At 50.1% G+C, this 138,474-nt stretch overlaps 8 protein-coding genes across 10 annotated transcripts in view; 6 read left to right on the top strand and 2 right to left on the bottom strand.

Moving 5' to 3' along the window:
- Positions 1–7,347: 7,347 nt before the first annotated feature.
- RORC (RAR related orphan receptor C) lies at positions 7,348–24,734 on the top strand. Its single transcript, XM_044449139.1, has 10 exons — positions 7,348–7,375; positions 16,287–16,372; positions 16,729–16,870; positions 17,162–17,683; positions 18,847–18,968; positions 20,183–20,315; positions 20,848–20,955; positions 22,260–22,370; positions 23,269–23,378; positions 23,966–24,734. The coding sequence occupies exons 1-10, from the start codon at positions 7,348–7,350 to the stop codon at positions 24,128–24,130; spliced, it is 1,527 nt and encodes a 508-aa protein (XP_044305074.1). The 3' UTR covers positions 24,131–24,734.
- Positions 24,735–42,773: 18,039 nt separating this feature from the next.
- LINGO4 (leucine rich repeat and Ig domain containing 4) lies at positions 42,774–44,564 on the top strand. The gene has a single exon (XM_044449073.1). It carries the CDS (start codon positions 42,774–42,776, stop codon positions 44,562–44,564), a length of 1,791 nt encoding a protein of 596 aa, XP_044305008.1.
- Positions 44,565–48,818: 4,254 nt separating this feature from the next.
- Positions 48,819–69,375, top strand: LOC123032894 (semaphorin-7A-like). Its single transcript, XM_044449072.1, has 14 exons — positions 48,819–48,903; positions 54,628–54,767; positions 55,327–55,389; positions 56,362–56,457; positions 58,142–58,250; positions 59,246–59,344; positions 60,316–60,455; positions 61,702–61,877; positions 62,361–62,469; positions 63,726–63,930; positions 64,658–64,773; positions 65,137–65,309; positions 66,437–66,492; positions 66,845–69,375. Exons 1-14 carry the CDS (start codon positions 48,819–48,821, stop codon positions 67,180–67,182), a joined length of 1,905 nt encoding a protein of 634 aa, XP_044305007.1. The 3' UTR covers positions 67,183–69,375.
- A 5,204-nt stretch (positions 69,376–74,579) lies between these two features.
- Positions 74,580–87,786, top strand: TDRKH (tudor and KH domain containing). 2 transcript variants are annotated; one of them, XM_044449263.1, is made up of 13 exons: positions 74,580–74,767; positions 75,379–75,485; positions 76,315–76,504; positions 76,634–76,773; positions 78,068–78,362; positions 78,974–79,137; positions 79,235–79,407; positions 80,369–80,433; positions 81,008–81,159; positions 81,575–81,709; positions 83,013–83,109; positions 85,216–85,305; positions 86,480–87,786. In XM_044449263.1, exons 1-12 carry the CDS (start codon positions 74,587–74,589, stop codon positions 85,281–85,283), a joined length of 1,767 nt encoding a protein of 588 aa, XP_044305198.1. In that variant the 5' UTR covers positions 74,580–74,586; the 3' UTR covers positions 85,284–85,305; positions 86,480–87,786. The 2 variants fall into 2 exon arrangements, with proteins under 2 accessions (XP_044305198.1, XP_044305197.1); XM_044449262.1 differs by lacking the exons at positions 85,216–85,305; positions 86,480–87,786 and having other exon boundaries at positions 83,013–83,335.
- A 742-nt stretch (positions 87,787–88,528) lies between these two features.
- OAZ3 (ornithine decarboxylase antizyme 3) lies at positions 88,529–95,576 on the bottom strand. The gene is made up of 5 exons (XM_044449070.1): positions 95,473–95,576; positions 92,746–92,824; positions 91,371–91,546; positions 89,531–89,616; positions 88,529–88,772 (listed from the first exon to the last, which is right to left on the bottom strand). The coding sequence occupies exons 1-5, from the start codon at positions 95,574–95,576 to the stop codon at positions 88,579–88,581; spliced, it is 639 nt and encodes a 212-aa protein (XP_044305005.1). The 3' UTR covers positions 88,529–88,578.
- A 44-nt stretch (positions 95,577–95,620) lies between these two features.
- MRPL9 (mitochondrial ribosomal protein L9) lies at positions 95,621–101,730 on the top strand. The gene is made up of 7 exons (XM_044449264.1): positions 95,621–95,732; positions 96,700–96,859; positions 97,586–97,710; positions 97,826–97,876; positions 99,095–99,196; positions 99,496–99,579; positions 101,250–101,730. The coding sequence occupies exons 1-7, from the start codon at positions 95,643–95,645 to the stop codon at positions 101,367–101,369; spliced, it is 732 nt and encodes a 243-aa protein (XP_044305199.1). The 5' UTR covers positions 95,621–95,642; the 3' UTR covers positions 101,370–101,730.
- Positions 101,731–105,317: 3,587 nt separating this feature from the next.
- RIIAD1 (regulatory subunit of type II PKA R-subunit domain containing 1) lies at positions 105,318–109,457 on the bottom strand. Its single transcript, XM_044449069.1, has 4 exons — positions 109,374–109,457; positions 108,281–108,357; positions 107,082–107,128; positions 105,318–105,410 (listed from the first exon to the last, which is right to left on the bottom strand). The coding sequence occupies exons 1-4, from the start codon at positions 109,455–109,457 to the stop codon at positions 105,337–105,339; spliced, it is 282 nt and encodes a 93-aa protein (XP_044305004.1). The 3' UTR covers positions 105,318–105,336.
- A 15,791-nt stretch (positions 109,458–125,248) lies between these two features.
- The window catches only part of CELF3 (CUGBP Elav-like family member 3), a 47,246-nt gene continuing 34,020 nt past the window's right edge, over positions 125,249–138,474 (top strand). For both annotated transcript variants that reach the window (XM_044449293.1, XM_044449292.1), the window contains exon 1: positions 125,249–125,393. In XM_044449293.1, coding sequence (XP_044305228.1) covers positions 125,249–125,393 — 145 coding nt within the window. The remainder of the gene's footprint in view (positions 125,394–138,474) is intronic.

Raw genomic sequence — 138,474 nt, 5'->3', positions numbered from 1 at the left:
GCAACTCAGAAAGAAAGAGAGGGAGAGATTTATATCTCAAAATAACAGCAAGAAGAAAGTCAATTTTATTAACTGATTAAAACCTCAATGCGTGTTGGAAAATCCCTGGAAGAAGAAATGTTTTAACCCAATCCTGAGAAGACGATGATACATGTTTTGATGCTTTTTTGGCCTACATATGCACGGGATTGGGACCTTAACCTCCTCTAATTAAATCTGCATGGCGCTTGCAGGTGAATAGAACAATTTATCCGTGCAAACTGCATTGCTTCCCCGTTTTGGAGGTAGCGTGCATTAGGTGGAGTCCTGCCCTTTGGATAAAGTTTGCTGCTATGCAAGCAAGAAGTGATGCTTCTGGTACGGGCTTGGAAGGGCCACCTTCCCTGCTGCGACCGGAGGAGAACGCCACTTCCAAGCTCAGCAAGTGCTGAGGCTTAGTAGAACCAGGCCTGACATGGCTTTTTACTTAACAACAAAAATCTGCCCAATTTTAAAGCAAATGGTTTTTAACTGATTCATCCAACTAGCTAAAACCCATAGCCCTAAAAGCCAAGTCCTTCTCGCAAGCAAGCATTCTAGATGGAGAGGTGGTTCACGTATATCAATTCAGGCATTTTTCCCCCACATCAACCTGTAGATTTTTTTTCATTTACATAGATATTTACATTATTTTAAATGTATTTTCACTAAGTTTGCATTTGACCCTAAAATATACATTTTCTGCATTCTGTAAAAAAGACATTGCGTGTTTCTTAGACTAATACATTCTATATTGTTAATATCTAATTGGAAGAATTCCTTGGAGCAGCTTACAGCCATTAAAAAAACCAAAATAACCAGCTAAACATTAAATATGAGTTCAACATAAAAAAATTACAGGAGTAAAGACTCAGAATGACAAAATTAAAAACACATTCCTTGCTAGAAGAGAGGGATCGCAACCTGGTGTCTAAGTATTTCTTTATGAATATTTCTTTAATTTGTATTACAGTTTATATACTGTACATTTATGTATACAGTCAATGCTGCTTAATATTAAAAGTCTTTAAGCTCTTCATATTAAAATTCATCCTTAACTACAAGATTAAAAAAAATCAGTTACTGTAATAGTCAAATGCATTTATGCTACTCTAATAAAAACAATGACAGCTATAATAACAGGAGGAAAGCATTTAACATACACGATTGAATACAATTCTAAGCTCCAAAAGGAGTACAAAATTATACAAATGGCCTGAAGCAGCGTATAATTGCTGATTAGAAATGGACAGTGAAGGTGTCGGTCAGCTCTTTCTGGGAAGGGGCATGCCAGAAACGGTGTTTCCATGGCAAAGGTTATTATTATTATTATTATTATTATTATTATTATTACTAGAACATTTCTATGCCGCCCCTTGCCGAAGCCTCGGGGCAGCTTACAAACACAATAAAATACAAAAATAACAATATAAAATTAAAATTAACAATATGAAATAAATAAAAATATAAGATATAAAAGAAGTCGCCCTGGCCAGATAAAAAGGTTCCCCCACCACCCTGCCGGTCACCCATCACACAGTGTAAGGGGTCCCCCCCACCCCCCAATAGGGGCCCTGATGGTGCTGTTAGGAATTGGGCAGCTACAGAGAGGCTGCAGACACCTTGGGCTGTGTGTGTTTTTTTTTAATTGCTGAGAACCCTATTGCAAAATTCTGAGAAGGGCCAAAACAGAAGGGGAGCTCTATTCTGATCCACACAGAAGCATGATTCAGCTGTGGTTTTGACACAACAAAACCCCCGAGCATCGCAAACCAGCACCTGAAGTTGACATGGCCGAAATATATTCACTCTAGCCCTCTCGGGCTACATGGCCAATATAAGCTTGCTCTAGCCCGCCACCTTTCTCCCTGCTGATTTGTTATGTGTGGGTTCTTTCTCCTTGGCATCCTCTGTCGTGCCTCCCAGCTTCCCCACACACAGACGGGCCCACTCGTTCCCGTTATTTATTTATCTGTGGAAGGCACCCAGGACCATCATGGGTCTGTAGATAAAATATTAATATTTATTTGAAGTTTCTTTATAATCCAAAAAACAGGCTCCTGGAGCTCCTTGCAATCAGTCCATCAAAAGGGAAGAAAATGTTGGACTTGCAATTTTAAAAAGAAACAGCACGCAAGGAAAAGAACATGGGGAGGGGAGAGGAAAAATAAAGAAGACTTTCAGCGGGACTGGTGGAAGGACCCTACTCCCCGTCTCTCTCTCATAATGGCCCTGAGTTAGGGAAAATGTGCATTTTAAAGCTTGTTTCACTTTCTGCCAGTTGGAACTTCAAAATGCTTCACTTTGATCAAATCATTATCTGCCTAAATTCTGGCCCCTTCAGTGCATGCAAGATCAGACTCTTCCACTGTAACCAGAGGAAAACGTGAATCTCAGCCTTCTGGGGCTTATAGAATCCTCATTTTGTCAGGATGAGCCTTGAGGGAAATACGTCTCCCTCCCTTCCATCAGCTTAAGTTGTATGTTAATACATTCCCAAACTAGTAAAATAAACATTTTCATCTATTTCAATGGCCCCTGTAAAAAAACAAACAAACCATTGCCGCAATTTGGTTCTGTATGCAACTTTCTCTCCAGGGTTTAGAAAAGCTTAGTTAAAGCAAAGCAAAAATTAAAATGAGTTACGGCAACCTTATCTTTCTGTTTGATGAAGTAGCCCTTGAAGATTTTCCCCATTCGTTTTTTTCTTTCTCTCTTTCTCAGCCCTGAGAAATATATGTCTTTCGCTGTGTTAGATTAAATCTCTCATCTGTTGTAATCTGCTGAGACATGATGGTAATCCCAAATCAGCAAAAGTCGTGGCATGTCTTGGTACGGTGGCTTTAAATTTATACCGATGGCTTGCGTTTTTTCTCTCCTTGTAGTGCGGATTGGATTCTCTGTTAAGGTTTCTCTGTTTATTGATTAATAATCAGCCGAATACCATTGCCCCGTATCTATAGAGAGATCTGAGAAACTCGTGCATTCTTTATTTCTAATTAGGCATCAAAATAAACTTGGCTTGCACACTGCTTAGTGGGCCTGATCCAGACATTTTCTCTGGGGCACTTCAGCTCCCTCTGAAATCCAGCTTTGCTTGCAACAATCCCCCTTCACTATTTTGCTCGCTATGTGGAGAAGCAACTGTCCAGTGCAGCTCAAGATGGGTGAAGAAGGAAGCCTGAGTAGACGGAATAATTTTTGCAGCCAATTTTTGCATGGCGCAGAAGCTGGAGGGAAAGAACCAGGCATGGTAGGAGGAGAATTTGCAATGCTGGTCTGTCTTCCCGTTCCGTGTAGCAACAAGTTCATAATGCAGGGCAAGGTGGGAGAGTTTCTTGACGAAAATTTGGGAATGCACATGTGTTTCTACTAGATTGTACCCTCCAGGCGATGAGCAAATGTATATTTCTGCCTTTTCACATCTTCTGAACCAAACGAAAGGACTATTAATAGCTCTGCGGAATCTGCTAGGAAGCGATTTGATGCATGTTTCGACAGAAAAACATTCTTACAGCTCGCTACGTAGGACTTTTTTCTGCCTAAACACGCACTGGATTACACCCTTTCTGTGTTTCCCCTCCGACGAGTGTTTGCAATCTTGTTCTGGAAATAGTAGGTGCAAACTTCATGGACAGTCGTGCTTTCATGGTCTCCGAGGATTAGCAATCTCTCTCTCTCTCTCTTTCCTTTTTTTTATTGCTGCCATTCTGTGCAGAGACCTTTTAAAGCAGTGTGTGTAATTTGGAACGGGTAATGAAAATTATGCCACTAATTAAAAAGGGTGAGTTGATCGCTACCAGGTGCGATGGGCAGGCACAGATTTCGGGTCTCTGCCGCTTCCGTCATTGCAGCACTGACCCAGCCGGTCCAGCCTGTGGCCCTTGGGGAACGTTTCCCAGGCCTGCGACAGGTCTCTGCAGCTCCTCTGCTCTTGAGAAGGAAGGAGGGGGCGCGCGGTGAGCGGGGTGACACGGTGAGGACTTTGCCGGAGTGGGTTGATGCGTTCCAGAAGGATGTGGCTGCATTAGCAGGCTGAGAGGCTGACGTAACCGGAGGAAGTTGCTGATTTTATTGTGTGTGTCTCTTTCACCTGCATACCTTCTTGCAGGCTTATTTCTGTGGCTTTTTTCACATGCAAACCTTATTCATTTCTGGCTGCTGTCATTTTTTCCCCTCGGTCGTTCAGCCAGTAATGCCCATTAAAACATCTTTTCTATGAGTGCGCACAATGGGGGGGGGGGGAGTGACCTGGCTTGCACACGCGGGCAACCCAGTGAACAGGATGTTGCCCTACCCAGAGCTTTTCCAAGGGTCATCTGCCAAATTAGGACATGTGTTGGTTTTGTGCTGAGTTGATCCCTTCTCCTCTGCCTGCTCCATTCCTGCATCTCCGGTACCTTTGAGGTGGTCCAGTCTCAGATACCTTCTCTTCCCCCGCCATAGCTTGGCAAAATCACCCATGAACAACCCATGGCGCTAGGTTCCTACATCACAGCAAACCAGGATTTCAGCAGACCAGTGTTCACAGCCCACAAACAGCCCGTGGATTCTCTTCCTGGTGGGTTCATGGTTAATAACCCTTAGTTTGCACCTATGACATTCCAAGACGCAATGACGCAAATGCTGAATTGTGGTTTCTTGTGAATCAGACAAGTTTTCGAGGCTGTTGCTAAGAGCATCGTTGTTAGGCATGAAAAATTAGGAGAAAGGAAGTGGAGAGGAAGTGGAGAAGCATCACGCACATCCAATATGGGATATCGCTATGGGAACCTCAGATAAATATGAGTTAATTCCAGGGACCGTTCACTACAGCAGGAACCAGTGATGAAATATTTCTTCCTTCTGCTGACTTGTACCTGTAGTGGGTGGAAGGCAGAACTTTGGTTTTGACTGAGCCGGGAAAAGAGAGAATCAAAATTGCTAATAAATCTGAGTTCGGCAGGTTTCATATTGGAATCTCACTTTCTGAAGTTCTTTTGTTGCTAAATAAAGCTCTCTTGGGCGCATTCTCGTTCACTCTCTCACTGCCTGTTGGTGCTAAACTAAAAATTCAACAAGATGCCAGTCATGTAATTAACCATTTGTATGGCTTGTTATTGTTACTCCTCGAGAGCATGTCCAGGGACAAGGTAGCTTACATAAGCGTTTAAACGATTACAAAATTGCATTTAAAAAGAAAAAAGAAATCCAAATAGAACAAACTTACCAAAACACAATAACAACCACCCAAAAAGCAGCAGCAGTTTAAAACCCAGCTGTAAAATGCATTTTGATATGTAAATTTGAAAGATCCATTTAAAAATTAACATCTGCTGCTCCATATATATACTGTGCCTTTGGAGAGTTACAGGTGCAAGTTGGAATTTTTCTTGTACTGGATGTTCTGCACTACACTTCCTATCATCCCCAGAAGATATCTGGAGGGTGCTAAATTGAAGGAAGCTATTCTAGATAACAGTGTGAGAACAGTTTAAAATTGAAATTCCAACAAACCCCCTTAGACAGCCAGCAGGCACAGTGGTGAGAGTACTTCCCTAAGACTTGGCAGAACAAGATTCTAGTCCCTGCTCAGGCTCTGAGGCTTGCTGGGAGATCCTCAGTCGCTGACTCCCTGCCTGGCCTACCTTGCAGGATTGTAGTGAGGAAAAAGTGGAAAGAGAAGGACTTATGTGTGTTGCCAGAAGATAAACAATCTATCCACACCCTCGAGTGACCGCCTAGCACAGCATCCCCAGGTACCACCCCACTGCTTTTCTTGACTGCCAGTAGCAGGTGTCCTCTGTTGTTTGTGTGTTGGTTTATTTACCAGAGTAATATTTGCGCATCGCTTCTCCGCTGGACAAATTCTAAAGCGGCTTGCCAAAACGATAGGAAGAATACAGCATGGTATCGCGGTTCAAGATAACTTTTGCCAGGGGTATTGCTAAACCCTGACCCAACTCCAGTTTCCAGCGGCAAGGATCTTGAGAAATCCACATGGGATGCAGATGAATTTGGATTTCTGCAGATTCTTGGGTGGGCTGTTTTTCCCCCGCAACCTTTCCCTGAGGACTCAACCAGGGCCTTTGTTCAGGAAAGACCAAAGGGAACAAATACATTTTCAGCAAAAGCCGAAAATCTTTCCTGTGCACCACCGACTCCAACTCCATTCGCTGCAGCACAGAGAGATCATAGCAAAGATCTGGGAGGCTGATGGCGCTGGTGGATCTTCTCCCGTCCACTTTCCCCCTAACCATTTCACTTGTTTTTAAGGCATCTATGACAGCGGACACACCCACATCCTCATGATTTTGGACTTTCTTTTGGTCCATCACAAACCCCAAGGCTCATGGGTGGCTGCGGGTGAGCCAGGATTCCAATCTGTTCAATAGCTTTAACCTTTCCACACTGCTCAAGCTGCATTATATTTTTGTAAGTCTGAGCTGCCTTCCCCAACCCCTAAAAAACCCGAACCCCCTCCCAGCCTCTTTAACACCCACTGTTTGGTAACTAACACAACCTCATTATTTTTGTTTTTGTTTGGTTTAGATTTTATCAAACAGTTCATGAGAACTAGAAGCTTAAAAATGAAAGCATAGATTCTTGGCTTTCTCCAGCATTTTCCAACTCAAACTTGCAACTCCCTCCTTCCCAGTGCAATTCTGGTTCCCCATGTTGACATTCTGACACTCCAGAATTCCCCCTTTCCTTTAGGAGAGGGGGAGCAGTTTATTCACTGGCTCCTGCTCCTTTCTCTTTAACAACTGTCCTCCCACGAGTGGATACTGGGGAGTCCGGACTTGAGGGTGGAGGCCAAGGCAATGCTCTGCGAAGCTTCCTAGCCAGTTTTCTTCCCATCAAGTTGCCACTCAAAAAACCCACTGCACAGCCCCCCTGCCCACCCCCCACCCCCTGGTGCACAATCTCCAAGCCATGGGAGCGCAAGAGGCTCAGCTCGCCTGCAAAGTGACAGCGGCGAAACCAAAGCCGCATCCACTCTGCAGGTGGATGGAAAGCCGTCTTCGCAGATCGCTATCTCAGCTGACTGTGATCGTAGCCTCGACATGAACACCCGGTAATTATCCCTTGGAGTGACAGAGGCACTTTGAGCGAGCTGTTTTTATTTTCCTTCCGAGACTTGGCCAGGGAAAATACAGGGAAGTGTGCGTGTCTGCCTGAAACTTGATCCCCAAGCAGCCGGATAAAGATCCACTTGGAAACATGGACCTTCCTTCGATCACCTGTAGACCATGCGGCTGCCCCATGGTGGAGCCAAGTCGGGGGGCTTCCTCCCTCGTTCTCCCATGGCAAGGTTTCCCACAGACCAATTCCGGGCTTCCCCCAACTATGTACTTTGCCCTCTTGGCTTTGGGATGTGCCCCATCCCGTTTTAAAGGGTTGAAAACGTCGAGGCCCCATCGGTGCGGGTGTTCAAAGACAGGCTGGACGTGCACATGGTGGGCATGTCATGAGCAGAGCCGTCTGGAGCCGGGGGTCAGACTAGATGGCCCGGGAGGCCCCTTCTGACTCGCTCTGTTTCTGTGTTTCTAAATGACTCTCCAGAAGCTTAGTTCCTGGTAGAGAGACTTTGATACAGAAATAGTTTTGCCTCTGCTCCATTCTGTTTTGGTTTCATGCACCCCTGGAATTCGCTTCCTGGCAGCACCTCTAAAATCGAGTTCTGTCCTCGGGCTGAGAGAAACTCAGCACCCCAGGCCAGCTATGCCTGAGCTTCATTTTATTTGCAAAGATTCTTCCTTCAGGAAACCGTTTCTCTGCCGCAGTGCCCGTCGCAAAATCCCTGCTCATTGCAAAGGATGTGGGGAGCTGTTTTTTTTCTGTACATGCTCTAAGTCTAATCATATGCAGGTCAAGCCACCTTGGGCCCGTGTGCCTGACACTCTCTGCTTGAGGGAATGGCATACAGAGAAGCGTTTCTGTCTGCTCTCTTTTTAATGCATCTGGTTTTCTAAATTTTAAAGTGGTTTTTTTAGCTGTTTAAATTGTTTTGCGTTTTGCATCTCCCCGTTTTCTGAGGTATTTTATTATTGGCATTGTGTGGTTGTAATTCTGTGAATTGTTGTGAGCTGCCCAGAGTGCATCAGCTGTTGAGTGGTCTAGAAAGGCAATTTAGCATCATGCAGACAGACACAGAACTCCAGGCTGGGGGACCGAATCCTGCCCTTTGGGATTCCCTAGAAAGCCAAACCCCCCATTCCCTGGCTCCACACTCTTTTCTCCAACCTCTAGATGTTTGCTATCTTTCTGGCTCTTGTGCAGGGCATTTTTCTCATCCTAGAAGGTTGAAACATCTCTGCCAAGGGCTGCTTACTGGCGGTATAAGCTTTAAAATAAACAACTTTTATATTTTCGAGGTTATTTTGGCCTCATCCCTTTCTCGTTTCATCCCACCCTGAGGATGCCTCTCGAAATTGAATCTGGCCCTGGCGCTGAAAGAGTTTCTGAAATCCTGAGTAAGGGATTTGTTTGGGGTCTCTGCATCGCACGGGGTACCCTAACATTTGTGGTTCAGGGCTCAAGCTTGGCACCAGCCCCTTCACACCCAGTGAAAAATCTTGGGAGAAACTCCTGATTCATGTGCAGGTTCACATGTGTTGCTCTGTCTGGGGATGCCTCTGACCTTCTCATCGAAACTGGTGCCCAGGTGAAACGGTATTCTCCCAAGATCGTTGCTTCTTTCTGAGCGTCATGCAGACACAGGTGTCTCTGTTTTTTAGTTTACGCATATCTCTAAAGCACCTCTTGCCCACACACACAGGCACCCTGTGCTCTTTTGTCAAGAGAGCTCCTGGCATAGCAAAACAAGAGCCTCTACCTTCCAGGTTAATGATCTGAAAGACATGGCACGAGAAGAAAACGGGAAGAGGAGGGCAGAGGAAAACCAGCCCAGCGCTCCCTTCTTCATTCCCCAGCATGTGTGGCATTTCTGATCTGCCGGCAAGACTAATTTTGAAGAAGGTTTTCTAAAAGAAAGGGAGGATGTGTGAAAATGGTGCCTTTTTGGTTGTTTATGCTCACCTGCAACCTCTCTCTGACCTTCCAACTGTTCCCCGCCAGCGTGTGATTCAGCATCCTGGCCTCACATCCCTCCCACCAAAGGTTGCTTGGTTGTGGAATGATCAGCCGCCACCAAGGACCCGCTCTGTGGCACCCAGTTCGGTTTTGTTGGTTCCAACCGAGCGCTGGCGGTGTGCCCCCAGGCGTGGCTTTGCCAGCAAGCAGACGAAGCCAAGGGTGGGAGTGGGAAGGCCGCATCCCAGACGCTTGCGCTGCTTTTCGGTTTGATTCATGTGGGGAAAGTGTTAACGGAGCGCCCCCTCCTCCCCGGTGCGGTGGGCAGCCCGTGCTGTGGGAGGGGAAAGAAAGGGAACGGCATGTGAGTTCAGGCCGGCGCAGCCACTTTGATCTGCTCTTTTGTCGATCCTGCAGTGCGGTTTTGCTCTTGCCGGGGGGGGGGGGGTTGCTCACAGGTGCAAATTGGCCAAGGCGGAAGTCGCTGTGGAGTCGAACGTGTGCCTTGGCGGCCCAGGCAGAGGGTTCTGCCCTGAATACCTCAGAATGGGAGGTACGTGGGTTCAAGGTCTTCCTGGAATATTGCGACGTGGACTTTCCCGGCGTGGGGGCTGGGTGGCGGGTAAGCTGCGGCTTTTTCGCGGTGCAAAGACGTTTGAGGATTCAGGAAGTGGTGGAGGAAGTGGGATCCCCCTTCGGCGAGGGATGGATCTGGGGGATTGCCCAAAAGAGGGGAGAAGCCCAGCAGCAGGCTGGGAATGGAGCAGAACCCCAGAGCAGCAATATCGACCTTTAACGGCTGCAGGAGGTGCACGCCAACGGCGGTTCTTTAATTCTCCTCTCCCACAAGGAACCCAAGCAGCTTGCGACATCCCCCTCCTCTCCCTCTTACCTTCACAACACCCTTGCGAGGTGGATCAGGATGAGAGTCAGGGCATGGCTTGAGGTCACCCTGGATACTTCATGGCTGGACGGGGACTGGAGCCCATCTGACCATGGATGGCTTTTATTTGTATGCTGCCCCATTAGCCATAGTCTCTCTGGGCAGCTCGCAACATTAAACATCAATTAATAACATTAATTTTGAATTGTGGCGCTGGAGGAGACTCCTGCACATCCCTCGGACCACAAGGCGATCCAACCGGTCAGTCCTGGAGGAGATCAACCCCGACTGCTCTTTAGAAGGCCAGATCCTGAAGATGAAGCTCAAATACTTTGGCCACCTAATGAGAAGGAAGGACTCCCTGGAGAAGAGCCTAATGCTGGGAAAAATAGATGGCAAAAGAAGAAGGGGACGGCAGAGGATGAGGTGGCTGGATGAGGTCACTGGGGCAGTTGGCGTGAGCTTAGACTCCGGGGATGGTGGAGGACAGGAATGCCTGGAGGTCAGTCGTAGAGGAGATCAACCCTGGCTGCTCCTTAGAAGGCCAGATGCTGAAGATGAAACTCAAATACTTTGGCCACCTAATGAGAAGGAAGGACTCCCTGGAGAAGAGCCTGATGCTGGGAACGATTGACGGGAGAAGAAGGAGGGGACGGCAGAGGATGAGGTGGCTAGATGGAGTCACTGAAGCAGTTGGTGTGAGCTTAAGCGGACTCCGGGGGAAGGTGGAGGACAGGAAGGCCTGGAGGAGTGTTGTCCATGGGGTCGCGATGGGTCGGACGTGACTTTGCGACAACAACAACAACATTAATAAGGGCCCAAAGGGGCCATAGACAGGGGGAGAGCCCCTGCTCTGCTTGTAGTAGGTCCCGGGTTTGACCCCTGGCAGCATCTCCTGGTAGAATCTGCAGGAAACCCTGGAGAGCTGCTGGCCTGTGTTGACTGCACTGGGTGGGCCTATGCTCTGCCCTCGCACGGAACAGCTTCTGATGCCCCTCCGGCCGGGAGCAGCAGCAGATGGGAAGAGAGTGTCGCTAGAGCACATCCTGGCATGGGGGGGGGGGAGCAGGTTGCACATCTGAATGGCCCCTCGCAGGTCCGAATGCCACCAGTGGGGCTCCTGCATTGCCGCGCCCCATCCCAAGCACACGGCACTTCCGCGTGGGGCAGCGTGTCTTGGCACGGCGGCCGCCAGCAGCTGCCACCAGTGGCCTCCCGTGGTGGACGCTCAGTCCCCATGGCTGTGGGAGCCGAGCTCAGTTCCCTTGAGTGGCACGCATTAAATAACCTCGGCTCAAGCCATTGTTTCTGCCCTCTGGGTTAGAGGGGAGCGTTAGAGGCGAAAAATTCCTCGCCGTGTGACACCTGCCACCAGTCCCAAATTTATCTCAGGAGCTGCAGTGCGCCTGGTGTCCGTGCAGATGCCCAGAACGGTTGGTTCTGCCCAGTGGCAAAGTTGCATCGTCTGTTCCAAAAGAAATTTTGGAATAATTGCATGAAGAACAAACACTCACCAAATTCGGTTCTGCTGAATTCGGTGGATACAGCCATTCCTGACATGAAAGCTGTTCGAGCCCCATTTTGATGGAAAGGCAGGGGTTCAAGCCAATCGAAGACTATGCTGAGAAGGCCGTCTGACAATAAAAGAGGTGGTAATGCTAATTTAGTTCTGCCAACAGGAGTGAATACGGCAGAAAGACAACCCCAGACTTCTGAGAGCAAAGCTCGCAAATGTATGGGCAAGTCTGTCAGTTTGGCTTTTTCCCATGTTTGATTTGTTTGCAAGCAATTCTCAGTGTCTTTTAGTCCCAAATTTGGAGGACTTTGCGAATGGCAGTTGATTCAGCTCAAGACTGAACGGAAACATTTTCACCTGGCTCTGTTTGCCAGGGGACGAAACGGTGCCGCTTGCGCAAGCATTTTGGCCTGGGCTCGTTCAACTGCTTCTCTTGCGTTCTCGAGTCGGGAAAAGGAGCCATGTTCAAGATGGCGGAGCGTTCCGGCTTGCGGGGGTGATGGCGCCAACTTGGGGGCTCCGCTTTCCGCACCCCAGGATGTGACCTTGACCGCACCAACCACACTTTGTGCAAAACCCAGCAACACTGGCCTGGCCTTCTTATTTCTCTTTTTCCGCTGATGCGAACGGTGTTTCCTATGATGCAGTGCCAGGAAGCCATGACGATACGGTTTGTTGGGAATTGGAGGCTGAGCACTCCCCGTTTCCGGACTGCATCACATGAAAATACGTATATAACTAAATCAAATCGATAGATCTATCAAATTAAATAATACAATTCTATTTCTTTGGGGGTTGTCTCTTTGCAAACAACGCCCAATCATGCACACCAGAGCCCCTGTTGACCTTAAGCCAGAATGGTAAGTTTACTGGCATTAACCTTTTTGCTGAAAAGCGAGAGTGTGAATTACTGGCAGCCTCTTCAAGGTGGACCTGGCTGACTAATTTAAAGGCTGACTCAACTCCCCTTCTCTTCACACCACGCTGCTTTTGGGGTTAAGGCAAGAAAACTTTGGTCTTTGTGGTTTTCTTTTTTCCTTTTGTTTTTGTTTTTTTTATCATGATTTTTCTTCCATGTATTAATTTAGCATCCTGCACAGACGGGTAAAGGTAACATCACAGTCATCAGGAGCCAGAAACAAGAAGTGATTTATTTAAGGCTGGTGCCCGGGGTGAATGTGAACCACTGTAACGTAGTGATGGCTGGGGCTGATAGGCATCGTAGACTAAGGCACTACAGACATGAGCAAGACTAGGCTAGAGGGTGCGATGGGGAGCCAAAAGGTTTGGTTCAAATCCCCACTTGGGCTCAGCCTGAAGTCCCTCGCAGGGGAGATACGGGGATTTTTAAAAAAAGCAGAAAGGACAGCCTGTAGACATACTTCTTCAGAGGTCTTGTTGGAGGAGAAGGCCAAGTATCCATTTAGAAAGGAAAAGAAACGCTTCACACCTTGCTTGTTTTCCAACAACCCTGCATAGTAGGCTAAGATCGGGTTCAAAAAAGATGAAAGTGGCTACCCCCTTGCATAGTTCTGGACTCTGGAGCCGTGTGGTGGGCTCAGCATCCCGAGGTTTTGGCCTTCAAGCCCCAGCCGGCTTGCCCGAGGGTCAGGAAAGTAGGGCCAGGAGCACCTGGAAGGCGTCAGAGCAGGGAAGGCTGCAGCAGGTTCAGGAGCGGGGAGGCAGCTCTCATCCGTATGGGGCAGGGCACTTGGGGGGCGCTGCTACAAGGTGTGGGAAATGCACTGAAGAGAAGAGACGGATCCATAGCACCTGGCCTGGGTGGCTGGACTGAACCACGGCATGGAGCTGCCTTTCCCTAGGTGGTCGCGGAGGGAACCAGAACACAGGGCTAGAACACCCTGGGTCCTTGTCTGCCTTCCCGTCCCCGGGCAGCTGAGCTTCACAATCTAATCTCACAATCTTCCGCTGCTGTTTTTCTGCCCACCTGCAGTGCAGGGATGCAGCTTGTGGTTTGTTGTGTTCAAGAGGCAGCCCCACGGTGGAGGATTCTCTCCGGGTCGTGCCGAACTGTTATGAAATGAAGCAGATCTTTATTTGCTTCAGCCACGTACGAAAATATGAGCATCTGAAGTGCACGAACTGTGCTTAACTGAAATTGGCGGAGTCCATTCTGAAATGGATACAAAAGGCATGCAGAATGAATGCAGAATCCTTGACACATAAATACATAAAAATATAAAAATGGAGGTATCCGTAATCACGTGGGCATGATTTGTACTGCACCAGCTAAAAAGTTTGCCATTTCTCTGTAACATGTTTGTTTTGATCTGCAAGCAAGATGGCTCTGTAACAGAATGGATAACAACAGTGTGATAATTCTCTCTTTTCTTCGAGCTTGAGAGAAAGTACCAAAAAATGCAGAGTTACTGTTTCACTACCTCCACCTCTGCATGGGCGCAATCAAATTTCCAATGTTTGTTTCTTTTTACTCAGCCCTCTGAGTATGACTGATCGCAGCTTATTTCCTTTTGCATCACCGAGTGGCTCAAAATTTCTGGCAAGACAAGCGGGGTGGAGCTGTTCTCCCAGCAATCTTGACATCTGATGATCTCACAGAGGAGCGCAGGAGCAGACAATGACGGTTTAGCGAGGTCGAGTGCTTTCTGGGCATGCTTACGTGCACTCTTGTTTTGTATGTTCTGTACCTCATGTGGCAAGAAGCGGAGTGGCAGTATTTAAAAAAAACAAAAAAACCCGAGGGCATGTGGGAAGGACATCAGACCAGCAAGCTGAATCTGGTGCTCCCCGGAAGACCTCTCACTCCTTCCCAGACCCTTCAGTAAAATTTGCTGGCTTTTTGGACCCCAAAAGCTTGTTCAAACTAGAACTTAGCCCTCATGTTGAAAGAGGTTCAGTTTAAGTACAGTTATGCAGCCTGCTCCAGCTTGGTTCCTCCATATGTGGGAGACTACCTGTCCCATCTTCCCCAGTGAGACAGCCAGCACAATTCAGAACAGAGCGAAGTTCAGAGTGAAGTTGCTATACTATTTCAATGGCCTCAACCGGATGCAATGCTTTACTGATGCTTCTTGTCCTTTCCCCGTGGCTGCCAGAAAACAATCTAATCAAAAGCATTTTATTTTCATTTGAACTATGTTTATTATTGCTATTATTATACTATTCTATTTCTATCCTACACTCTTTTTTTGTGGGAGGGCTTTTTAAAGTTGAGTAGATTTTATTTTGCAATTTTGTTTTCATTTCTGGACATTGCCCCAAGTACACCTGAAGGTGGAAAGGTGGCAGAATGATTAGATTATGATTAGAGCTGATAACAACAGGAATAATTCTAGCAATGTGCCTCTTTGCAATCCTGCTTTTTCCTGCTGCATCGCCTGGGATATTCCAGGGTGCTGAATTCTCTGAAAACTTGAAAACTCAGTTTGGCATGCTCTTGCTTTTGCTTGTGAACTCTTTCTTGCTTCTTCTGAAGGGAAGACGTCTGCCTTTCGAAGGAGAATCGTGTGCATTTCAAATCAGAAAAGCACGCACGTTTCAAAAGTGTTTATTTCCCCCAAATTGAATAAATGATTGACATGTTTCCTTTATTTTAAAAAGTGCAGATCGACACGCATAGGGTGGGAGCCCATTGTCTCACCACAATAACAAGCTCAGGATGTGAGAATATTTTTGTTCGTCTTCCGAGCTGCAAACGGGGCATCTTTGGGCGATTTGCGAATCGAAACGAAATCCTCTTGTGGAGAGAGAGTGGTGCCAGGCTCCACCGTGTGGACAGAACTCTGTATTGCATCTTGTGCTGTTCTCCAAGGGATGCCTCTTTCTCTAGTTGGCAAGGGAAAGGACTAAAGGGAAATGGCCCGGAAGCCATGCCTGCAGGGGGCTCCCCGCTTTTGCAGCTCTGTTGCCTGTTGCGCACCTGTAGTGGCGATCGCGTCGCCTCCCTCGGAGAGTTTCCCAGGTGATGGAGCCAAGTCCTGGCACCGAGCCACTGCAGGGATCCAAATGGGATCCAGGGTTTTCAATGTCCCCCAGCAAAGTCATCCCTACATATGTTCGGGACCCGACCCCCATCAGCCCTAGCCAGCACAGCCCATGGTGAAGGATGATGGGAGCTGTAGGCCACAGCTCTGGAGGACCACAGCCTCCCCTAGTAGGCCATCTTTGTGTGTGAGAGGGTGGAGCGCTCTCCCGGTTGAATGGCGAATGCGGCCAGCTAGGCTGGGGTGTCACCTACATACATGTCCCATCATGCAAGACCCACAGACGAAACCATGCCGTCATGTGAAAGAGGGCCAGAACGCTGCTTGGTTCCTTTCCCCGTGGTTTGGAAACAGATGTGCTGTGAGGGGAAATGGGCGTGCTTTGGATGCTCCCACTTGCGCTGCTGAAGCCAGGGCAGACTTCTGCCTTTCTGGCACTAACAGCAGGAGACCTGCTTTCGGCTGCCATTTTTTCCCACAATGCCCCACAGGTGGGGGATTCACCGGGAGGGGAGGAAATGGCAGCTGCTGATCTCATTTACCTTCTCTGAAACGGCCAAATGACGGCATTTTTGGGTTGCTTCTACACCCCACCTTTTTTCCTCCTCTTCCTCTTCTGCGTTTTAAAAGAAATGCTGCCAATCGTTGCTGTTGCCTCCACAGGTGAAAGCAAAAAATGAGGCACTGGTTTTAAAATAAAGCAAGTTGAAGAATGACAGCTGTAAATATGATTTTAACAAACGTACCACAAAGTGAAGGATTTGAGTAATGAAATGGAAGGCAGCAATGAAAGAAACGGCTGTTCTTGTGCACCCGGAACTGAAAATGGGCTGAAATAAGGGTATTTTCTTGTCCTGATCTTGTCTTTCCCCTTTCCCCTTCCCCACAGCCCAGATAGAGGTGATCCCTTGCAAAATCTGTGGGGACAAGTCTTCTGGGATCCACTACGGCGTCATCACTTGTGAAGGGTGCAAGGTGAGTCAGGGGCAGCGCCCCACATCGCTTCCTCAAGGGGGAGAGTGTCCCGTCCACAAACATCCATGCCACAGGAGGAAGCGATGCCCCCCGCTCTGGAGATCAGGGGTGTTGGACTTTGTTCAGCCTGAGGGCCGTGCCCCACTGGAAAACCTCTCGGGGGCCGCACTCCGGCAGTCAGCAGGGCTGAAGGCAAGAACGGTGGGACCAAAATGTTGAAGAGACTGGCATATTTCAGCTTCAGCAACTGAGCGAAACATGTCGCCCTCAGTCCTGGGAGCTGGCAGCTGCTTTAAGCCTGGGACGAAAGCAGGAGATGAGCCACGTTTCCACCTGTCCGTCTCCTTCCGCTCCAGGGGTTCTTTCGTCGCAGCCAGCAAGGGAACGTGATGTATTCCTGCACCCGGCAGCAGAACTGCCAGATCGATCGGACCAGCCGCAACCGGTGCCAGCACTGCCGGCTGCAGAAATGTCTCAGCCTCGGGATGTCCCGGGACGGTAAGGCCCTCTCCACGGAGCCCTGGAGCCCGAAGAGGCCCTCGTTGGCTCAGCCTTCCTTCTCAGACCCAGCGCACCCACCACAAAGGCCTGGCGTTGGCCAGAAATGGTTTTCTGCAGGCGGGGGGAGGCTCACTAGGGGAAGACCCGGTCGGTGAGGCAAAAGCCCCTCCTCGTAAGTCCCAGGGGCTGCTCGGCCACGCGAACGCAGCATGGGCTCCGAGTCTGTATTAGGGATGAGTCCGTGCTTCATCTCCAGAAAACCACAGGCTGGACGCTTTGCTTTTCCAGCGGTCAAATTCGGCCGGATGTCCAAGAAGCAGCGGGACAGTCTCCACGCCGAGGTGCAGAAGCAGCTGCAGCAGCAGCAGCAGCAGGGCGGCGAAGGCTCTGCCGCCTACTCCCTGGGGGTGGCCAACGGGCAGCTCAAGCTGGCTCCCCCGCCGGACCTCCGGGAGGCCTCGGCCTGCTCCACCGCCCTCCTGAACGGGCAGGCCCGCCTCAGCCAGTCCCCGGACGAGACAGCCGCCGTGGCCTTCTCCAACGGCTTTGCCAAGGCCCAGAGCCTGCTGGGAGAAGACCTGCGGGGCCCCTTCACCAAGGGCTACAGCCCCGAGCGCATCAAGATGGAGGGGCGGGGAGGCCTGTACTACTCCCTGGAGGTGCAGGCGTCCCCAGAGCTCCTGCACCCAGACATCAGCGGGGCAAAGCGGCTGGCAGGGGGCCAGGTCAGCAGTGAGAACCCCGACTTCTACACCACCCCAAGCTTCGCCAGCCTCTTGGAGTCGCCCAGCTCTTCTCTGAGCGAGATTGGTGAGTGATGCCTGTGCGGTGGAGGGGGGCTGTGGGAGAGCCCCACTGCAGAAAGGCCAAGGGCAGGTGGTGCAGGTGGGCCACAGAAGAGCAGGGCCTTTCCAGTGAGGGCCCCTTGTGAAATTCCCATGCATGTCCCGACCAAGAAGCTCCCCCGTCCACCGGGTGGTTTTGGTGCCAGAGGAAGTCCTTTCTGTTCCACTACACCTTTTTGTCCTTCTGTGTGTGTGCCTGTGTGTTTTCAGAAACCATGTTTGTGCTTTTTAGATCACAGGGCTGCTGTTGGAACTATTCTGTAGCAGCTCAATTAGATTTGAGTGTTATGCTCCATTTTTGGGCTTCACCCAATTTAACTCAACCAATTATTGGGTTTTAATAATGCTTTATCATTTGTGTTATAGCTCTGTTCTATGAAATACCAGAAGAGCTTCAGCTCTTGGGTACAATCTCTTTCCACACTCGCAGGAGTTGTGTTGAATTAAAAGCCCTGCTTAATTTGTTTGCCTCTTCCGTGGGCAGCAAAACGTGGGAAACATCTATGATTCGGTGGAGCGATATCAGAATGCTAAACCTTCTGCCCGTGGAATGGTGCTCCTCTTTGCTGCTGGTTGCCATGTTTTCCCAGAAGGCCCTCGGTGTGACCATGTACCATCACAGTGGGCCGCTCTGAGGGGCATTCTGGGAAAGCGCCCCCTGGTGGCCACCATGCTCAATTGCCTTCAGGGAGGGTCCTTCCGCATCGTGGACACAGGAAGGGCTGCAGGATGTGTGGTGCAAAACCTGGGTTCTGGGTTGGTCGAAAAAGGCTTCTTGGTAGGAGGACACGTGTCGGAATGCCGTCTAAGGAGGCCAGTTGCTGGGGAGCATGGGCAGGAGGGTACTCTTGCACTCGTGCCCTGCTGGTGGGCTTCTTGGGGGCATCTCAATGTCCACGGTTCCAAGAGTAGGCTGGACCACGTAGCCTCATCCAGCACCAGGGCTCTCCTCACCCGGCACCTGGCGTTGGTGCCCTTTGGGGGCAATCATGGCTATTCAGGCGAGGCAGAAGGCTTGCCCAGCACTTACCAGCGTCCATTGCGGCTTACTATGTATCCCATGCTCCTGGAGCGGGCAGGAAGGCAAGTACTCAGCCTTGTGACCGGCTGGCTGATTCCTCTCCCCAGAGCATCTCACCCAGAACGTCCTCAAGTCCTATCGGGAGACTTGCCAGCTGCGCTTGGAGGACCTGCAGCTCCTGCAGTGGCAGACTTTCACCAAAGAGGAAGTTGGGAGCTACCAGAAGAAGGTGAGGCGGAGGATCCCTTGTCTGTTGGGGGTGGCGGGGGGATTCTGCCGATGCCCTGGGGGTTCACAGGCAGGAGGTGGTCTGTGGAGACCCCGTTCCAGAGGCCTGACACCTCTGGCAGCATTACCAGAGGCAGGGTCTTTTCAGTGGTGGCACCCCTTCCTTGTGGAATCCATACCCCGGAAGAGCCTGCTCAGCTCTGTTGCTGCTGGAGGTTCCCCGTGGTTCGGCTTAGCTGCGGCCTGGAGCCAAAATCAAGGGGGATAAGTCACGACAGCGGGCAGCTCCTCTCAGTTGCACATCAGCCCACTCGCCCTCCCCTGTAAGAGCCAAACCCCCTTTCGCCTCATAAATTCTCCCATTTTGGCCCGTTTCCAGCTTAGGAGCAGTTCTGTAGCCAGTTTGGCTATTAATGCAAGATGGCTGATTTTTCCTCCCCGAGGAGAATTTCGATTTGTCGTGTTTAGACATACCTGTTTGCCTTTTCTTGACAAAGAAATGGACTAGAACGGTAAGGAGAGGAATTCAGCTTGATTCTGAGCTGCTCATCAAAACCCATCAAGTAATGAGAAATTCTTCCATATGTGCGTGTCTGGAATCTGCTAAGCGGTGACTCAGCCTGGCAGGCACGGAGGCCAAACGGCTTCGTGGCATCAGCTTTGGAAGTGCTGGGATGAATTGTTCTGAAGAAGGATGTACCCAGCCTCGTGTGTGGGTACTTTGCAGATTACTGTTATGGGGAAAGACAGTGTGGACTATTGGTTAGCGTGCTGGGAGACAACCAAACCTGGAGGTGACCTAGAGTCTTCTCTCATTTTAAAAAATCTCTTAAAAGCCATTCAAGCGGCAATTCTTTCGGTGTGGGCTTAATTGCTTTCAGGAATTTTAAAATAAGTATCTTGCTGTGAAAGTTTCAATTTTGGAATAACTCGTACATCGAATTAAGGAAAAATTCTCCTGTGTCAGCAGTATTAGGTCACAAGGGTTTGACTTGGTATAAAACAGCTTCCCATGTTCTTGTTTCTTCAGTTCCTTGAGGACTAGAATCTTTATTTTGAGGGAAAGCATAGAGCTCTGAGTCAGGCTTAGTAGTAAAGGACTAGATGGACCCCATAAGACAGGTTCCCATGACCAATGTGGGGTAAAATGTGCCAACCGTCTTCTTCAATGTAAAGCAGCATCCTCTCTCTCTCCCCCCCCCCCCCCCCCCGCAGTCCGTGGAGGAAATGTGGGAACGCTGCGCCTGCCGCATCACCGAAGCCATCCAGTACGTGGTGGAGTTTGCCAAGAGGATGGGCAGCTTCATGGAACTGTGCCAAAATGATCAGATTGTGCTCCTCAAAGCTGGTAAACGTGGCGTTTGTTTCTGGGCATTTCTGGTAGCTCATGGGCTTTCGGCAGCACCATGGTGGGATCTCAGATCTGTGGGTCACAGGAAGGCAGTGCCAGGACTCCTTAATTTGCAGGGCTGCTAGTGTCACCGGCCTCCCCTTTGGAGGGTCCTTGTTCCCGCCAAGCTTGGCTGCAGCTGTCGCAGGAGCTGGGAGAGGGCATGAATGTTCTCAGAACCATGTGGCTGTCAGCTCTCCTTGGCTTCATCTGAAGCCCTTTCTCCCTTTTCTTGTTCTTCGGCTTTCTCAGAAGACATAGATTTCAAATATGGCCAAGCTAAAAGTTATCCTGAAAGAATTACCCACCAGGATTTGGGGTTGAGAGTAGAAATGACCTTGCAGATTGGCCACCTGTGCCTGGATGCCTGTTTTGGCTCAGTGCTAGTTCTTAAGAGGGTTTCGAAGGGAACGCTTTGTCCTTTTCCTGTTTAGGATCATTTCTAAACCCTCTGGGTTTTCTTTCTGCCTTCCTTCTTCCTTCCTCTTAGGTGCCATGGAAGTAGTTTTGGTGAGGATGTGTCGTGCCTTTAATTCTGAGAATCGGACGGTCTTCTTTGAGGGCAAATATGCCGGCCCAGAGATCTTCAAATCGCTTGGTACGAAAATGTGGATCCTCTCAGGAGAGTTCATAGACATCTATCAGCTGAGTGAGCCAAAGGTTGGAAGTCAGATCCAAAGGAGGAAGCGAGAAGGGCAAGATCCATTTTAGGATCTGGTGCCAGGGTTGTATATATAGGCTGCCGTTTGTATCACAGGAGGAACAACATGGAAACCAAGTCCGAACAGCATGTCTGTAAGCAGCTAAACTGGGAGAAATTCCAGTAATACAAACAAATGTGTCCCATTTGCATTTTTAAGAATATTAATCAAATTTGTACCTGGGGAGGCAACTTGTCAGCCTTCAGACACTGTTGGACTACAACACCCATCATTCCCTGCAATTGGTTGTGCTGGCTGTTGATGAAAGGTGCAGGGCGGGGAGCACAAATTATAGACAAAGCAGAGATGGCTTAACTTCCAATATCCACACTTTTTCGATGGTTGCACTTGAAATGCTTAGTTTTTTCAAAGATGCCTGCGAAAACATAGTTTAGAGGGGATCACCTGGAAAAAAAGAAAAATGCATCCAGTTTGAAGAATGTGTTAAAATATGCAAGCAGTTTGTGTGCGTTTTGAAAAATGCAGAGAAAAAGACATCCATTTTCATGCAGACATTCAAAAGGCAGTTCTCTCACTGCTGGAGAAATGGGATAGAAAAAACATTTTTGGTGAAAAATTAGCAGTTCTTAATGTGATCAGTGGCACAGTGGTAATTTTTAAAGTGTTGGAACTCATCCTGACAACTTCCATAGCCAGACCCCTTAAGAAGAGTCCAAAATCGGAGGTAGCAGGATTGATCCAAATTAGCAACCTGTCTGAGCAGTTTTCACCTCTGCCAAGAGTGGGTTTGTTTTACACGACATGGGTCTTAATAGCCCATTCAGAACCAAGTCACCTCAAAATATTTGGTATTACAGCAACATTTTGTTGCTGGAAAAATTCATTTCCACCTTCCCCACACCCTCCACTCCAGTATTGGGAAAATGACAGATAAGTTCAGAGGGAAATGTAGGAAATTCACAGGAAATCTGGGCGTGTGCTTATGTAACATTTTGGGAGTGATGAGCCCTGAAAAGGGAGAGAGTGGTTGCAAAAGCATGCCTTATAAAACCTTTTTCTGCAATAGCAGGCAAGCCGAAACAGACTTGGAGAGTTTGGGTTTTTTGGGAGGGGGGAATGGATCAGCAAATCTATGCTGGGAATATTCTCTGTCCCCCCCGTGTGCCACAAATTTCTCACATCGAGTACAAGTGAACTGTTCCGGTCTTAATTCAGAGAGGGGGTCTTGTTTATTTCCCAGGCTGCAACGAGCTGATCAACTCCATCTTCGACTTTGCACAGAGCCTCTGTTCACTCCACTTCTCCGAGAACGAGATCGCCCTCTTCACAGCACTAGTGCTTATTAACTCAAGTAAGAACGGCAACAAACCAAGTGCTAGAACTGAGCGAGGGAGACCAGGGTTTCTGGGGAGGGCCCAGCACCTCTCTGACTGCCATGCGGCTGCATGGGCTTGTCCAGAGAGAGACTCGCGAGCCAGTTGTCCTTGTGGGTCAGCCACAGTTTTTGTGTTGTTAAGACGCTGTTTTTATTCTCTTGGTGTTGGCCACTACTCCAGAATCTGCCTAGATATGGAGCGGTCTACAAATGCAGCCAATAAATAGATAATAAACATTTACAAAAGAGAGGGGCCTTCTCTGTGGTGGCAGCTCAGAAAGTACGAGGTGGAAAAGTTTTTGTTTGCACAAGCATTTTGAAGCAAAAATAATTCAATGTCTGTCTCACTGGCTGGTAGAAATTCCTTCCTTCCTTCCTTCCTTCCTTCCTTCCTTCCTTCCTTCCTTCCTTCCAACTCAAAGACTCCCTGGGCAGTTTACAAAATTGAAAATAAATGAATATTTTCATGTATCTCTTTTTTATTTAAGTATATGGACTTAGTTTGGCTCTACAAAAAAGAGCTCGTGGAGCAGTTTATAATAGATTCCTTCTCTCTCTTGCTCTGTGTGTGTGTGTCTGTCTCTGTCTGGATATATAAGGGGCAGGGAAAACCACCCAACAAAATCCCAGAGGGCTGTATTTGGCCCTCAGGCGATATCTGAGACCCTGGGCTTAAGAGACCAGTAGATCTTTTAAGTCCAGAAAGAGCACAGGCAACGTTTCTGAGCGACCTGAAGGCGATATTTGGTGGCCCCGAGGGAGCGTCTAATTCTAAGCCTCCCAGGCTGTGAGGGACTATTTTCCTCCCGGCAGAGGCAAAACTTCGTGGATCGCAGCAGGCCCTTTGCCAGACCTTCCTGCTTCTTGCTTTCAGATCGCCCCTGGTTGCAGGAGAAGAGCAAGGTGGAGCAGCTGCAGAACAACCTGGAGCTGGCCTTCAAGCACATGCTGCGGAAGAACCACCGGGAAGCCATCTTGGCCAAGGTGGGCCCTTTGTCGGGGGGAAGAGGATAGCTCTGTGGGACCCCCCAGACTTCATGCCCGTGAGCGTTCAAAGGCTCTGGTGCAGGAGTGCAGAAACGTTTTGGCCCCAAGAGCCACGTGTGGTGCTGGCGGGGTGCGTGCACAGCTGTGGCTGTGTGTAGTCGGGTCATCTTCAACCGACGTATGGTGACCCTTTGAACGAAAGGGCTTCAAAATGCCCCACCTGCAGCAGCTCTGCTCTGCTTGTGCGAATTCGGCACAACCGTGCTTTTGAAAAATGGGGCACACGTACCTTAGAAGCAGTCCAGACAAAGCAATGTGTATATTTGGGGGAAATGGGCATCAAAATACATGCAGATGAAAAATGGGGAACACAAACCTGCATTGCGATGCAGCAGCAGGAGGGTAAAGTTAGTGGTGGAAGAAATGAGAACCTGAGCAGATTTGAAGATGGTCGATTTGCCATCCTTGTACTTCAGCCTATCTGGGGATTTTCCTTTCGAGGCCTGCCGTGTTGCTTTGGGCAAGAGGATCAATAATATCTCCTGCGGTAAACGTCTGACTTTGCTCTTTCCTTCACATGACAGCTGCCACCCAAACGGAAGCTTCGGAATTTGTGCTACCAGCACATGGAGAAGCTGCGTTCCTTCCGTCAAATGTACCCCGTCATCGTCCACGCTGTCTTTCCGCCGCTCTACAAAGAACTCTTCAGTTCAGACTGCGAGCCGCTCCCGGGGGCGACGGGGGAATGATGCCAGCGCGCCACCCCAGCGAGACGGGAACAGCACCGATTGGTCTTCTCCACACTCTCTGTCTTTCTCCTACTTCCTCTCTGGAAAGGACCCCGGAGTGGGAAGGGCGGGAGACCCCCGAGACCAAAATCAAAGGCCGCACCTTGTGCATTCCCGCACAACGGTCCACTGAGGGGCGGCTGGGGAGCGAATGCCGTGGCTCTCGCACTTCTCCCAGCAACGTCGCCTCCTCAGACATGCCCTCCTTCCCTTAAGGAAGCACCGTGGGCCCGCTGGCCCACCCCTCGTTGCGCTGAGGGGGATCAGCAACGGTTTACGAAGCGGTTTCAGAAAATGCTTGGAAGTTTGCCGCCGTTAAAGTGTCAAGTATTAATTAAGGGGAGAGTCTTGCCGACAAAGAAAGCTCTTGCGAGGAGAGCGCTTTCGCCATGACATGGTCTCATTGGAGGGGCAAAGCCCAGATAGCTGCCCAAGTTTTAACACCGCAGCCAATATGGCTGATTCTGGTAGCCCAGAAATACCTCATTTTGCTGTCTAATGGCATGAGACTCAACCAAGCTGTTTATTTTTTTAAAACCAAGTTTTTAAGAAAGATTATTATATATTGTGGATAAATGTGTCTCTATAAGATAGATCCCTATTTTTCAGTGTCTGTCTGCTTCTGTATTTGAGAACGAAGGAGTTGTGCTCCCTCTCTCTCCCCCCCCTCTCTCCCCCCCCACTCCCTCCCCCTGCCCCCCTCCCCACTCCACTGCACCTGGGTCTCTGCAGACCAGTCTCTCTTACTAGATTCTAACAACCAGCAACTAAGCAAAAGGTAAACTATTGCTTATTGCTTCGTATTTTAAGCCATTTAAAATAAACTAACAAACTTCAGCTCACACACGCACACACCCCCCGCTTTTCCATGCAACAAAATTTATTCAACACCCCTACTAGTTTTCTCATATGCTCATTTATCCTGTTCCCTGGCAGTTGCCTGCATTAAACCACTTACACCAGGCCAGGCCAACGGTAGGACTGGATCCACCAGAAGGTCTCTGGGCGATTGGCAATAGACTAGCAAGTGCTTCCGCTCCCAAAATGCATTAAATACCTTTCCCTTCCAAAATCCGGTTGTCCAAAAAGGAGGCTTGGAAGGAAACTACCTTTTGCTGCAAGCTGTGATAACTGAGCTCCAACCTCTGGTACTGATCACAAATTATTCAGCTGCATCTGGCCAGAGACACCCTGGTTCTGAGCACAACCACCTGCCTGAGCTGTTGTTCTGCTCCTGGTTGTGGCTGCAGATCTCTGGGGTCTAGTGCAAAAACAAGAAAGTGGGATTCTGCCTGCCCCAGTTTATACCGAGTGCCCCAAGAAGGTTGCTAGAACATAACATGAGTAGAAAGCGACTGGTAGAAAGCGAAGAAACTGTGCCATTTCCACGCCCCGGATGGAAGAGGTCATAGGCCACTTGAGTGGAATGAACCAAGATTTCTCTTGGTCCTTTTTGCCCACAAAATTTTAGAGCTCTCTTAACTGGTCCCTGTGGCCCTTTTTCGTCCCTGAGCCAGAAACGTGTGTTGATCTTGGACTAGATTAATAGGGCTGGCTCCCGGGAATTGCAGGGTGCAGAAAGAAGGGGGTCGGATTATCCATCTCACCTGACCTAAAGTAAGAGGGGTAGAAAAGTATGACCAGGAGAGGCAAACACACCTTTGATTGCAGCTTCCCCCAAATTGGTACCCTCCAGATGTTTTGGACTACAACTCCCAGAATCCCTCAGCCACACTGGCTTGGGACAGAGGTGAGCTAAAGACAAGCAGGTGCTGGAGGCTATGCTAAGGTGCATCCTATGCAGGTTTAGACTGAAAAGGCCCTGCGTTTCTCAGTGTGCCGCAGCCAGCATGGATTGCATCCCGTCGCGCTTTTTCCAAGGCCGTTGCTCCTCCATTTAAAGAAAACCTTATTCAGTGCCATAATTCTGAACCAGCGGATTATATTTTCTTTCTCTCATTTACCCATTTCTATACCAAGCCAATGTTTATAAAGCCAAGCCAATGCTTATAAAAATTAAAAACTAGTAAAAATTCTTGATGTTGGAAAAGCCCTTTATGTCCACACGTATTAATAGATCACATGCACTCAAACACGCATCTGTCAAAACAAGGTTAAACCTTCAACTGAGTGTGTGTTGTGTGTTTTTAAATCCTTTTAGGTATTTTCTCAACCTGGAGGAAGGGATTCCCTCCTTGACAAGAAGTGGCAGAACTGCTTATCCGAGACAGAACAACTATAAAAAGTGAGGAAAGAGATAACCAAATCAAACCAAAGAGGCAAAGGCATCTAACTCTGCTCCTCGCCCTCACACATATCCACAATGTACCAGGGACCCATTAATAGCAAAATCAGCTATTTTGGACATTATAATTATTAACTCCCAAGGAATTATTTCGAAGGGCTGGTTTTTTGCGTTCTCAGTTGTGTTCTAAGACAGGCCCTGATGTTTACATCTTTTTTTTTTTTAATCCGCATCGAATCATGATGTAATCAATACTTTTAAGGGATAAAGCATTATCCCTCATTTAATCAGCTGAGGTTGCAGACCTGCTTATGAGATGCTCTATCTTTGGGACAGGCTGTGCACTTATAAAAAGGAGCAGGACAGAAATGTCATGAATTGGCACAAATGGGATTCAGAATGATTGGTTAAATAACTCATTGGTTAAAAGCAAGGGTGTGACGGCAGCGTGGTATTGGCTGGATGAGCTGCACAGGTATGTTCACACCTGTGCACACCGAAGGCATGTTCCCAGTTCCATTAATGGTCTTCCTATTTCCTCCAAACTTTGCAGATTTTCATTTTTAAATGCCTGCTGCTCCAAATGTCATGGTAACGTCCAGGCTATTTTTGAAAAAAGAGGAATTCTATATTTGGCATATATTCGTGTGTGTGAGAGAGAGACAGAAATGGCCATTAATGTAACTACTTTGGGAAAACCCTTTTATTGAAGAACAGGAAAGGTATTTTATTAAACGCCAAAATTCTGCCTCTTCACAACCCACTTTAGCCTTCCCTGCTTCTACAAACACCAACCCTGAATGGATGGCTTTCTTCCCGTAATGCTTTGCACACCCCCTTTCTCCTCTTGAATGCATGCGAGATTCTTCTTTGTTCGCTTCTCTGGGGAGAGAATGGTGTGTGTGAATTACAGGGTGCCTGAATTCCAGGGTTGAAATGTGAATGGGGAAGGCTTTATTATGGGATGGCATGACTCATGCATCCAACGTGCACGGCACAGATGGCTGGCTTGGGAAGACAGGCCGCTAAACCAGCATCCCAGGGAATCCCAGCTGTTTTAGCCATATTAACAGTTCCCCAAAGAGGGCCCTGAACCAGTCCCTTCAGGACTTGGTTTTTATTTATTATTTTCACCGATTGTGACATTCAGCCTCGTGTTGTTGTGGAAATGCTTCTGCGCTCTGTTGCACTGATACGGATTCGGTTCCTTGGGCCTAGTTTGGGGTGCACGATTACCGCTTCGGAACTGCTCTGTGTTTTGTCGAGCGTTGTCCGGCCTGAGGCAGCCGCTAGCCGCGTTGTGTCCCACACTGGTTGCAGCGTCCATTGTGATGGAGGGGCAGGGCTGTCACTTGCCCGACTGGGGACCGAACTGAAGCATCCACTCCCTACCTGCGCTCAAAATAGAGAGAGCAGAGCCACCTTGGGCACCCCAGACGTTGCAGCCAGTTCTTGTTTTGCATGGGCCAACAGACGGCACAGTCTCTCGGTCCCGTTGGCACTTGGAGCAGCAAGAAAATGCGGGGTTATTACTGAGTATACGCCAGCCCATCTCGACAGCTCGGCTGAATGTACGTAAAAACAGCATGCATCGGTGCGTCTCTTCCACAGAGAGTATTTTTGGATGCATGCTTGGGGACAGGCGGGAAAACACCTCTGAGGAAACATCTGAACAAAGAAGCCGAGCTTGTGTTCAGGCAGTAGCTTCCCGTGCGTGCTGATGGGATGCGTTTGGAGACACTTGGAGGAAAGCCCCCAAGTGTATGGTGTGTGTAGGTGGAACTGACCCGCTGAAAAGGTGCCCCAGTTTCCCGTTTGTGCTAAAGCTGCTGCAAGTTGTGCGTCGAAATTCCCAAGTGCAGATTCCCCCTCCCCTTTGAAGCACACTTCAAACAATCTGAGACAATCAGCGTTTTACTAATATTCGGGGAAGTGCGACTGCCAACCTTGCCTCTCCTGAATGTCTGGTGTTATCCGGAGGTTCTTGGTTTGGTTCTTGAACCCCCAAATTTTCTGACCAGCGCAAGGCAAGGATGATGCGCAGCTGGGGGTGGTGTGTTGTGGTGGGGAGCTCGCGTCCCAAAATTTGGATTCAGGGAAATGTCACTCCGGGATGAAACCAAGGAACGGGCAGGGCCAAGGCAGAATGCTCTGCATCATGGAGGGAGAGTTTGGCTAGGAGAGGTGGAGCCAGAAGGCGACCTGACGGATTATGGGTAGAGCCAAATAAAAAAGCATTGGTCTTTAGGCCCTGCATGCATTTAAATACTGGAATTCCAAAGTATGAGCAAGAGATGACTCTGGCCCACGTAACTCCCCAGCTATTTGATCAGCGGTGGCTTTTTCTACTGTCTGACACTGAAAAAAGAGAAGTAGTTGAATCCATAGCAGATTCTCCTTTCTCCCCCGCCCCACCCACCCCGCACCCCGGGTTTTCTGTAGGTTGTCTGTCACTTTCTCTCTTACATCCTTCATCTTTTAAGGAAACCAACCCTGGTTTTGTTGTTTGTTCTTGTTTGTTGTCGGGGAAAATCTGTTTGAAATATTTAAATAGTTTTTGTTTGTTTTTGGGGGGTTGTGTAAATATCTGTTTTAAAAGCAAGCAAGTTTAGGGTAATCCTTCTTTGAAATGTGTACAACAGGACTTTTTAACAGGACTTTAGGTTACTTTTTAATTTAATTAAATGATGGTGCATATTAATGTGACTCATTTTATTCTCTCTCCTTAGCTGCTCCCAGCAGTTCTGTGAATTTTCATAGTGATAAACTGGGGGGGGGGGGTTGAGCTTTAGAGAAGCAACCTGGTGTTGCATTTTAGTTGTGGGTAAAATAGGGACATAAGGGCAGGGCAAATCCCACTCTATTTTACATTACAGCTCTTACAGCAAACTAAGCCTTAGGTGTTAAACTCTTTTGGAAAAGGGTGTAAACAGCATCAGTGCTGGAAATCAGCAATTAAATGCTTTAATTGAATGGGGGGAGGGGGCAGGCCATCTCAGGAACCGGGAGGGGCTGCATTCAGGCACCCGGGCCTGAAGTTCCCCACTACAAATCCCATCAGCCACCACCAACATGGCCAGGGATGATGGGAGTTGGAGTCTCAAAATATTGGGAGGGGGGTGGACCAACAGTAGGTCTTGGTCGCTGGTGACTCCGTACTCTCCATGGGATCGGAAGCCAGCGCTGACGGCCCACTTCCCATCCACCTGGAGGTCCCCAAAATTGGAAGCCCTGCCCCACAAGCAGAATGGTTCTGATTGGAAGCCCCATGGTCCACAGCCCCCAATGCTGTGGGATCACCCCAGTCATGGCCACCCCAGGCTGGGGGCAAAGGTGCAAAAGAACCGTGGCGGGCGGGCACAGAGCGCCGTGACGGTCCATGGCCTCGGGATGCCGCCGCCACCCGCCACCCCCTCAGCCTTCTGGGTAGCGGCTGAGCTTGGCTCACTGGCTTTTCTCGGAAACGAGCTCCGTTGGCGCGCTCCCTCTGGCCGCGCAGGGTGTTCCAGGCTAGGCTGACCGGGACCCTGCGCTTTCTGAAAGCACCTGCCCCTGGTGGGGTGTGTAGGAGGGGAGGTGGCGCAACTGGTGTGCTAGTGCGGGTCGACGGAAGAGGCCCGCGTTCTGGGGCTCTCCTCGGGACGGCAAGAGCAGTGCGTCACCGTCCCGGGCAGAGAAGGCCCTCCCGTCCCTCGCGCTGCCGGTGCTTCACTCCCTCTAGCCGCTCTTCGGCAGCCGTGCTGGCAGCCTGGTCTTGCTGTCGTCATCCCTCGTCTCTTTCCCACTTTGTGTGCGGAGCGGCTTTAAGCAAAATCACAAAAACTCTCAGGCAGGGAACGTTCCCTTGGCAAGATGACATCCACGTGGCTGGCAGAGAGAGGCACAAATTAGACATCGTTCTGAGGAGCTTGCCCAGAAGCCTATTTTCCACACACTCCGGGTAAGCACCTTCTCCTTTCTCCGAGATATTTGCAAAATACGCCTGGTCTTGAAAGGGGTGGGGGGCCATGATCCTTTGCAGGGGTGCCTGTGCCAGAAGGGAGGACCGTGCCCTCCAACCTGGTCTTTGCATGTGTTATTTTTAGAAATGGAAAGGCTGAAGGGGGAAATGGGGTGAGCAGGGCTCACAAAGCGCTGAACTCCATGTGGGAGGGAACGCTTGCCCTAGTTTGGGGGCATGCAGGTCCAGGTTGGGGGTGGCAGGGGAGAAGAAGAGGCTCTCCGGGGAGGCTGGAAGTTCCTGGGAATGCCCCGCCGGCTAGAAGAGGGAGCAGCTGCCGGTCTTTCCAATGACAGGGCGGCTCTCTGCATGTTCCCCGGGCAAGGGTGAGGTTGGAGGGGCCGTCTGCAGCGAGGAGCAAAGCAACACGCAGGCATTTCTGGTTTAATAGTTGGCATCCCCAGCCCAAGCTCTCGAGAGCCTCTGCTATTGTGCTGGAGGCAGTACTGAGACAGGAGATTCAGCCTGCTACGAGGCAGCTTCGGACATCCCCATTTAGTACAGCCCTTATTTCAGAGCTATGAGGACTAGAATCTTACTTTGCCTTTGAAGGAAGGGCTGTAGCTTGGTGGTAGAGAGCCTGCTTTGCATGCAAAAGGGTCACCGGTTCAGTCCTTGGCATTTCTTCGGGGAGGGCTTGGAAGCCCTAGAAAAGCCACCATGGAGAGAGAATTCCCAGGAGGAAGGACTTGTTCTTCAGCTCCTCCTCTCTCCCCATAATGCTGGAATCAAATGAAGCAGGGTGCAGCGAATGATGGGATGGCGCTGCTGGAGTGAAGTTGCATGCCTGAACGTCTTGGTGGGGGGAGGGGGGCTTCTTAACCCAGGGGACTGGCTAATATTTGTTCAGGGAGCCCAGACAGACGCCTCCTCCCCAGCATTGCCGCTTAGTCGCAAGCGTTCTCAGGAGTGCCTGGACTGAAAGGTTCTTCTGCTGGTCTGTTGCAGCCAGGACCTGACTGGAGGACAGAAGGGGGTGGACTTGATAGCCTTTTGGTGCCCCTCCACGTGCATGCAGAGAGAGAGAGAATCACAAACATTGAGTTCTCCTGGGCAACCCCCTTTGAACTGTAAGAGTTTCCACAAGTGGTTATACGAGAGCTCTTAACAGCCAAGCACTCCATGGCTGCCAGTGGCTACCAGCCTAAATTAACGCCCATATCAGAGGCAGTTTACTGGGGACAGCAAGGGGAAGGTTGCTTCTGTGCTTCTGGGCTGCCCGTTTGGACATCTGGTTGGCCGTGGTGGGAACAAAACGCTGGACCGGAGATGCAGGGCTCCTCTTTTGCTCCCAGGGCAGTAGATGGGTTCCCTTGGAATAAATTCAGCTGAAGACTCCAAAGCACCCAGCCAACAAGCGAGGCTGCCTGTCGTCTCTCTGCATGATCTGCTGCACTGGCCTTTGCTCCTTCAGTCTGGTCTCCATCGGGTCGTGTCTGCCCTGTTTGATTGCTCATACCCCAATCAAATAAATCCAGATGCTTCTGAATTTATTAACCCCAAGAGGAGGCACCTCCTCCCTCCACCCCTTTTCTTACCCCTGGCCACCCATTCTGGTCTCCGCTGGGTGTGATGGAAGCCAGCATTCCCAACAGAGCAACACATCAGAAATGCACACGCCATGGTGACGAGTCTTCCTGTTGCTTCTCTGCTTGTGTTGGCTCTTGGGTTTCCTCTTGAGTTTATCCCAAGCTGCAAGAGACCGGCCCGTGCACAGTGGAAGGCAGGAAGAAAGAGCCAGAAACTAAGTTTCCCCCCACTTGGTTGTAAGGCATTTTTGAGGGGCAGCATTGTTTCTTCTAACAAGAAATAGATGGTAGCAGAATAAGGAAGTAGAAAAGTAGAATAAGGAAGAAGAAAACATGAATGCTGCAGAAACTGATCTGTATCATCTTCTTGCACAGATTCCCCTTGATTCTTCTTTCCCCGTAAGTCATCTCCTTTTCCCTTCCTTTCCCCCTTCCCCTCTCTCTCCTTCTCTCTCTCCTTCTCTTCTCTCTCTCTCACTTTCTCCTCCCCCATCCCTGTTTTCTGGCACTGAGAAAAGTCCTTTGGAGTGGAGGTTATTATTGCGGGGGGGTGTTAGAGTCACACACACAGCAGAATTTTCTCAGAAGCTCATTTTTATACTGCTATGACCTCTCCGTTACACCCAGGGAGCGGGCGTGCAAGCATGAGGGGGAACGTCTACAATTATGGGTTTAATTTAGATTTTTGATTTTTTTAAATGCTTTGGAAACAGATTGTGGTTCGCTGCTCCGAAGGGCAGGAAGAAGTGGGAAGCCCCGATTCTCACTCTTACGAAGGCGGTAATGACAAAGCGTGAGATGAAGGATGGGGGAAACAGAAGTACGAAATCTTGAGATGGGAGGTTTCTTGCAGGGGGACAGAACAATATCATTTTATATAATATTGCAATCAACTTACAAGGCTGCTTTGCAGTGTAACAGCAGCATAGGTCTCTGCCCCCAAAGAGCATCCAATCTGGCATTTGGTACTAGGGAGATTCCTAAGAAGGATAAATGGGAAATGCATATGCATTGATTTTCACATACTTGGTGTTATACTTACAGCTGAGAATTTCTCCTCTTCTTTCTCTCCCTTTTTTAAACCTGATTTGCATTTCAGCATTGAAAGAATATTTTCCCTCTGTTTTAACAAATTGGGGGAGAGAAAGATACTTCATTATTTTAGAGGGAACATCTGCGATCCCCCACACCTTTCCCAAACAGGGTTCAGCCCCCCTACACACATCTGGTCAGAGTAATCCACCTCCATCTCTGCAGAGACATAATTCCATTTAAGGACATTACAAGCCTGTGATATTTCTCCTCTATTCATCAGCTGCTTCTGGCTCTCCTCAGGGTTGCTTGCAATCTTCGTGGGAAGGTTTTCGCGACATTTTGAAGACAAAATTAAGCATCATTCCCTCTTCAGACATTTGTGTGTGTTTCCCTTTTTTAAAGAGAAAATACAGAGCAGGGCTATATTAAATCTGATTTCAGCCCCCTCACTATTTCTTTTATAACGTCTTCTCTGTGATCTGCTGTGATCTTTCTGCAGTCATTCAGGACAGATAAAAGGAAGGATTTCTCTACGCTGCCCAGTTACAACTTTGCTGCCACAGGACTGAACAATGAGGGCCATCTACTTGGATGGCTTTAAAAGGGGATTAGACCAATTCCTGGAGACTGCCAATGATTCCATGCTGCTTCCAGTGTCAGAGACAGTATACTGGGGAGCACAGATAGAAGGGTGCTGTTGTACTCAAGGTCTCTTTCTGGGCTTCCCAAGAGGCACCTGGTTGGCTATTTGGGGAACAGAATACTGGGAAGATTCACCGGGTGCTTTATTTTATTAAATATTGGACCCCCCTGAGCTGTCCGCCCCCCACCTTAAAAGCACCAGCCCCCTGAGCTGTCCGCACCCCGCCTTAAAAGCACCAGCTTCTGGGAATGTCCTTTGTGGGTCTGAATCAAGGGGGCAAGACCAGTCAAGGCACAGTGGCTTCCCCAAACCTTCTCCAAGCAACATCAAGGGGGGCAATTCCTGCTTTCTGATGATTGCCCCAGAAACTCACGGTTACTAGGGTGGTCCTCCTCTTTGAGGTCTTGCACATTTGTGGGCTGGTCATCAAGATATTGAACTTTAAGGACAGAGAGAGAGGTAGATAGAAATCAGCGAAGGAGCAGCTCAAGACACACGGGCCCTTCCCAGCCTAGTCTTCGGGGCTGTTTGTATATGCTCACATAACTATCAGTGCTAAAAGAATAAGACCCAGTATTTTAGGGTCTTCATATTTATGCATAGCAGGGAGTAAGATCTATGGAACTGGGTGAGGATTATTCTGGACATTGGCACAACTTGTAAAATGGGAGGCAGGCAAATAAGTTCGCAAGCCTCTTTCCAAGCTTCTTGCTAGAGTCAACAATCAATCAATCAATCAATTCTTTATTCGGACATTGACCAGCCAATAAATAAAACACAAAATGACAATGAATTAAAAATAAGAAAAATACAGTACTAATAAAATTACAGTAATTAAACAAGAAAGTAAAAGCATTCTGGTAGAACCTGACAACATTTAGGGTTAATTCTACCATGCACTGTACAAACCACTGAACAATATTTGGTTGTAGTCAAGGAGATAAAATCGGATTGATCAGATAAAAGTAACTTAACATAAAAGGAATTGGAGTAACCGGGATATTTAGAGTGATGGAGGAGCACAATCAAGAACGAGAGGGGAATATTCAACTTGCGCCCAATTATTTTCTTCATTCTTTGACTCCCTTGATGCCAGTTTGCCACAAACTGAAGTGAAAATAGAACCTTTTCATCAGTTCATTTGCGAGGTGAGTTTGTCCATTACCCTGGAGTGACTAAGAAAAGGCCCAGACGCATTCCCTCAGTACCACAGCACCATTGATTAGAGGCTGTCTGGAGTCCTGCCAGACTGCTCGTCCGACTTTGCCTTTTCCCAAAACACTTGCGACTGTGACATGCTTCCTCAGTGAGGACTAGAATCCTGTAGAGTCCTGCCCCCAACCTTCTCCTTGCAGTGCGTGAGTTCCACTTCGGGAAGAAGAAACCGCCCCCCGGTAAATCAGATCTCAAAAATCTATGGAGATACTTGGATACGGACAAATTCCAATGCTTTATTTCATTGCATTTTTCTGGGGCAGAATTTCTTGTGCTCTCTGCAGTCCAGTTCAAGTCTTGAGGTAGCAACAGGGCTGGTGACCAGGAAAATGGAAGCCATCGGGAGTCTGGCGGACAGCAAGTTTCCATTCTGAGCTTTCTGGAATCGCATGAACCTGCCCGCATGTCCGGTTTGCTGTTGCTGGTGTTCTTTTTTCTCTCTGGCCACTGTGATTGCATTAAGCTAATTAATTCTGTCTGTCAAGAAGAGAACAGCAATGCCGGAGTACCAGGACTCACAAGCCTTCCGCGAGAGGTGCCAGTCAGTTCAAGGATCTGGGCCCTTTTTCTGAATTCTGTGCCTCGGGTGGTTCAGAGGTTTCTGGGGCTGCCTTCTAGTGGCCTTTCAGAAAAAAATGCTCAGTTTCGTTGCCAACAATTTATGCTCACTGCACAATGGGAAGCAATTGTTCAAGCGACTTCAAAGTAAGTCACCGGAAAACCCCTGAATGTTGGGGAGCCAAAATCGCCTAGCGACGTAGAGAAGTGGGCGAGGCCAGCTGGTCTGGTCAGACATGACCTTGAGACGTGCCTCAGTTCTATTCCCCTTCCCTCCCGATCTTCCGTCCCTCCCACTTCCCAAATCTGGCACTCCGCTTTCCACGGATCCTAAACCCATTCTGTCCTCACCGGGCTGTCCATCCCCATTTAGGGTTTCAGCCCCATAAACTACAGATGCAGCCCTGGTGCAGCAAAATGGCGGCAGCAGCAGCTGCCCACATTAACCCAAGGAGAGTTAAATGAGCCAGATTTAACCCGGTCTAATGCTCTCTTTGATGGGCATTGCACTCTGCCAGTGCTGAATTTGGCCCTCTGAGTGTTCCTGAGCATCAATGGACCGATTTTGTCGGTTTCTATAAACCTACCAGGCAGTCTGTGGACCCTAACCACAGGCACAAACCCCAGAAGCCCTAAAGTTGCCCATGGCAGCCATAAATACTTTTCTGCTTCTGAAGACTCTTGCCTGCCAGAGCATCTCCCTCTTGGCCACCGTCGGGGTTGTTTTGGTTATGCATCTCAGAACCTCTGCTGTAGCCAGCACTGCCCATCGCGTAGGAACGAGTGAAATGTCATTGCAGCTTATCTTTGATCAGCACTTACCCCAGGCCTCAAACTTCTTCATATTCAGCCAAAAATGGAATTAAGATTCTAAAAACCTGGAAGGCTGGAGGAAGTGAAAAAGCTAACAGATTTGCCGTAGTCTCACCTTTGGCAAATGAAAATCCACATTTCATCAGATAATAATGCATCCTGATCCATGGGAGCAAAGGTTTTGGTAAGTTAGACAGAAACCCACAACGGAAGAATTCTGGGAATTGCGGGAGTCTTTCAGTCTAAACATGCATAAATTTGTGCTCAGATTGTTTTATATTCTTCATAGATCATCTTGGCAACCTGCTCTTGATTCTGGAGGGCAGGACAGCATTAAAAACCACTGGAGATTTGGGGGGGTTTCTTGCAGCTGATGTCTGGAGCTGGGGACATTGTCTGCTTTTCCAAATTACTGTGACCTCTTCCAGCCTCGTCTCCACCTTCCTGCGCAACTCAGCAGCTTCGTTCGCTTCTCAATCATCCTTTCCCTTTTATGCCTCCATCCTTTTTTAATGCATCTCCTGGAGCCACGCCAAAGGGCTACTTAGATGAAATTAAGCGCCAGGGCCTGGCTGAGGGAGCCATGGAGCCACGTCGCGGCTGGCTGGGAACGGGGCCGTCTTTGCAAGAGAAATACGTGCTGACCATGCAGAAGCTGCTGGTCCTGCCCGTACTACAGATCTCCCCTGGCTCAGCTGCACCACATGGGATCCAGAGAGCCTCAGCCCGAGGACCGAGCATTCTTGACTAGAAGATGGTTTCATCATTCAAGTTTCCCATTTTTATCCTGCCTTTGCCTTCAAAGAACTCACGTTCTTCCTTGTCTCCATTTTATCCTCCCTGATTGTGGTATAGCAGTTAAGAGCGCTGGACTGGGACTCAGGAGATCCGGGTTCAAGTCCCCACTCTGCCATGGAACTCACGGGGTGACTTTGGGCCAGTCCCTCCTTCTCAGCCTAACCCACCTCAGGGAGGTTGTTGTCAGGGTAATCGGAGAGCAGGAGAATTTTGGAAGCCACCTTGGGTTCCTTGCAAAAGGAAGAAAAGTGCCATATAAATGCAATGCTGCAACAACAGCCCTGTGAGGCGAGTTGGGCTGAGAGTCAATGACTGACTCACCGTTACCTAGAGCACTGGCAGTTCTTGCTGTCCTTTCTGCCTCCCCGGTGGCCCAACCTAAGCAAGCACAGAGCTCATTGGCCCGTCAAGCAGTCCGGAAACTGCCCCACAAGGAACAGTTGAATGGGCAGGGCCTGTTTAGCCTGGAAGAGTTCAAGGGAAAGCTGGCTAGAGATTTATCTCTCTCCACAAATGGAGGCAGGCTGCTTCTCTGGTGCTGTGAGGGGGAAGGACCAGAACCACCCGCTGCAAATTTCAGGGAAGCAGGATTCAGCTGGATGATGGAGGAGGCTTCCTGTGCCCCCTGAACAGGGGAATATGGGAGGCAGCAGGTTCTCCGCTGCTTGGTAGACCTTTGCTAGAATGGAGCAAGACAGGCTGAATGGTTCTGTTTGCAGGGGGAGCCGCATGAGGCGAGACTGAGGGAACTGGGCCTCTTCAGCCTGGGGAAGAGGAGACTCCGAGGGGATCTGTTGGAGACATACAGGTATGTGAGGGGGCGTCACACGGAGGTGGGGAGAGACCTGTTCTCCCCTGCAGAGGAAGGCAGGATGCGCTCCAACGGAGCCAAGCTCAGGGAGCCAAGGTTCCGTTTGGATGCCAGGAAGCACTTCCTGACAGTCAGGACCCCGAGGGTGTGGACTGGGCTTCCACGGGAGGTGGTTGAGGCCCCATCAGGGAGGGTGTTCAAGGATAGGCTGGACGTGCACATGGTGGGCATGTCGTGAGCGGAGCCGGCTGGAGCCGGGGGTCAGACTAGATGGCCCGGGAGGCCCCTTCTGACTCTCTCTGTTTCTGTTTCTATGTTTGGGTGTCCTTTTTGGGTATCCTTGACACAAACCATCAGCTGCCAAGTTGCATGCATACCACTGTCCTTCTACTGCTCATCTGAATGAAAACATCGCTCTTTCCAAGGGCGTGTACACAAGTATGCGATTATTACTGTTGTTAATCTTATCACTGCTTCTCTTTCCACACCCGTTGAGCAGATCAGAAAACTGGCCAGAAGCCGCTGAAGAATCTGTAGGTGCTCAGGTCTCCCGCTTCTGCACCTCACCCCTTCCTGCCATGGGGATGATCAAAGGTCAGTGCGTGGCCCTCCATGGAAGGAGTGCTAAATTTCTTGATCTGCTTCTGTGAACAGCATCTTACACCATGGATAACTGGGCCAAAGAGAGTCCGGCTTCTCTGGGGCTACTGCTGGTTTGTCTTTGGTCTCTAAAAGGAGATATATTTGTCCGTTCCTCCAGTTGTGTTACATGTACAGATATGTTTGCAGGAACATCTGTATCTAAATTTCTTTATCTCCTCTAATGTAATTGCATATGAAGGAGTGTGTGTGTGTGTGTTTGTGGAGAGTCTGCAATATTTTGTTTTCATAGCATAACGACCTATAAACTAGCGATACGTCTCCTAATGCCTTCCCCAAGCACACTGCTCTACTCTAGAGCAAGCCGCAGCAACATGTGCAATGGTAACAGAGAGGGTGTCTAGCCATGTGCAGAGGGCCCTTCCGCTGCTGCAGAGGTACCCAGCCACATGGCAGTTAGGAAGCCAGGTGCAGCTTGGGGACGGATGACCTCAGAGGCTCTTCCTTGTCAGAATTCACAGAGCGGTTTCTTCTTGTGTTCCAGATCCAGGCGAAGGAGGCCGAGCCCCCGCTCTGCAAATGGGAAAAGGGGCACCAAGATGGTAACCATCCGGTTTGGGACCTTCAGGTCGGTTTGGTCTGGCCCACATCCATTTCCTTTTCTGAGCTGCATGACAGAGGCGGCCGTGCGAGGGCCGAAAGCTGGGAAGATGGAGCGGGCCCTTGCACGGTTTCCTTCCCAAAGGTCTTCCAGGACCTGTTGCTGGCATGGAATTGGGGTGCTCCACTTCAGCCCCACATTCGATGAGGCTGCGACTCCAACGATAGCCAAAGATCTCAGGGCAACGTGCGTAATAAAAGCACATACAATAAAACCAAAATCCCTGTTTTCAAAGCAGCGAGGATAACCGAAAATCATTTAGAAGGGATACACAAGCAACCCAATGAAAGGGGGGAAGGTTATTTTAGAATGCAACGTGGGTCATAGCATTAAAAATAAAGCTAGGGACAGCTAAGCAATTATTTTAAAGGGCTCTAATGTGGCCCCAGGTGGTGTGTGAGCAAAAAATACCGCAAAACCCAGTCTTTGCATTCAGTTCCTTCCATACCGTGTTTTTACAGGTGTGTGTCCACACAACACCACTCATGAAAGATTGTCAGTGCAATCGTACGTCCTAAAGTGAGTGTCTTCTGGTTGTGTTTTGCCCAAGGGGATGGGCGTGCGGAGGCAAGCATCAGCGTAGGGCACGGCCGAATGTCTTCAGCTGGCAGGCAGGGCTGCCCCCTCAGCTGCACGAATTCTCCTCCTGTTGAGGGAGGGCTCGGCTGGGTGGAGGGGGGTCCCCAGGTTACATAGAAACACAGAAACAGAGCAAGTCAGGAGGGGTCTCCTGGGCCATGTAGTCTGACCCCGGCACTAGCCGGCTCTGCTCACGGCATGTCCACCATGTGGACGTCCAGCCTGTCCTTGAACACCCGCACCGATGGGGTCTCAACCACCTCCTGTGGAAGCCCATTCCACACCCCAGGGGTCCTGACTGTCAGGAAGTGCTTCCTGGCATCCAAACGGAACCTGGGTTGCTAGTGACCATTTCTCTGGCTGTAGCCATCTCTGCACCAGGCTGGGGCTTTTTGTAGGATTAGGGTTAACCTGGGTTAACCCGCCTGAGCTTCATCAGCAGCAGATGCCCAACAGGGAGCGACCACAGGTCCTTCCTCCTCTCTGCTGGTTTTCAGTTTCTTCCCAAGCCTGACTCTCAGGGCAGATCCTGAACTGCAGCGATCGCTTGGCTTGGGGGCTCGGTGCCTCAGAGGCCCAGCTTTTCCTTAAGCCCTGCCTGGTCCAGCCTTTGGGCCAAAGCCAGTGTGGACGTGGCTTGAGGAAATCCAGATCATCGTCTGCACTCTGCCACAAAGCCCAGCTTTGGGCGGACCCTCAGTCTACCCCACAGGGTTGTTGTGAGCCTGAAATGAAGAGGATGAGGATGGTGTGAGCTGCCTTGGGTTTTCTCTGGGGAGGGAGCTGTGCAAAAGGTAGGAAGCCACCCCAAGGGCATCGAGCCAGAGCCAGAGCGAGGGTGCAGGGCCTTCTGGGGGAAGCACAGGTGAGCCAGGTTAGAACAGGTGGGAACAGGGGTCATCTTCCAGCTGTGACCAGCCAGATGGGGAACTGCAAGGTTGATGTACCGGTGCAAGGAAGCGGACAGCCATGGGATGTGGAGGCTTCTTCTAGGCCAGGGCTGGGCCACGATTCCCCGCGTGCCACAAGCAGCCTCCACCCCTTCAGATTCCAGCTACTCATTCACCGCCTCCCCTGCTGATTTTGCATGAAGTTGTCGGCTGGGGGTTCCCTCCCAAAGGTGTGAAGCGGAGCTCCTGCCACCTTGAATGAGGCTCCAATTACACGGCCGATGAGGTGCCGCTCGAGTGCAAGCGCTCTTCCCACCCCACCCCCAGGAAGGGTGCAGAACGAAGTGGGATCCGCCAAGAGCAGGTGGCCTCGGGTGGCTTCGCTTGAGCAAGCCGCTGACCATCTCTGAGGAAGGCCTCTGGCGCTGTGCTGGGTGAGTACTCGGGGATCCCCCCGCCCAGTGTAGCTACTCTATTATGGGCTAGGAAAGAGCCACGCTGGCTAGCAGGGGCTAGAGGACAGTGGAGAGGCATGCCTCTTTCCTCTGGCTAGCAGAACCAGCACGGACCCCTGGAAAAACCCAGGACTCCTGGGAAAAAACAGCATGTGGATCCTGGAAAAGGAGGAAGCCATTCCTGTGCTTTCAAAAGGGCCCAAGCACCAAGTCAGAGACGGAGCCAGTGAGGGTTGGCTTCTGAAGAGGGTGGGTGTTCGCAGGCCTCAGGTGGCACCAGGGACTGTGGTTGGATCAGAGCCAACGGGGCATCCAGCCCTGTGTTCTGCTTCCGACCGTGACCAGCCGGACTGGTGGGACGAGAAGCTGGCAAGTTCGGCAGAGCAGTGCGTGGAAGTGGACAGCCACGGAATGTGCAGGTTTCTTTTAGGCCAGGGCGGGTCACGTTTGTTCTGCATTAAATTTGCAACTGCCTCCGCGTTCCCTGCTGCACCATGGACGTTCGGGGTGGGGGGTTAAATGGCTCCCAAGCACCGAAGGGGTCAATTTTAGCTTCAGAAAAGGCTACATCTGGCCTGCTTAGTTCTCTGTCGCACTCTCGTGGCTGGAATGCCATTTAAGTTGGCAAAAAGGTAGGAGACAAATCAAGTGAATGCATTACCCCTGCCACAAAAAAACCGATTTTGGAGAGGGGTGGATGCTGTTCAGGCTCCCAGGCACGCTGCTCCTGTGATTCAGACCGTTCTGCCTCTGCGATCTCCATGCATCTGGCAAAACCGTTGTATGGCTGTAAAAGTAACGATTAATTTTACTTGGGGAAATCTTCATTATTGCCCTGCTTCTTCAGCATTGAGTTCCAAGGGAGTCACTGGGTCATAGTCCCAAGCAAAGGTGCTTAGGATTATGACTGCAACTCTTCATGTGCCGAGTCTTCAGGGAGAGATATTCTGAGCGTAATCCTAGCTTTCCAGCCCAGCCTCTCCAAAACCGTGTGATCAACTGCCAGAGATTGAGAGGGTGCTGTGAATCTTATTTGTACCCCACCAAAATCTGGCACATGTGTTTCAAATAGCCTTCCTGGCCAACAAAGATGTATGGATGTGGTAAAATCTGTTCCATCTACTTTTTGATGTTTTTTGTCCTGTCACTGACGGAACTGAGTTCTGTGTTCATATTTATTCATGAAAATGTACAACTCCACCACTCCCCACATACAGATTCCAGAGAAATATGTATTTTCACACTTTAGCCTATGAGGGAAATGTGCACATGTCTGTGTGTGTGTGTGTGTGTGTGTGTGTGTGTGTTTGACTAAATTTGCACAAAATTATATAACACCAGTCTCAGGAAAACTTAGTCTGCTGTGAAATCCACAGATCAGAATCTTAGAACTTTGTATTCACTTGAGTTTGTTGCATGTTTCTCCAACATCCTAGAACCATTACACCTAAAAGGAACCTCCATTTTCATGAGCAGTCTATCCCAATTACAAGTGAGAGGTGATCACAGGTCTTCCATACCTACCAGTGTTCACCAGTGGAGGACCCCAGAACACAGGTTCCTTATCAACGGGTGATCTAGGACAGGGCTTGAACAATCTGTGGTCCTCCGGAAGCTTTGGCTTACAACTCCCATCATCCCTAGGCAATGGCAAGGGATGGTGGGGATTGTGGGCCGGAACCTCTGCAGGGTTTCTATGCACTGTTTTAATTCTCTTCCCCCAATAGCAAAGCTCTTGTGTTGCTTTTTCCCATTTTCAGAAGGCAAGCAACATGCTGGGTTCCCCCGTCTCCAGGCAGGGCTGGCAGGCCCTGTGGCTCCTCCCTCTGGTGGCGCTCTTGATGGCACCTGGACAGAGCTGTCCTTCCAAGTGCCACTGCTTGGCCCAGGACAAGGTGGTGCTGTGCAACAGCCGCAACCTGACGGCCGTTCCAGGCAAGATCCCTCCGGACTCTGAGCTGCTGGACCTGAGCCGGAACACCCTCCGCACGCTGCACCAGGGCATGTTCACCCGCCTCCAGGCCCTGAAGGAGCTGGACCTGAGCCATAACTTCATCTCCAACATCGAACACGGGGCCTTCAACAGGCTGCAGAAGCTGATGGTCCTCCAGCTGAAAGGCAACAATTTGAAGATGGTCCCCGACGGGGTCTTCACTGAGTTGCCCAACCTCTCTGTCCTGGATATCAGTGCAAACCAAATCCTCCTCTTCCTGGACCACTCCTTCAGGGACCTCACCAATCTCCGGAAGCTAGAGACAGGAGACAATCACTTGGTCTTCATCTCAGGACAAGCCTTTGGGGGTCTCCAGCGCCTCAGGCAGCTGACCTTGGAGAAGTGCAACTTGACCAGCATCCCAGCAGAAGCCCTCTCCCACCTCCACCAACTGGTGGAACTCCGGCTCAAGGTCCTGAAGGTCAGCATCGTTCCCAACCACTCCTTCAGGAAGCTGCATCACCTGAAGGTGCTTGAGATCCACCGGTGGCCCTTCCTGACCACCCTGGAGCCTCACAGTCTCTCTGGCTTGAACCTCACGTCCTTGTACATCACCAAATGCAACCTGCGTAACGTCCCTTACAAAGCCATCAAGCATTTGGCTCATCTCCGGGTCCTTGATCTCTCTTACAACCCGATCACAGTGATCCATGGCAGAAAGCTGGTAGAGCTCTCCCACCTGCGGGAGTTCCATCTCACTGGCGGCCGGCTGGCCACGATTCAGACCGAGGCATTCCAAGGCCTTATCTACTTCCGTCTTCTCAATGTCACTGGCAATGACTTGCAGACTCTTGAGAAAGGAATCTTCCACTCCGTGGGGAACCTGGAAGTCCTCAGGCTGGACAGAAATCCTTTGGTTTGTGACTGCCGCATTCTGTGGATCTTTCAGAGGAGGAGGAGGTTGAATTTTGAGTCCCACCAGCCAATCTGTGCTACCAATTCCACAAGGGAAGAGAAAGTCTTCCATAAATTCTCAGATGTCCCTCGGGGTCACTTCACTTGTACGAAGCCTAAGATTGAGGACAAGAGTCCACAGAGAGTAAGTGTCAATGAAGGAGAACAGGCTAACTTGACCTGCAGAGGCGATGGAGACCCTCTGCCAGTACTTTCCTGGGTGTCACCTCAAAATGTAACCTTGGACACCAGGCGCAAAGGTCGAATAACTGTCCTTCCCGATGGCACACTGAAGATCCAGTACGCCCTGCCAGGAGACAGTGGGTCATACCTCTGTGTTGCCAGCAATGTCGCAGGCAATGACACCTCGGTGGCCGAGCTCCATGTCTCCGAGCTTCTTTTCAATGATTCCTTCACTGGGAACAGTCTCCGCTTTCTCAATGAGACGCAGAGCTCCTACCTGCTCCTGGTGGACGCTGGCACCTTGGTGGGCATCCTAGCCCTCGGGATCGTGCCCTTCCTCTGCTCCGTCGCCCTTTGCTTCATCTTCATCTCCCTCTGGAGCAAGGGCCGTGGGAACGTCAAGCACCACATGGTTGACTCAGTACCCCGGATCGCTCATGGGTACAAGGCCTTCTCCAGCCCACACAAGACAGAGGCAAAAAACCCCAGATGACTGGCTTCCAGTGAGCCAGTGGAGCAAACCATCTTGTCCTCCTCAGATGCAGCACCTACACGCTGAGGGAAGTCTTCCATTTCCAATGAATCTCTGCCACTCGTTTGCTCACCCAAGCAGGGCGTGTGAGTTTACCAAAGGAATGGACAGAGTTTCCATCTCACCTGGAGAGCTTCAAACTTGGATGGAGGTCTTCTTCTGGAAGATAACCTTTAAACACCAAGGTGGTCCTGGGTAAACACCCCTCAATTTAAGAAGAAAGATGAAGAATATGAATGATCCTTTTGATTTCTTAGAACAATAGTAAAAACAAGAGATTGAACTGGTTATTGTAATAAAGTTACACTGTGGATGGAATCTCTGTCTCTGGCACCATCAATCTTGGCCATCCCAAGTGACCCAGGGGGTATGGTCCCCAAGCTCTCGCTCCGCATCAGCAGCAGGATCCGGGCACAACTGCCCAGGCAGATCCCAGGTGGGATTCCTGTTCTGGGCTGCTGGGTCTCAGAGGCCAGCTTCATTTCCCATGCAGGGCTGGGAAGCTGTGGGGCTGTACTTCCAGAACCTCCATGAGGGGGCATCCGGAGCTGTTTGGAGCACATCTGTTGCTATGCCCTCTCCTGGATGGGCTATACGAGTGTCTTCCGGGGGCACTCATCTGTCAGGGATCCTCACAGCACAAGCACGGCCAAGTGTGTCTCTTTGATGCCGCTTGCTCCTGTCTGCCCCGAAGGCCCAAAAGTAGCCAACCTGGTCCTTCAGGTTCCCACCGATGGGGTCCCAGTCACCTTACAGAGCTGCAAGGAGGAAGCTGAGGGGCCTCCTAGCCTTGGAGTCAGCACTGAAGGGCACTGGGCCAAAGAAACAAGGCCCCTTGGGAGTCAGAGGACTCCTGAGGAGGAGCAGGTTCTGCAGAGCTTTCTGTTCTGCTCTGGTCTCCCTGTGCACCCAGCTGCCCTGCCCCAGCCATGCACTGCGCTCGCACGCTTTGCTCACCGACCAGCAGAAATGGGGAGCTGCGAAGCTGCAGGGCAGCAGAGGAGGACCGGAAGCCATGAAACCCACAGCAGTCGGTTGCTGTCACATCCCTAGACATACATGAACACCCCTCTGATAGCCACAGTGGTCCAGTCCAGGAACAGAGCCACACCATGGGTAAATTAGAATGTGGGGGCTCCTTCATGACAGCCCATTGAACTGGCTGGCGTGATTGGGCCTGCTTGGCAAAAATGCAGATCTCCCTGAGAGCACCACTGGGGAATTACGGAGTCATTTTGGTATCCTCCTTTCTGTGTTCCTTCCAGAAATCTGCAGTGCTGTGACACCCCCGGGAGTGGGCGGCATCGGCAGCATCTGTTTTGTTTATTGGACCTGACCCATCTCCAGAATCTGTCTTCTCCCCAGCTAATGGTACAAGAAAAGAGGCAGCCAGTCCTCTGCTCAGGATGGGCCACGGACGAAGGCCAAGGCCAAGGCCGATCGCTAATTCCCAGCCTTACAGCTGGTCTGCGCCCATTTTCAAAGCCAGTTCTCTCACGCCCAGGAGTGCCTTTGCCAGTCAGTATAGAGAATATACCTGGCACAACAGTGTCTGTAGCTCAGCATTCGCCAGAAGTAGATCTCCAGATGTTTTACACTTCATCTTGCTGCATTCCTGACCTGCAGGGGATGCTGGGAACTGAAGCCCAAAACATCAGAAAGATCTCCCTTCTGCCCTCTCCTGGTGTAGCCACAGGAGAGACTTATAATTCCAGTCTCCAAAGCCGCTTTTGCAATGGCTTAGTCTGGCCCAGGCAATTAAGACCCGTCAGCGTAGCGTAAGGGCTTTCTTCTGGTGGAAACGAACGCTAGACGTGCTAAAATGGTTACGTTGGGAACAAACATTTCTTCTGTGTGGCAATGCTGGGAAAAGAAATTCCTCGGAAATCATGGTTGTGAGCGTGCATTCTATTTAGAGTATGAGTGTAAACACATACAAGCCCTTAGTGTATACCATTAAGTCCCCCGAAGAAAGGTCTGATGCCAGAAAACACCCCTTCCAAATTCACAGGATCTGGGTTTATTTCCAGACACAAAGTTGCTTGTGGGTGTACAGCTTTTGCTCTTTCCCCCCCTTCTTTGTTTCACGGATTGCTGGGGATCCTTCATTCTGTCACCTGCCCATTAACAGAACCCGATTTTGTTCACCAGAATTTCAGCCTGCTGGTGTTGATTCACATAATGCAAATTAGCACATGTCGCACCTCCTTCCCAAAAATGAAAAACAGTTTGTGACTCAGAAAAAGCCAGTCTGTTGTAGAAGCTGCAGGGCGAATTCACGGAAGTTCAAATTATTTTGACGCTGGGGAGTATTTCTCTGACATTCTTAATTTGAAGCTATCCGTATGCTGAAGGTGTACCCTGCCCAGAGCGCATTGGCCACAGGTGGTATAGAAATGAAATTAATAATAGTAAAAAGCACCTCGTCTCAGAATTCCTGACCCCAAAATACATGCCTGGCACCACCTCCCAGTTCCTACCATCCCTGACCATTCTGGCTGGAGCGGGTGATACTGGTGGATGGAGCCCAATATCACCTTGTCTTTCTCTTGCTCACCACCCCAAAATCTCCGTTTCTGAAATAGGGAGCAGGACTTAAATCTTGCAAGTCAATATATACAATCTTGACAGCCCAAGGATCTCTCTGCCCTGGGATTGTTCCCCGTTTGCAAGTGTTTTAAAGGCAGCCATGAAAGGCAAAACAGAGAAACGGGCTTGGTAGCAGAAGCAGGGCAAGCGGGAGAGGGAAAAACGGGTAGGAGTTGTCTGCCCAAGCGCCCATAGAATGGATTCGCCCTTGGATGGATTTGTGAAAGGGCCACTGTCCAAATAGCCTCCCGTTTTAGCATGGCCAGCAAGCCAGTTGTGTTGTGTTTGTTTAAGCAAACCTGCGCACTCACAAGGGAAGCACCTTTGATTGTGGGTCACTGGGATGCATGCAGACTTCTGATCTGGTGGGAAGAGTGTATAATTTTGACACTCGCTTAGGACTTTCCTTTCTCCTGGTGCTCAGCAGCATCTTATGGAGCTTTTAATCTCTGTTGCTTTTACTGGGTACTGGAATTCAATTGCCAATTGTCTTTAAATTGTTTTGGCTTTTTTCCTTCTGTTCGGTAAGAGGTCTTCTCATGCTCTGGTGTGAGCTTTGATTTTTATGAACCAAAAATTGGAACTTTGGCTTATCGGGCAGTTTAGCAATGAAACGAATGAAAAAGGCTGAGCTACCCAAGTTCTTCTTATCTTGTTTCAGTCGTGCTGAATGCTGCAATTGCTGTTTTGCATGGAACAGAACCTGTACACTCTGTTGTCGTCGTTGTTGCATGGAATAGAGCCTCCATGTTCAGGGACAGTCTAAACAGCACCTGCTCAAGAGAAGCCATGAAACACCGCCTTGGCTGTCCCACATGCCTGACCGGTGGGTATGTTGGCTGGTCACAACCGGGAGCCAGATGGGGAGCCAGACTGGGTACGGGCAAGCCTTGCCCTTTTCCTAGATTCTCTTCCCAAACACATCCTCCTTGAAGTGCCCACTGGGTTTCTTGCTCCTGCTATAACCAAGCCAAATAGATCCATGCAGGGTATTTAATCTCCCCACTGGTTTTGTCCCTGATGTTTTCTTCTTCCTCTTCCTAAAGATGCATTTTTATTTTTTATTATTATTAATTATTAATCATTTTATTATTATTTATTTATTTTATTATTATTTTGCTCCCTCTCCTTCCTTCCTCTTTGACCCGGGTTCGGCACACAGACACACAGGGGAAAGCCCCCCGCCCCGCCCCGCCCCACCGCCAGTGCCTGTACAGCGCCTGACGCCATCGCAGCTCTCACGCTAAGTTGGTAGGAGCTGTCCGTGCTCCCAGCACCAGCCAAGGCAGCCCAGCCTAAAGGCTGCAGCCGATGATGCTCTGACATGGCACAACCGCTCTCCTCTGTAGACGCGCGTTTTGCTTCTCTCTCCTTGAGGAAGTTGTGCTGACGTTGCTGCTTCTGTCTGGATCCTTTCTCTTTTTTTTAATTTTGAGGGAGTATAAATTAGAAAAAAAAAGAGGGCGGGGAGTGGGTGAGCGAGAGGCGGAAGGAGGGAGTGGGGGAGAGAGAGAGAGAGAGGAGCTTTTCCACTAGCTGGAGAAAAGAGCCCTTCTGTGGAATATCTTATCATAGCAACTCATCCATTTCAGAGACTTCTCTCCTCCACAGTGGGCACCCCCAAAAATGAGGGGCCCCCATTTCTGCCTTTTCTCGCTCTTCTGCCTGATCTCCTCCCAAAAGATTCCCAGGCTGAAGCTGATCCCGAAAGGTGAGTTAGTTTTGTGTGGGGAATGGGGTTGAGGCTCTCAGAGCCCTCTTGGATGTCGGGGTTTGGGTCAGGGCTAAGCGGATTTTGTTTTGAAAATGCCATGTTTTTAAAAGGTCTATTTCCTTCATCCTTCTAACCACCCGCAAATCCCTCCCACCCTCCAAAGGAGAGCAATACTGGTATGTTTTTTTAAAAATGTATTTAACAGGTGATGGATTGAAGAAATAGGGCATGCGAATAAGCAATTCTGGCTTATACAGATGCCTGCTTCAAACCTTGTTTTTCTGATGAGAAATTCTTTGCAAATTTGCAAAGGAATTGGGGATATTCGAACATCAGAAAGGAAAATGAGCTATGAGGAATGTGGGGGGACTCGAGGGACTGACCGTCCCTCTATTCTGACAAGTGGGTGCCCACCCCTTCAATTGTGCGGAGCCCTTTAGAGAGGATGACGATGCAATGGAGGTTGTCACGGTAACGAGCTTAGATGCCCACTCACAAGAGACCAGGGACTGGCTAAGCTGGGCTTCGGGGTGCAACTTCGCAACTTGCTGGGTGCAGAATGCTGCGCTGCATGTGTGAATGGGGCAGGTCTCACAGGTCGAAGGCTGCAGGCAGAACATTGATGGACAGACACACACACACACACACACACACACACACACACACACACACCCAGGCAGTATGCTTGCGTGGAATCTTTCTGGGAAAAACATGGGGAAGTTAGGACGAAAAGGTCCAGCACACAGACTCGGGACTTCCCCGCCTTATTCAGCAGGATCGGGGTCCCATCTTTGCTGCATTTCCAGGAGATTTGGAAGGGATGCCCTGAGGAAGAAGAGGGTGAGCAGAGATGGCAGCTAAATCTGGATCCAGCCTGTGGGAACGATTGATTTGGCTTGCTTGCTGGTAGAGCTGCTTTTCCAAGAACAGTCTATCTGAGCAATGGGAGTGCTGATTTTCCAAGGCGGCACTTCCAACTGGAGATGAATGCCACATGGGTAGCAAAGCTTATATTAGTTTTGAGCGTTTAAATCTTACCAGCCTCAGCGCTTTGCCACAGAAGCACAAGGGTGCGTTTTTAGAAAGAAATTTATCTTAGGATCTTGGAGTAGGGGAAGTCAGGGGAATCTTGCAGTTGTAGGGGAGGGCAACCAGAGTTTTTCCTGTTCTAAAAATGCAGGTCCCCCCCCCCTTTTTTTTTTTTAAGAAAATTGAAATATCACACATCCAAAAACCTGTTTTTCAAGTGATTCTCAGGCGGGGACAGATGTAATTCCAGCTGGAGCGATGCCTCTCCCGATCTCCGCTTCTGCCTCACTTCTCTCTCTCCCTCATCTGCACACGCATCACTACCCAATTTGGCGGGGGGGGGGGGGAGTCCCAGCAGCTCCCCGCCTGGCTTGCTTCATGCTTTGCAGTCCTGATTAATACCAAAAGCAAGCGGGGCTTGTGCTCGGTCCTCAGAAATCTTGTCAGGAGAACATTTTTGCAGGCCAGGCCAGGGGCCCCTGTTTTTGTCGGGGTCCACATCCATTGCAGGGGGCTCCATGGGGGGCTATTTGGAGGGGGTTCAGCACCACAGAGAGGCCCCACAAAGCTCAAGATGAGTCCCCCCGCTGCATTTGGGCTGGCTGCCAAGAGCTTCCCAGAGAAGCCGAATCGAGCCTTGTCCAACTGGTCCTCCAGCTGTTGATGCTGCCTGCAGGCAACTCTCTCTCCAGGGAGCCAGGTGAGCATCGCCACCTGGAGATGCTGGGGAGAGGCTTGAAGCGGGGGCCCTCTGATCCTTCCCTGAGGAGGCCGAGGGCCCTTCCTCCAAGCCCGAGCTAGCGGCAGAGAAGAATGCTGCATCACTGCTTTGGCTGGCGCAGGTCGAACCCCCACTGCCGATGGCAGGGCCCCGCAAAGCCCTCCCAAGCCAGCATCCGTCCGCCAGGCAGGCCGGACGATGAGTCACCTCTGTGGTCTGTCCAGCCCCCACTGGGCAGGGATGGCCCTCCAGATTCCGGCAAGAGCTTTTGCAGCCCTCCGGCTTCCTGCAAAGCAGGTCTCTGCCACTCAGCTCTGCTTCACCAGCTCCTGCTGGCTCTCTGGAGAGGGAGGGGATGGGGAAGACGACTCCACGAGGGTGGCAACTGGCCTCCCAGCCACGTTTATGGGAATTCGTGCAGGGGGCTGCAGCGCGGCCTTCGGGGGCTGCCAGCCCTGCTCCTCGGCAATCTCCGAGTCAAGGGACCAGGTGGCTGGTGATGGAAAAGCCCCTCTCTGCAGGACCTTGGAGGGCTGCTGGTGGTCAGAACAGATCGGTCTGTGCTAAACAAGGGGTGTCCACCCCCATTCAGCCCCCAACATTTTTTTCGAGACGTCCAGCAAGACTGCAGGCAAAAGCGGAGGCAGCAAAATGCCAACTTAGTTTGCCCACAACCTCCTCCTGCTGCAGAAATCCTGCACAAAAGCCAGGAAGCCACGAAATGTTTGGTGATTGTGGGAAAGGGGGTGAGGACCCCTGGGGACCCCTGGCAGGAGGGATTTGGTCCCTGGGCCAAAGGGCGTGACCTGGAATCAAGTGTGTTCCATTGATCCTAAGTCAAGATCCAGGCAGCCTTGGCTGGGCGGAAACCAAACCAAATGGACTGCTGCACCAGGTCTCCAAGGAAGGCGCTACTTCACAAAACTCGTTTGGGTGTTTTTGATTCATGGCTGAGCCACCTGGTCAGGCTGCCCACGCACCCTCAGACTAGCTCAGGATGTTCCTCTCTCCCATCCTTTTGCAGCTTTTCCCAGGACAGCTGCTGAACTGGGAATGTGACCAGCCCCAAATCCCCCACATCCCAGGGTGTGTTCTTGACCTCAAGAGTAGGGCCACAGGTTAAATTAGAGCTGGAGGAAGCAGGATGTAAAAAGAACCCCTCTGGATTGGCCCAGGGGAAGCAGGAAGCCCGCCACCCGTGGGCTCTCTCGACGCGAGCTGGCTGCTGGCCCTCTTTCCCATCCTAGAGCCCATTTGCTGGCCTGAGAGCAAGCCAGCACCTGCCCCTCCTTTGCACCCCACCGTTGTCTGAGTCACAGCAAGAGGGAGGCGGATGTGCCGGTTGCCGTGGGGAAAAGGAGCGGCGGCTCTGGGGCTCTTGCCTGCGGGTCCTTGCTGGGCTGTGGGCACCCAAGTGTGGACCCTCGGCACCCATGAACCCACCTGGGTCAGGTATGCCCCAGCACCCAACGCCCAGAGGTGCGCTGTCTTCAGACAAGCCCAACAGGCAGAGCAAAGTGGTCCAGCCGTGCCTGATGGCCACCAGATGCCCCTGGGAATTCCTCAGGCAGAGCTGTGCTGCTGCTGAGCAGGTCATATTTAGAGGTAGACTGCCCCTGAAAGTGGAGGTGCCATTTAGCCATTGTGAGGAACCGCCATCCAAAACCAAAGCCACACTTTCCGACTCCATTATTTTAGCCAAAATCTGCCTCTTCTCCCCCAACCCACCAACCCCCATTGCCCACCCGAGTTCTACTAAGCATGGAAAGAAAGGAGTTGCATAAAAGGCTGCATTTAGCCCCTTTTCCTTTGAATCCTTCTTCCCTCCCTCTCCATTTTTCCTGCCGTGTTGCATTTCTCTTTCTTCAGTCTGCAAGCCTGTAGAGGGCAGGGGCTGCCTTGTTTATTCCTTCATTGCAAGCTGGTTTGGATTTTTTTATTTCTTTTTTCTATTCTTTGGGCTGAGGAGGCAGATGGAAAAACACAACCACTTTAAATAAGCCAGTAATTTGAGCAGGGTGTCTGCGGACAAGTACATAATGTTTCCTCTCGGCACTGGCAGGGGATAGGCTGTGTTGTCCCCCCAGAGTCTCAAGGATTAAGAGAACCCGAGCAGCCTCAGACTCGGGCATCTGCGTTTTGCAAGCCAATTTTCCATCCATCCCCTAGCCTGAAGTTGCAGGGACTGGCCCAAAGCCAGCTTGCTCCCGTCTCCACGAAAAGCAGGCGAGCTGCTGCTGAGAGACAAGGAGGTTTTATGGACTAGGTCAGACAAGCCTGCAATGCAGATAAAACAAAGATCTAAGCGCTGCGAAGGGAGGGGAGCACACAACGCCCAGGATTCGTGTGTCTGGTGTGTGTTTTCCACCCACAGGGGTTCTCCTTCCCACACCTGAAGCACCTGCCGCTTTTCTCACGGGCTTCCTAGGAAATGCATGAGGATGGGGGAGAACAGGATGCCGCTTCCCTGCAGCGGCGGCGAGAGAGGGCCACGCTTCCTGAGCGGGGTGGTGTTGTGAGGGCAGGAGCTCCCAGCTCCATGGAGCTCTGACTGTCAGGGAGGCCCTCTGCCCTCCCACCCCTGCTGAAAGACGGGCCATGGGTCCTGAGAATCTCAGGAGCTGACACCCCTGGATTAGTGGGCTTTGGGACCACTTGGCTGCACCTCCTGCTCCCCCCTGGCCCCTCAATCTTCCTGCCTGAGCCGTTTCTTAAATCAAATTTCCTCCTGTCCCTTATCTGTACATCCATAAAAGCATCCTTAGAAAACAAGGTCCTTTCAAAAGGTAGAGAGTGAGACCCTCGAGCACATGTAAAGCAAGAAAAGCAGGCTTGTGTGGGTTTGGGTTTTGGTTACTACTTGCTCCTGTGGCTCTTTCGGGCACCTCGCACCAATCCTGTTTGCAGCTTGTTGCTGCCTCGACTCGCATTGCGACTCAGGGCAAAGCACAGAACAAAGCAACCTTGTTGCTAGAGGTAGAGGGAGAATTCTGCTCCGTTCTCCTTTCAGTCTGTATTTGCGTGTCCCAAATTGGGATACTGGCCCACACAAAAATGCAGTTATCCTTCAGTGCTTGCATTTCTCAGCGATTTGCAGTGCAGTTCTCTGAAGAACACCTTTGAAGCTTATGCATTTTCATGAGGACTGAAAAATGGAAGAAAGGAAAGAAAGAAGAAAGCAAAATGTGGCGAACCAGTAAAGAAATGCAGCAGCATGAACAGAAGATGGGGAAAATGAGAACCAGAGGGAAACTGAACATCATGGTGCCCAACCCAGCAGGGGGCGTGTGACACAGAGAGCTACACAAGGAGTGTGCAGGCTTCCGGGTTCCACAGGATTCTTTTACAGGCTAGCTGGTGGTACAAAAAGCAGGCGCTGGGCACAGAAAGAGAAGAGGTCCAAAATTAGGACAAGAAGCAAAGAGTCGAGGGCAGGGCTTGGTGAGAGACAAGCCAGGCATTGAGGGAGGGACATTCCCCATTGTACAGCAAATTATTGGGGGAGGCCTTGTCTGGAAATGGGCGATGCAATGCAGCTGCACCTGGAGGTGGCAAAAGCGGCTAGAGCTGGCTTCTTGGTGATGCGGCTGCCTTCGGCACTGGCCTATCCTGGCGGGTGGGGCCTGTAGCCATGGGGGCGGCCACAGGGAGCACCTGCCCTTCCAGGCTGACCACGCTGCTGGTGGAGGGACCACAGAGAGGAGCCCCTCCTGGACTTCCTTAACAGGAGCCCCAGACTCACGGGGACAATGGGTCCTGCAAAGAAGGCTTCCCGGGATCTCCCCCCAGCCACATTGTTCATTTGGAGCCCATCCTAGGAGCAAATCCTTTCACACACTCACCCCATGCCCTTAGAAACAGAGAAACAGAGCGAGTCAGAAGGGGTCTCCCGGGCCATCTAGTCTGACCCCCGGCTCCAGCCGGCTCACTTGTCAGGCTGGAGGGCCTATTAGACACTTCTCTACTTTCAGATGTGCCAAGCTTAACTTTTGATGAGAGGGAGAGCTTGACGGCCATGTTCCACGACACCAGCTCGGACCAGGTGCTCATCGGAGGCCGAGGCGTTCTGTGGGTCCTCACCTTTCTGGATTCCAAGATCACGCCAAACCAGGTAAGAAGCGGTGCCCACAGGAGAGGCGAGGAGGTGGGAAGCCTGAAGGCAGGGAAAGGAAAAGCTGCTTCGAGTGGCAGATGGTCTGGGGCCAGGAACACCGGTGAAGGGGTGCAGGGCAGAGGGTACAGACCTGCTAGGCTCACCTGCAGTTCTCAGGTGTGGTAGAGCAGGGCGCATGGAAAGAAGATCCGTAGGTGTTTAGGACTGCAACTCCAAATAAGCCTTCCCATTGGGAGCTAGAGACCAAAGCACCTGAAGATCTTCCAGGTACCCATCCCTGCAGAGGATGCTCTGCCACCAGTACGAAAGTAAGTCTTGGTGGCTTATCTGCTCATGGAGTAGACATCTGGGGAGACACCAAGGCCGGATCGGGGCCTCAGATGGGCTGGATTTGGACCATGGGCCTGCATTAGATTCGCCCAAGTTCCCCCAATTCTGCCCTTTCTCCAGTTCCAAATGCAAGATACTTTTGAAGCCAAAAGCTCGTGTCCCTCGTTGCCATGGAAAGATGGCGGGCATGGCTGCTTTCCTCAAAATAGCCCTCTGCTTCCAACAGGTGCCCATGAAAGCTGAGGAGAAGGCAGAGAAGGACTGCCAAAAGAAGCCTGGAGCAGTGCAGGTGAGGAAGCCACAGGGTTCTGCGGCGACTTGGCTCAGAGATTCGCAAATAGGAGAGTGCAGTGCGTCACCCGGGCCCAGGACTGGCGCCCTCAGAAGCGGAGGCCGTCCAGTGGCAGTGACCCTGGGGAGGCCCCAGAACCATGTCCTTGTCCCTTGGAAGCTGGTTCTGCTGCCTCAGGCCCCACATCTTGTCCACGCAACCCCCAGAAGCTGCCACTCTATCCAGGCCCGGAGGGATGGAGTTCAGATCCCTTTAACAAATACGAAGAGCCTGGAAAGCTGTCCCCAACGGGCTGCCAGGCTTCATTCTCTAGGAGAAGCCAACACCTGCAGAAAAAGCCTGCTGGCCCTTTAAGAGACAGGTGTGGCACCTGGAGGGGTGGAGTTTCCTGAGATACCCTCCTGGCTGGGCTATAAAAGCCAGCCAGTTGCTCCCGGGGCTTTTCTCCTCCTAAAGTGCCTTTCTCGAGTGCTCGGTTGCTGACCAAGGTCCTGAAACCAAACCGACCTTCCCGACCGCCTGAGCCATGCTCCGGAACAGATGGTGGATCCTGGATGTTGGTGGGGTTTTGCTCCAGTGAAACTTTGGGCTGCCCTGATCTCCCTGGGGTACAGGAGCCTTCTCCAAGCTGGGTTGGGCTACAATTACCAACAACCCCCAAACTCTGATGTACTCAGGCAGAAGATCGCAGCTTGTGGCAGGGATTCTGGAGAACCGAGAGGGCTGCGCTGTGGTTTTCCACCCCAACCCTAGTTTTTATCCTTCCGGTAGGCTGTTCTGTTTATGAGTCATTACCAGTGAGGTTCACCTGCAAAAAATGAAGTGAAATTAACTCTCTGCTGCCTCTCAATCTCTCCAGTTTCATTTCCTCACAAGTGAAATTTGCAATTTTATGGAGGAGGCAGGGGACTTAGCAAAGGAAGCTGCTCTAATCCATATCTCTGTGTGTTTTTTCTCTGACTCTCACAGGAGGACTGTGATAATTTCATCCGTGTGATTCAGAGACTGGACGACAGAATCATTGTCTGTGGAACCAATGCGGGTTCTCCCAAGTGCTGGTTTTTGGTGAGTGAAAGGGTGGTGGACATACACAGATCCTGAAAAATAGCAGCTGTAGACCCTTGATGATACTGTGTTTATTGGGAATATGGATGGTGGGTTATACTAGCTACCTCGCACAGGTTGGAAATAGCCTTTTTTGACCCAGCAAAGCCTTCAAGAAAACAGAGGCACGTGCAAACATGTCCACCTGTGTCAGAGAGAAACCATGCCTGCTGGAAGTCATAACATGCTCCCATAGCTCTCTGACAGAGGGGTCTCCATCTCCTGGCGGAGATGTTGCCCCACAGCACAGAGGAGGCATAATGGTTCCCCCCGCCTAATAACTCCCCAACTTCCCACCATATGAGCTGCCCCGGTTAGGGAACTGTGCCATCTAGTGACTGAAGTTGTTACTGCAGGCTTCAGCCGTACGGATGCACTGTCGTTGATCCCAATTCATGCACTGGGATCCCAGTGAAATTTCAGGTGTCTGCATTTTAGGTACCCGAAGCTTTGGTGCTCAGAGACACACCCAAACACTCGCTTTTGCTATTATAGATATTACATGATTAGCCTGTCCAACTCCAGGCCTTCCAGCTGCCATCAAGTAAATAGTGGTTTGAGAGTGTTTGGCAGTGCTGCTTAGTGGTCAGGGAACAGCCTCTGGGACCATTTTTCCCACACTCATATTTCTGTCCCCACCCCTGCTCTGTGTGTGTTCTGAAAGTTGCACACTTCAGGTTAATGAAGAACATTTGCATGAGCTTAATTAATACAATGTGCTCAGTTTAATTATGTGAGTTTTAAATAATTTGTTTGCTGAGTCAAATTTGCAGAAAGGTCCCTCTGATTATAATCAATTTAAATGCAGAAATTATGTTTGCATGCTTTTAGTTCTGATTTTACAGCTCAGGTCTAAGTATATTTGCTTGAGAGTTAATTCCATGGTTTTCAATGGAATTTACTCCCAACGAAGTGAGCTACTGTCCTGATGAAGATGCCCATGCTATTTGCATATACCTGTCCCACCAGAAAAGCACAAACTACTCACATTAGGTAACCACAAGAAGAAAAACAGGATGCAGAAGGAACAAGATGGTTATGAGTGGAGCCGGCTGGTGCCAGAGGTCAGACTAGATGGCCTGGGAGACCCCTTCTGACTCACTCTATTTCTCTGTTTCTATGTTAACCTTACAGGAAAAGTTAGCTGAGAGACTGTTGCAGGATAAGGAATTTGCCAGGGAAACTATAATCATCTGGTGTCTTGTTTACGCTACAGTTTAAAAGGGAGGGCCTGAAAATAGTTTGGGACCCTCAGCCTGGAATTATCCACTGCAGGTCAGATAAAATTTTAGAGAGGTTTTTTTAGAGAGGTGATGAAATTCAACCAGCCATCTCTTAACATGCCTTCTGCTGTTTATTAAGTCACAGGAGAAGTATTTCAACATTTACGAAAGGAGAAAACACCCTGAATCAGGCAGAAATCCTCCAATCAGCAGTCCAGAAAAGGGTCCATGGTCATTTTGGAGACCCAGTGGCCAGATTTAAATCTCAGGAATGTGTGACTGGGTGCTGGGGTGAACAGTCCCTCTCTCTGCTATTCTCTTTCTTTAGAAGCAGCAATGTGGCAAAGGGCCCAGAGGTGGGAGAAGGCGGCCATTTAAAAGTTGTCTGAATCTTATCCAGTGTCTTTTTGCCTTCCTTTCAGGTCAACCACACAAATTTGCAAGAGGACAGGCTGGGCCGGAAGTTCACCCTTCAGGCAGGAAGCTTCATCGCACCCTCTCCATCCCAAAACACGGTGGCCATTGCAGTAGGTAAGGTGTTGGAGAAAATTCAGAATCCTTCTGAGCTGAATTTCTCTCCAAAGTTCAGGGGTCCCAAGTCCCTGAGTGGAATCGATGCTTTCAGAAGTGCCCCTGGTAGCAAGTTCAGGTGACAAAGGACTGCAGGACAGAGGCCAGGTGGGAGCTTCCGAATGTCAAAAGGGACACATCAGATGCTGGAAGTGCAGAAGAGGAAAAATTAGTCTTAGTACCAGGACATTCCAGGTCCCCGTTCTCTCCCCCCCCCCCCCCCCCCGCATTCAGTCTCCCAAAAAGCAAACCAGAGAAGACTGGGCAAGTGTGTTTGCCAGAAAATGTTGAGTATCCATAGGAAAATTGGGAAGAATGCCTTACATGGAGGAATGGACACAAGAGCCTTTGGTATGATTGGCCATGGCATTTCTGACATTCTTAAGGCAGCAGAAACGGATTGCAGAAACATGGGTAATCAGAGTAATGCATCTTGTTAGATTGCACTGATTGCAAATCCACTTCGTGCAGCAAATGCACTTTGTACATGCAGCCCACCTTCTGCATATGGAAGGACCCAGGTTCAATCTCAGCATTTCTAGGGAAGAAGACACCTGTGCAAAGTCCTAAAGAACTTCTGATAGCAGAGACCATACTGGCTGAGACTTGGTACAAAACAGCATATTAAAGTACCCAGTTCAAGTAAGGCAGTATTTACTCTCCATCAACATTTCTCCTCTTTGCTCAGTGCTGGTCCCCCTTAGAATCCTGGCTTGTGTATGGGTGTGTGGCTGTAAAATTAAAATTCTAGTCCTCATGATCGCAGAGATAAATTTGCCTGTTAAATGAAGAGCACGGAGGGTGGGGAAGAAAGCAAAACCAGCAACAGCAATGATGTAGATTCAGGGCCTGAATAGGCAGTTGCATGTTTCAGCTCTGGTAGTTTGGAAGTTGCAAAATAGGACTCAAGGTGTTCTGTTTTTTCACCTCCCCCACCCTTTCTGTCCACGTTTCAGAAGGCAACCTGTATACTGCATTGTCTGGGAACAAAAGTGTCATCCAGAGGAGCTTTGGAACCAAAAAGGGTGTTAAGACAGAAGAGAGCTGGCTGGGCAGTAAGAACGTTTTGATGTTTTGGTTTAGTTGGCTTGTTTCTGACTTCATAAACTTGGAAAGCCCACCTTGTCATTTAAATAAAGTTAGCTCCTAGTCCTTGTTCTTAACATACTAATAGCAACTACAAATGTGGTGGTAGTTCTTTTAAACTATCACTGTTATTAAACAACCACAACTTCAGCTGTGCGTCTTGCAGCAACAGAAACAGGAATTATTAGAAAAGGGAAATCAATGCCCTTATGTGTGTTCCGTTTGAGCATCTATGGTAAACAACAGCCTGTACAGTCCTAGAAGCAACTCCCAGTGGGAAAAGGACACTGTAAAGCTGAAAATGTCACAAATGGAAGATATGGCCTCAAAACAGAATCCCAAAATCCGGTAATGAGGCAAATGATAAGGTGGACCGCAAACAATGTCTCACTCCCAACCCATAAGGCTTCGCGGAAGCATCTGTTCGGCCACTGCGGAAAGCAGAGTGGAACCCTTGATGTGGTCCATGCCGAAAGCAGGAATATTGATCCACAGGTCCATGCAGCCTCTCTGGGTCTCCCCACCTGGCCACACCCCTTCTTACGGCCACCTCTCCGTCCCCTCCCCTTGCCAAACCTTCGTGGCCTTGGAATGCCTCCTCGGCTACTAGCAGAGGCTGTTCTGTAAGCACAGACATGGCCGCAGAGCCGGCCCGGCCCTCTCGCCTGTGGCTCCACCCATCACCAGAATGGGCCCCAAGAGCTTCATTGAAATGCGGGTGGCCCCAGGGCTGAGAGTGGTCCCACACCCCTGCTGTGGAGGCTTAGACCCCATTCTGGAACAACAAGCCTACCAAGCTAAGACGGCGACACCAAACCTCCATGCGCTGGGCCAGTCTGCCCCTCAGCAAGGGCACCTCTTGGGCTCTGAGCAGAACTGAACCCCTGATGAGGTTGCCTCGAGCCACCGGAGACCTGCAGCGGACTCTTCTTGTCCCCAGATGCGGAGTTTGTCGGTGCTGCCTTCCTGCCAGAGAAGGACTCGGGCAACGATGAGATCTTCTTCTTCTACAATGAAGTCAACCAGTCAGCGGGGCTGGATGAGGAGCCCTACAAAGCTCAGCTGGGGCGTGTCTGCAAGGTACGGGGAGAGAGAGGTGCTTGGCACCTGGGCAGGTGTATTATGCGGGACACGTGGCTGGGCAGTTGCCCCGTCAAAAGGAGTTTGAACACTGGCTGAACGTGAGCCACTGCGATGGTTCAGCTTTGGCTGCATTCATGGCACCACTATCCTAAATCATGGGAAACATAGAAACAGAGCGAGTCAGAAGGGGTCTCCCGGGCCATCTAGTCTGACCCCTGGCTCCAGCCGGCTCCACTCATGACACACCCACCATGTTCCACTTTATTTCTCCCCGCATGGGCTTTGTCTGGAATACCATATCCAGTTCTTGGAGCTACTGATTGAAAAAGATGTGGACAAACTTACCTGGGTTTGGAAGAGGGAAAGGAAAGAGACTTCTATGCCATAGAAGTCCTGTGAGGAAAGACGGAAGGAAGTGGGTAGGTTTAACCTGCAGTAGGGAAGACCAAAGGGGGTGAAACGCCCCCCCCCCCCCAGCCCCAAAGAGTTATTTTTTTATTTTATTTTTTTATTAAAACATTTTTATGCCGCCCCATTCACCGAAGCCTCGGGGTGGCTTACAACAATAAGTTAAAATAATTATAAATCAAAAATATAAACATTAAATTAAAAATACAAAATACAGTATAAAATAAGCCGCCCTGGCCAGATAAAATCCATTAATATTAACAGTTAAAATGCCACTTATCTGGGGGAATTGGGCTAGAAGTCCTCTGCTGTTCTTCAGGTAGGGTGTTGTAATGCTGATGGACTTGTGTTAGAACGGGGAAAATTCAGTTGAAGATTAGGAGAACCTCCTGGACAGAAGGAGGCCTGATGCCACCTCAGTCTCCAGGACCACCTCGGTGGATCTTGCCTTGAGCGTAGGCTCCTGAAAACAAGACAGGTGAATCTTGGCAGCTCGACAGAGAGGGCTCCCGTTCAGTCTCTCATTCAGGATCTCATCCTAGTCCCCCTGGGAGGTCACCAACTCATAACTTCTTGGCCTGGGAGGACACTCAAAGTAAGAGATCAGGTGGGTGGGTGTTTCCTCTAGAGAGGCCAGATGCTCACTCCTTGTTCCCCCGGAACTGGTCTCCAGTTCCATGCCCAGCTTCTCCCATTAAAAGAATCCTGAGCAATGGGAACGGCACCTCTGTGCCCCAGAGCTGGGAGAAGCACTGTCCGTCCAGGGCCTAAAGGGACTCAGGCAGGCCAATGGAGGCAGCCTCCCAGACCTGCACATGGCGCTCTGCCCTTCCAGGTGGACCAAGGCGCGAAGTCCTTCCTGGTGGACACCTGGAGCACCTTCCTCAAGGCACGGCTGGTGTGCGGACATCCCAACCAGCCAATGCGCTTCCACCACCTTCGGGACGCCTTTGTCCTCAGAAAAGAGGGCCAGAATGAAGCTGTGCTTTATGGAGTCTTCTCCAGCATGTGGTGAGTGGCGTCAGGGTGTGTGTGCTATTTTGTCACCGTTATTAATTTACTATTGTGTACAGACTGGTATACCTCTGCAGCTTTTGGAGCGGTGAATCCTAAATAGTTAAAACAGATAAAAGGATTAAAACAAAGCATTACAAATACCATCGTAAAACCTTATTAATATCAAAGCCATATTCATGTTTATGTTGATATTCGTTGCCTGACTTGTTTCTGCAGTCCCAGGACAGCGGACCCTTGGAATAACGGGGTGCTATTTCTGACAGAGGAGGGGAAAGGGACCCCCCTGCTGCAGCTGCTCTTTCTCCAGCGGATGAATGAGGCCAAGTTCCCTTCCTTGGGAGCAGGGGGCCCCTGGCCATTGCTTGGGGCCAGAGGGGGATGCCTTAGCTCAGCGGTAGGAGGGCTTGGCTGGGATGTTATAGCCGGACGCAAAGCTTGCACAGTTGCCCATGTAGCTTTTGTTCTGCTTTTCCGAAGGGGCTCGTCCGCCGTCTGTGCCTACTCTATGAACAGAATCAGCTCCATCTTCAAGACTTCAAAATTCAAGGGGGTCACGAGTGCCATTCCTGTGCCCAGACCAGGCACGGTAAGCATCCGTGCTGAGACTCTCCATGAGGAATCCCTCAAGGCCTCTTCTGGGAACCTGTCTTCCTTCTGCATGTTCCGTCGGAGGGCAGGGCGGACCTGGCAGATTCACTGGGCTGACACCTTTTCAGTGCAGGGGCACTGTTTGTTTTGTGACTAATCATTTCAAAGCATTTTAATCCCACTCTTTGACCAAAAAAAAAAAGCTCCCAAGCTGGACTTACAAACAGAGCCAGGTGGTGTAGTGGTGTGTGTTGGACTGGGTGAAGCTCACTGGGTGACTTTGGGCCAGTCAGAGAATCTCAGCCTAGCCTACCTCACAAGGTTGTTGTGAGAATAAAATTGGAAAATAAGAGAAACTTGTAAGCTACCCTGGGGTCCTTGAAAGAGGAAGAAATGTGGGTCATAAATGTAGTAGTAGTTGTAATAATAATGATGAGAATCCCTGCCTACAGCCATACTATTTAAAAGACAGGACACAAAAGGAAAAGTGTATGGGGAGGGAGGAGGAAAAGAAGGCACTAGATGCGAAGTTCTGCATGTCATGGAGCTGGATTGAAATGGAAGGGCTGCTGTTTCTTCTCGTTGTCATGAACTTTTGCTGCTAAGAACCTAATGCCTGAAGCGGACAGTCTTGGTCATTTCCCCAAGGCGCTCTTTGGCTCCCTGGGGAAAGATACAGAATCTCTATCCTTCTTTGCTGTGGGTGAGAAAACAACAGGAAGAGGCAAAGGGAGAGAATTAAGCAGCATCTGTTGGATCAGGGCAGTCTGCAGAATTGCGATGGGTTGGAAAAGACAAGCAGAACCCACATGCTTCACCTAATGAGCCAAATGAGGTGCAGTGAAGGCGCAAAGCCAGATCTCCCTCACCCTAAGATGCCTCTCTTCTGCTACATTCCTCCAATAATCTGCTTTTCCCTTTTCAAGTCTTACAGAATGGCTGAATAATTCATTTCATGTATCTGTTATGCCGTCCGATAACTTAAAGATCCCTGGGTGGGCCACAAAAATTACTCTTGACTGATTTTAAAAGGGCATCTCCTTTTATTATGATCTTTGCATTATTTTGATTTGCCTTTTATTTGGACTGTTGCCTTGAGGGGGGGTGTTTGCCTTGGAAAGGAAGCCAAACACTGTTCAAATTAAACGGATAGGTTTCGGCACTGACCATGTTTGCTTGGAATGCTGAATTCTTGCCTGTCCATCTTTTGGGCCCTCGGTTTATCCCTGTCTGAATTTCTTCCCTCCATTTCAGTGTGTGCCGTTGGATTCCAATCCAGCCCTGCCCAAGACAACCATGACCTTCATTAAGGAGCACCCAGAAATAGACACGGTCATCTACCCGGACGAGGAACGGCCCCTGTATGTTCTCCAGAATAATGACACGTACACTCGAGTGCTGGTGGATAGTGTGCAGGATGCTGAAAATGTACTGCATGACGTCCTTTTTCTTGGAACAGGTGAGCTCAGCCTGGGTGGAAGAAATGATGGAAGTTGTCTCTCCAACCTCAACCCATTTTTTTAGACTCGCATAATAGTGAGGAACACGGATGACAGCAGCAAACCACAGAGATGCGGGTGTTTAGGTTTAATTCTGCAGCCATTCCCATTTGGGGAAAATGTTGTGTTAGGATAATTGGAAAAGACTCTCCTTAAAAAAAAAAAAAAATTGCTGTTAAGCAGCCTCTGGCTGTGCGGCTGATGGGAGCTGTAATCCAAAACCAGGTTACCTGCCCTTGCTAATTAATGACAAACCAGAAGAGCCCTGTTAGGTTAAAGCCAAGATTCAGCTAGGTGCTGAACCTCGTTGGAAGATTATATTTGAGGCCACATTCGGGTCAAAACAAAGGAAGGAGGGCCGAATTAAAACACCAAAATATAAAATGCAGGCATGTGTTAGCTTAAATCTTACAGTGCTGGTCGCTTAAGCCTTAGAGGTATTTCAGGGATTTTCAGAGTAGGGGACCGTGTGCAAAAACAGGGAAATCACCAAACAGTGTGGATGGCGGGGCAGGAGGATTGTGGGTCGCTATCCAGGAAGCCCTGGGATGGCAGAAGGGACCCACAGGCAAGCAGATCCGGCACAGGCCTGAGCGAGACCCACAGCGGCCTGGAGCCTGGCGTGTCCTCATTGCCAGCCATCCCGTCCCGAGTCGGAACCTGACCGTGTTTCTCTTATTTCGGCAGCCAAAGGAAAGATTCACAAAGTGCTCCGGAGCAAAGAGCAGACGGTGATCATTGCGGAGATAAGTCCCTTCCAGAAAGAAATGCCCGTTTCTTCCATGATCCTGGACCCCACCCTGGTAAAAGGGGGTCTCATTCCTTCGCACCTTCTGCGATCCACGGCGCGCCGTGGTGATGAGCGGGTTCTGCAGGTGCTGTTCAGCACCCTGGACAGCTCCTGCCACACCGGCCGTGGGAAGGGGGGTCTCCGGCTTTCCTGGACCCCGTTCCGGGTTGCCTCGTCTGCCATGGGCTCCTCCTTCTTCGCCCGCCAAGCAAAAGGGGTCCCCTTCACTGCAGGGCAGGAAGCAGGGCCTCATTTCCTTCCCACCCCCTCACACGTGGTGGGCATGTCATGAGCAGAGCCAGCTGGAGCCGGGGGTCAGACTAGATGGCCCGGAGACCCCTTTTGCCTCGCTCTGTTTCTGGATTTCTCTCTGCAGGGGCACCTGTACGTCAGCACCAAGTCCGAGGTGGTGCGCCTGCTGCTGACGGACTGCGACCAGTACAACGAAAACTGCTGGAAGTGCGTCCTGGCTCGGGACCCGTACTGCGGGTGGGACATGGACGCAAAGAGCTGCTCCGCCATCTCCCAGGAGGGAAACCGCACTGGCAGGTCTGTGGACGATGTGGGGGTGAGGTGGGGTGGGGTGGTGTAGTGTAGTGGTTAAAGAGCCTGGGACTGGGACTCAGGCGATCCGGGTTCGAGTCCCCGCTCGGCCATGGAGCCAACTGGGTGACTTTGGGCCAGTCACAGATGCTCAGCCCAACCTACTTCACAGGGTTGTTGTTGTGGGATAAGATGGAGGAGGAGAATGATGTCAGCTGCCTTGAGCCCTTTGTAGGAAAAAGGCAGGATATAAATCGAATAAATAAATAAATAAATAAATAAATAAAATGGGGTGGGGTGGGGTGGCAGAAGGTGTGCCCTGCCTAATCCACTGACATGGCGCGATTGTGTGTCCCACACACGTGTGACTTGTGGCAGTCGGCGGTGTCGCGGTCCCAGCTGCTGCCTTTCCTTTGCACATTGTCCGCGTGGAACTCAGGAAGGGCTGCTCCAAGCAGAGTGAAGAGGCCAAGGGCCATTCTGCTACTAATTGGCTATTCATTCCCAGCAGTATGGTCTAGTGGTTAGAGTGCTGGGCTGGGACTCGGGAGATCCTTAGATGAAATGCAGCCTACAAATATAAATGGCAGCTAAAGGGATCGACAAACTGCCCTCTTCCTATAAAAGATTCCAGGATGGCATGCAAATTGCAAGCAAGCAAGCCATTGTTTTAAAAAGCATAGACTTATGGAAACAGTAATTCTTCTGTCACCAAGGTAAATAGAACCACAGCGATCAACTCAGTTAAAAAATAAATTTAATTGTAAGATAGTGAAAAACTTAAAACCTTCAATAAAAAGAAGCATATTAATCTGGCTCTGGAAAGAAGATGAAGTTGGCATTCATCATATCTCCTTTGGGAAGGAATTCCAGAGTTGGGGCACTGACACAAAGAAGTCTCTTTGCACAGTCCACACTTCCCACAGATGCTACTTAGATTACAGACCCCATCATCCTTGACCTTGGCCATGCTGGGGCTATGAGGAGCTGCAGTTCACAACATCTGGGAGATGCTGGAATTACTAGCTTGGGACCTGAGGAATCCTTGATGCGACACAACACATTATAAATTCAATTATATATAAGGTAAATTCACACAGCTCTTCTGATATGTTTGTGTTTTCCTTCAACAGGTTACTTCAGAGCTTGGATTCTCCCAACACCACATACGTGTGTGATGCTGTGGAAGGTAAGCACATCAACACAATACAGATCTGTGTGGCACATGACCCAAACGGCCAGGTAAAACTGAGGGCATGGCTGATGGAGAACAGCCATACTTTGGTCCTTAGGCTCAATTCAGCACACCTGCTTTCAGGTCAGAACAGAACAGAATAACAGTAGAGTTGTGGGGGGCTACAAGGCCATCGAGTCCGGCCCGCTGACCCATATGTGGTCTCCCATCCAGCTGCAGGCCGGCACCTTTTCCACCTGAGCCATGCTAGGTCAGTGAGCGAGACGTTAGATGGAGCCAAGAAACAAAGCAGGATCTGTTGACTAAAGCAGTTTCCCCCTGTTTCTCTTTCTTCTCCTCCCTGAAGAAAAACTGGCCCAGGAAGCCCTCAAAAAAGTGAGTGTGGATTCCACCGGCTACATTTACTTACCGTGCCCGCTGCGTTCTCACCACGCCATCTACACGTGGGTCAAGGATGAGAAGACCTACCCGTGCTGTATGGACGAGCAGTCTTGCACTCTTCGCTTTGGGGAGAGCACGCCCATGGACCAGGGTATCTTCAAATGCACCGCCAAGGAAGAAGGTTACCAAGAGGAAATAACAGCCTTCAAAGTCACACTCAACAGTGGTAGGATCCCAGAAAGCTCCTTGGCTGTGGTGGCTGCAGGAATTTTGTTCCTTACCATAACGATCCTCCTGCTATAGGCCAGACTGGGTGATAGGAGTGGAACTCATCGCACTGCCAACCAAAAGTCCCTTTTCTTTTTTTAAACGATTGGCTCTGACAAAGCCTGTTAAATCCCTTTGGCCGTGTTTGCACCTTTGGACAAGAAATCGCACTCGGCTGGAGAAGCAAGTTTGTTCATCACTCTCAAATCCGGATGTTCTACCCATCAAGATTTCTCTCCAAGTCCACCAGATATTCTGTGTTCACTTCAGAATGAGATTTCATAAGAAAGAGCTTTCTGAATGACAGCAGGATCAAGGAAGCTGAAATACTGATGGTTGCATTTCAGTGTTTGCTGAAATGTGATTTTTCTTGGAAATGTTTGAATCATTCTGGACCAAATTTGAGCTTAAGCCATGAAGAATTCCATTTCATCCCCTGGTGGCCCCATCCAAGTTGGTTTGTCCACAGTTTGAAAAGCAAAGCATTTTCACGTTGTGAAAGAAATCTTCTTCACGAATTAAATGTTACCGTTTCTCTTTTGGACCATGTATGTAATTTGTCTTGTTGCATGTGCTGCCTAACTGTGAAATTTTTACCGCTGGAGGGCACAAGATGGATTATGGATTGCTTCCGGCCCTGGACCACCGTTTGGAGCAAACCTCGGCCAAACTCTGCCTTACTTCACAAGCCAGGCGGCTGCTGAAATAGCTGTCAACATCTCCTGGAATTTAACTTTCTGTGGGCAAATCTGCCTGGGAGCAAATACCGTGAAAAGCATGGCATTTAGACTCTGCTGTCAGAACTCCGTGCCAGTTATTCCACTGTCTCGTTCCAGTCATGCAATGTACGTCTTGTAACGGCCCAGCCTATATAACCTTACATTCTAAAAATGCATGCAATCAACAGTTCTCCCGAGAAAATCCTCAGGAGGTCAAGCAAATGGAGTCAAGCAAGAGGGAAGAGTCAGTTGCAAAGGAAGGACCAAACTATGGGCTATGGGTGACCAAGGCTCCAGAAGAGGCTAGTCCATGACAATCTGGAGGACAGGTGGTACTGAAAACATAATTTTCTGAGGCACTGGGACTGTGGAAGACAGGGGCCAGGCATCTTCTGGGGCTGCTGCATCTTGGTCATGAGTTGCTGGAAGAGACAGGCCAGCAGGATTGGAAAAACATCCCGAATTCTCATGAAAAGCAAGCTGTGAGCGCTGGCTGCTGATGAGCATCAGGTGTTATTGCTTGTGGACTTTCTGGAAGCTTCTGGCTGGCCATGGAGAGAACAGAATGGCCTGGAGTCTGATCCATGGCGGAAGATGATCCTGAAACAGGGACCGGGGTTTGGGGGCCAGTGGGGGTGGCTTTGGAAAACCACTTATCAGGTGTACTCAAAAGAGCTGGGCACTTTTAGAATGGAGAAGGAAAAGTTAAGCCGTGACCCTCTGTCTGGGCTCCTGCAGTGTTTACTTTCTGCTCACAGGGGTTGAGCTACATGACCTTCGGGGTCACCACCCTAAAATTCTGACTCTCTCTCCAGTCAGTCCTGCTGCTTTCTGACCATTGATGCAAAAGGCATTTTCTTTCTCATTAGGATTAGTATATAAGGGAAGTATTTTTTTAGAAAGTTTATATGAAATCTATTTACAAAAGTAGGGGGAAGTTGCCACAGTGGGGAAAATGGGAAATCAAAACTCAGAGGATTGTAATTAAGGCATTATATTGCTTCAAGAGAATCGCTGTTTCAGTTCGATACACCCTTAGCACGGGACTGAATCCCACTGAATTCAGTGGGTTTTCTTGGGACACGATTCTCTCACGTCGACTGGAGCATATATGCAGAAAAAAAAGTTTCTGGGTTGTGTCCACAACGTGTTTGGGAATCGCACTGTTTGGGGAGAACCTGGATAATCTTGTGTTGCTTGGCGGAGAGGAAGATAATTCACATCCCCCCCAGGATACCCCCAGGGTTAAGGGCACACATCCAGACCAGGGGGAATGGCCTTACTTTCAAGGAAACATTCAAAAGATTAGATCGTCCATAGATTGGCTCACGTTTTAGATCCTTATTTATGATCTTCTTACTCACGGCAATGTTTCTACAGGAGTGAACTGGCCTATCCCAATCCATTCTCAGTCTGAAATGTAAGTTACATCAGGAGAATGATAGCTGTCTGGCTTTTTTGCACATTTCACCAAAACAGGAGCTCATCTTGTCCATTACTAAGATGATGCTTGTGCGGGAATTGTTGGTATTTTTAAGCAGCTCCATTATCCGAGTGGGTTACTTGAACCCCAAGAAGCTGCCGCTTCAGTAGGGCTGCATCTCTGCTACTGGAATTAGCTGTGGACCTCGGTGCACTTATTTTGCTTTCATTTCTGGGTGTTCTGCATGGCTATTTTCTATATGTGAGCTTCAGAAGACACACGTGGGAGCTGGATTTTTTCTGTGCATGGTAAGACATGGAGGTGCTCCCTCCATGCAAGGGAATGGACGCACAGAATCTTTAAAGCTAGAATATTCACTAAACACAGTGAAAAAGAAAGCAAGAGCTGCAATGCACCTCAGTGTTGTTCAGCGAAATGGAGTGCACTTTGGAATCAGAACTTAAGAGCAGCCCCACTGGATCACCCCAGGGTCCTTCCAGTCCAGGCCTTCTACTCACATAGTGGCCAACAAGCTGCCTGCAGGAATCCCACAAGCAGGACACACATTTTGCCACGAATTTCCAAGCTTTGGGGACTGAGTGTCCCAAAGAGCCTTCAACACTGGGGGCAGCACCACAGACTTCAGGTGCCAGGATGAGGTTATGTCGTGTAGAAAGAGTCTTGTTGGCCAACGTGGGCACAGTTAAAGGGGAGCCCTGGGGGTCAGTCCCAACGTAGAACAGTGCCACAATTGAACACTGGTATCCCCTGTAAGCTGCAGGGCTTTCAGTGTAAGACAGCACCAGATACGAGATGTTGCATCAGCTCTCAGAAGGACATCTGTAAATGCTTGCACTGCCATGTTGAAGGGCTGGAGGTCAAAATAGCGGTGGTTTCTTTGGAAAATACATGGCGATGGGGGGCTGTTTCATCCTCCCTTCGCAGCACATGGTCCATTCCCACCCGGATTCTGCTTTGCTATGTACTGAAAGTGCTGATCTGTACTGATCTCTCAATCCGTTTCTTTCACTGTTTGGGTGCGGGGAGGAGGGGGGAGAAATAAACGTGACTGAACACTGAACAAAGCGTGTGTCTCAGCTGATGCCTGGATGTATGACTTAGTAGCGCAACCACCGTCCTTTCTAGCTGGGGCAGGATGTGAGGTGCAACTCTAATTGCAGGTGTGAATCCAAACCACTCCTGTTGGGCTGACTCCCCAGTAAAAACAAGCAAACAAAAATGCCTATTCCGAAGTTCCGTGACGGATTTGTGCTGGTTTCTTTTGGGGTTTGCACTTTGTGAGCTGCCAAATGCATGCGTTTCCTTCCTTTTTCCCCACTTCGCCTTTTCCTTCTTCCTCTGCATTTACATGTGGAAGGTATTAAGAAACAGTGTACACAGGTATACAACCGGAGCAGAATAAGAACACTGCAGCTTATTCAGACACACAGGAAATAAATGCAGCATGCTGGCATTCCACAAGGGATGCACAGTTTGGAGGATCAGGTAGACAGTTTGCTGGAGGCTCATGAGAATGGAAAAAAAAAGCTTGAACAGATCAAGCCAAGGACAAAAGAGGAAGACGTTTGTAGACGGGCATAAATGTTTGGACATTTTGGCCAGCACTGGGAGAAGAAAAGTAAAGGTCGGTAGCACAAAGAAGACTAAAACTGTTGCTTAGGGTAGCTGATGAGAATTTATAGATGTGAAGATGACACACACTTTGTGCACAATCGCACGCATGTTTTGGATAAGACGGGGGGGGGGGGAGTTATGCGACTCCCTTTTCCGTTGAAGCATGATTAGGATTGTGCCTTTTCTTAGGCAACAATATTGCCCCAGAGGAGGACTAGTCTGGCGGTTACTACTGTCTTCAAAAGGACCAGCCTGAAGTCAGCTCGGTCAAAACCAAGTCCTACGATTCCCAGCATGCCCCAGTCAGCGCGGTCTGCTGGGGCATGCTGGGAGTCGCGGGATCTCTGCTCTGAATGACCGTGATTCCGCCCCCTATCGGCCCTTATGGGGAAGCTGGCGCCCATTTTATTCGACCGGGGAAAGAGAAACGCCGGGTGCCGCCGCTCCTCGTGCTCTGACGCTGCAGGAGCGAGCGGGGCTGGGGCGCCGGTGCGGGGACAGCGCGTGACTCCCCGCACGCCCCACGCTGGATCCTGATTGGCTGCGGCCGCCAGGCCCTCCCTTGCCTATTGGTGGTGGTGGTTTAAATGTTCCCACGCTCTGCCCGCTGCGTCGCCCTCGCGCAGCCCTCCGCACGCCTTGCTCGTTTTTCATTGGCTCCCCTCCACCTCCTCCCCGCCCCCTGGTGGGCGTTCGCTTAGGCCGAAGCGCCGCGCTGCGATTGGGTAAGGCGCAAAGGAGGCCCGGAGGCGGCGCCGTGATTGGGCGGCGGGATAGCTATATATAGGAGGGCGGGCCGGAGCGTGCCTGCCTCCCTGGAGCAGTAGCAGCGCGGCGTGGGCGTAGCGCAGGTAACGCGCTGCGGCTTGGGGGAGGCATTCAAGTGGAGCCGCTGCGTGGGGAATGATGGGGGCTGTAGTCCGGCACATCTGGAGGTCACGGAGTGGGGAGGAGTGCGCGCGCGCCTGTTAGGCAGAAGGTTTTAGGACGACCCAAGGGAAAGCAGGTGCGTCGGACCCCAGGGAGAACTTGTCTGTGTGTCTGTGGGAGGCGAGGGGCAACCCGAGAGAGGTTTCAGTTCGCGGGGGGGGGGGGGATAAAGGGAGGGTACTGAAGAGCAAAGGGTAGAGAATGGTCGGACCAGATAGAAAACTAAGCAGAGAGAGTAGGAGGGTGTTGAGTTATTTATACTTCATTATTGCATTTTTTTTAAATTTCGCTTCTCCCTCCTTGTAAAGAGCCCGAAGTCACCCAGTGAGTTTTATGGCCAAGGCGGGACTAGCGTCCAGGGCTCTTGTTCCGTGCCCAGTCAGTCGCTGGGATTGTGTAAGCCGGGCTGGTGACTAGCCCTAAACCATCAGTAACTAAGTGGGGACTAGTCCATTGCTGGACCCAGGCTTCCTTAATTGCATTTTTGTACTGCTCAGTAGCCAAAGCATTTGGGGTGCTTGTAACAATTAAAAAATAAAATACAGTATAAAATTAAATATTTAAAAGTGCAGCATGAGGTAGAAATGAAAATCGGAGTGCGTCCTGGCAGAAATACAAGAATTCAAAATGCAGCATAGCATTTAAAGCAGACTGCAGCCAAGATAACTGGGAAAATAAGGTCCTCAGCTGGTGCCAGCAAGAGGCCAGGGTAGTGCCTGCTGAGCCTCTCAGAATTTCATTCTATAGCCAGGGTGCCTCGACAAAAAGGCCTCTCTTCTTCTTGTTCGCCACCTGCATTCCTTTCCCAGAGGCTCCCGCAAAAGGATTGCTGAAGATGACAACAGGTCGTCTTGGAGAGGCCGTGCTGGACTGGGTACCCATCCTGGTCTGATTTGCAAGCCACTTCAGTTATAAAGCAGGACATGCAGCCTTGATGCTGTGGGGGGGGCGGTTGGGGGGGTTGTTAAATTTGTATACCACACCCAATGGCCTACCGCGGGACTCCGTGGGTGGTGTACAACAATTCAGATCAGTTCTGCTATAGCTGTTGAACAGATTTTGACAGCTGGGCTTTGGGGATGCTAGTAAAATCATCGTCATCATCATCAAACAGCATGTTTCCTAAACAGATTGTTTTGGTCATTCTCTTTGTTGCTTCTACACTTTTGTCCTGCACTCTGCAGCCCCCTTGGGGCAGGGACCTTCCACCTCTTCCTCTCTCTGAGTGGTTTCCATACCGGTGGAACATCCTAATTTTCTGACTAAGTAATTTTGTACTTGTCAAGCATTGTGCTTGGCGGGCAAACAGAAGATTAAAAGGGGCTTGCTGGAGAGAAGCCAGCAGTGGCCTCCTAGCCCAGCGCTGCTGCAGCCCCCGCACCACACCTGGTCAGCCGCTGCTTTCATGCCCCTGCTTCCGTCTAACACAAACTTACAAGCAGCATGTGGTCTGCCTGCCATGGTGAAGATTAGAAGTTTTGTGGTTCATTTGTGATGGCTGTTGTTTACTGTGAGAGTGTGGTGGGATACAGCACTGCAGGGAAGGCGCGAAGCTATTTCCTTGCTTTGGGTCATCCCATTCTACCAATTCCAGGGATTTGTACCCTGCTGCTCAGCTGAAGAGGCAGTCACTGCCCTTAAGCTTTTACTCTGAAAGCTTTTACACTTTAAGGAAAAGAAGGCTAGAAGGGAGGAGGGGAAAGAACAGACATGGGCAGTAATTCTCAATTAGTACAGGGCTGCATTACCTTATACAGAAACCTCCAGGGGCCAGATACAAGCACAGAGCTCTGCTGTAGTTAAAAACAATCAGAGCCAAAATACCAGCACACCTTTATGTAAAGGTGTTAATGCAGGTAGCTAAGTACTGGGGAAGCCATTGAAGCCTTTTCAGATGGGAGGGAGAGCCAGTGTGGTGTAGTGGTGACGAGCATGGGACTGGGACTCAGACGATCTGGGTTTGAGTCCCCACTCGGCCATGGAGCCACCTGGGTGACTTTGGGCCAGTCACAGACTCTCACAGGGCTGTTGTGGGGATAAGATGGAGGAGAATGATGTAAGCTGGCTTGAACCCTTTGTAGGAAAAAGGCAGGATATAAATCAAAAAATAAATAAATAAAATAAATAAAGCAGGTAAAAACTAGGGAAACAGGGTGGTTAACCTGAGACACCCCAAAGGACTGGGTTGGGATTGTGAGGGCTGGCAGAGGTAGTCAGAACAGCAGCTTTTTGGGTGGAGAGGGGGCCATGCGACCCCCGTGCTGCACTTCTGTGCTGTGGGAAAATGAGGTGCTGGTGTGGAGGGACCCCTGGTCTGATCTAGCAGGTGGGCTATCCGAGCACTGGATGCTGGGAATGTGCCAAGTGGGGCAGACTGGCTGTGGGGGGAGTTTGAATACTGACCCTGAAAGACTTTCGGCTCGTTCCCGCAGAGCCGTTCTTGTGTAGCTACGGAACTAGAGTGCGTACGCGTCCAGAATCAAAGTGCCTCTCTGGCTTCGCTCCTTCTCGGCGCTGTGCCTGGCGTCTTTCCCAGCTTTTCTTCTCCTTGTGGCACGCTGGTGGAGGCGGGGGGGGGGGGGGGCAGGGAACCTTCACCGCGAGGTTGGATGCCGCAGCTCTGGGTGCTTGGGAAGCCAAGTTGCTGCTTCCTCGGCGATGCTGCTGACTGGCGGGTCTCCTCGGCAGCCTCTCGGGATGCTGTACCTGGTCTCCCTCTCCGGTGGCGAGCTGATGCTAAGGCAGTTCTTCCCCTGCCCGCTTAGGACAGCACCCACTGCCACAGGGGCCATGGCCAGCGAACGGAGCTCCTGGAACAGCCTGACGACGCTGCAGAAGGTTGCACTGGGCCTCGGGATCCCAGCCAGTGGAGCCATCCTCTATATCTTGTACCGCCGCTACCGGGAGAGCCAAGGTGGGTATGCCCCCGATGCTGGTTCCATGGGCAGCGGCCTCGCTCCGCTGAAACCGCCACATGCTGAGCCAGGCCCTGAAAAATTTACTGCTCCCATTAGCCGGGTTTCTCTCCTTGCTTTGGCAGTTGTTCAAAACTCAGCTTCTGGCCTCGGCACATTCTCATAAGGGTTGTATTTCTTCAGTGCCTTCTGGCCGTATCTATCCCTTTCGGTCCTGGGTGCTTTAGAGACAAGTGGCTGTCTCGATTTCGCAGTTCCAGTCTGCAGCCAAAGAAGGGAGGCCCCCGTGGCATTTCACAGGGGTTCTGCATGGGGGTGATACATGCTTTAGCACTTCCGGTATCTCCTGGTCCAGCAGACCTGCTAAGCTTCCCCCCTCCCTGCCCTTCCCAACATGCTCCTGGCTCAGCTTTCTCTTTTCAAAGGAAGGTTGCAGAATCTCTTCCTGCCCAGATGTCAAATCCTGTTTCAGGAAAACTCCCGGAGGCAGGGTTGCAAGAGAGGCAGGCAAACGCCTAGAATTTGGGGTTGCGGAGGAGAGCATGGCAGGAAGGGTTGGTGTGTTTGATCCCTACTTCTGTGTGTATGTGTGTGTGGTCATTTCCCTCAGAAGAGCAGCTGACGTTTGTAGGAGAAGAAGAAATCGAAGTGGAGATGAAGGTCCCGAAGGAAGCCATGAAGATTCTCATTGGGCGTCACGGAACTATCATCAAACAGGCAAGGAACACGGCTGGTTTTGTTTCAGTGAATCCCGCGTAATCTTGAGGCCATTTGTGGTATTTTCTGTGAAAAATGGAAAGGCCCTGAAAGGATTTGTAAACAAACAACAGGAACAGCAGAGGCTTGGACTGATGGGTGTTGGAGCCGAACACCCGTTAACATTTAAAAATGTTTTAAATAAACAAACAAACACCAGGCTGGGAATGGCGGGACTAAAACAATATTCAGGGGCATTCAGAATGTCACTTGGAATTTTTTTTATTAGGGTGATTTTAAAAAACAGGCAGTGTCTCTCGGTCATGCACACATTTGGGCCAGTCACAGACTTTCAGCCCAATCTACCTCACAGGGTTGTTGTTGTGGGGATGAGATGGAGGAGGAGATGTAAGCTGCCTTGAGCCCTTTGTAGGAAAAAGGCAGGATATAAATCGAAAAATAAATAAAAATAAAATGTGCTAGCCTAGGTTTGTTTAGGTGGTAGGGAATCATTGAAGCTGCTGAACATGGTTTACATACTGTACATTAATCTTAGTATGTCTGGAAGATCGTGCCACCGAGGGATAGCAACCTGAAAGGGGTGTGGTTAGTCTCAGTTCACCATATAGTACAGTAATGGATGTTTTTAATGTTTGTAGATATTGTAATTCTGCAGTTAACATTAATTATCAATATGCTTGTAAACTGAATGTGTTAGTGATTGTAGAGATTATTGATGAGTCTGGCTGTGTTCAAGGGCTATTGGGAACTGGACTGGGGAACGGACCTGTCCCAGCCTCGCAGAGGCAGCGTTGAGGCTACAGTTAAGGTGGCCCATCCTCCTTTCCAGCTGAGGAAGGACAGCTGTGCTCGCATTGATATAGATGTGGATGATTCCGGGGAGGAGCAGCTGGTCCGCATCGGTGGCTCACCTGTCCAGGTCTGCAAAGCTAAAGCGGCCATCCACCAAATCTTGGCGGAGAGCTTGCCAGTCAAGGAGAAGATCCACGTGCCCCAGCGAGCGGTCGGGCGCATCATCGGTACTTGCTCGCTCCCCAGCATCTCCAAAACCCTCCCTCCCCTGCATCCAGTTTTGCAAATATATTTTATCCCACTCGCCTGCAGACAACTGATGCCATTAAGCCCGTCTTTCCCTGTGTCTCCCCCAGGCAGGGGTGGGGAGACGGTGAGAGCCATCTGCCGGAGCACCGGGGCCAAGGTGGACTGTGACCGGGCAGGGGACAGCTCCCTCGCCCTCACCCGTCTCATCACGCTCTCCGGGACTCGCAAGGAGGTCGAAGCTGCCAAGGTGAGTGTGGATGGATTGGTGAAGGTGGCCTTGGACGGCCCCAGTTCTGCAGCTCCTGGGAAACTCCTCTGCTGGAGTAGAACAGCTGCTTAGACCGGATTCTGCGGCCCAGTTCGGAATGCTGGTTCTGTCGGTTTTTTCCAACCCCCTTACAGATTATGGCAGGGGTGGGGAATTTGTGCCCCCCTCTGAGATTGGGCTACGACTCCCATCAGCCTTGGGAAGCACAGTCAATGCAGAGGGATGATGGGAATTCCAGTCTAGTAAAACTGGGAGGCCCACAGGTTGCTGTCTGCTGATTGGCCAGCTACCCAGAGGGCCTGCGTATCGGATCGGCTTCCGTGCTAACACTGGAAGTGATCCACCTCACCCTCCACTCCCCATAATGGCTTTCCAGCAAAAAAAAAAAAAAAAAAAAAAGGCACATTCCTGAATGCATTTTAGGAGTAAGAAGTAGCTTTTTGAAAGGTTAACATTTACGATGCTAATTCTTTCGAAAGGTTTTCTTTGGGGCTGCTTTCTACTGCCGTGTATATTTTTCGTTGTGGTCTTTCAAGCCTTCATGGAGCGCCTTCATATACACCCCCCCCCCACAACCTAGCACTTTCCAGATGTGTTGGACTCCCAGTGGTCAGGAATTCTAGAATTTGCAGTCCAAAACATCCAGAGCTCACCCCGGTTGGGGCAAGAAGCTTTAAGAAAGAGGCTGGGGTACAGATGCCAGAATCCCTGACCCTTGTCCTGTGTCTTGATGGCGGGAAGAGGCAGTGAATTTTGAAATGTATTTATTTATTATTTATAATTTATTATTTGCATTTGTATGCCACCCTAATAACCCAGAGGGCTCTCTGGGTGGTTTACAAATTCACTCTTGACAAAGGTCAAATGGGACACTTGGCTTTCCTGGTTGTCCCCACTCCCAATTTACAGGAGCAGGCTGAGGGAAAGCTGGGGGACTTGCTCTATTTGGACTGCCCCCCCTGAATGATGTAGGCCAAAGCAGGGCTTTGCTGCCTGTCCTGCTGGAAAACCGTTTTTCCTTTGCCCTCCTCATCCTCCTTTCCTTGTATGTGGTACTACAAACCTCGCGGACAGGGGCTGTCTTATTCTACTGACTAATTGTAAGTCCCGTTAACCGGAGGGCTGAGGAGCAGCATAACAATACTTCGGTAAACATCATAAAGCAGCGCTTGGGTCCAGATCCACGCTTGCGGTTGCCCAGCATTGGGCGTGCCTGCAACGGGTGCTGAGCACGTCACACTGCAGCATTTTCTGGTGCCTTCACCGCCTGCAGCAACTGATCCTGGAGAAGCTGTCTGAGGACGAAGCTTTCCGCAAGAAGCTCTCGCAGTCGGCGCAGGTGCGCACTCCACGCAAGCAGCCTCTGGGCGTGCGGAAGGAGGAGGCTGCCGGTGACCAGGGAGGGCCGCCTCACCGTTGGAGAGAGCTGTCAAGTCTCTCTGGCCCGGAAGCGGAGGCAAGAGGGATGCCAGAGGATTCCCCGGATGAACCGCAGGTGCTGAGGAGCCAAGACGTGTCTCCCGAAGATTCTTTGTCGGGGGCTTCATGTCCAAGTGCTGCATTTGAAGGTAATCAGGAGGTGATGGCCTGCTCTCTCGATTCTTTTCCCCTAGTCTTGCAGTGTTAACCAGAGACCTGTTCAGAGGTAGACTGCATCTGAACCCGGAGGCTCTGTCAGGCTGTCATGATCAAGAACTATGGGTAGATCTGCTCTGTGAGCTGGTCACATACCTGTTTTGACAGCTTGTGGCAATGAGTTCTCTATTTTTCAAGGGCTAGCAGCTTACTTTAAAGGGGAAAAAGTTATCACCTAAAATTATACTGCGGAGCAGAATGTAGTTCATTGCAGGCTTTGGGAAAGGGAGCGGGGTAGCCAGGCAAAGATCCATCCATAGCTATTTCTCCTACATTGCACTACACCATTTGATTGCTTCAAGTCTTCTTGCAGCCACAACTTTCTGCATTCTTGACAAGTGACTGTTTGGGATCTTTCCTCCATGAGGACTAGTGACTTTAAAAAAAAACCTAGTCTGAAATTCTCAAATTGTCAGTACTCTTGCATGTAAAATGCCAGGTTGGGGTGGCTTAAAGGCCTGGGTTGGGGAGTCTCCTTTTTAAAATCTTTCTGAGACAAGTTGCTGGATGTTGCTCTTCCTCCCGGCATCCTGTACATCTTCAGTCCCCAGCCCTGACTTCAGCTTCCTTGCCAACGAGCACCTTGAGGTCTACGTCTCGGCTTCCGAGAACCCCAACCACTTCTGGGTCCAGATTATTGGTTCACGGGCCCTCCAGCTGGACAAGCTCACCCGCGAAATGACTCAGTACTACGAGAACGCCAACTCGGTGAGCCACTGTGGCCGGGAGAGAGGCCTCTCTCTCGGGTGGGCCGTGCGTCCTCTTCCCCTCGGGCCTGACGCACCTCTTTGCCTCCTCTGCCCAGGCTGAGCTCCCAGACGTCCACATCGGCGATATTGTGGCAGCTCGGTACCCGGACGACAATTCTTGGTACAGAGCCAGAGTCCTTGGGCCTTTGGGCAACGGAAACCTGGACCTTTACTACGTGGATTTTGGAGACAACGGAGAGGCCCCCTTGGAGAAGCTGCAGCCACTGCGGTACGGCCCAGGGAGGTGCCCACGAGCCTGGCTTCAGGCTTGGCCCTGTCCGAGAAAGGATCTGGATGCCTAGCTTGCTTCTTGTGATCCTGGCAAAAGCACAACTTAACTGTTGCCAGAAGAACTTTGGTCAATTGTCAGGAGATGTCCTGAAAAGGTTCCCTGTTGTGGAACAGTTTGGGACTTTGCTGTCTGTCCTGGAATGCGACATTGGCTATACTGGGGTGGGCAGAGGGTAGATAAAGCAACAGCATCCAATCGGTACATAGTCCAGTAGTCAAGTAAAAACCAGGTTTGAAAAGTGGAGGACAGCACGGCCATGTTGCGAAGCTGTTTGTGGGGACTTCCAGGGCCTTGTGAAGGCAGCACAAGATCCCTTGAGCAGCTGAGCGTGATGACTTTTGTTCCTGACCTTCGGTGGTCCATCTGCGTCCCCAGAGTGGCTCACAAAAGTGTCAAACTGTGTGTGTTCCAACTGTTAGAAACCACATAAAACGTCACAGGCTGAGATCTCCAAACAGAAGAGGCTTTAGAGTAGTTTTTTGTGTTAAAACCTGGGGAAATGTAGATGTCTGCCTGGTGCAAAGCCATACCTAAGTAGGATTCCGGCAAGGAAGGGATGGATGGAGGATGGAGAAGGCCGACTGGCTGCGGACGGGCTCTTGAGCGGTGTGGGGCACGAAAGGTGGAGGTGAGCTCCTTGACACAAGCAGGGAGGCAGCGAGACTGCGAGGCACCATGGGTGCCCACTGCGCTCCTCCAGTCTGGCCCAGCATTGCCAGTTAGTTCCTTCTCTGGGTGTTCAGGTCCAGCTTCCAGGATCTCCGGGTGGCAGCTGGGGGAAAGCTAGTCTTAGCTGACTGTAGGACTGTGCACTCCGGACAGGGGAGCGGCTACCACATGAGCATCAAGCCCCGTGTGGAGCCACAGAGGCCAACTCTCTTCGCTTGCCTTCCTGCAGGAGCGACTTCCTGAGCCTGCCGTTCCAGGCGATCGAGTGCGGCCTTGCCAACATAGCTGCAGCGGGTGAGTTGCGCCGGAGAACTGCTTCCCCTTGCGGAGCCGGGCCCTTTGTGCAGCTTTCCTCCCAGCCTTCGGCAAGAGAGATGCTGCTGGTGCAGCGGCTTGTCAAGGGTCTCGGCAGAGACAGCCCGTCCTCAGGCCCCAGACACGGAAGCACACACAGAGCGAGTCAGAAGGGGCCTCCGAGGCCATCTAGTCTGACCCCCGGCTCCACTCACGACATGCCCACCATGGGCAGGTCCAGCCTGTCTTTGAACACGACACATGAGGAAGAGTAACTGGTGTGGAGGAAACGAGCAGACACCGGCTCTTGCGCCAAAGCTTTTGTGGGCGTTCTCTCTGGCAGGGAAGGAGGAAAGACCCTCCCTCCAGCTGCTGCTGCTCTGACTGGCCTGTGAGGTGTCTTTCCCTCGCTGCGATGGTTGTTCTGGGAGGATGCATTTCCGGCCTCCTCGTAGCCCTCGGTTCTTGGATTGTGATCCTGAAGTCAGCTTAAGGTGGCGACGAGGCCAGCTGGCCTGGCCGGAGGCAAGCACTGAGCTGGGTTTCCTAGCCCTCATGCCTGCCTTTTCCACAGGGGGTCAGTGGGAAGAGGCAGCGCTGGACGAATTCGACCGCCTTACGCACTGCGCCAAGTGGAAGCCGGTGGTGGCGAAGATTTCCAGTTACGTGCCTTCTGGAAGTAGCACCTGGCCGCACATCCGCTTGTACAATACCACGGAGGGGCAGGTGTGTGCGGTTGGATTTTTCCTTGGGCGCATCCTTTCATTTAAAAATGCTTACTGGCGAGAGCTCCTTCTGGCCTGCCTGCGCTGGATTTTTATCACACAGGGTGGCCACTACCCTGTTCCCCGCCCCCCTTGGATTTTTGAAAAGCAGCTTTGGTTGAGTCCGCCTGTTTCCGGGCTGCACCATTTCAGAGCGCGGGTGCAGGCGGCTTGGATGGAATGCCCTTCCCCTCCCAAAGCTCGTGCACTCTGCTTGTAGAAGAGCAAATTCAGTGGGCGGGCAGGCGGCCACCGACCTCTGCGTGCAAGGAAAGGGCTTTTTAGTTTTGTCCAACATTAGTTCTACCTGACATGCCATTTCCTCCCTGGCCTCCTAACCGACTGACTTTTCCTCCCATGCGCCCCTCTGTTCCCAGAACACTGATGTTGGCGAAGAGCTGGTGCGGTTGGGCTATGCGGTACGGTGCCTGCCCGATGATGAGGGCGCTACGGGGGATGGACCCCATCACCTGGACAAAGGAGCCGCGTCGAGCACGCCCCACAAAAACCTGGTCAGTAACAGCTCTGAATCTCTCCTTCCTGAGTCTGAATGCACTGGCTTTAAGGGCCTGTAGGGGCTGGGCATTCTCCATATATCGGTCAAGGACCTAGTCCTCATAACAGCAGCCGAAACTCTTGCTTTAAACTCCTTAAAACACGTTCAACCTGAAAGAGGTTGTTGGTTTATTTTGAAAAGTGCATGGAGATGGCACTTGTTTCAGATTCCATCCAGTGGTGCTAAGGTTTTGTGTGTGTGGATTATTTATTTATTATTTAGAATTTTTGTATGCCGTCCCATTCACAGGAGCCTCGGGACGGCTTACATACCATAAATAAATGCAATACAAATAGTGCACATAAAATCCAGATTCACCCTGGATTGCAGGGAAAGAGTGGAACAAGCTTCCTGCAGGCTCTCATGTTACACTAAACGCTGCTGAAAAGATTCTTTGTCCAAATGTAATCTCCTTCCTCTGAATGATAAACCTCCGAATGATAAAAGCTGCGCTTGGGACCTGTTGCAATTCACAGCACTTGACTGTTTATCTGCTAATCAGTCACTGAACACACCTATATCCCCCAGTAGGCCAACCATGGATAAATTGAAGAAAAGTTCAATTCTTTTGAACTTTTATTGAAGAAAACCCAAACTTTTATTGATACGTGGGTAGATTCATTTGCTTTTACTGCTGACGAACTTATGGGGTTTGCTGTTTAATGTATGGATCCCTTTAGCACTGACTTTGCCTCTTCAGGAAACTGTTCTATTCAAAACATATGAAAGGAGTCCTACTAGTTTATAATGTAAGATTAAAAATAACAGTTTTTAGTGACTGAACAAGAGCTGCAGCTAAATCATAATGAAGATATACATAACATTAAGGTAAAAAACGATATATGCAGTATTATCTTCATTTTGATGTCAAAAGGGTTTTGCGGCTCCCAGTGTTTTCTTTTGTGTGGGAAACGGGTCCAAATAGCTGAGTGTTAAAGGTTGCCGACCCCTGACCTTGACTATATGAACTTACGGGGCTGAGCATCCTTCGAATCCCACCCCCCCGCCCCCCGGCTGAAAGATCTTCCCCCTGTGCCTGCCTGGAGTACATTTTTGACCACATTGAGTGGAAACGAAGCTTGACCCACTCATATCTGGTGGGTATGATGTGGACTTTGGGTTTATTCCCTTGGCTACCGGAGATGGTTCAATTGCACTGGAAGAAATGGGAAGACGACTGATGCATGGTGGGAAACTGCTTCACGAGTCAGTGGGCCGTAAGGGTCTCCGTAAGGTGGCGTGCATGCTTCTCTCTCCAGGAAAACACAACAGGAGCGTCGCTAGAGAGCCTTCTCTCGGATACGCAGAAAACCCCCGATGAGATGCCGCTCACCCTTTCCTGCGTCAGCCTGTCAGGTAACCCCTTCTGCCGTGGGGCGGACAGGTCGAAGGTGCGCGACAGCGACGCTGGCAGAGCTGATGTCGGGGTCGTCCAGAGGCACTTGCGGTGCTTATACCCTGTCCCTGGAACTCCTGGGGTGGCCACCTGTGTCCTTTCCTGGAGTTGCCTGATCTGGACAGTCCCAGGGGCCTGACCCTCGGGAGATCCAGGTTCTAGTCCCCACCTGGCCACAAGGCTCCCTGGGTGACGCCGAGTCCATCCGTGGCTCTCAGCTCACCCCACCTCGCAGGGTGGTTGTCAGGAGAAAGCGGAGAGGAGTAGGGTTGTGTAAGGTAAGGTAATGCCTTGGGCTCCCTGCAGGGGCGTAACGAGCAAAATAACGTGGTCCTTTGGTTTCTCAGATGAGTGCATTGACGGTCTCCAGCATGAGGCAGGACCGCCTTCTCCAGCATCCTCCCCCGCGGGTCCCGTGCCCCCTTCGGAGCTCTTACAGCTCTCGGCCACCACCTCCACCTCTGAGAATTCCTCCGCAGTGTGCCCTAGAATGGGGGATGACCGCGGGCACCGTGAGGCGGGCTCGCCCGAGGGCCCCCCGGCGGTGCAGCTTGAGCTGGCTCCCTTGCCCGACTGCATGGCCCTCGGGGCAGAAGTGAGGCAGACGTCCAGTCCAGCCAGTCAGAGCCAGCCCGGAGAGAGCGAAGGCTTCTCCGGCAGGGAGCGCCCGTCCCTCAGCAGCCAGCCTGACAGCTCCACATACTCACTCCGGGGCTCCTTCTACTATCTCTCCATGTCCACGGATGGTTCGGGTTACTCAGTCTTCTGCAGAGGATTGCCCTCCTTCAGGGAGTCCGGCCCGACTAGGCCGCTGTCTGCTGTAGCATCCTCCGGCCACAGCTCCTCTCGCAACACCCCTGCCAGCGGCAGGGAAGGCCGTGCCTCTGGGGAGGAAGGTACCACGGGCTTCGCTCACACAAGCACCTCAAGAGGTGTTGGGGAGCACTGCGCTTCGGATGGCCCCGCCACCTCCACCCCGGCCCCCTTGCACGGGAGGCACGGCTTCTGCTAGGGCGGCTAGCATTAACCGGTTCACCAAGCCGTGCTCACACCTGTGTTCTGGAGAACCCCGGGGTGCATGGGAAGCTTCTCCGGGAGATCTTGGGAAACGCAGCCAGCCCAGCACTTCCTCTTGCCCCCTCCCATGTGTGTCTGCAGGGGAGTTCGGAGCATTCGAGGCCTAGGCTGCCTGCTCCAGCAGGCTATTGGTGAGCAACGCCACCCACTGAAAGTGAAGTAGCTGCTAAGCTATGAAAGCCATCGGCCGGCCCTGGCCGTGACTCACAAAGGCGCCATCCATCCGGTCCTTGATGGCCGCTTTGCCAAAATTTGCCGCATCCGTTTCAGATGTTTAGGGCTTCCCGTGTTGATGAATCTACGTGGAAAATCCTCTCTTAAAACCACTACATTAACCAAGATTTCTTTAGAAGACAAATAGGTGAAGACCGATTGTCCTTTGTGGGATCAGAAATGGCTACACAGGCTTCAGGTCTGTAGCTTCTCCTGGAGCTACTATCTGGAGATGACAAGAATTGAAGTCAAGGTGCCAAACCAGGGGAGACTAGCAGTGGAACAAAAAGAGTGAGCACTGGCACTCCTGTTTTTAAAAAGTCCTCACATTCTCTTAGGTTTTACTAATAGGAGAGGCCCTTAACAAAGCTGGAGCCCCAGCTGATGGGTAGGCGAAAAGTCCAAGGTTTGGCCCCTGGCCTCTCCAGGGATGGCAAGCGAAAGGCCTGTCCATGTAAGCAGTAATGGCCTAGGTGGACGCAGGCTCAGACTCCACGCTTCCTGCATTCCTAGATCTGAAAAAGCCAAGCAGCTGAGAAAACCGGTTGCTAGCCCTCAATATCACCCACCCCAGCACCACCCATCCAGTCCCTGGCTGCGTCACTTTGTCGGCACGGGGATCTAGCACGAAACCGACGCCACGTTCAGCTTCTTGTGCACTCCAGTCAGGGATTACGGCAGGGGGCCTGGTGCACTGGGACATTTTCACTCTGACAGGCAATGGGGATCATTCCTGCTGCACCGCCTTGTGGTGAATCTGCCTCCTCTCCCCGCAGAAGTAGCTTCTATGTCAGAGAGCGGCGGTGACATCTTCCTGCTTGAAGACAGTTCCTTGACTCCTTGAACTGCAGATGTCGGGAAGTGCGGTAAGGCAGGATGAGAATGCTAAACCCGGGTTGTCCCCCGGGCCCTCACCAGGGGGTGGGCTAGCGAAAAATGGTAACGGGCTTCTCTGCAGCATGCTGGGGGTGGGTTGGTAGCCCATCTAGAGCACAAGAACTGCCAGCCACGTCGGGCTCAACTGTTCAGTTGATGAGTGTTGGGCTGTGGCTCTTAACCCCCCCCCCCCCGATATTCCCGTGGCAGCTTGGGGTGCGGAGATCCATAGTCCAACACCTCTGACTTGGGAAGTCTGATCTGGACACACTGACCTCCTCCTTCAGAAGTTTGTATTCAGGTCCCAATGGTGATCCCTCTCACCAGTATTTGAGACTTGGGGTTCTCCTGCTCCTGGATGGGGAGGTTCCACTTAGCAATGGGGGCATGTAACAGCTGATGAGGGTGGGGGCTTGGAGCATCCCCCACCTGCTCCTTGAATTCCTTCTTAGGGATCCAGCCACCCTGGAATAAACGTCCGCTGTGCTGTTTGAAGTTTTTGGTGAGCCTCAAAAAAGCCTCTTGAAGCTTTCCCTTTCCTTGGGGTTCTCCATTGTGCTAGTAGGACTTGGTTTCAAGTCTGGGGGACTGGCCTGTGCCAGGAGGAAGGGGGAGAGGTTTCTGCAGAAGAACTGAGGTAGAGCCAGAACTTTGTTCTCTTTCCCAGTGCTTTATTTTTTGGAGAGAGAGGGAGGAAGAGTGAGTTGGTGGCAGACACCCTGTATCTTTTGTTCTTTACTGCAGGCAGCTCTCTCCTGTCCCCAGGGACATTTAAGAGCTTCTTCGTGTGAACTGAGGAATGATTTCTCCATGCAATGGGATGGTTCTCTGTACTTTTTTTTATAACTCCCTCCCTCTCCAGTTACTCTGTTCTATTTCCCCCTTACCTGGTTTTCAAGTTTTCTCCTCCTGTAACATTCCATGCCACTGGGTACTTATAGTGCAGTTTTGGGGGTTCTCAACTTTTCTCTCCTTTGTACCCCTGAAGTCTTTGGGATCCCCTCAGGTCTGCCAGTTACCTCATTCTCGTGCATGGGTGCTGCATTTCAGTGGCACTGTGGCAGAAATTGTCCCCGAAATCTGGAGATGCAGCGGTGGCCGTTACTGCTGATAAATTACTGAATAAGATTAAGCTGTGCTTATTTTTTCCTTCCTTTGCTTCAGACCATCTGCCTGGACCTGAGTAATCTGCTGTAGGAGGAGCAGCAGCAGCAGCTTTGCTTTGCAGAGGAGAGGAGAGGAGAGCATCTCGGCTTCTCGGCTGCTTCTTTGCTGTGCCACGACACATGAGGATAAACGTAACCGCAGTGGAACAAGAGGGATGTCCACAGCGGCCTGAACTCACAGGCAGCAGTTGGACAGGCTCCTGCTGCACAGTTGTGGCTTCCCAGTTGTGAGTTTGAGTTAACAAAGAGTTGGGGCCATGTTGCGCTTTCTGTTGGGGATTGCTAAGCAGAGATGCCTAGATGCTGGGTGGATTCCTTCCCCCTGCTGCTGCTAAATGAGATTCAGTGTAGGCATGGCTTTTGGGGCGTTTGTTGTCTTTCTGCTGCATGCTGGGGAGTTAAGAGTTAAGGGTCAGCTGGGCACTCGGTGCACAGAGAGACTCAGATTCTGGAGTTGGCTCTGTTCTGCGTTTTCTGCGTCACGGAATGGGGAGAGGTGCTTGAGAGTTGAATTCTTAAAATCCTGGCTGTGTTGTTGGAACTTTGTTATATCCATATATTAAGGGCTCAGCATTTCCCAAACTGCCCCCCTTCATATCACAGGCAGGGAAGCTGCACAAATATCCCGACTTGCACCGAGAAAGCTAGCATCTTCAAGGGAGAGCGCTCTTGCTTAGCCAGTATTCCTGGCAGGCTGGTGTCTCATAATCAGGTCTTTTAATTGTGAGGTGCATTCAAATATGCTACATCTTGGATCGTAGTCTACCCAGGTAACTTGATTTGATTGTGTTGCACGTATAGCGCTGCAGGAAGCCCAATAAAATAAAGCTTTGCTGGGCAACAGGGCAGGAGGAGGGCTGCTGCTCCCAAGGGGACACTTGCAAGTATTTTAAGTGCCGGGCAAGGAGGGATGTGAAAGCAGTGATCTTGATCTGTCAGGAACACAAGTTTTGGCTGGCTTACAACTCCATGCAGGCTCACCTGTGGTATCACAGAACTAGAGCTGACCTTTATTAAAAGCAGGCATGGGAAGTTGCCTGAAGGGCCAGCCTGAAAAGCAAGCTTTGCTGATTCAAGAGTTATAACCTGGTTTGGTCCTGGTGGAGTTGTCTTTCTCCTGCAGCTCTGGGGATGAAATACGGGGCAGGTGATGTTCTGTTTGAAGCCGGAAGCTTCTTCATGGCTATCCCAACCTGTTCCTGCTAGGGCCGCAGTGTAATGTGTTAGAATGCACAGAGTTCGTTATGTATATTTGACACTTTCGTTTCTCTTTCCCCTTCAAATAAAGGCTTCTGCGTGTTTGAATTCTGTGCCTGGTTTGTGGACACGGTGGTGCACAAAACAAGCTATGAGGTCGGAAGGAGCCCGGGGTGGTCCGTGGTGAGAGAAGTCAAGTGCTGCTGTGCCTTGTTATGGACACACGCCTCAGACCTCGAGCTCCTCCCACTTCTGCTGTGGAGGGTCCCCGTATGGTTGCAGACAGGTGTTACAAACTTCTGAACAGCCATTGAGGCAAGAGGAAGCTATTCCTCTCAGATTCCTCTAGGATCTGTTCCCCAGCGAGAGCCTGCGTTTGGACAATTCCTTGAATTAGGAGGGCCTCCAGAGCAACAGGCTCCGAAGCATCCCTGGTAGATAGACTCTATGCTGCCCCTTTCCCCTATTCATGATGGAGGGGAAGGTCTGAGGTTAAGCACAGGATATTTGATCGGGGTCAAGAGCAGGGACAGTGCAGCCTTGGGCCAAAGGGCAAAAGTGGACCCCTGTTTTTGTTCTGGGCGGGGAAGGAGGGGAGCGACTTTGCCTACCGAAACAATGTGAGACTTTTCCTTTCTCCTGAATTGCATCCCTTCCAGGCCTCTGGAGAGTGACAGCAGATCACATCCCAAGACAAAAGTGAATTTTCATACCCGGAGAGTCACTTTGCTCGCACCCTCAGGAGAAAGGTCCACAGACCCCGCCGTATCTGTCATCGCATCTCTTTTCCCAAGACACGCGGACCACTCCCCAGTTCATTCACAACATGATGTTGAGCTTTTGCGGCAGTTTAATGGCGCTGGGTGCGGGGACAGATGGATGCACTCACTGGCGCGTCGTTCAGTGAAAGCTGTTCACTGTTGCTGCCCCATCTGCTTGGTCCGGTGTGCCTGCCGGGGGGGTCTCCTGCTCCTGGCAGAGGCCTTGTTCCATGGTGTAGGCCATGAAAATGGTATCCTCCCAGGGTGGAAGGGCAGGGTGGTCTGGATGCACGAGTTCAAAACCCAAAAAGCCAAATGCCCTTAGCAAGTCGGCTGTTAAGACAGGACAGTGTTAGAAAGAAGGATGAGAGGATTTTCTCCATTCATACATGATACCTCATTTTCTCTTGATATATAAACAGTGTTTCGTTAAAACAACAGTATGATCCCAAAAGAGATCTTAATACAGTGCTTTCATTTAACTGTTGCATGTGACTGGTGCCGTCTTCCATAACGTACCATGATTTTCATAATCTTTTTCATAATGTTTTTATGTACCTGGGTGAGTTATAGGGCAGTTATAGGGCAGCCCTAGTCTTGGGCCCTGTTAGGCTTCCAGGGGAGTGCAGAACTCCCAGAATTCAGTTTTGGGAGAAATTACCACTTTGCTGCCCGTTGTGATGCTTTTTTCCCCCCACTAGAAACTGTGGGCTGCCAGAACAGTACCCCTGCTGTCAAAAGCAAAGTGCATGCCCATCCGTGTTACCTAGCTGTGTCAGCTCCCTGGGTGGTTCTGAAAACGGAGAAGCAAAGAGGGTGGCTAGGATCTCCAGTCCTTCTAGTGTAATTAATTAAATTAATGCCCATCAGCCATTCCTCTCCCTTTTCTTTTCTAGGCTGCCCTGACAAACTCCGAGTGTTACTTCCATAAATAGAGACCATAACTAGCCATATGGTACATTTCAAGTGTTTCGAGTTCTTCGTGTTAAAGCCTGTTTCTTTCCTACTTCATCCTCATCTTCATGGTGTTTCAGATTCAATTTTAGGCCAAAAAAAAGCAGGCTGAGCAGCCTGGAATAAAGTTTTCTTACCCCGATCAGACCGGGACTTGTGGAAGTTGATGAACACCTGGTCTGCCTCTGTTTTTTCCTCAATGTATTCCAGCGTTGCAGTCAGACTAGGAGCAGAAATACCCACAGCATAAGGTTTTGAAGTGAATAGTTCTCTTATCTTCCAGAATGAGGTCTTTTTCCACCCACCATCCCAAATAAGGCATTCAACCTGTGCCCAGTCTGTACCACTTCAGAATATGGAGGGCAGCTCTCAGGTTCTGATCCTCCTCCATGCAAAATATTACCCTAATGATCCTGGCTTTTTCAATGAATATTTATGTTGGAACTCTGTTCCCCAACACGGTACACATTTCTATATGCAATTGACACTTGTTAACTTGCCTACCTCTCCTTTGAGATTCCCTCACTGCTACCACCCCCATAGGAACTAGAAGCATGCTTTTGTCGTCTAAAATGAAACCAGTTGTATAATTTATAAGATGTAGTATCTCAGGATTCTCCAACCTGGTATCCTCCAGATGTTTGGATTTCAACTTCCATCAGCCTCAGCTGGCATGGCCAGTGATCAGAAATCCTAGAAGTAGTCACCAAAAACATCTGGAAGGCGCCAGCCTATGAAAAGGCCACAGGACCTGACACGAAATGCCTTTTCTGTAATAGCCAAAGGCAGGGCCTGGCACCTCGCGTTCATGGCAGTCTGCAGCTTGGTGAAACAGGACAAGAATTACCTGCTCAGTTATGAGGCAAGATTGCAACAATGGTCTTGCAACACTCGACATAAATAGTGACAATGCAAGAAAACTGTTTTCCCCAAAATTTAATTTAATTTAATTTTAATTTAATTAAAACATTTCTATGCCCTCCTTTCCAACAAGCCTCAGGACAGCTGACAAAATGTAAAAATAGTAATATAAAATACAATTAAAAACATTCAATAATAGCCCAACATAAGCAACAGTTCATAACTAAAGAAGAAAAAGGAAAGAAAGAAAAATATAAAAGTTATTTACCAAAATAACTGGTAAATTTCTACAAGAGGACAAAAAGAATGCTAGAAAGGCATTTGATAAATTTTAAAGGAGCATTTATCTTCTGTGTTAAATGCAAACACTTTAAAATAACATTTTAACAGGTTAACTATTTTTCTAACCTGTGTCGGCAATTCTTCATTTTTGTAATAAGACCAGAAGGGCCTGATAAGGTGGAAGTGACCCGGGGCTCTTCCATTCTCTGAGAGCACCTTCTGAAGTATGTTCTATTTATTTGCTGAAAGGTCAGCAGGTCACTTTCCATGGGAAAGAAAAATGGACACAAGTCTAACATTGCAAATGACAGTATTCCGAAATCAGTGGGGGGGACGGGACACTTCACTTTCCAGGACACTCTCACTAACCTCAAAAGCAGCCATTGTACCAGAAAGAAACTTCTGAGGGAGATTAACTGGTATTCATCCACAGGTTCAGTTTCATCACCAGGGGCTTAAATTCAGATAAAGGATTTTTTATCACACGTGGGCTCCTTGGCTTGCCCGATGGCAGCCTGTGTGTGTTTTTGGTAACAACACTGGGAGTGATCGCTGTGACTGGCAGTGTCAGTACTTTCCCTTCACAAATCGTGATCACAATTCGCCCCAAATATTATCTACTAGAAATTCTTGGTAATGCTCGAAGCATCTGATGCCGTTTGCTGAATTCAGAACACACGTGTTAGTCTTAAAAGTGCCACCAGAATCTTTGTTTTGCTAGAATAGACAAACACAGCTACCTTCTGGGTAAGTCTCTTCCACCTTTTGCTTGAAAGCCGAGTTGAACAGCGAGTTGGCACTAACCGGTTTGCGTCCCTGCTGCTTTTCACTCACCTTTCACGGCAGTTGAGGTCCAGGACACGGTGAGGCATGTCAAGAAAAAGGCTGTGTCCTTGGAGAAGGCCGTGCCAGTGAGTGGTACCTCGGCCGCCACGTGCAAAATGAAAGTCCAGCTGAACCGAGTGGTCGGGGTACTGATGGTCACTAGCGAAAACGATGAGATTCCTGTCCTGTTTGTGTCATAGGTGGAATTTTGGGAAATCTTGCTTAATTAATAAATTAGCAAAACAATGGAGAGAGGGGTGGTGTGTAGATTGCCAGATTCCCTGATTGGGTCCCTTTTTCACTTGCTTATTTCTTGACCTTTCCTGCAACGTGGTCTCAAGCTGGCTACTGAATATTTTTCTGCTGAAAAGCCAAATTCTGGGTGATAGTAAATTTCATAGTCTCTGTCCTTCAGCTAACCTGCTCCAACACATAGGCCACAGGAGAGGTGGGGAAGAAGTTTAACCAATGCTGGCAGCCAGCTCACCTCCAAGGGGAAAGCATTCCGCAACTGGCAGGGCTACCACAGAGAAGGTCCTGTACTGATGGTATTACCAAAAAGGCACCTCTAGAAGAATTTTAGCCACATAGAATCATAGAAGGGTTGGAAGGGGCCATGAAGGCCATCAAGTCCAACCCCTGCTGTTGCAGGACACAAATTCACACCATCCCACTCAGATGGCTGCCCAGTTCGCCTTGAATGTCCCCAGTGTGGGAGAGCCCCCCACCTCTCCAGGCAGCTGGTTCCACTGTCCTATTGCTCTGGCAGTGAGGAAGCTTTTCCTGATGTCCAGCCTGAATCTGGGTTGTCACAACTTGACTTGATTCTTCCTTGTCCTACACTCTGGCATCGGCAAGCAGAGATCCCGACCTTCCCCTTTGTGACAGCCTTTCAGGGACTTCTAGAGGGATTTCATGTCCCCTCTCAGCCTTCTCTTCTCGAGGCTGAACATGCCCAGTTCCCTCAGTCTCTCCTCACAGGGCAGCGTTTCCAAACCCTGGATCATTTTGGTTGCCCTCCGCTGGACCCTTTCTAATTCACCTGCCTCTTTCTTCAATCTTGGTGCCCAGAACTGGACACATGTAGGATGATACAGGGAAAGATGATCTGCAACTTTTCCATAGGGTGGGGATTTCATTTGAAGGAAACAACTGAACGAGGAGAGCTTTTTTCCTTATACTTTCTGAGCTTTCCTCCCTCCATCTTGGGGTGATCTTTCTTTATACTAAAGCTATATATATCATTTTCCCCATCCTTCTTGACTTTTAGATTGTAACCCCCATGGAGCAACACCTGCATTTTGTATAGCACTGTGCACATAAATTATTCTACATAATAGAGAGTTGATAAGAAGGGTAGAAGGTTTGAGGTGACATGGCTCACCTTGAATACCTCCTTTAGGTCTGTGCTGCCTCCTTCGCTGACCCTTCTGTCTTGGCAGCCACCCTCAAACTCAGGAACACTGCAGGCAGTAACGGGGCCGAATACTCAAGTTCTCATGCTGGGCAAGGGTTGAGCTTTTGGAGAAGGAGAGAATAAACCAGACTATACATTTTCTAGAAACCCAGTTCTGGAGTCCAGGACCCTTTAAGGCCACCAGCAAGCAAGAAGCATGATGGAAAGATCTATCAATAACCCAGAACGGAATGAGCAGAGGTCCATTTTTTGGCATGGTAACATTACCTCACAAAATGATTTTGTTCTGTAAATGTTCACCAATCTGCTCTTGTATAAACAACACTCAGGACAACATTTAATTTTATTTCCCCAGGTATTAGTGAAGTTAAGTCTTTGTCAGCCTCAGGAAGCCACGACGTGGGAACTTGAATTTATTAAAAGCTTCCACAGTAGCTCAATCATGCCAAAATAAGACATGGGGATGAGATGGGTCTTAATTTCCCACACAAACTAAACCACATAGAATGCTTTGCATTACAAGGAACAAATCATACAGCAGGGGGAAAAGTCTATTTTCTCTCCAATCATGATGAGGACTGCAGCAAAATTCAAAGGGAAAACCAAAACCCGAGTCCTAACTAGACCACAGACCTTACCTCCTGTTAAATGGTGTCATTTTCCACCGATCTTTAAGGCGGCAATTTCAGAGGGAGCAGAAATAGGGGTTGGGGGACAAGGCTGGATAAAAGAATGTCAATGTCTTCCCTCTTGTGGTCTAAGGAAAGGAACGTGTGTCCAGCAGTGTTGCTTTGGGTGCTGCCTCCCCTGGGCAAAATAATTCCTGAGCTCCAGACCCCCTGCTTAAGTACTAAAGGTTTCCTCGCTATGACATGCCTGGGACCCCCAGCCCCATGGCAACTGTGGGTGTGCAACAAGATCATTGTGACAAGTCCACTCTTAGCCCACAGTGACATCTTCTGCCTCATAATGAGGTCCACACCGCACTTGTGAGCCAGTTTCAAGTCTGTTGTAAGGTGAAAGGCTTCCAACCAAAGCAAGCTAGAAATTGGGTTTAGGGGCTGCATGGGGGGGGGGGGGGGGGCGTTAATATGCATGTATTATTAATTCCTGTGGTTATTCTATTCTGCTTTCCAAGAAAGCTGCCCCCCCACAGCAGCATACAATACGATTTCAAAATGCAATTTACCATTTGCTAGCGATCTCACAAAAATAGGAATTGTTAGGTGAAGCTGTGGTATTTAAACCAGTGCAAAATCTGTTGTGTAATATAAAAACAGTGGCTATTGGGTAGTCTGTAAGTATATTAGATAAGAATGATGATTAGTGTATCAGTTACAATTACTATAGAAAAATTAGTATGATTGTATTGTCTTTTATTGGTTGCAGCTTGCTTTTGGACTATCTGATCAGAAGTAGGAAGTAAGTTTCATAAACATCTAATAAAAAGGGACTGCTATTTGAACTGATTGATCTGCATTTTTATTGATAAGGGTATGGATTCGTTAACTCAAAGGTGTGAATCAACCAGTGTAGCGTGTTGTTGGCATGTTGGATTGTCCCAGATTTAAGATCTCACACGGCCATGAAGCTTACTAGGTGCTTGTGGACTACCTCAGAGGGTGGTTGTGGAGAGGCAGGGCCTGGGGAAGATGACCCAATCAATGTTTTATTTTTGCCTTTCTGCCTAGCCTTGTGGTTGTGGGAGGGCTGGAGTCTTGATGCATCTGCTTTCATGAATGGGGACGGGGGGAGTTAAAAGAGTCCCTTTGGAGGTGGAGGCACTCTGCATGTGCTTAATGGCACTCTTGCCTTACATTTAAGAAAGCTGTCACAGAAGGATAAATGGTGTTTGGTGAATGCTTAGAGGTATCTTGCCCACATCCTTGTTCAATGGTGGGAAAACAAACATTGAATATGCCTGGGGAGATTTTTGCCCTTTTTATCTTCAGCCTCTTCATGAGATGGATAGGACTTTTGAGACTCTTAGAAGCACTTTAAATTCTTATAGAATAACCATTATTCTGTTTGGGGGAGAAACTTATTTTGTACCCTTTGAGAAAGATACTTGGACCTCACACATCTTTGTTTTCTTTTAAGATTTGTTCTCTTGAGCACTCTGTATATACTCAGAGGCATTTTGCCCTTGGCATCCTTCAGAGAACCTTTATTCTGTTGCAGGGAGGGAGAAATGCATTCTGTGCATGCTCAGAGACACTTTGCCCCCTCCCCCCCGCTCTTTTGCTTTCATTACAGCAGCACCATGACCTGCACTTTTGTGCTACTGCACGAAATAGGCTCTCTCTTCAGAAGAAAGAGGTTGGGAGTAGTGGTTACAGTGCCAAACCCGGGCTGGTGAGACCCGGATTCTAGTCCCCATGAAACTCACTGGCTGACTGTGGGCCGGCCGTGGACTCTCAGCCTAGACTTCCTTCCAGAGTCCTTGAAGGGATAAAACGGAGACAAGGAGGACTGTATAAGCTGCCGCGGGTTCCCTGCAGGGAAAAAGGTATTATAATTAAGGAAAAATCTTTTCGTGTAAAAGCCAGTGCATTCTGTGCATGCTCAGAGGCAACGCTTCCCAAAGGTGAGCAGCCACACAATCTCCTTCAGTGGAGCCGAGGCTAAACCGGGACTGAATTAAACGGGCATGTTGTGTTGTGTTGTGTAAGGGGAGGAGTCAGACACGCCCACATCTCCTCCTTTCCGGAGATTGGTGACCGGGCCTCGCGTAGCTGGTCGCCCGCCACGGGCACCGCGAGGCCGGCGGGCGGAGCCAGGCGAGGCCGGGGCCTCATCGGGGCCTAGTAGGCCTCCCCCCTTCCGGCGCGTGCGCGGACGGAGCGCTCGAGGAAGCGGCGGCGATGCTGGCTGCCTGTTTGCGGGGCGCCGCGCGCGCGGTCCTGCCGGCTGCGGCGCCTCCGCAGCGGGGCCTGCAGCTCTCGGCCCCACTGGTGAGGGGCGCGGGGGGCGCGGGGCTCCGGCCCTTGCCATCGCCGGGGCTCCAGGAGGCCTTTGCGGGGGGAGGACGCGGCCGACCCAGCTCATGGGGGTTCCAGTGGGGCGAAGGCGGCCGGAACTGGCGGGAGGGCCCCGGGCAGGGACAGGCAGCCTGACTGCCGCCGCGTGTTTCAGACTACAACTTCCATCAGCCGCAGGGGAGCGCTTGACTTTCGTGCAGAGACCCGTGAAGGGAAGCACGGAGGGCGCAAAAAGACGACGAAGAGGTGGCCTTGGGCTTGGTCGCGTGATGGGCTCGGCGGCTTTTAAAGGAGCACATGGGGCGGGGAACATGGGGGGAAAGCTTGCTTAGGGGTGGGCTGGTTTGGGGGAGCAGCTACAGGTGTGCTTGAGGAGACACCTGGGAAGCCAGCGCCACACCTTGGGGATGGGGAGTTAAGGAAACTGTTGGGGAATGAAAAGCGGAGTTGTTGGGTGGCAGGCAGAGGGGAGGGAGGTGTGTGTGTGTGTGTGTGAGACTCGGGGGTGATTGTGTAGCTATATTCACCGGAGAAGCATATAGGGAACAGAGAACATGTAGGAGAACTGGATTGTTCTGGAGAGTAATATTGGTTTAATTTTATCATTGTACACAGCTTTATGGAAACACAACAAAACTTAACAAGTATAGCAAACGTAACAAAAAGACCCTGATCCTGCCCTCCCGGGCATTTCTGGGCATAGGTTTGTGACTTGTCTTAAGCTTATTGGCAACTTGGGGGCAAAACTTCCAATTCTCCCCGTTGAAAAACCGAATCTCCCTGGGATTTCTGCAGCTGTGGAGTCTCTTTTATGTGCTCTGCAAATAGGGAATACAGTGGGTGGAGGGGAAACATGTAAGTCAAGAGAGGTGGGGAATATCCAGAAAGAGATGGAGTGTGCTGGACTCATAACAAAAGTTCTCTGTTTTTTGCTCTTCAGGGAACAGTCATTGTGGAGCGTTGGTGGAAGGTGCCCCTGGCCAAATTAGGGTGTAAGCCTCGGATCAAGCACCGTAGGTTTCGTGTCTACCGTTTGGTGGAAGACACCAAACACAGCCCAAAGCAGCCACTGGAGCTCATCCTGACACAGACTGTGGAAGGTGTGTTTCCTCTTTCTGCCCTCACCTGGTAGGGCTTCATTGTAGATCAGGTTCCATCTTGTTCACCCAATCCTTCTTCCAGTTTTATTCACCTGTGGGATGTGCTTGTGTTGTTCCCGTCCTGCCATGCTGCAACGGAGTGCTCTGTGTACTTTTATGATTGCCAAAGGGGACTGACATGCTTTTTTTGAAGATTTTCTAGTTTGCTTGATGAGTGGAGATGTACATGATTTGGTTTCTTATGTGGAAAGAAAGGAGAGCACATGCCTATGGCTACCCAGACTGACTTCATATTGAAGGTGCTAAACTGAACCTAGGCTGTAATGTTTTAGATCGGAAGTAGGGGCTTACATTATAAAATCTACTCTGATTTTTATTTCAAATTAAAATCTTGTGTGATTTTGCTGGTTACATGAAGGGGACCTTTCCCATAATAGAGATTTCAAACTGCAGCTACACAGTTTTAGCATATCTTCATGGCCCTGTGTTCCAGGAACACCCCACTTCTTTAAAAAAAAAAAAAAAAAAAAGGATAAGGGAAAGCACCCACCTAATGTATAGCATAGTAGCATAAGCACACACCTAATGTATAGCATAGTAGCATAAGCACACACCTAATGTATAGCATAGTAGCATAAGCTGATATGAGTCAAGTATGTAAAGGGATAATGCCTCTTAATATTGGCTGTACTGTATCAAGAAACTTTCTACATGCTTCATTTGCAGATGTGGGAAACCGTGGCGATACCGTCTTTGTGCCCAAGTCATTTGGTCGCAACCAGCTCCTGGCCCATAACAAGGCCGTTTATGCCTCCCCTGAAAACAAGAAAATCTTTGAGGAGGAAAACCGAGTGAGTAGCGTGGGGGTGCTGCCTGCTATCCAGGCACAGCTGCAATGTGCTCCGAGCAACGTGGACGATGGCCTGTTCTTGACCTCATGTAAGTCTTCTATTTTTCATTCCCTAGTTACGCCTGGAAGGGAAACTGCCAAAACTCCAAACCCACAGCGGCATAAAGGTGAGCTGGCGCAGATCTTGAGCATAAGCAGCGTTGTTGGACAGGGCAGGTTGTGCGGTGCAGTTTGCTTGGTGGTGTGGCTGGGACCCCTACCCGGACTTCCAGGACAACTTTTTTGCTACACATCTGTCTCATGCTTGGCTATTTTATGTATTTATGTTCGGCAACTTTTAGTCTTCCTCTTAACGGACAGGGTCCCAGGCAGGTGGGTTGCTAGCTTCACAAGCCCATCCCTCGTGGTTCTGCATTTAATCTGGATCACAGCTTGTTAAAGCTCAGTTGCAAAACCTGAATTCACTATCCAGAGTCAACTCTGGGATGTGTGAAGCAGTTATGAACCCAGTAGCTTCTAAACGGAGTGTGGGTTTGCTGGGGGCGGCGACCGGTCTGTGGACTGCTTTTATTTGCCCGTGCCGTCGCCTCACTTTCATTAAACACCAACAGGAACAAATCCATATGAGAAGCCTGGCAAGGGGGCAGATGACGGACTGGTACGGCAAAGGTGGCGCCGTCTGTTGTAAGAGTCCCAGCAGCAGAGTCTCTCTCTCGGCGCCAACGCGTTGGCAAACCTGACCCAGAGGCTTTTAGAACGGTCCCAGAGTTTTGCCTGACCTATGCCAAGCAGTGGTTGTGAAAAGCCAGGGCATGTGCCTTTCCTTTGTTCTGGTCCCCTGACGGAGTTATCAGGATTGCTGCAAAGAGGCTGCTTTGTAGATCGCGGTTAATTCTCCTTGCTGTTAAACAATCCTTACTGAACGGCCATGATGCTCAAGTGCGGGGCAGGTCTTTCTGCATACCCGGGTCCCTGCTGTTGGTTTGCCTCAGTTGCTGATGACAGTATTGATGTACAACCTGAGTGTTGTGTTGCTGGCAGGCTGTCCTCTTTCTAAGGCTCTTTGAATTATAGGGAACAAATCACTGACGTAATAATTCTCTGTATTTACGGTAAGATGTGTGTGCATGTAGCACAACATGACCTAGATGCTGTTGTGTCATGAATTTCAAGCACATACCTTCCTCTCTTCCCTGCCGATCCCGGGAGCTGGTTACAAGCCCGTAATTCTAAGATCTAACTCCAACAATAGACTGGAACAGCAGGTTGGCCATTTCAGTGAAGGGAGGGTGTTTTTGTCTCTTGAGCCAGCAAGATTAGGCGGGCCTGATCCGGTGGCAAGCTAGGCTCATTTTAAAGGAATTCTGCCGTTCCCTCTTCCATAGACCGTCCGGTTCCTGCGAAACTGCACCCTCGAGATCGGCGTCAATGACTGTGAACAGTGGGAGCTGACCAAGGAGATTGTGGCCCGCCATTTCCTCCGCAATGTGAGTGCCACCATTTTTACACGACAGTTTTGGGCTGCTGTGCAAGCTGTGGAGAAGTTGGCCGAGTTAGCAGCTCTGTTATACTGAATCAGGCCAGCTAGCTGTCTGCGTTACTAGGCAGGGTTACCCACTTCCTGTCCATTGGCAGAGCCAGACGTTCCCCAGATCAAGCACAGTGTGTGTCCTTTCGCTGCAGTGGCAGTTTTGGCAACAGCTAGCCGTGAGGGGAGAGGGATAGACCTGGCCCTTGCCCCGTTTTAGGTGGATCATCATGTGAACACTAGGTTTCTTACTTCCAGCTCCAGGTTGTGGTGCCCCTGCATACGCTGAAACTGCCAGACGAGCCCATTACAAAACTGGGGGAATACTGGTGTGAAGTTACGGTAAGACCATCTTCTAGCTTGTGTATTGAGCCTGGGACTTTTAGCCAGAGAGGCTTTCGGACAGTCCGCGTTTTCTTAGGACTCTCGTTTGACCCAGTTGAAGGGGTATGTGGTGGGCTCACAGACACAGATGCAGATTAAAGTGGATCTGACTGGGAATCAACCATGAAAGACAGTGATCTGTCAAAGACAACTAGCTGTGGCAGCAAACGGAGCCTCTGCGTTCAGAGGCAGTGTACCCTTGAATGCCAGTTTCTGGGGGTGCAAAACAAGCAACAACCGTGCCTTGCTTGTAGGCTTCCCCGCAGCATCTGGCTGGCCAGTCCTGAAGATGAGAGCCTAGGCTGGATGAATCCTCCAGGTGAACCAGTGGGGTTCTCGTTCTGTTCTGAAGGTACAGAGAGGTGCACTTTAGTTAAGTGCCTTTATAGGTAATAAAACGCCTGAGTGATGCGAAGGCAGAAGTCTCAGTTACCGCGCGTCGAAGTCTGTTTCCTCTGTTTCTGCTTGTTGTTTGGGTACATAAGCCAGCAAAATGCCTACCTGGTACTTGTGCAAACTGTTCATGTCGTGTGTTTTCATACTTATTCTTCGACGTCACCATGATCGTTGCAAACTTCGCCCTCTCTTCCCTTCGTGCAAAGATGATTTTGTTGCTGGTCATGCGGCTAGGGTTGAAATAACGCCGGGGCTTGGAGCAGTGGTTGCTGTTGCTGCAGAAACACAGAGACTCCCCGTAGCAGTCACTCTCCAGCCAGGAGTGCTTCGAATACCTTGCACCCCACCCGTCACAACCATTATTCATAGGGGAAAGACAATTTTTATTTATTTATTTATTTTTGGATTTATATCCTGCCTTTTTCCTACAAAGGGCTCAAGGCAGCTTCCATCATTCTCCTCCTCCATCTTACCCCCACAACAACAACCCTGTGAGGTAGGTTGGGCTGAGAGGCTGTGACTGGCCCAGAGTCACCCAGTGGGCTCCACGGCTGAGCGGGGACTTGAACCCGGATCGCCTGAGTCCCAGGCCCAGGCTCTGAACCACGACACCACACTGGCGCTCACAATGAGCAAGACGCTATGGGTGTCATCTTTCCCTCTTCTGCTTTTCAGCCTTTCTTCCAGGTTCTTAGGGGAGATCCTTCTAGTGGGAGGATGGTAGGAAAAGTCAAGAACCAGCTGTTGTTGTCGTGAGTCGCGAAGTCGTGTCCGACCCGTTGTGACCCCATGGACAACATTCCTCCAGGCCTACAATGGGATTAAACACCCCCCTCCATCCCCCTGCAAATATGAACTTCCACTCTGCAACAGGCTAACACTGGCTCCACACTGGCAAATACGAGGAACTCCAGGGCTGAAACTCCGGGTTCCCAAATGTTGTCACCTTTCCCTCCTACAGCTTTTAGGCAGCCCCTTCTTTTGCAAGAGGAGGAGGTGGGCAGATAGGTGGGATATTTATTATATACGCCAGTGCCGCCTTTTTCCTGAAAACGCCATGGTGGCAAATGGATGTTCTATGTAAAAGACAACTGGTTTGGGACAGTCCAGTACAAGGGGCCACACCACCTTTTCTCCTGCACCCGGCTGCTTGATTGTCTTTGTCTTCACTCTAGAGAGGGCAGGGCTGTCGTCCCAGTGCCTCTCCATCTCTGCCTTCTTGTACATTGCAGGTAAATGGCATCGACACTGTCCGGGTCCCCATGTCAGTGGTGCAATTTGCGACGCCCGTGAGTGAAAGCTACAGGTCTTGGCTGGCCGGTCAAGAGCTAGAAGCCACACCTGAGCCATAATGCAGGATGCCCTCGGAAGTCCCAAAGGAGAATTATGGGAAGCTCTCTCAAATAGCCAGAAAGATGGATACAAGCTAGCTGTATCTGCAGCTCCAGCAATGGAGCCCATTGTCCCATTTGGGTTTGGACAGAATTCTCTCTGCAAGCTGGGCTCCTCATATTTGAGGAGGGAGGAAGGGAAATTATCAGAAGGGAAAATGTAGTTTTCTCCTGTCGTACACCATAGAAAAAAATCACCGTCTCTCACAAATGGCTTGTCCTCAGGTGGAAGGATAACTCCAGCACCTGTTCCATGATGGTTTCTGCTTCTTTCTCTCCCAAAGAGCAGGACATTTCCTTGCAAATAAAAATGTTTCTGTGTCAAAAATGTTCTTGTTGTGTTGAGGAGCTTGGTGATCCCCTGTTCTCCAGCTGGGGAGGACATAGAAGGAGTGGCTATTAAAACACTCCTCATCTCCGAGCTCTTAATGTAGTTAGGTAGATCTATATTGTAATGTTCTGAAAGGATTTTGTGGTGGGGACGGAGTCTTTGGCGTTGACGGATGAGCTCTGGTGCCTTGCTTGTCACAGCGGAACAGGCACAAGGGTCTCTGCTTTGCCGTTGGTTGAGCTTCCTCTGACCCAAAGTGCCATTGGCCTAACTAGAGGGGCAAGACGGGCAGGATGTCCTAGGAACCAAGTCCAGGAAGCAGCCACCCAGGAACAGAAGGTTGGAAGAGGGTGTTGAAGCAGTAAGGAGAAGGCCTGAAGAAGGAGTTGCAAAGACGGGAATGGATTAAGAGCCTTAGCATGGAGGAAGGCTGACTCTAATGTAAAGACACCAGCCACAGTAGAAGCTGAATAGTAATATTGTTAGTGTTCTTATCTGCTCAAGAGGCCTCACATGGTCTCCCTAATTCCCATAACTGATTGCAGAATTCTACCAAGCAACATCTTCCTTTTTTTTAAGTGAGAACTGTGCAGCACTGACTTGCTTCGCCTGTGAAGGCTGCCAGATCGGCTTCCTCAGTGCCAAGTGCCCGAGAGCTCAGCTGTCGAAAGCAGGTGGGCTGCTGAGCTTGACCCCTGCGGATGCATTGAGCCATCTTGGAAGGCAGGCTGACTGGAAGACCATGCCGCGGAGGAGGAGGCGATGCAAAGAGGGACCCACACAACTTCCACATCAAGCATGGAGAAATGCTTTGCCTGGCAGAGATGGCACTGGCAGTTTTCGCCGGGCGACGCCGGAGCAAAAGCCTGCAGACCTGCTGGTGCAGGTTGGTCCAGTGCTAGCCATCTCCTGTCTTTCCAAGCCCTTAATTCTCTGCCATTCACCTTCAGTGTTAATGATGCCATTTAAGCGTACACTGGAACAATTTGCACCTCGTGATGGCCAGCTGGTGGGGTAGCTCCTACTTTCAGAGCCAACCCTTCAGATAATTGATATGCCTCGGCTAGTTCTTCTCTTAAAAAAATACTTCTTCCTCCCTTGAGGGAAACTTGAGCTTTCCCTGCTTTAGATTTGAAGCGCTTGCATGGCCTTCAGACAGAAGTGTGGGCACTCCGGCCCCACCCCCCCGTGTCCCCGTGGGGAGAGTAACGGGAAAGGTTTTTCTTTTTTCTTTTTTGCTTTTAAAAGCAAAGTGTGAAAAGCTGCCAAAAGTCTCATTAAGCCCCTTATATGATAACGCTTGTTGGGCGTGGGCAGGAGAAAGGGGTTCTCTGTCGGAGGAAAAAGACATGAATATTCACGGGTGCGCTCAGCGCTTGCCGCAGGAGGCCCATCAGTTATGGCAAGGTTGACATCCCGCCTCGTCAAGGTGACTTCTGAGATAATGCTGGAGGATGCCGCTGCCAAGAGGACGGGAAGACACTTCGAAACGTGGAGAGTGGCAAAGAGCGGGTGTGCTGGTGTCTCAAAATGCAGCCTTTTCATAGTGGGCTTCTGCAACAGTTCCCGGGACTGAATAGGTATTGGAAGTTATCTAGAAGGGTCGCAAATACAAGCATCTGGCTGGCCCGTACGCATCTCAGGTAATGAAACCTGTCCCTTAGGCTTCTGAAAAGGTTCGGTTCAGTTGGTGCAAACTGCTCACTTCCATCTGGCTCTCCTCCGACCCTTCCCTCAAAATGCAGCCTTTTCATAGTGGGCTTCTGCAACAGTTCCCGGGACTGAATAGGTATTGGAAGTTATCTAGAAGGGTCGCAAATACAAGCATCTGGCTGGCCCGTACGCATCTCAGGTAATGAAACCTGTCCCTTAGGCTTCTGAAAAGGTTCGGTTCAGTTGGTGCAAACTGCTCACTTCCATCTGGCTCTCCTCCGACCCTTCCCTGTCACTTAGCAGGGCTGCATTGTCTGTGCAAACGGGGGTCTGGACCTCAATTCCGTTCTTTTCCACCCTGCCTGCTCCACTCGTACTCTAAGTTGGTTTGATTCAACTAGAAGTAAGATGTGTTTGAGAAAGCTCGGGCAGTTGTGAGGGGTCAGCAGACTGCACGAATGAGCATAATCTCCATCCCTTTTCCTAAATCCCCCAAACTAGCTCCCAACTTTTTTTTGAGCCAAAGAAACAGCACCATCCTTCAGGCTAGTCAAAACTGTGTGACCCTCTCCTTCTCAACTCCACAAGGTGGCAGCAAAGAATCACACCTCTGCATAATTCACAGGTCCTCTACCTCAGGCCAGTCATTGCTCTACCCTATCTGGCAAGGTTAGCCCCTTGGAGCCAGTTCTATCAAACTGCAGTACCTTATCCCTTTGCTCATCTCTCGCGTGCCGTATCCGCTGCCTAATGCAGAAGCCCAAAGTCAGTGCAGGCCGTGGTGAAGTCTAGGTGGATGAAGTGGGGCGGTTATTTTACCTGAGGTATGAGCAAGACAAAACCTAGCAGATTCTTTGGATATTCACGGAATTAGAAGAGAGGAAAACCCTTTACTACATACACAGTCTGTTCTGCAGCCGTGTTTGAAATAGTGTTCCGGTGGTTCTTGTCTCGAAAAGAACTTGTAGAGCTGGGGAAGACACGGAGAAGGAAAAAGTCAAGCGGAATAGTGAGGGGGCTGGGATGCCTTTCCGAGGGGGAAGGCCCAAGCAGCCTTCCCCAACCTGGGGCTCAGCGGCTGCGTTAGGCTAAAACTCCCATTATCCCCAGCTGGCAGGAGTTGTTATCCAGCACAATCTGGTTTGTTTCCCATGAGGCACAGGAAGCAGCCATGTTTGCTAAGCCTACCTAGCCTCCCCGTTCCAAAGGTTCCCTGTGCCATGGGATTTTCTCCACCCTTACCGATCGCCCTGAGCCGGATACTATTGCGGCGGTTGCATCTTTTTCAAAGATGCGTGGGAGCCATGATCGTGCATGTGCCAAGGTTCGTGCAAGATCACCGTGGACTCCACTACGCCCCGTACTCCGCTGCAACCAAGTCAGTGAAGCTGACAGAACTGCACGGGTTCCCCCTTTGCCCACCACCTTTATGGCTTTCCGTGCATCTAATTTTAAACTGGAAGCCTCTCCAGGCAGAGGCTTGTCCTCTTGTGCGTTGTAAAGGACTGTGCATATTGACCTGAATAGTAGCTGCTCCTGCATTTTGGAAAGACCTGTGGACCCGATGAAAACTGCAGTCGTGCCCATCCGCCTTCCCCAGCTTGATGCCTTCCAGATGTCTTGAAAGAAAGTATGTACATGCCGCCACTTTTTTTTGCCAAGGTACAAACCAGCTGGTCTGTAGCTCCTTGTGAGTCCACTGTATCTTTAAAAGGTGCCACGCAGCACACCCTGAATCCCCCAGCTGATTGTCGCGGCTGCAAAGAAGATGGAACCTGCGTCACCCCTTTATTGCAATTCCGGATTCAGGTACGTGGAGGAAGAGAGGCGAGAGCAAGCACAGGACTCGGGGAGTGGAAAGGGCCCCTTGTTACGGCGGGAAATCCAAAACGGAGCAAAGAACAGCAGGAACTGGAGTTTGATGACAGCGGCAAGGTGACTCCATTACAGGGCCTTGTTCCTTTCCTCCATCATCTGATGCTGAATCTTCTTGGGGAGTTCTGGATTGGTAAAATAGTCTGAAACGAGAAGGGAGGGGGAAGGGTCAGGCAGGGAGTCTTCTGGCACAGGATTCGGCCATGTGAGGGCCACGCTTCAGTCCATGGCACTCGAGCACAAAGGGCTCCGGAGGGCAACCTGGCCGAGGGAAGCCTCGAATGGCCATCCTTCAAATGTAAGTTACGACGAGGGAGAAGGGAAGGCTGGCCGGCCCTCGGTGTGCCTCGCCCACCCCCATTTGACCGAACAGTCGCATCTGTACGGGGTGTTCTCTCTCTCTCTCTCTCTGATCTGACAGTGAAGTGCAAGTGCAGCAGCCGCTCCTGTTGCCAGAGATGAGTTTGCCTTGTTGGCATGGCTCCTATTTCTTGACATGTGCCCTGCTGGGAGCATCCTCCCATTTCTTATTGCTAAAGGGGAGCCACGCAAGTGTGGCTGCCCCCGTCGTACTCGGCAGAGCCCCTCTTGGTTCCAGGTCCCAAAGAGGCGCATAAACATGGCACTCATCCTGGCCCCCTCTGGATGTGATGGCCCTGCCGGCGACCGAAGACTCGCAAGGAGCTGAGGTATTTAGGAATCGGGGATGCTGTGGCTGCATGCTACAGCACAAGCCTGCGCAGGTTGGACCAGATAATCGCCAAGGTCCCTTCCGATTCTGCCTGTGCCCCTGAAGAGCACTGCGCTGGGGCAGGCTGCCCTGCATGGGCGCTCTGGACCTTCTGTGCACCCCAGGCAAGACATTTCCTCCATCATCCCACATGCCTCACAGCCAAAGCCTTGTATTTGAAAAGGCTCGTTTTACGTGCTCAGCCTGGCAAAGCTCAGTTAAAACTCTCTGCTCCACACCATACAGGTGCGTGGCTCACTTTCTCAGAGATCAGTGCTCTTCCTGGAGAGGCTTAGAGGCTCCTTAGAAAAGCTGCTCCCTCCATCTGTGAACCCCATCCCTTAGGTACGTGAGGGGGTGTCACACGGAGGTGGGGAGGGGCCTGTTCTCCCCTGCAGAGGAGGGCAGGACGCATCCCAATGGAGCCAAGCTCAGGGAACCCAGGTTCCATTTGGATGCCAGGAAGCACTTCCTGGCAGTTAGGACCCCCAGGGTATGGAATGGGCTTCCACGGGAGGTGGTTGAGGCCACATCAGGGAGGGTGTTCAAGGATAGGCTGGACATGCACATGGTGGGCATGTCGTGAGTGGAGCCGGCTGGGGCTGGGGGTCAGACTAGATTGCCCAGGAGGCCCCTTCTAACTCCCTCTGTTTCTCTCTTCTGCCACATGCTCTCTGGCTAGCTCTGGGTAGAAATACCTGCTTTGCGCCCATGTCCTGGGTGTATGGAGGGCACCTGTACATGGATTTACTCACCCCTTGCAATCATGACAACTCCAGAATTTCAGTCTTTTCCTGTCCTACTCAGAGGTGTTGGGGAAGGAACCTGGGAGCAGTTTTCTCCAGAAACTGATCTGTGAATATTTTTTGCATCTATCTTATGTTCAGAGAAGTTGGAATGTCTGTGTACGTTCTGTGACTCTAATACCGCCTCAGCCAATCAGAGGCAGCTTCTGCTAGTTGCAGAGGTACCTTTTGAGCCTGGATTTCTTGTTATTTTCTTGAGTGTGCAAAGACTACATTGTACCACCCAAGTTGGATGTGAGGGAAGGCATCCTAATGCACAAGATCATCATAACTCCTACCTGCAGCAAACTCTCGTATATTTTCTGGTCTTTGCATCAGGACTTCTCTGGAAATAACAGGAAGTAGGGAGAGAGTTAGAGAAACAGACTTTCAAGAGTTTTTAAAATGGTGGTACTCCCCCGCCCCCGTACACGCAGTGCAATTTTGTAGGTCCTTGTGAAAAATACACAAGACAAATTGGTAAATTACTCCTTCCTTATTGGGAATCAATAAGCCAATTAGCAACCAAGGAGAAACATTTAATTTACATCTGCATCTGCCTTTGGCGGGAAGGGGGCTGAGGAGGTTTTATATTAAGAACAAGAGTATACAACTGTCAAAGAGCCGAGAAAATATTTATAACAATTAAAAATACCCCATCTGAATTATGCAGCTCCTTTATTGGAAATCGATAAAGCAATTAGCAGAGGTGCTGGGAAACAAACCTCCAGGTTGGGTGGAAGAAATTGGAGAAAAAGTTCATAACAATGAAGAGCTGCCTCATAAAATCACCCTCTGCAACCTTGTAAATTAAACTATTATAGTAGTGGGTAGTTCTCAGCCACTGCACACTCACCTGACCACGAGCACTGGCATCTTACTAGTGCCTTTCATGGAAGCAAAAAGTTCCCGACTGTTCAAATGAAATCACACGATCAAATCCTCCTTGATCTGTTGCACTTCAAAGCGCTCCCAGTGAGAGATGATAAAAAAGTCTCCATTGTCTAAAAGCTAGTACCTCTGCGAAAACGGTAGCCCACAATATTCATCCCTGTTGCGTCCGTTTTCTACAAACTGGACAGTTTTGGCGAGACATTGTGTTGTTTCTATAGGATCTTTAAACACATGATTCCCTTTCCTGCAGCCAAAAAACAGTCCAGGGATCACTTGGTTAAGGCATTTTTTGAATGAAAATTCTTCCCATATTGCAGAAGTCTCTTAAGTGACACTTCTGCCCCTTCAAAACCTACGAGACAATGAATAAAGAAAGCAAACCCCAAAGGAAAACCTTTCTCTCCACCTTATTGCTGAACTGTTCTCCTCTGACAATAGGTGATTTAAAGTTTATCCATTTTCTTTTGTTTGCGTATACCTTCTAGACATTAGAATAGCGATTCTTCAAACTGTGTTATTCATATTTGGAATTTTGAGAGAATTTCAAGATGTGCAAAATGGTTGCAAGAAGGGCTTGCCCATTCAGAAGGTGTGAGAAACGTACCTGAGAAATCCTGATAGAAGTAGCTGCACTTCCTTGTGGGAACGTAGGTATTTTTCATTTGCGATCCTGGTGTTTATCTAGAAATTAAAGGGCACAACAGAACTCAAGGAACTGGTGGAGGCGACCAAATTCTGGCTCTTCAAATGTTTGGCTTACTGACTGACAGGTAGAAATTTTTGGTTGTGGGGGGGGGGGATTTCCAGGTTATGAATTTATATGTTATGTTTGTGTAAGATCCCTTGGCGTGTTTATCTTTTTTTACATTTTGCTGCTTTTCTGTATTTTATTTCTTTTAAGAAAGCAATAACTAAACAAAAAACAACTGGACAAACAGCAGAACGAAATACCCCAAGCTTTATGCAGCAAATGCATATGCCAACCTGAACAACAGCATAAACAATAAGCAGCTCAAGAAATTGATCCATTTGTAAACCACAACAAAAGGGATCAGCCGTAAGCTGGTTCCAATTAAACATTAATTTTTGGTACCAAAAATGTAAACACTTCATGTTTTGATTCGATAACCATCTTTCTTAAGGAAGATGTGAATTGTGTCCTTTTTGCTTACCTGGAAAAAAGACCTACCCAGATCTATCTTAAAGAGATCTTGTCCCTACCTTTTTTTACTTAGAAAGTCTATGAAAACATATTCTAGAAGGTTCTCCAAAAAGAGATCAGTTTGCTGCAGTTTAAGGTGCAATCCTATGAGAGCTTAAGGGGGCGGGGTGGGGGGAGCCTGCGTTGGCCAGGACCTATAGGCATTTTTTCTGTTTAAACTTGCCTAGGGTTTCCTAAATAAACTCTCTCTGTCTCTTTTCAGTCCTGTGCATGTGCACTCGTCACTGTTCTGGCTATTATTTCTCATTTAGGCTTAGCGCTAGATAAAGCGACCTATGCAAAGGAACAAGAAACGCAGCTTTCTTTCCTCCTCTGCCTCCAGCCCAGAAACAATTCCTTGCAGGGGCGACCCAAACCCCCAGCATGCACTGGGCAAAGAAAATGGGCATGATTGCAAGAATGCATTTCGGTGGGGGGGGGGTTGGGGGGTCGTCTTTTCACAGGGCCGTCGTCCTCCCCCTTTTCTCTTACCCACCTTGAATTCCAGGAGCTTCTCTTGCTGCTGTGCGTGGAGGGAGCCAACATCCAGGCTCTCCAAGCCTGACCCCACGTCAACCATCTTGCCGGCTCCTTCTGCAGGCAGGCAGGCAGGCAGGCAGGCAGGGAGGCCGCCGGCACGCGCGCTGTTGGCGTTGCCATGGGGACGGTTGCTACCCGCCGCCTTGGCCTTGCCCGCCCAGGCGAGCCGAGCCGGGCCCAGGAGCGGCGGGCACCGCCATTTTCCTGTCTCGTGCCAGCCTGCCCCCCAGTCATGCCTCTCTGGGGAGGGAGCTGAGTCCCCCCTCCTTGCCTGAAACTAGGGAAGGCCTCTGCCCCTCGTAAAATAAGACCCTCTCCACGCTGGAACTTCACCAAGTGTCCTCCTTGGTGCCTGCAGATTTGCACCCGCCGCAGCTTCACTTGCTCATGCTGTTTGCAGGCGTTGTCAAGCATCCTCAACTACACAAATGACACACGCGTGTTCTGCAGCGTGGTGTTTTTGTACACTTAGGACGTGGAGCCGAATGATGAACTACGACAGTTCTGTTAGCTCAGTGGCCTTGCTCAGCTTGGTGCCCTGCAGCTGCTTGGGACTGCCTTGCTCATCCTGCTGGCTGGGGATGATGGAAGCTGTAGTTAGTCCCGGATGTCTGAAGGGCACTGTGCTGTGGGCAAGGCTGGCTAAGAAGAATCCAGAGTTTGCCCCGTGGAACATGCGAAAGAGCCCTGGGGACATTGCATTGCTAGCTGCGGGTGGCACCAGGCAATCTGGAGCCCGCAAGCCATATTTGACCCACCAAAGCCTCTGTCTCCTGAGAAAGCTTTTGTTCTGTCATGAGCAGAGCCGGCTGGAGCTGGGGGTCAGACTAGATGGCCCCAGAGACCCCTTCTGACTTTCTGTTTCTCCCCACTGCCCCCTTCTTCCCCGCAACACCCGGCTCATGCATGGATTGTGGCAGAGCATTGATCCTGGTAAGGTATGTTTTCTGACAGCTTGCTTCCTTTTCCTTATCTTTAAAAAAAATATATTCTTCTAGCTTGCCCCATAGAAATCCCCCAAGAGGAGCTTTTCCCAGTACGGGGCAAAGTGCTTGAACAGGTTCATCTGCTACATTGCTGAATCAGAGAAACAAGAGGCCATGCAGAACGAGTGGGCACCAACCTGGATGGCCTTCTGGCTCTAGATTGGCCCATAATTTTATGAGGCCCCATAATGTGTCTTTGTTTTCTTAAGACTCTCTCTCTCTCTCTCTCTCTCTCTCTCGCGCACACACACACACACACGTACGTTGTTTCTGCCATTCATCCGGCTTTCATTCTCATTTATTCTTTGCATTTGTGCTGTGTTGGCACCTCAGTCAGCAAATGTCGTTCTTGGAATATTCTCTTAACCATATTTACTTATTTACTGGGGTGTGTATAAACTTCCTTTCATCCAAAGATAGCAGTGCACAGTAAATATAAGCAGAAAGCATCAGGCAAACACAACATGCACTGAACTGTTTTTTAAACTGTTACTGTTGTATTTATTGTTATTGTTTCAATACATACAACAGTAACAGTTTAAAAAGCAGTCAAAACACACTTGGAGAGGCTGGGTAACTTAAAATGCCTGGGTGAACGGAAAAGTTTGACCTGGCAGAAAAATTATGCCAAGATTTGGAATTAATCACACTTCCGTGCAGATGGTATTCCACCCCTGGGATACCCCAACAGAGAAAATAATGGATCCCTTGAGAAAGATGCTGGGATAGAGGGTGAACTCCCGGGTCCCAGATTGCTTTGGCTTTGTTAAAAAAATAAAAAATATATAATTGGCAGCTGACTTTCCAGTTCTATACCATACTAGTCAGGTGCAAGTCCATTAAGACTTAGCATGGGTGTGTATAGTACCACAGCTTACCATTGCATTACTCTGCAATAGAGTTCAGTTCAAGATAAGTGGCAACTGGATTGGAACTGTATGATGGGTACTTTGCAGGAAAATCGCATTGTTCAGTGCTGCGTCCTCCCAGACAAATGGGTATAGGATTGGAGTCTGACAGGGCAATTCTATGCATATTTACTTGGATGCAAATCCAACTGCTTTCAGTGGTATTTATTCCTGGGAAGGCATGCGCAAGTCTTAGACTCTGAAATGCAGCTCTAGATTCTTGTTTGTTCAACCAGGCTTGGTTTTCATCACATGTTCTGGAGGTTTTCTGTATTTGTTTCCCTCACTTCCCTTAATTTGATATTCAATATATGTTCTATTTAGAGATATAGCTTTAAAAGTGTCCTGTAAAAAGGCACACGGCATGTAAATCCGCTTACACAGAAGCCAAACAGCACTAATACAAAACTTCTTAGCATCCTTAATACTAGGGGTAAATACATGTAACATTTATCAAATGTAAACTCTTTGAATGCAGAACTTTATTTTTAAAAAATGTTTCTCTCCAATATTCAAGGTTAAACACCATCTTATTAACAGTTACACTGCAAGCCAGGATATAATGTCTCCTGTTGAATTATTTATAGGGTTTGTTTGTATTATAATGGTATTTTTATCGGCTTTTTTCATTTTGTGTTTTGTGAGCTGCCTTGGGTGCTTTGAACAGAAGCAAAAAGCCAGTTCATTGGTTTGTTGTTGTTGCTGTTGTGCAAATACATTAGCTGTTTAAAAAGTGGATCACTGATTTCCACCCATTCAGAACCTTGAGAAGGTTTTCATTTGGGAGGGGGGTCATTAATATAAATGTCACATGAAGAATGAAATCTGACCAGCAGACCGAACTCCTTCATTCCTGGCACACAGACAGGCATTCAGCAGGAGAAGTCGTACCCATAATTGTTTCAGGCATGAGGGTAGCAATGTACCTGTTTGATTTCTGCCTACCGGCGCTGCCTTGGAAGCAGCTGTGGAAGGGTCTGTGGGCCTTGCCATGGCACAGCGGTGGTCAGGGAGAGAGCACTAGCAATGTTCCTTCTGACAATGATGCTGATTATGATAGAATTAGGAGACAAAGAGCAGGGGGATCAAGCACAGGCCTCCCCCAAGTGGCTAATGTTGCCCCTTGGTGATAAATGCACTCTGTCCATGTTCAGGGGTCTCTTCTCTGCCATTGCATCTTCCAGGCCTCAGCCTTGGCACTCAAAATAGCCTCAGGAATTTTGCCCAGGTTCCACATAATCCTCAAATATTTCTCCCTGGCTTTCCATGTATCTCAACAGACCCTTAAGAGAGAGTTTTTTTAGAAGAAACTTGTGAATTCTCCAGTGTTTTGCTTATGGCGCTGCTAAATTCACTCGCCTTTCCTTCAGGCAAGTGTCAAATGCAGAGAAGATGGGCAGAGAGGGAGAGATTTTTCTCTCGAGGTTCTAATTAAGAGAGAAGGGCCAAAATGCAGGGAGGCTGCCTGCAAAGGCCACACACGCAAAGCCAATCCTTGTACAAAGCTGACTTTTGGTTTAAGATGTCTGTGTTTAGCTGTGACCTTTGGGAGAAGCAAGGGAGAGAGAAGCTACTGGGGCAGAAAAGAGCGGGGGGGGGGTGCTCTCTTGAATAGAGAACTGGGCAGCAAATGGTTTCCTCTTTTTGGCCATAGGGGGGCAGGTCTCTAGAGGTGAACATTTCTAGAAATTAAATAGAGATTCTGAGCTGTATAACTGCCTAAAATCACTTCTGACCTGGGAATCTGATTTCTTAATCCCAGATGTACAGTTGCTTATTACAGTTATTTGTCGCTTCTCACTGCAAAAATCTACCTCTCAAAGCAACTTATGCGCAGAAATATAGAACCGCACAATTAACAAAACCAAACCCCGCATTGTCATTATAAAGCCTCATCAGCACAGTGATATGAGTAAAAACAAACACCATAAAAACATAATCCGGAAACCGTGCGCATGCATGTACCATGAAATGCATGTCAGTGGCGCCCTGAGCATGTCAGAGAAGGCCGTTCCCCTGGTTGGCTTGGCAATAAAAATCGGATTGCCTGGGAGATGGGTAGTTAGCCTCGCTGCAAATTAAGCCCTGCCAGCTGAGGAGAGGCCCTTTGGCCCACCCTCCCCACCGCCGCGGCATCAGCGGTGGCACACGCAGCGTCAGGCGAGGCGCTGCCACCGCTGGGTGGTTCACTTGGGAAAATCATTATAATCATTGCCTGATGTGTGGGGGCGACTGGCATCCCTGAGCACATTTGCACGTTCCCCCTCGAAGGCCCCTCGGCAGCCCACGAGCCGAGTGTGGGCCCTTGCGTGCGCATGCACACGTGTGTGGACGCATCACTCGATTTCCGTATGCAGCACCCCGTTTCTTGGCTGGCTGCTGGATGTAGTATGACTGTTATCAACTGCCGTGGCAGGTCTGTCTGTTTCATTTCCACTCTGGACCAGTAGAAGGAATTACCAGATTGCATGGAATTTGACTTTGAAGAAAGACTTGAAGGGAGAAAGGGAGGAAGGCAGCATCAGTAGCTCTCTCGGGAGGGAGTTCCAGAATGGCTTTTAGATTCTAAAAAGGGATATTACTTGTATTCCTTTCACTTTTTAAAAATTGTCATGTGAAACACTAGGCCAAGAGAGTGTGGAGCCTCTTTGAGGCCAGCGGTCAAATTCAGCTTGGAGAAGTTCTCTTGGATGGGCAATGCAAATCCCCAAAGGGTATGGCACTAAATTCATAAGAGGGGAAAAACATCCACAATACTAAACTATTCCGCTTCATGCTTTTCCTGCCATAAAGTTGTTTTACCCATTAGAACGGAGGAAGGGGTGGGGTGGACATACCAAGGCCACAAAGCCACCAAAGGATAGGCCGTGGTCGGTGGGAAACAGGAACCAGCTTGGGTAGCCCTGAAGGCTGGATTTGGCCCCTGTGCCTCTACACCCCCATCCTAGAGACTGCAGTACAGGAAGCAAGGACTGACGGAAAAAATGGCTTGCGACTCCCATCAGCCTGGGTGTTGTAGGCCATTTTTCCTGACCAAACATGCCTAGGCTTGTACCTTAAGTTTGTCTTTCCCCGCCTTATTTTGGAACAAGGTTCACATTTGGAGATGGAGAGCCAGATAGGAGCTGAAATGTGAGGCCAGGGCACGGCAAGACCTGCTGGGAGCTGCTGGGAAGAAGCTGTCACTTCCAGAAGGGGTGCAGAAGTAGCTGAGCGGAATTGGCTGCTTGAGGAGTGATGTTGACATTTGGGGTTGGGGGGGGCCTCCTGCTGAGGTCTGACGTTTCCCACCCACCGTCGTGCTCTGACAGTATTTCAGCTGTCCCTCCTCTAGCCCCCCCCCATCTACCTCCCTTCTCCCCCCTCCTCCTGTCTCTCTCTCTGTGGGGGGCGGATCATGGTTTTGAGCAAAACTGCTTCCCGTGGTCCCTCCATGTTCGCTGCAGGAGGCTTCCCAGCTGCCATCCCTCCTGCTGGCAGGAGGCAAGCAAATGGGATGGGGAGAAGTGAAGGGGGGGTGGAGGGAGGAGGGGGGATGGCGCAGCTGCCAAGAGCACGCCGGGTCAAGCAGAGCAAGATTTTTTCCTGGGCTTTGCAAGGGCGGTTTTGGTGAGGGTGTGCAGCGAAGGCAGCAGGCCAGCCAGTCGGGGCATTTCAACCTGGGCTTTTCCTCTTCTACCAAGGAAATACTAAGTTTCCTAATGTGCCCCCCACCCCTGCCTGACATCCTCCTTGACAGTAGCCTTTCGCCAGCTCAGTAGCACCTTCTCATCACCCCCCGAAGGCCGTCCTCAAAGTGCACCTGGCCATCCTCAAAGTGCACCTGGCCATCCTCAAAGTGCACCTGGCCGTAGGGCAGCGACATCCCTTCTGGACACGCACCACGTCCTGAAGCTTTCGTGTACTTTTTGTTCCCAGAAGGGGCCTGATCTGTTTGGTCCTTGAGAGCCATGCGCGCATTGGGAAGGGCCTCAAGCAGTAGATGCAACTGTTCCTAGAATGCAGCCAGCAAAGCAGGCAAATCAGAGTGTTGCTTCCCATGTAGGAGTTTTGCACTGAGAGGAGCAAGAAGGTTTCCGCTTCAAAGATGCGCACTGTGGGTCTGAGCATTTATGGCATGTTGTTTCAGCAAGGATGCAGAATGCATTTTGCAGTTTGTTTCTAAAGGATGTATTTTTCTCAGTGTCGTCTCTTTTGGTGGGTGCACAATAATGGGATTTTGTCTAACCTGGGCAGTGGGCATTTTCTTGAGGAATCGCTCCAAGAGAACCTTCTGGAGAGTGTTCCCTGGGCCAGAACCACCCACAGCTCTGCACCCCAAATCCATCGCCCTCCTTCCTGGAAAGGCCAGCACTTCCCCAGACTACTGGTACTCTGCATTTCTGTTTCTTAGGGACACACCTTGCAACAGGGGGTAATACTGTCCCCAAAGGCAGCCCCTTCTTTTCCCTGGCAAAACAAGTCCAGATCTCAGTGGGTGGGCATCCCACAAGCCTTGGTTAACACAATCCCTGAGAAACCCTCCAGCAGTCGGGAAAGTACTCCTTTTCCACTGAGCGATCAGGCCATCACTTTGCCTTGGCCATTTCTGCGATCTTCTCCATGGATACCTTCTGAAATGCTGCTCATCCAAGGTTCACTTGAATTCTGGATGAATTTTGGAATTCTGAATTCTTACCTGGGAGGTAAGCATTGGTCTTCAGCGGACCCTGGCCCCTGGTCCACTGAAGAAGAGGCCCAGAGTTAATCGTCCAGGGAAAGGATTTGGGCAAAGATAGGCTTTATGAAGTCCATGTCTGAGTGCTGACCTGGTTTAGTTTTGAGTTGCCGGCACAGCTGTGTCCCTCGCACTGGCCACTTGCGTTTCGGACACCTGGCAGCCACACAGGCTAGGAAGGGAGCTGGCCCGAGCCCTTGCCAGCTGTGCACAGGGACACCCCTTCCACTGTCTCCCTTTCAGGATGGAGAAAGGCCTCTCGGTGCTACCCCTCCACCAAACCTGCCTTCTGGCCTCCTCCTCTTCCTCCAGCAGCTGTTTCCTGCCTCTTGACCCACTTTCCCTGCTCCTTCTCCACCGCAGCATGAAGGCACAAGCTGTTCAGGCACGGCTTGCAGTCCCTCAGACCGATGGATTTTCCCCCACCCTTTTGAATGTCGTTCAAAATGGGCACTTGGCACACTCCCCTTCTGCATTGAAATGGGTTCCGAAACCTGAAAAGGGAAGCTTTTCAAGCATGCAAGGAGAACATTTAGCCATCGGGAGTGCACCTACCCTGCAGAAGGTCCCAGGTTCTGGCGCAGCATCTCCAGGAAGGCTTGGAAATCTCTTGTGCGGAACCCTGGAGGTGGCTTCCAGTCAGTTGACGATCCTGGGCTGGAGGGACTAACGGTTTGACATGGTAAAAGATTGTTTCCTACGTCCCCACTCTCAGACACCTGTGTGGCTGATCGGGGTGTGCCTTCTAAGTGGCAGGTGACAAGAGACATCCTCTTCCAGGATCCTGTTGTTGCTGCAGCTTTGAATTGGATGGTTCCGTTTCACTCAAAGGAGAGACCGTGCAGGATGGTCTTCCTTGAAGCATCGACTGATTAGAAAGTGGTGAACCCAGAGTAGCTTATTTGGGAAAGACTGGCTTATAGTCCACCATCTCCAACCGGCTGAAGGAGTAGATGCACTGAATGGCCATCGGAGCAGACAAGGGAAAACCTCACAGTTAAATTTATGATAAGATTTTTGAAAGGTGAAGAAGCAAGAGTTTCCCCAGCCGCATCCCCATTTTAAAAAAAACAATCCTCCGTGTCTATTATATATATTGCAATGTCAATGCGTCTCCTTTTTAATTTGCCTTTGGAATAGAGCCTGATCTTGGGTCATTCCTTTACTCAGGGACTTTTTTGTTTCGAAAACCCAGACTCCTGCATGAATCGGTGTGATGTAATACTAAACAGTGCTTCTGAGCATGGCCAAAGTTCCCTGTAAGCATGGCCAGTGTGGTTTTCCACACATTGTGCGATCAAGGAACAGGTTAGCAGGCTGCGGTGACCACACCTGATTTGGGCCTCCAGTGCTGGCATCCTTTAAAAGGAGCAGTCATCTTCACCCCCGTCCACCGCTCCTTTCCAGCCAATTGGCCTTCGCCAAAGAACCTCTCTGGGGGCTCTGCCCAGCAGGCCATTTCTGACCACCGCCTCTCCTGCCGTGTGTTTAACGGCACCACAGATCCACCACCTCAGCTCTCTGCTCAGAAGGGCTGCTGTAATCCAGGTCAAAAGGAATTACATAGCGAGGTAGCAGTGCTCATTTAAAAAAATTAAGTGCCAGGGGAAGGGAGGGTGGAGAGAATGTCAAGGCCGAGCCGCTAGCATAGGACAGATTTGTGTGTGTGTGTGTGTGTGTGTGCGCGCTTCTGCCCACTTGCACACGGCCGCCCAGGCAAGGAGGAGAGTTCATTCTGCTGCCCACCCCCACCCTCGGCACGAATGAGATCATTGTGGAAACGAGCAAATTCCTAAATCATCTTGTCATCTTCAATATCAACAAACAGCGCACGCTTCTTGAGAGATGCCAATATATATTACATGGGCGGGCATCTCACCCATCCGCACGCACAGATGCTGGGGCCGCTCCTGCATCGAGGTTCTGCACGCCTGACATTTTTAAGGCGGCACCGCCGAGGCCAATAGCCGTGGCAGCAGAGCGGGGCCTCCGGGCTCCCAGGCAGCGAGCTGGCAACTGGGGGGGTTAGCCTCACTGGGCATCCGCCAAGCCCGTGCCCAGCAGGGAGGCCCACTGCCGTCCTCCCTCTGCCCCACCAGAGACTTCTGGTCTGCCTGGTTGTCCTGGACAGTTTGCATGTGCGGCCAAAGCAGGGGACAGAAGCACTGCTGGGAAACCACACGCACCTTTCTGTCTCCTCCCAGGCACGAGTTCAGACTAGGCGGGGGGCAGGGGGGGCACTGAGCAGGCCACAGCATGAGGCTTCTCAGGCAGAGGGAGCTACTGAGGGAATCTTGTTACCCCAAGGAGGAGCACATAACTGCAAAACAGCATGCCTCTGAACCGCAGGCTTGGAGGAGAAACCATGAGGGAGGGGCTGTGGTGATCACGCCCTGCTCGTGCGCCCTGGGGAGGCATCTGGCCGCCCTTGGTTGGAAGCAGAATGCTGGGCCAGAGGGACATCTGCTCCAGCCGGCCAGGCCCTTCCTGTGTCCTTGTGAGCCATGGCACTTAGGAATGGATCTTCCATCTTCAGCTGCAGTCTATCCTCTCAGTGCCAGCTGCTAAGGAAGAGCTGTGGGCCAAGGGTTGTTTTGGCCACCTGTCCGGTGAGGCGTCTGGCTGGCCACGGTGGGGGACAGGTGCTGGTGGACCCTCTCATGCACCAAGGCCTCTCCACTGGCTTCTTTTTGAAAAGTGGAGTGTCTGTGTGCAGAGGCACACATGTCCCATTCAGATCCAGATAAGATAAAATGCCTTTGCAGATGCGCAGGTGGGGTCCTGTGTCTCAACGCTGGGTCTGTAATGTACAGGCACGGGGAATGTGATGTGTGGGCAGGTAGAATCGCCCTGCCCTGGCATGGCCCTATGCGATCCTGTCCGGATCTGGTCAGTCTCTGTGTGAGGAACTTATTCCGCACCTGCTGGGTGATACTTGGTGGAAATCTGTGGCGTTCCCCTCCGTGAAATGTGGTGATAGTACTACTAGCTCAGGCAGCCTGAAAGGGACTGGGCAAATCAGGAGCCTGGAGGAGCCCTATCAACAGCTGTTTGCCCCGTGAGCCAAGTCAGACCTCCATAGTTACGTGCCCGGCGGTAGGGTTCCCCGGGGCATCTTTCTGGCCCATGTGGGAAGTAGTACACAGCTTCCTGACTCACTTCCGCAGGACTAATAATAAACTGTGTCATGTGAAGAAGCCCTCGCTCTGGATCTGCTCTGGATGGTTTGTTCTCTGCTGCTGGCACACCCAGGGCACAGTCTGAGGCGCCCAGCGCAGCTGGCTGGGGGATCCTGGGAGCACCAGGGCTTGCCTCAGTGTGCACTGGATGAGTCCCTCCGTGGCTTGGGGGTCCTAGTAGTGTGCTTGTGGAGAGGGTGTGCAAGAGAGAAGCCAGTGTGTTCTGCATCAGGGCATAATTTTACAGACCTTCGACATGTCCTCCCGAAGCATTTATTTTTCTTAACTCCCCGCCCCCATGCCCTGACAGAAAAGGAGCGCCAAACCCAGGACTTCTGGTCTGTACAACTGCATGCCCCATCATCCTGTAAACGACACTATCCACGAGGAGAGGTGTGGAAAGGAAGAAATGCTGAGAACGGGCCAGACTTAATTCATTTTCAGAGGCAGCAGGGTGGGGCTTCCAGAAGTAACATCATTCGATTAGAAGGCTAGTTCCTCAGCACATGCTCAGAGGTTTTCTCACTCCCTCCGTATCCCAGCAATGACAACACAGGTTCGAGCGTGTGCCCAGGATCTGGTTACACCCCAGGCTCGTGGATGCGTGGAATGGGGGGAATAAAACGTGAACACGTGATAGAGTACGGGGCTCGGCCACACGGTCGTGCCCTTAGGTGTGTGCGCATCTGCCTTTGCACGGCAGGCGAGGGGCCCGCTTCACCCGGCCTCCCCGCGCCCCGTTTCCTGCCCACCCTCCCCGGGGTCGCGCTTCCTCCTCATTGTGATCCGGCCAGCTGCGTTTCAGCACCCAGGACAGCTCCGGAGCCGAACAATGGGGCAGCGCGTTGGCACCGGTTTAGGGAGCCTCGTCAAAGTCTCAGCCCGCAGAAGCGGGCAGGGATGTTGGAGGCTTCGGTGCGCCGGGGAATGGGGCGGAGGGGGGGAGAGGAGAACGTGAGCAGGGGGGGAGCCGGCCTGCCGAGTGGAGCTGGGCCCCTCCATCCGCGCCCTGCCCTCCTAAAGGTTACCTGCGAGGGGAACCTGGCAAGGGGCTGTGCCCGCACACAGCATCTTCCCTCTGCCCACTATCTGGCTACCTCTGCATCGCTTCCAAGGCCCCTTGGCATGCATTTATTTATTTGTTTGTTTGTTTATTTACTGCATTTCTATGCCACCCCACAGCCAAAGCTCTCTGGCCGCACCACCGGCCTTTCCACCCAGAGAGCAGGAGGGGTATCTGAGAATCTTATTACCGTTAGCTAATCACCTCCAGTTCACAATCCTAAATAAAAGCATGAGCAGGAGCGGGGGTTTTTGCTCAAGAAATGTTTGCAAAACCCAATATTTTGTCTGTAACCTATGTGTTTTCTTTTTTGAAAAATGCAGTTCGGAATAAACATTAAAGCAAACAGGCACATATACACACCAAAAATATATAAGTGGGTTTTAGTCAAAAAGTGACAGTACATGCATCATTTTCCCGTTCGAAATACCCACTATTCCTGTTCCAAGGAGGCCCGGAAAAGGTCGAACAGCAAAACAGAAATGAGCTGAAACAAGCTTGGAAGATAAGCCGGAAATTCACTTGCCTTTCCACCCCTGGCCATGCACCACCCCTAACCGAGAGGCAGATGCACCCATGCCGCTCCCATACAAACTTGCGTGAACTTCCAACAACACAGATCCCTCCCGCTCTCCAGCCATGCATTGCAGGTGATCAGCTTTTTGGTGGTGGCGGCCACAAGGCAGAAGATGCATCAGGCTGCCCTCCTCTTCTGTTGTTTTGTTTGCGTGTTTGTTCTGTGTTTTGGGGGTTTGGCATCTGTTGAAGGCCCTTTCATTGCAAACAACTATAATGTTTACCATTCCGCTGCTCTGAGGATGGATTTGTACTGAAGGCTGCTTGGAACTGGTACATTTTCTAGGCTTCCATTTTAAGCATTTTCAACATTCTTTTTGTTATATTTTGTTCAATTTTGATTGGATTTCGTCTCTAAGGTGGTTCAAGTGCTTTTAACAGAAAGGCAGGGTTAGGGTTATATATACTCCCACATGTACACACACACTAGCAGTATTTACGATTACATTTACAATTCGTTTTGCTCTGTGCTTCATATTCAAAGTATAGGATGATAGCCTTAGTAGTCACAGCAGCTTTAATTCCAGGATCTTAACCTTGAGGTGTTTTGATAATGCTTGAATAGTAACATTTGCTTCTGGGTAGAAATGTCCAACACTACATTTTGCAGCGTGGTGCCAAGTGGCTTGATGTTATGTGCCATAATCAGGCCAAATTTCCGACAGTTGTGTAAAGAAATGGCTGAAATACAGCAGTTTACAAATACCTTTCCTTTTCTGTCCCCCCCTCCCCGCCTGGCCATTGTACTGCCTTCTTTGCCCTGGCTTAAAGTTCCTTTGTGTGACTGCCTTTATAGCCCCCTTAAATGCATCCAGAAACCAAGAACAGCAGAGGACTTGGTCTGTTGCGAAAATCCTTTGTGTATGTATCGAGTTATGGGGTTTTAAACCCTCAGAGCAAGAGGGTGTGTTTCCCACTAAGAGCAGTTGGTGTATCCCTAAGCTCTGTGACTCATTGTACTTTTCTGAGTGGAAAATGTGTGAGTATCTGTATTTATAACTATATCTCTAGATAGAGAAAGATAATTACCTCTCAGTTCCCAGCATAAACTTCAGCATTTAAACTAAGTTGTGGGGCAGTGTATCTCAAATTAAGCCTTAAGTGTTAATCACTCTTTTATTCACATAGCACAAACAATAAAGGGATGAATTGCATGGACAGATTTAGAACTCCTGAAATGTAATCTGAGGCATGGAGTGAGCTATGCAGTTCAAACGTACATAGTGAAAACAAAGACTTTGGATTAATTACCCTGGGTGTAACCCCATATTGCAGATCAGTGGAGGTTTGAGATGATCTTCCTCTATGATCTGAGGATAAATAAGGGCTCCCTCAGCCCCTTTTCTGTATACACAAGGGGAGGAAAGATTCCAGGTGCGGCAAAGGAAATACAATTTCCAACCCTGTTACTGATCAACAGAGTTGTGGAGTGATGAGTCCAAATCTTGGTGGTGGGACAGTGTTCTGACCAGGCAAAGGGAAGCTTTCTATCTGGAAGGTGTAGCTGGATAGCATTGCTGGGTGGGCTATATTAAATACAGACCGGCTTAAGTAGAAGATGATGCTCCAGTGGAAAACTGAAAAGGGGAAGAGTGGGTGGGTGCATGTGATAACAAGACCCCGACCCAATATCCTCCAGTTGTTTTAGATCGGCTCCCATCAGCCCCAGCCAGCATGGCCAATGGTCAGGGATGCTGGGAGTTGCAAGTCCACAACATCTGGAACGCACCGGGTTTGGGAAGGCTGCCTGCACTTAGCTTTTATTTATGGAACCTGGAGAGAAGAGAGAGAGGAGAACTGCTGTGAAACCTGCTAGAAGCTGGACCAAACTGCTCAGCAAAAAAGCTCCCGATCGGGTGCCACAAGGAACGGCTGTTGTTCCACAGAATGCGAGGCCTGGGGATGTCGGCTTGGCGGCTTGGAGAGGGAGAGCCATGTGGTGGGCCGAGCCTCTTTCAGCCCGAGGTCAGAGTCCATGTCAGGGAAGTTCTTGGGGCCATGCACCAGCGGTGGGCTGAGGCCAGAGGCAAAAGAGGGTGAAGTCCCGGCACACAACAAACAGAGAAACCACGGAATTATCAGTGGACGGGGGGACAACTCTGGAGGACCCTGTCAGCTCAGTCTGAGATCTCAGTGGGCCCAATGGGGCTGTCAGTCCTCAGCCTCAAGACCCTAAATGAAGCCCCCGTGTCTAGAGGCATTCTACCTTTGCTGGCCACGTGCTGCAGATAAACAACAGGGCAGCTATATACCTGCTAGTCCCGTTTGTCAGCTTCCGGTTGGGCCCCTGAATTAAACCCGAACCTGGCTTAATGGATTTTTGCCACAAGTCACCAGAGCCCATTTTGGGTTCTTCTTGGCCCAAGCTGGGACTAAAGTGCTGTCATTTGCTGGAACAAATACTCTGACCTCTGCCATGAAAGAAAGCAGCAATGGCTGCATGGCGATGGCTTCTTACAACTAACAATATGCTTTAGACAGCCCGAATGCAGGAGAAAACCTCAGATTTTGGTTTAATTTCCTGCACCTTAACTTAAAAGACAAGTATTTTCTCAGTGTGGTCAACCACTTCAGGCAAAGTTCAGCGCCTTTAAGTTTTCTGGATGGCTGTGGGTGAACACCTTCCTCCTGCAACGGTGATAACCCCAGTGGACACTTCTTTGGAATTATTATTATTATTATTATAACATTTCTATGAAGCCCCACTGAAGTTAGTGGAGCTTACTTCTGAGTAAGCATGCGTGTGACCATGTTGCAGTGCTCTTGTAGAGGTGCAGATCACTGAGGATGATGGGAGTAGTCAGCTGTAATGTGGATTAATTTGGTGGGGTATTTTTGGTTCCCTTTCTTGCACCTTCCGTGCCTGCTCCGTGCTGGCACAGCAGTGATTCCAATCAACATTGCCTTGATTCAAAGAAGTGGAATTGGACTTCCCCGGGAGGAGGTTGAGGCCCCACCGGGGAGGGTATTCAAGGATAGGCTGGACGTGCACATGGTGGGCATGTCGTGAGCGGAGCCGGCTGGAGCCGGAGGTCAGACTAGATGGCCCGGCAGGCTCCTTCTGACTCGCACTGTTTCTATGTCTATGTTTCTATGTTATATCTTTTATTATATAAAACCTCAATTATTTTATTCTATCAGTTTTAACGCTCTCTCGACTCACAGTATTTGAGTTGTCTTTACAATGACCCGGTCAAGTGGGTCAGAGGTGCTGATTTTCTGCAGTTGAATGGCTGAGATGGTGGCTACTCAGCCACCCATTTTGTGGCCACATTTAGGCATTTCCAACACAGGGACCTTGAAAGCTGCCTTGACCCCTGGGTCGGACCTTCGGTCCACCAGGCCCAGCAGTATTCATGGGGGCTGGCCGCTCGAGCCCTCCACAGAATTTGCTAGAATTCTCCCAGCCCTACCTAGAGAGGTTCAAACCTGCCATTTTGCCATGCAAAGCAAGGGCTCCTTCCCACTTGCGGGGCTCTGGCAGTGGAAACCATGGGAGCATTTCCAGGGTGGTTCATATGTAGAGGAACGGTGCCCCAAGTCTCCGGGCAGCATCTGAGAACCGAGAAGGGAATAACAAAGCCTTCCTTCTGGGGCTCGGCTCTCCGGGTTGTCTCCCTGTTCGTGCACCTTTCCCGGGGCCGGTAATTTGTTGCTGGTCCCTAAAGCTGACATGATTATCAGTCAGGGGAAAGGAGGCGGGCTTGCGGGAGGTTTTTGTTGGTAAAGAAAAAGATTTGAAACAGAGCTCAAGATCCATTAAAGGAAGGGACGATCACGGCTGCAGAAGCAGCTGAAATTGAGCTTGAGGTGGGGCTGGGGGGGAGGGAAGGAAGAAGGAAGGAAATAAAAAAGAAAGGGGTGGGAGGGGAGGAAAAGACAGCAGGGACAAGATGAATCGATAAGCAAGCGGGGGGGGGGGTATTTCACAACAGACCCAAGTATCTCAACCTCGTCAAGGAAACTTAATCGATAAACTAATTAACTGCTTGCAAGCTTTGTAATTGCTCGATCAGAAGAATTAGGATGAGAGACTGGGGGTTGAGCAAAACCGAGGAATAAAGGCCAAATCGTAGAACTCTTGGCTTAAAAAAATATATACTGTTTTATTTTTGCACCAGGAAAAGTGAGGGGGGATCTTTTCTTCTTCTTCTCCTTTTTACAAAGTAGTAATAAAGGGGGTTTGGGAAAGTAGGGGGAGGGAGAAATGCTGCTCCATTAAAGGGAGGTCGGAGGGAAATTTTGCTTCTCAAGCTGCTGGCCGCTTCTGAGCTCTTTGTTCGTTGCACGGAAAAGCGTCCAGTCCGAGTCGGGATTCCGCTATTTTTGCTCCAACGTCCTTTTTTTGCGGGGGTTACCATTCCGAATTCGAGGCTTTGCAGCTTTGCTCCTGTTTGGACCAATGAAGGAACCAGACGCCATCAAACTTTTCATTGGACAAATCCCCCGGAATTTAGAGGAGAAAGACCTTAAGCCCATTTTCGAGCAGTTTGGCAAAATCTACGAGCTGACCGTCATTAAGGATAAATACACCGGCATGCACAAAGGTAAGTCCCAGCGCGCAGCTGGATCCTGCGCCTGCCGGTGGGGAGCCGCCGGCGCGCCTCTCGGCGTGTGGGAGAGGGGCTGGGTGGCGAGGCAGAGGGGCACGCATCGGGGCGCGGCGGGGGGGGCCCACGGACCCCGGAGCATCCCCTGGGCTTGGCGCCCCGGGGACGGAAAGGCCCCGGGCGCGCGGCGCAAGGCGCGCCTGGCTCGGGGCGGGAGGTGCCGAGCCTTCGGGGTCAGGAGGGCCGTGGGGACGAGCCGTTCGCCGCGGGAAGGGGCGAGCGGGGGCGGAGAGCGGCAGATGGCCGGAGGTCGGGCCCGCGGCTGGCGAAAGCGAAGGGGAGCGGCTGCGCGAATCGCAAGCTGGGTGTTTAGCTCTCCGCCCGGCGGCTGGGGATGCAGGCAAGTCGCCCGTCGGTGCGAGGGCGGCTGGGCGTAGACTTGGATCTCGCCTCTTTGAAGCGAGCAGCAGGCTTCGAAGCCCCCCGATGGAGGCGGTGCGGGGCGCCGGGAAGGGGCCAGAACTTGCCAGAGGTGCGAGAGCCACCTCAGAGCGCCTAGCTGGGCATGCACGGTTAAGGCTTGGCTCCCACCAGCGTCTTTATCTAGGAGATTACAAACAGGGTCTGGCCAGTGCCCCCCGTGATGACAGGCCTTGTCTGAACGTGTCCCCCGTTTTCTTTCCATCGATGGTAGAGGCGCTTTTCAGCCTTGTTTGTAAAGGATCACTTATTGTGTTTTTGCTTAAACACACACACACACACACACACACACACACACACACACACACACACACACTCTCTTTCTCTCTCTCTGGGGGAGTGAAGTGGAGATATATATTTTTAGCCAAACTTCGCTTTGGCTCTGGGGCACACAATTGACGCCAGAAGGGAGGGGTTCCAAGTTTAAATAAGCCAGTTTGACACAACTCCTGGGACATCTTGCTTTTAAAACAGAAGACTTTCATCTGTTGTTGGATCCCTTTCCAAATTTTCTGGGGAAACCATCCAGCAGTGGTCTGTCTTGCCATCAAGGCCTCATACTCTCAGTTATATGGAAGAGCCAAGTTTGTATCTTTGTTTGATATATTTTTTGGTGGTTGTTAGATGATATGTGACAGCTCAAACTTTTTATGGGTGAGCAGGAGGAGAATTGCAAAGGAAGAAGAATAAATTTCCCTCCCCCTTCAGTACAAAGGTGGTCTCTGCTAGCTTGTAAATGCTATGCTGACCACAAGTACCACTTTAAGGGGAAAAGAAAGTGGAGCATAATCCAGTTAGTGCACCCTGAAGGAATGCAATCAAGAATGAACGATAATTTAATGCATTAAAGATTTCTCTTTAATTAAAAATAGCAGCAAAATTTTGCACAATTTTGCCCTTAACTTTGAGTATTCAGCAGTGGCAAACTACTAGCGATCGAGATGGTAGATGGCGGGCCGAAAGAACTGAAAACATCTCATTCCCCCGCTGGGTTTGTTGATCCAAATTGTGATGAATGGACATGGTATAGCCAATGTTTGCTGTTCTATTTTGTACAGGAAAAATGGGTCTGTAGAAGGGAAAAAAAGGCAAGGAGTCAATTTGAAGCTGCTCTCACATTAAAATCTAGGAAAACAGAATTGATTGCCCCTAAGGCCTTCTGGGATTCCATAATCCAGTGTGAAGCTGCTGCTTTGTGGGGGGGGGGGGTTATTTTTAGTTTTATGGCAAACAGACTTTAAAATGGATCACATGGAAAGGAAAGTGGCCAACTTTATTGGCCTGGTCTCCCACGCCTTTGACAGCAGGGTGATCTGCTGACACAAACGGTGACTGTGCTTATCTCCATGCCATGGAAACACCCAGGTTTCTACAAATCAGGGTGCTGTTCAAGATGCAGGAGCCAGGCCAGCAAAAAAGCGAACGAACAGCGACAGAAGTTGCAATGTTTGTGAAAAAGACATGAACTGATCCAGTTGCTTCTGAAATTCAGGCCTAAGGGGATGCATGTCTGGGTTGGTGGGTGTTTTTGAAGAGCGGGGACATATCTCCACCCTTTGCAGTAACCAAAATCTACCTGAAGTTACATTGGGCCTGCCCCACTATAAAATGCTAGTTTTAAAAAAATAAAGCATCGGTACGCTTAAACATTATAGCCAAATGTGGTGGAAGTAGGGGCAGAGAGAGACCTCCCAGTATTGGATTTTTTCTGAAAAAAAGAATTTGGGAACATCAGCTCTCAGTATCTGGCAGTGCAGGGAGGTGGAATTTTCGAAGAGGCATGTTTAGGGGATGTGAGAGGGCTGGGCTTCTCCCCTCACATCTGATGAGCCCTTAGCAGAATCTGGACTGAATCAGGATCTCACTCATTTATCAGAAGATACTTTAATCTGGCAGTCGGGCTATTCCTCCATCTCATTAGCACTGGCAGCAGCCCTCCAGGTGGGGACCCTTTGCAGCCCTACCTGGAGATACCAGGAATTGAACCAGGACCTTCTGCCCTGGAACAATGGCATTTTTCCAGGCAGTCCCATTCCCTGAGTGACCGTGGGGTCTGGGACAGTCTCTGTTGCCTGGTCCCTGCTTGGCTCCAATTTTTGGCCAGGCGTCCAAAGCTGGTCCCCCTCCAGATGTTTTGGACAACTCCCAGTATTCCTGACCATTGGCCGAAGAGCGTTAAAGCCCCCGACAAAGAGCTCTGGCTGTTGGGAGAGCTAAAACTTGAGCAAAACACATTCCTACCTGCAGGGACCGGGTTAGAGAAGGTTCTGTGTGTTGTGAAAGGACTCAGAATTGTGCGCCTGTGAATTTCTAGCATTGTCATCCTTCAGACCTCGGGTTCTTTCCCCAGAGAATCACTAGAATGGAAATCTTGCAGAGGGTGCAAATGCACCTCTTGGCCCTAGTGCTTATGTTCATAAAGGCATGCGCATGAACACCCAGAACGCTACCGTTCCACACCCGCTGCAAGCTGGCGCAGCTGATAACATATCCTAGGACAATTACAGTGTTGTTCTTCTCGTCAGTCTTTCACCCAAAGAGCAGAATGCCCAAGTGGCTTTGCAATCGGCAAGATTATGGTAGAGTGCATGAATGTCACCAGGTGGAGGAAGACCTTTCTGCAGTACGTGGCAGTGTGAGGAGTCAGTTTGTGCGGTGATACTCGGGGTGTTTTTATCTGTGAGCTGTCAGGCGGCACACTGTTGTAAGAACCAACGAAACAGAGCCATATACCGTTCGTAAATCCTTCTACGTCACAAAAAAGGGTGACTTGATTTTGTCTCGCGTTCAGTCATGTTTCTAATAGTGATTGCAGAATATAAGGAGCGCCCACCACGAATCCTCTTAAAAGCGTGTGGCTTTTATTAATTCATTCATTTGCAAGCGCACTGGGGCCAGGAAACCTTGCTAGGATTAAGTTCTCTCCCAGCTCTGCTGAAACCATGGTGCCCGCCTCCCACAGCCAAAATTCAGAACGGCACTGACAGTTCCCTTAAGCAGCGCTCCCTCTTTACCCGCAAACCAGGCATCCAGTGTTGTTTTCCTTCCTCCAGTCTGGTGTACTCCGCATGTGTTTTCTGGGGATGCTGGGAGTTGTAGTGCATTCTAGAGGGTCGCAGCTAGCCCTAGCTTGTCATGAAAGGTGCTTGCAATGAAGAGAGGTGTTTACATAGAAGGAGCGAGCAGGTATTTCTGCCCAGAAGTCCTGCAAGAGATCTCTGGTGTTTACCATTTGGCAACCAGCAGTTCTGCGTTTTCTTTACTCTCCAGTTTCAAAAACCTAATCCCCAAAGATTAAGAATTTATGATAATCGGCTGTTTGGATAACCCCAAACCCATGGCAGCTGGATCTCTAAAGTGGGATTTCTGCCTGAGTCAACATGCACCAAGAAGGCATTTTCAAGCTGCAGCTATAAACTGCTTACTTAGAAGTAAGCTGAATGGAATTTAGTGAGAGTTGCTTCTAAGTAAACATTTTTTAAAAGTTTCTCTACATCTTCTCCAATAGACATCCACTTGAACAATCTGCCTATGAATTTTGTCAAACCGTAAAAATCCAATCCTTAGAAAACAGTGAGATTTTAATAATTGAAGGTATGGAATTAGTATCCATTTCCAGGAAGCCCCTGGAGAATTTGGACATCATATTGCTTAGTAGAAGCTCCCTCCCTCCTGTCCCCACCAAAAACAAAACAAAACAAGAAACCATACATTGTAAACCTTTGGGTTCTGAGTGTTGTATCTGTTTATAAATACTAGGAAAACGGTTCACAAAGATGAGGTAGAAAGCATGATAGAAGTCTCTTGGGCAGCAGAAATATGGAATATCTTTTCATGGTGTAGAAAGAAAGGAACTAATGTAAATGATAAAACTTGGGGCTCACACAATTTTTAAAAAATGTTTGGGGGTTTTGTAGGCAGAGAAGGGATTGCGTTCTTCGATACTGCTTGCCGTGCTGGAGAAATGCAAAGAAAATAATTTAGCAAAGGGCTCCACTGCCTTCCATGGCCCTGGGTGGCTGTCTAGTGCCCTGTGGGGACCAAACTAATCAGGAAAATTCTGTAGGGCAAGAAGACACTGTTAAGACAACATTTTGGAGCCACGGGGACAATGGGGCCTGTCCATGTCCTCCCCCACCCCCGCCCCTTCACAGCCCATTTCTCTAAAACCAAATGGACCAAAAGTTCCATGTTCTCACTTCACGTGGAAATGTGATACAGCAAGACTGGGAATAGCAGAAGCAAGATAGCAGAGGAAACACAACATTGATTTTTCCTAGGGCAGCGTAATAGCTCTCTTGGTTCACCCCTGATTTGGGGATGGGTTTGGACGTGGCATTTGCGGAGCAGGAGCTAAAAGGAGCCGCTGCCAAAAGTAATCTCTTAATTGCCCTAACGGGAATGCCTTATTCTAATACGGGACTTTATTAACTCATAAACAAACTCGCTAGTCAGGCGGATGGGTTCAAAGTTACAGTCCCACATCTCAGCTGGATTGTTCTTTGGAAACGTTTGAGGATCCACGTCGGAGGACATAGCCCCGTCCGGGATCGTGCCTTCAAATTAATTGCAGGGCGCTCACTTAGGCACTGCCTAGCAATCGCCGAGAATGCCGTTATTTCCCCCGTGCGTAACCAGCCGCCTTCCTCCTCCTCCTCCTCATCCTCCCCAGCATTGCAGTGGTGTGGGCTGTCCATGCCACCTTTCCCACTGCGGAGCTTCTTAAGCCGTGGCCCAGAGAAGAATCTCTCTACTCAGCCTTCCGCTCGATTTATTGCAAGGCTGTTTTGACCAGGGCTGGATTACCCAACGGACTAACAATCCCCCGGCCTCAGGCCTGTGATTTTTCTAAAATGCCGCTGGTTGTATGGCACTGAAGAACAGGAATTATTTATCTTATTATTATCTAATTCAGAAGCATCCCCCCCAGCCCCAAACTGTTACGAGTGTCCCTACTGTAGAACAGAAGCAATATTTAGCAAATAGCCCATCAAGAAGCAGGGGCTTTTTTGAGTATTCTGTGGGAAAAACAGCCATTATAACTTAGGTATACACCAGTGGGTGCAGGGAAGGAAGCAGTGTAATTCTGCAGCCCAAAACCTGATGGTTTCCTTACCTATCCTTTCCAAAAGTCTTACCCCCAAGGAAGGTGCTTCTCCCGAAACAAGAAAGGTGGGTAACAACCCCACCTTCCATGAGCTAGCAATAACGCTGGGAGGCCAGAGCAACTTGAACACCTTGGGTGAGTTGCTTGATCCTCCACCTGCTGATTTTGGCAAGGCAGCCTGCTGATATGGGCAGGAGGCAGGATGGGCCAGGTTTTCATGGGTCAGCTGGCAGCCCCACACCTGGGATAATGGCTAGGTGGGGCAGCTGCAAAGGTAGCTGAGGCTCGAGACAGGACTGCGGATCTCAGGTGGGACCTCCCAGCACTGCCCAGATGGCCACCCCTCTTCCTGTGGTGGATTCCCAGCTTTCCCCGTTTGCAAAGGGTGGGAATGCCTTTGCTTCCTCTCGCTTACTGGCACTGAGAACTTTTTGCTAAAACATGGTGGGATTTTTGGGATTTTGTCCCTACTGCTTTTGCCTGTGGCCGCATCCACCACCAGAATGTGCCCCCCCCCACCCGCCCCCAAATATTTCCCTGAAATTGAATTTGTCTTTTAGGCTGAAAGAGGTTCGGCACCATTCAGCTGAACAAGTTTGTCTTCCCGCCTTCCTTGTGATCTTCCTCACTAAGCGCTGTCATAATATGGCTGCTGGAAGCCCGACGCTGTAAGAACAGCTTCGGACTCAAGGTGGGGTCCTGGCCTGATCAGGAAAGCAGGTTGCACGTCTTGTTCCCCACGTACACCTGAGAGAGCTGATGTGTGCCTGTCGTTTTGTCTTAATCCACTCAACCCTTTTGTTTTCGCGCTCATGTGCCTCTAACAAACGGCCTACGTGATCCCCCACACCTCCTCGAAACCGAGCACGTGACTAACAGGCTACGAAAGCATCCTGGACCGACGCCATCTTCGTAGTCCCTCCAGGGGCTACCCACACGCCGCATTTATTTCTGTAAATGTTCTTTTGATTGTGCATCCCCCCCCCCCCACACACACACACACACACACACACACACACACACACACACCCCTGCATTCGCTGCTACTTGACAGAAACCAGAGAATGGGCTGCATATCCACTTGGACGGGGTTGAGTGTCCACGCCCCCTCTGCTTGGCTTTCTCCATGAAGTCTGTGATTTTGGTGAAGGAGACGACCCCAGAGCAGTGGCCCAAGTCGCTATTCCAGGTGCCCCTTGGGTGATGCTCATGGCTCTCCTGCCAAGGAGCATCACGGAATACACACAGACACCCCGAGACCTTCCGTAGAGGGTGAGCCGAATGAGCAAGGCCAGAGCCGCATGTTATATGGGGAGACCGTGCGCAGCTTTGGCAGTGAGGGGCTGCCTGTGGCTGAGAGCAGTTATTTCTTGATTTGATCCCCTGCGAGCTCCTCTCCCTTGTCTCACAGCTGTGCTCGTTCCCCTGGTTTGAGAACAAATCCTCTTCTTTGTGTTGCTGTCTTCTCCGTGTTCTGTGCCCTCCAGGCCAGTGGTCTATCTTATCCCCATGCTCAGTACAGTTGGGATGTCTGTAAATATTCCGTAGCCTCTCAGGGATGGAGCCAATAGCTAGGGAGATGCAGTGTAATTTACTTGAAGCCAGAGCTTTTATAGACAGCCGCTTCACAAGTTTCTAAATCTGTGTTTCATCTTGTTCTGTGTGTGTCTGTATGTGGTTTCCTAATGTTGAAAACTTGATCCAGTTTGGAAGACAAATAGGCAAAAGCACTTTCTTTCCAGCTTTATGCTGTTTGCGGTGATTTCTTCTGATACCCCATTCATCTTTCTCTCTGCCCTTAGACAGGCCCCCAAAAGAGGATCCTAAGAGAGCTTTGCAGGCAGGTAGATGCAGTCATCCTGTCTGTCTCTTACCTTTTGCAAACAGGTGAGCCTTGTCAGAGAAGGACTCTAGGATTTGGGGCAGTGCAGAAATGGAAGCTGAGAAAAGCCAAAACAGAGATCCTTGCCAATTTAACTGTTCTGATGGATGCTAACAAAACATGGTTAAGGGCCAAGCGGTCTGGGAAGGCAGAGAACCCCTTTGTTTCCATCTGTTTCCCCAGGGATAGAATTCTGACTCAAGAAGAATGTAGGTTATCTGAGGGCATGACTGTCAATCTGTCCATAATCCAGAATAGCACCATATGCCAAAAGCATGAAACAAGAACTGGAAAGATGCATGCATAGCGAATAACCCAAGCACATGCTCTCATCCACAAGCTTTGCACCAAGGCCAAAGACACAGAGCGTGCAAAGGTGTAGCACAGCCCTTTTCAGCCAAGTACCTTCCAGGTACGGTGGACTACAACTCCCATTGTCCTCACCCAGCACGGCCATTGCTGGCTAAGGGTGAGGGAGTTCCAGCGCAACAGGAAGCTCCAGGGACTCCGCTTGGAGTAGGGGGTGGCATATAAACATCAAAAATAAACGAAAAATAAATATACCTGGAAGGTGCCAGTCAGTGGAAGGCTTGAAGTAGCCATGGGCTTACCAAGGCCTTAAGCATCTGTAAAACAGAAACATCTTCCAGTTGCGGACAGGAAAGAAGGACATGTTCATTTTACAGGTGGAGCAAACTAGTATTCTACAGATCTGTTTGCTTTAAACCTAATGCAAGTAAAATGTTAAATGTGACCCTCCCATGAGCATAAGCAGAGCAGGACTCATTGCAATCCTCTTCCCTTGCGCACTCCTGTTCTCAGGAGCGCTTGAAATGATTCTGAAGGTCAGTGGGGGGATGTGAACATTTTGGAAGGAATGTTCCCCTGCTTCTCTCCCAGGTCATCCCCCCCTTCGGCTCTCTGCTTCAGGGGCAAGGATAGTAGCCACCGAATTCAGGAAGATCAACACACACATTCAGGAAGATCAAACATCTGAAGGAAAGTTGGATCTTCTCCATTTTGTGCAAACTCCTTTTTGCCAAAGGATGTCAGTTTGACGCTACTGCTGCCGCCGCTGTTATGAAAGGAGCTATTTTTGAGAGCAAGGCCAAGCTTCTCTGTGTTGTGCTTTCCATGACCTTGTTCCTTTTCCTGATTAAGGTTAAACCACCGGCAGCACCCCCTTTCTTTCGTCGACCCGGGTTTTGTCCTTCTTGCAGATTCTTGACAGATAACAACAAAATTCAGCAATGGGGTGGCTGTGCCTGTTGAATTTCCGCCCGCCACACACCCAGTAAAGACTCATCAGGCTCGCCCTGGGATCCAGATACCAGCATGCGCAATGTGAAGGGATCCTAAGGGAAGTTCGCTTGTGGCACAAGGAGTCTCCTTCACCACTGAGTCATTCATGCCCACAATTAGGCGAGAGAAAGGTTTATTTCCAGGTGGAGCCACATCTCAGCCAGGCCGCCTCAGCCGCCGCTCGCCTGCCCAACCAGCAAGTCCCCTGCAGCTCGCTGCCTCCAGAGCACCAGGCTGGGGAAGGCTGAGCGGTGCCTGGTGCTTGTTTCCCAGCAGCCAAGGCTTCCAGGGTCCACTCCATGTGGCAGGCAAGAGCAGAGTGCATTATGCAGACAAAAAACCAATTTGCATGATTTATGCAAGTAACAAACTCGGTCTTTCGAGGAGACGGGTTTTTCAAAATTCCTTTTTTCATTTCAGGACCCTGAGGGTGTGGAATGGGCTTCCACGGGAGGTCGTTGAGGCCCCATCGGTGCGGGTGTTCAAGGATAGGCTGGACGTCCACACGGTGGGCATGTCGTGAGCGGAGCCGGCTGGTGCCGGAGGTCAGACTAGATGGCCCGGGAGGCCCCTTCTGACTCGCCCTGTTTCTGTGTTTCTCTTTGCCCAATTGGCACAGCCTTCCAGGTGGTCTGTTACATTTGCCTGTTAGACCGAATACTAACCGTGGTCAGGATGGGTTCTGTGTGTGTTTACCAAAATGTTTTCATAGCTAGCTCATCACTCTTACATGTCTAACAGCCTCTTGAGTGTTCCCAGCCTTCTCTCGGGAGTCCTCACAGTAACTCTGCAGTGTTGGCCGGTGTGATTAAGCCCGTGTCGCGGAGGTGGACACAACAGAGAACGTGGCTTCCTCAGGCTTTGGGTACTGTTGCTTTTCCCAGGATGTGCTCCACAGAAGGAGTGCTGCCTTGCTACAGGGGAAAAACCAGCAGACCCCACAGTGCAAGGCGCTGCTCGGGACACAGCTCCTTTCCATCAGCTTCCGCAGGCTTCCATGCCCCCTTGGAGTGATTCATCCCCAGTGCAGGGGTGCAGGAAAACAGCTGTTCTCACAGGAGGTTGCCCACGGTGCAGTGAAATGTGGAACAGGGCCCCCTGGCTTGCTGCTCGCCAGTCTATCCACTCCTCAGGTTTCTAGTCCATAGTGCTTTCTGGTTTGTGGCGTGCTGCCAGCCTGCCATAATGTAAAAACCCAACCAGTTCCCCTTGCATTTGTCCAATACTTTCCCTGCCTGTTTATTTGCGGGCAGTTCGTGCACATGCATGACCCCCCCACCACCACCGCCACAGGGGGGTGACTGCTTACAAGGCTCTGCTCTGCCATCTTTCTGTTCTTCCCCTCAGGAAAGCTGCTGCTGGCGGCCCATCCGCTTGGCTGACGTGGCACCGTAAGACGGGCCTGCTAGAGTGTGACGGCTCTTACTTTTCCGCCTCGCTGCTCCTTGCGACAGGCTCGCTGGCAGGGAGTCTAAATATAGACTCTGCGCTTCAGCTTGAAAGAAAAAGAACATATTTTGCTCATGAATTTTTGAGAGAGGGTGGTGGAGGGGGAGAGAGAAGGGGCTGGAATTACACTGGAGCAAGTTTGCCTCCTTCCAGACTGGGCACACCTCACCACGGGGAGCAGGAACGGCAGGCACAGTCAGCCGAGAACCCCCTTCTCTAGTCCGGCATTTGTTCCAGGGCTGTGTGACGTGGGCGGTTTGTGTGTGCAGGTCCCTCCTCGTGTGTGGTGGCTTATCACTAGAGGACCTGAAGCCAGACAACGGGGGTGCCGCGATGCCCGAGTCCTCCGCATAACACCTGAGCTGGGCCGGATCCAAGCAGCATCCGTCTAGTCAAGGCGGTTGCTTCCCTGAGCGTCCAGGCGAGGCCTCGTTTCACCGGTTACCTTTCTGTACCACCCAGTAGCCAACGCTCAGTGGGCAGTTTGCACAGAGTAAAACTTTAAAAGCGCAATGGAGCAATGCAGGAGCATTAAAGTACAAAGGAATGAAAACAAATTAAAGCCGCCAGGAATGAGACTCTCAGGGCCCAGTGCAGGAAAGTTTTAACCTGGCTCCGAAAGCATGACGGTGGCCAGCCAGACCGCCACCTGCGATCGTGGGGCCTCTACTGAGAAGACTTTCTTCTTCTTTGCTGCCTTCTGTGTGTTCTGCACTGGGCCGGATGGCTGCACGTCAGGCTCAACTGCCTCTAAACATGGAGGTTCCACCGCACTGCCGTGGCTTTCCCACTACACCTTCCCTTTCTTCTCTGCATGTATATGCAACATGGAGGTGGTGGGGGGGGGGGGGACTTCCTTTAGTGTGTCTGATGGTTTTCTGCCAGTTGGCTTCACTGGAAGAACTCAAAGTCTAATAGCACGCATGAATTAGAATTCTTCCTCTCGTCTTGGTAACGTTAACAGCCTCTTGGGCACAATCCTTCTTTCTGCCTCCCCCCAGTCACCCCTTTTTCCCTAAAATGTGAATGCCTCCCTTCAACCCAGCGGAAAAAGTGCTCCCGCCGCTCATTCGCCCTGGCTGCCCCCTCTGGCTCCATCTCTAGGTATTTTTGTATTTTATGGTAATTTATTATGTTCTATTGTATTTCAATGTATTTTATTGTGTTGTAAGCCGCCCCGAGGCTTCAGCAAGGGGCAGCATAGAAATATAATAATAATAATAATAATAATAATAATAATAATAATAATAATAATAGGTGTCCCACATGGCTTGGTGTAAGCAAGCCATCCCGACTGGTTGCCACCCCGGGTGATGGACTCGCATATTTATTTATTAGATTTCTAACGGGCCCCTCGGCCACACAGCTCCCTGGGCGGATTGCCACAGCGGGGGTGACGCATCTCAGCCTGTGCCATGGATCCCCAGCTCTGACTGGGCCGTATGTGGAAACATCAGGAGATGTGGCCACGCAAACGCCAGGCAGCCCCGAGATGCTCAACTGTCAGGAGGAAGAGGTGGGGCTATCCAGGAGCGCTGGGCTGGGATCCCCGGAAGGACGAGTGCCTTTTACGAAACATAAGAACTCCAGCAGAGCCCTGTTGGCTCAGCTCAAGCGTCCACCAAGGCTGGCATCCTGTTTCTCGCAGTAGCCGACCTGATGGCCCAGGAAGCACCTTCATATACAGGTGAGGCCTCCGTAGCCCTCCCGCTTTGTCTAGTGATGTGGGTAAAGGCGAATGGCCACAGGATCCGTCTTCGAGCAACAGCACCCTGCCGCCACGTGTGTGAGATTGCCTTTCTCCAGCTGGATCCCTTCCCGTTCCCCCCTCCGTGGTCTAAAACGCACGAACCATCAACGGTAAGGATGAGAATTCTCCCTGGAGGGTGGATTTAGGGTTGTGCTCCTTTTCCCACCCCCACAGTCCCCGCTTGAATACCAGCAGTAATGGGGAATTATTTGGAAACGTCGCTGGTTGTCGGGTGTTAAAGAAAACCGACAAACACCTCGAACGTCATGCCACCTCTTTACCAAAAGGATGCAGAGCTACAATGCCAGGCACAATATGCTGGGCAGCAAATCTTACTGAATTCCGTGGGGATTTCCTTCCAAATATCTGTTGAGTCATATCTGGCTGGAAGTCTGCAATGCTTACTTCCAAGTAAAGGTCCAAAGGATCAGGTCTGTTTAGTCATCACACTATCCACCAGCATCGCCGAGAAAATTAATATTGAACCCATTTCTGCCAATAGTGCCTGCATTGCCTTTTATGAATCTGGCCCCTGGAGTACAATTGAATTTCTGATCCTCTCGGCCACAGCCCCAGTCATGGTGACTCAGAACGTAAAAGCGCCCCATACTTTGAGGGGAGGGGAGGCTTTTGAGCTGTGGATCAACCCAGAAGTCTCTCCTGTGAAATTTCTCCATGGCGGTTCTCACCCTTTCGTCTTGCACGCCGCATTGACAGATGTATTTTTAGCTTTTCCATTTGGGTTGCCAGTGGAAAGATGTTAAGACAATTGTGCTCTAGTAAGAAATGCTACTGTAAAAAGTATTTATGAGGCGGACTTAAGTGATGTGGTGTTTGGAAGATGGTGAGCAAGGTGGGAAGAAGGCGGCATTTCCGGCTGATTGTGGCATTCATTTTGGCCCCATTTTCTACAATGCGTAATATTAAGGTGCTAGATCTCAAGATTTTCTGCAAGCCATCCCCCGTGAACAAGAAGTGTGACAAGGGCTGAGTATGTGCTCTGGATGGCACCTGGACAAGGTGGATATCAAAGCGGGTGGAATCTGGTGATCATTGTAAAGATATTACTTTATTTATTTAGCTACCAGGAATACTTGATTAGGCACCC

Source organism: Varanus komodoensis, unplaced genomic scaffold, assembly GCF_004798865.1.
Source record: "Varanus komodoensis strain SLA01 unplaced genomic scaffold, ASM479886v1 scaffold57, whole genome shotgun sequence".
Classification (NCBI taxonomy): domain Eukaryota; kingdom Metazoa; phylum Chordata; class Lepidosauria; order Squamata; family Varanidae; genus Varanus; species Varanus komodoensis.
This window is presented reverse-complemented; position numbering and strand designations above follow the sequence as displayed.

Excerpts from the sequence above, each read along its gene's own strand:
- RIIAD1 (XM_044449069.1), bottom strand. The coding sequence starts at position 109,457 with ATGGTTGACGTGGGGTCAGGCTTGGAGAGCCTGGATGTTGGCTCCCTC. Across the intron at positions 108,358-109,373 it reads AGAAGCTCCTGGAATTCAAG|ATAAACACCAGGATCGCAAA; the intron begins GTGGGTAAGAGA and ends TTTAATTTCTAG. Across the intron at positions 105,411-107,081 it reads TATACGAGAGTTTGCTGCAG|ACTATTTTACCAATCCAGAA; the intron begins GTAGGAGTTATG and ends TTCTCGTTTCAG.
- OAZ3 (XM_044449070.1), bottom strand. The coding sequence starts at position 95,576 with ATGAGGCCCCGGCCTCGCCTGGCTCCGCCCGCCGGCCTCGCGGTGCCC. Across the intron at positions 89,617-91,370 it reads GACCTCAACTGCCGTGAAAG|TCTGACTGCAACGCTGGAAT; the intron begins GTGAGTGAAAAG and ends TTCTGCTCCTAG. Across the intron at positions 88,773-89,530 it reads CAAGTCCCGGTCTGATCGGG|CCGACTTGCTAAGGGCATTT; the intron begins GTAAGAAAACTT and ends CTGTCTTAACAG.
- TDRKH (XM_044449262.1), top strand. The coding sequence starts at position 74,587 with ATGCTAAGGCAGTTCTTCCCCTGCCCGCTTAGGACAGCACCCACTGCC. Across the intron at positions 74,768-75,378 it reads CCGCTACCGGGAGAGCCAAG|AAGAGCAGCTGACGTTTGTA; the intron begins GTGGGTATGCCC and ends CATTTCCCTCAG. Across the intron at positions 79,408-80,368 it reads GAGAAGCTGCAGCCACTGCG|GAGCGACTTCCTGAGCCTGC; the intron begins GTACGGCCCAGG and ends GCCTTCCTGCAG.
- LOC123032894 (XM_044449072.1), top strand. The coding sequence starts at position 48,819 with ATGAGGGGCCCCCATTTCTGCCTTTTCTCGCTCTTCTGCCTGATCTCC. Across the intron at positions 55,390-56,361 it reads AGAAGCCTGGAGCAGTGCAG|GAGGACTGTGATAATTTCAT; the intron begins GTGAGGAAGCCA and ends TGACTCTCACAG. Across the intron at positions 58,251-59,245 it reads CACGGTGGCCATTGCAGTAG|AAGGCAACCTGTATACTGCA; the intron begins GTAAGGTGTTGG and ends TCCACGTTTCAG.
- MRPL9 (XM_044449264.1), top strand. The coding sequence starts at position 95,643 with ATGCTGGCTGCCTGTTTGCGGGGCGCCGCGCGCGCGGTCCTGCCGGCT. Across the intron at positions 96,860-97,585 it reads CCTGACACAGACTGTGGAAG|ATGTGGGAAACCGTGGCGAT; the intron begins GTGTGTTTCCTC and ends CTTCATTTGCAG. Across the intron at positions 97,877-99,094 it reads AAACCCACAGCGGCATAAAG|ACCGTCCGGTTCCTGCGAAA; the intron begins GTGAGCTGGCGC and ends CCTCTTCCATAG.
- RORC (XM_044449139.1), top strand. The coding sequence starts at position 7,348 with ATGTACTTTGCCCTCTTGGCTTTGGGAT. Across the intron at positions 17,684-18,846 it reads CTCTTCTCTGAGCGAGATTG|AGCATCTCACCCAGAACGTC; the intron begins GTGAGTGATGCC and ends TCCTCTCCCCAG. Across the intron at positions 20,316-20,847 it reads GATTGTGCTCCTCAAAGCTG|GTGCCATGGAAGTAGTTTTG; the intron begins GTAAACGTGGCG and ends CCTTCCTCTTAG.
- LINGO4 (XM_044449073.1), top strand. The coding sequence starts at position 42,774 with ATGCTGGGTTCCCCCGTCTCCAGGCAGGGCTGGCAGGCCCTGTGGCTC.